This window comes from Zootoca vivipara, chromosome 8, assembly GCF_965207765.1.
Source record: "Zootoca vivipara chromosome 8, rZooViv2.hap1.1, whole genome shotgun sequence".
Classification (NCBI taxonomy): domain Eukaryota; kingdom Metazoa; phylum Chordata; class Lepidosauria; order Squamata; family Lacertidae; genus Zootoca; species Zootoca vivipara.
Window position 1 is genome coordinate 23830465 of NC_142591.1, and position 133140 is coordinate 23963604.

General features: G+C 42.7%; 3 protein-coding genes across 5 annotated transcripts; 1 reads left to right on the forward strand and 2 right to left on the reverse strand.

Moving 5' to 3' along the window:
• Positions 1–66725: 66725 nt before the first annotated feature.
• On the reverse strand, positions 66726–76470 carry LOC118090537 (uncharacterized). Of its 2 annotated transcripts, XM_035126387.3 has the most exons (5): positions 76210–76470; positions 74322–74397; positions 72736–73303; positions 71304–71384; positions 66726–70270 (listed from the first exon to the last, which is right to left on the reverse strand). In XM_035126387.3, exons 3-5 carry the CDS (start codon positions 73283–73285, stop codon positions 69825–69827), a joined length of 1077 nt encoding a protein of 358 aa, XP_034982278.1. In that variant the 5' UTR covers positions 73286–73303; positions 74322–74397; positions 76210–76470; the 3' UTR covers positions 66726–69824. The 2 variants fall into 2 exon arrangements, with proteins under 2 accessions (XP_034982278.1, XP_034982277.1); XM_035126386.3 differs by lacking the exon at positions 74322–74397.
• A 2202-nt stretch (positions 76471–78672) lies between these two features.
• PRP4K (pre-mRNA processing factor kinase PRP4K) lies at positions 78673–107314 on the forward strand. 2 transcript variants are annotated; one of them, XR_004693262.3, is made up of 18 exons: positions 78673–79161; positions 85211–86404; positions 87249–87419; positions 88025–88177; positions 89446–89527; positions 90289–90499; positions 92046–92119; positions 92756–92846; positions 94514–94661; positions 95933–96070; positions 97655–97808; positions 99745–99859; positions 100675–100826; positions 101563–101649; positions 102768–103590; positions 104119–104756; positions 105522–105567; positions 106443–107314. XR_004693262.3 is itself a non-coding variant. In XM_035126389.3 (15 exons), the coding sequence occupies exons 1-15, from the start codon at positions 79034–79036 to the stop codon at positions 102969–102971; spliced, it is 3102 nt and encodes a 1033-aa protein (XP_034982280.2). In that variant the 5' UTR covers positions 78673–79033; the 3' UTR covers positions 102972–104369. The 2 variants fall into 2 exon arrangements, 1 of the variants encoding a protein (XP_034982280.2); XM_035126389.3 differs by lacking the exons at positions 105522–105567; positions 106443–107314 and having other exon boundaries at positions 102768–104369.
• A 3791-nt stretch (positions 107315–111105) lies between these two features.
• On the reverse strand, positions 111106–120143 carry FAM217A (family with sequence similarity 217 member A). The gene is made up of 4 exons (XM_088675131.1): positions 120053–120143; positions 115677–115745; positions 115485–115564; positions 111106–112889 (listed from the first exon to the last, which is right to left on the reverse strand). Exons 2-4 carry the CDS (start codon positions 115725–115727, stop codon positions 111719–111721), a joined length of 1302 nt encoding a protein of 433 aa, XP_088531257.1. The 5' UTR covers positions 115728–115745; positions 120053–120143; the 3' UTR covers positions 111106–111718.
• Between the last annotated feature and the right edge of the window lie 12997 nt (positions 120144–133140).

Sequence of the window (133140 nt, forward strand, 5' to 3'; positions counted from 1 at the left end):
ACACTGGGGACTTGTCTGCAGAGAAGAAGCCTGCCAAATGTATTTGGACCATCCCCTGTAAGCTATGACTTTCTAAGAACACTCATTCATTGGATTCCAAAAGCCCTGGAACACAGACGTTTTGGCTCCCAAACACCGCAAACCCAGAAGTGATTGTTCCAGTTTGCGAATGTTCTTTGGAACCCGAACGTCCAATGGGTCTTCAGTGGCTTCTGATTGGCTGCAGTAGCTTCTTGCAGCCAATCAGAAGCCACAGTTTGGTTTTCAAACATTTTGAAAGTCGAACGGACATCCTAAACGGATTCCGTTTGACTTCCAAGGTACGACTGTACCTAGCAAGCACGAATAGGGGCATGTCTTGGACTGTGACATTGTTACTAACAACCAACCCCATGCCCCTGACGCTCACACATTTTGTTTAAATTACCGTATTTTCCCGTGTACCCCAAATTGAGAAAAGGGGGGGGGAGGTTGCCCGGAGTTGTTGAGCTTTTGGGGGGGGGGAGATTGCAGGACATCCACAGCCAATCGCACGCACATCGACGGAGCCACCAATTGTCCGCACCCTCGCCGAAAGCAAACACCAATCGCCCGACCAATTGCTGCAGCAGCCAGCAGCCCTTGCCCCACCCACCAATCACCCACCAAAATGCCGCTGACAATCTCCTGCTTGCGGCAGCCACCAATCGCCCATTCTACCTCTCCACTATCCGTGTATCAGACCACCCCCATTTTTAAAATAAAATAACCTTGTCTTATACACTGAAAAATGTGCTACCGTATGTTTTCGTTTCTTTTTAGTCTTCTCATCTGCTACTGCAACACTGGAGTGATCATCTCACTATGTTTCTTTGCATCGGTTTAGAAAGCAACACATACACACAACTCTACCCTATCAGGATATTTTGTTTTCCTCAGATGTTTGTTGCACAGACAAGAAAAGGAAACACTTGAGTCAGGAAAATGTGCAACTTTCACACTCAAATCAACATAATGTAAAATTTATTTACGGATGCCTGCTTTTTATTTCTACTGCGTGAGCCTTCAGGTGTCAAGCATTTTCACACACATACACAAATAATAGCAAAGTTTTTTTTAAAAAAGTAGCAAAGCACCCCCTGGAGTTAATAAGGGCATTTATTCACGCTTGCCTATAAGCTTGGGATATAAAGTTCTTTATGGCATCCTGCCTAATTCTAAAACATTATGGCACTTGCACAAGAACGCTGCTGAAAATCCACATATCATTAGAAGTTCTTTTTTGTACTCATTGCTAATGCTTTTTGCTATAATTCGGGGGGGGGCAATCAATTTCAGGTGTGCTTCAGCTTAATTGTTTTAATCACCTTAAGCATGCTGGATTGTATGTAACCTTACTCTCTAAACAGACACACCTTGATAATTTTGGCAAATCTCTATAAAATTTCAACTGTGAAGATTAAGCGAGTAGCCTCCCCCCCCCTTAATGCATGCTGCCATGCCCACTTTTTATAAAAGAAAAATAGAAAAGAAATCACACATACTCCTTCATACATTTTAATTCTGTTCAAGTGCAAAAGGTATCTGTAAGTGTAGACAGTCTGTTTTCCCAGAGTCTATTATAGTGAGTCATTTCACCATTACCAAAGTTTGACAGACACTTTTACTCCATTTATCCCTTTCAGGTAGACTTGTTTTCTTCCAATACTTTGCAATTAAAAGAGAGGCTGAGGTGGACAAATTATTCACAAAGTACTGGATTTTCTTTTTCTTTTCTTTTCTTTTAAAAAAACACATTGTCCAAATAGCAACAAGGTTTCAGGTTTTGGAAGTAGAAACTTGCCTATAATTTATTTGCTAGCTCAAGCACTCAGTTTTAAAATTGAGAAAGGAAATATTTCTCTCTCTCTCTCTCTCTCTCTCTCTCTCTCTGTCCGTCTGTCTCTGTCTGTCTGTCTGTCTACGCAGAATCTATCCATCAGGGAATTAGAAACCACTGGTTCTCCAAACTATGGGAACAATTGTTTTGTGCCCAAAACATATCTATCCAATCGTAAACACACACACACACACACACACACACACACACACAAACACAAACACAAACACAAACACAAACAATTTCAGCATAAGTTGTAGAACTTTGTTTTGGGTTTGTTTGTTTTCAAAGCAAAGATCCCTGGTGGAATGTTTTTGCTCATGACTATATAATTTTAGCTGAAACGTAATGGTAAAACCCAGGACAATTTGCAGCAAAACAATGGCATGCCTAGAAGAAAGATAGGTTTTTTAAATGATCGGTCCTCCTGGGCTGCAAAATATTGAATTTCCACCAGGGCATGAATCTTGGAGCTGAAAAATGTCCAAATCCAGTTCTCCACTCAACCTCCCCAGTGCTTGCCTATTTGTTTATTTCTGCTATTCATTTTGTACCTCTTCTGGTAGAGGGATGTCATTTATATATTCTGGGCAGCGCCGAGAGAGGAAGGGGAAATACATCTGTTTCTCCACAGGTAATTGGAAATATTCATCCATGTTCCATGGACAGGTTTCTTATTAAAAACATTTATATTTTTATATCCATTTCCTAGCTGGTGCCTCTTTTATGCATACAGAGAATAGCATTGCTAGCCACTCTTGTGGGATCCAGAGACATTGGTCTTAAAATACTAGTGCCTGAGAGCATATATTTGCCATTCAAATATGCTTATTACACCAGCAGCAATTCCTGAAAGTTATGGGTTGGTCCAACTAATGGTACCCATTAACAGAAATGAACTCTAATAATAATAATAATAACAATAATAATAATAATAATAATAGGTAAAGGGACCCCTGACCGTTAGGTCCAGTCATAACCGACTCTGGGGTTGCAGCGCTCATCTCGCATTATTGGCCGAGGGAGCCAGCGTACAGCTTCCAGGTCATGTGGCCAGCATGACAAAGCCGCTTCTGGCGAACCAGAGCAGCACACCTTCCCGCTGCACACCTATTTATCTACTTGCACTTTGACGTGCTTTTGAACTGCTAGGTTGGCAGGAGCTGGGACTGAGCAACGGGGATTCGAACCGCCGACCTGATCGGCAAGCCCTAGGCTCTGTGGTTTAACCCACAGCACCATAATAATAATAATAACAATGCAGTAATACTGTAATAATTATTTATTTATACCCCAGCCACTCTGGGCGGCTTCCAACAAAATATTTAAAATACATTAAAACATCAGTCATTAAAAACTTGCCTAAACAGGGCTGCCTTCAGATGTCTTCTAAAAGTCAGATAGTTGTTTATTTCCTTGACATCTGATGGGAGGGCTTATTCCATATAATAAGTCAGTGTCTCTACTCTGAGTATGACTCGGTCGGATACATCTCACTCTGGGTGCATTGATGCTACATTTCCCTGCTCAGTGAATTCTGGGCAGTGCAGTTTGCCGTTCACAGAGTTACAGTTTCCAGCAACTTTTAACAAACTGCAGTGCCCAGGATTCTCTGAGAGACTTGGATGAAGGAATTGAAGCGATGCTCATCAAATTTGCCTATGACACCAGACTGGGAAGGATAGATAATGCCGCTGAAGGTGACTGGCAGATGTGTATTTCACTCTGTGTCAGATACACCTGTCAGGAGGTGAGAATCACTGAGATGTAGCAGTCGCACTAGGACCATGGACAGCCATGTTCAAATTTCCACTTCGCTGTGAGTCTGGTTGGGTGATTTGGGGCCAGTCACCATCTCAGAGCTGAGCCTACCTTGCAAGGTTGTTGTGAGACAGGATTGGAATTCCCTGGATCAAGACCAGTACATACTCCATCCACTGACCCACACAGCCTCTGTATGACAAACATTAAAGCCAAGGCTGTGAGGGGGGCATACAGAAAACCTAAGGTCAAGGGTTTGCTGTCCTTTCGGTGAAGCGAAATAGCCACAATGAAACCCGTCCATTCCAAGGAATGAATGAGTAAAATGTGGACCTCCTCTGTTTACCATTTTGAATGCTTCATGTCAAAACAAGCGTAAATGATTGGATGTGTCTGCATAGCATAATTAGGGATGTAAGCAGACTTCCAATGCAGAAACTGGAGCAATAAACAAAGTAATTACAAGAATTATTTCAGTCTAGTTGCAGTGTACATCATTACTATAATTACAAAACTTAAACATGTGCCCATCGTACCTTTTGCTGTTCAGCTTGTGCAGAACAACCTACTCATTGATTATTATTATTTTTAAAAAATGCACCTCGCTTTGCCACTTGGGTGGGTGGACAATATTATCTTACATTTCTTTGGCTATCTGGTTTGGTCAGAACTTTAAGCAAGAGGAGAATTTCAGGCTAGCCTTTGTTCTAAAGATGTCTGAGAACGTGAAGAGTCTAAAGGTTCCCATTGCCCATCGTTCCAAACCCTTCTGGCCCAGACGAACCCCTTTTTAAAAGAAAGTTTTTTTTAAAAAAAGAACCTTATTTTCATAAGATTTATAAAGATTTATATGTCGCTTGATTGTTAAAAAACAACAACCCTCAAAGCAGTTTACAAAGATAAAATATCTTGCAGTTTTTTATTCTGGCATGCGTTCAGGTTCAAAACTGTTTTTGGATTGTTTGTGAGAGAATATGAGATATGGATGGAGCATAACAAACATTGCCTAATTGTTTTTATCCTTCAAGGCAGCGTCTCTGTTATTTATCCCTTTCCCGAATCACGAAGAAAGCAATCTTTTTCCTTCCACTTTCAAGCCCTTTGTAGGTTGTGACTTTGGGTTGTCTAAGTCCTGTTGAATTCATTGGGGATTACCACCAGGTAAGTGAGTTGATGATTGTGTAAACTAAGCTGAACTCAGAATAGACCCACTGAAATCAATAGACTAAAGTTTATCTAGTTGTCTTGCCTGACACTGTATCTCTGTGGCTTGTATCAGCATCATATATTAAGGCATTGTAATTTTAAATAATTTCATTTCATTCTAATCATGCAACTTCTTGTCTGTCCACAAACCAGTGGTTGAGAGGGAGGATAATGAAATGTCATCAAAGGTCTTGAACTAGGAAGTCTAGCTGTGGGGCTTACTTTCAGGCATGCTTCAGCACCACCACCATGGATGGCCAAAGGTGGTATTGCAGGTGCCAGCTCAGCAGAGGTCAGGTGATACAGTGGACCAATTGGCTTCCTCTTAAACCTATAGATGCTGCAGGATGGTTCAGTCTTGCCACTCCATCTGAGTTCTCAAACTATCTGCCCATATCCTTGTCTCTGCTTGGGTCGGCCCTGATGAAGATTTTCACTAGGGTTGCCTGACTCAACAGAGGACAGGACTTCTGTGCCTTTAATTGCCCTGCTCTCTTTTGAGTCTGGAAACCTTAAAGAGAAACCAGCAGACCCTTTGTTGAATTTCCAAGCAAAGGGTCTGCTGGTTTCTCTTTAAGGCTTCCAGACTCAAAAGAGAGCAGGGCAATTAAAGGCACAGAAGTCCTGTCCTCTATTGAGTCTGGCAACCCTAATTTTCACACATGAGACCTTAAATCCACTTTAAGCCTCTCAATTAGATGCATACACATGCTCCTAGCTAATGCTGAAGAGAAAACAGAAGGGAGACATTTGTAATTTGGGAGTGCCTTCTGGCCTAATTATGTTTACATTTGCATTTCAATCTAATTCAGTCAAATATCCTTTTAAGGCTCAGGTAGCTAAACTGTGAAAATTTCCACATAAACTGAGAGTTCTACATAAACTTAGGTTTGTGTCACTCTGCCAGTCTATCTGTCTGTTGATTCGTCCATGCACACTGGCAGATAATATGGTGTATTGATTCAAGTATTCTCGTGGTGGAATAGGAGATTTTTTTTAAGGAACACTTATTAGGATCTTCTGTTCAGAGCAGAACAATGCACGATGCCAAATGCGGACTGGTTAAAAATAGCAACTCCATAGCTAATCCCGTCTCCTCACTACATTAGATGCCACCCCCATAACATAACACCACAGCACATGTTTCCTCCATGCTCTCTAGCAGAAACCTGTAATGGAGGTGACATGATGACCTCACAGAGTTGAGGAACAAAGCTGTAGACAGGCAGAAGAGAAGGAAGTGGGTGGTGGCAAACCTGTATTTCTGACATCTCTGGTGGTCACACCTTCAGATATAATAACCACTTTTAATCCTAATCTGATTGAGACTGCAGTCCTGTGCCCATTTACCTTGGAATACGGCCAATTAACTCAGTGGGGCTTATGTCTGAGAACACGTGGTTTGTGACAAACCAGGATATCAAACCACAGTTTGAAACCGGCTTGCAAGCCACACTTTAAGCTAACTGTGGTTTGCCATTACACCTGAATTAACAAACTGCTGACAAAGCAGTGTTATTATGGCCACTGGTCCACCTTCAGAGGGAGATGAGATTGAATTTATTGGACTTTTGAAGCTCAATGCTAGACAGATGAAAAAACAAAAGCAGCCAAGCAGCTCTAAGCTATGGTTGACTGTGGTATGTTTGAAAGCTCAAAACCATGGTGCAGGTTTGCAACTATGGTTAGCACAAACCATGGGCTGGCATGATGCCTGACTCATAAAGTCTGGGTGACATACCTAAATCTTTAACCATCCATGAATGCACATCTGGGAGCTCTTGTCAAGTCCTGGAATGTTCATGAGGAACATTAAATAAACTACACTTTGGTTCCACACTACCATAGACACTCTGTTGCCTCTTTGCAATTCAGAATATCTATAGCTATAGCTATATATATTCAGGGAAGTTTTTAATGTGTGACATTTTAATGTATTTTAAATTTTTGTTGGAAACCGCCCAGAGTGGCTGGGGAAACCCAGCCAGATGGGCGGGGTACAAATAATAAATTATTATTATTATTATTATTATTATTATTATTATTATTATTATTATTATTATGGAAATTGTTTGGAATTATTTTTTTAAAGGTTTTTAAACTCACTGTGGAAACCAATCTGCTCAAGCAGCAGCTAATAAATGTTGCAAAAGAGCATTGGCACAAATGAGTGGCCAAATTCTTCAGGACAGGATGTGCAAATAGCGGAGTAATGGACTACTGCTTCTGAAACCAAAAGTATGAAAGCATTCACTGGAGAACAAATACTAATCACTTACCATAAGATATGCTCTTTACCAGTCTTGTTATTTTAATAGACTGCTATCATATTTTTATTTTTATTTTGAAACTGGGTGATCAAGGACTCTGTGCAACAAGTCTTTCAATAAAGAGATATGGGCCCCCCCACAGCTTAGCTAAGGCATCCCCAAACTTCGGCCCTCCAGATGTTTTGGACTACAATCCCCATCATCCCTGACCACTGGTCCTATTAGCTAGGGGTCATGGGAGTTATATGCCAAAACATCTGGAGGGCCGCAGTTTGGGGATGCCTGGCTTAGCTTATAGAAATATTGTGTCACTGCTGTGTCAGATCTAGGTAGTATGGTTTACATATGTTAAATGAATGCAACAGGATAATCTTGATCAGGCATTTTGTTGCATTCAGTGCACACACCCAACAGCATCCAGGAAGGACATTCTCTCTTCACTAAGTCAGCGGGTTACGTTCTTAGCATTCATTGTTCTGCTTTGAAAGAGTGTTTTGATTTAGCCTGTCACTTGCCATTCTAGTTGGATCAGGTGGATTGCCTTTCAGGTATTGTCAAAGGGACCTGCCCATGACATAGTAGTATTACTTTCAGATGTGTCATCTGGGGGGTGGATTGATAAAATGGACTTTACCAGGTGTGACTGCTCTCAGCTTGGGTTCCTGACTCACATTTCCATCCATGAAAGTTAAATTTAAAAGCCTGAACTCTAGATCCAGAGTTACCCACAATGGTGGGTAAAGGTTCCTGCTCTGATGGTGAGGTGAACAGTGTTATATCCAAAAATTGAATCCACCTGCCACCAATGCATAAAAATTAAGATGCTCAACACAAGACCCCCTCCTAGCTCAATTCTGCTTTCATTTTGCCTGGCTAGATCTAATAATTTGGGGAGACCTATTGCAAGTCTTAACTTGCAGGTGTTAGGCAGGAATTCAATAGGTGTGGCTCTCCTTGTTAAAGTTGGGAACTGCAAGGAAATCAGCCTGATTGCTAAAAAAAAACAACCTTTCAAATCAAGCTTGATTTCTTGCTTGACCAGTGTTAGGATATTTGCTCTTTCTTGATACTGTCTGCCTTTGCCTTTGGGATGTTATACTTTCCAGGTCTCCAGTGGTGCCATCATTCATAAGAACATAAGGAGAGCCAATTGCCCATCTAGTCCAGCATCCTATTCTCAGACTGGTCAAATGTGGATGAAGACATCCTAGTTGCAGTGGTAGCAGAGTTCAAATGCTGTGGCCTTTGTATGAACTCCTGTCACATGGAAGGCCTGTAACATCACCATCGTTATTTACATTTGTTAGTCACTTTGTTTCAAAAAATCATCTCAAAGTGACTTATTATAAAATACAAATGGATAAAATAAATGAAAAGCCAACCTTTCTGAAAAATGTACAAGGCAAAATTCTTAAAACACTCATCAAAGAACACAATAAGAAGAACACGCCATAGCTCATTCCGCTAAAAGTTGACTATCACAGCAGAATCTTCCAATGGCCCAGGTAAATAATACTTGAACCATACTTTGTTTAGGTTAAAAAAGAATCTATACAGTGAATGTTTGGAATTGCAACCTGCCTCAGGCCAGGAGCTGTTCTTAAGAGAGACCCTGTTTGTATAGCCTGGTGCCTTACTGTAGAGGCCATTTGGATAGAAATGATTTGTGTCATCACAATGACTCAGAAAGAGGGTCGCTACAGCCTTCAAATCAGAGCAGCTGCATGGGTTGGGCAGCCACCGTGTTGCGGGGCTGTTACATATGCCCAGCGCCCTTGCCTGAGTGCCTTCTGACTATGAGCTCAGCAGTCTCCACATTCTCCCAGCACCAATCATGCAATGACCACAGACTTACGATCCGGCCTCATCTCTAATTAAGACTGGGATAAGATAACCCCATCATTTCTCATAGTGATTGAGCTGTTGTGTTAAGATGGCTCATATTTCTTATTTGCACCAGTCCTTCTCCATCCTATAACATAGCCACTCAGAGGAAGTAGCTGCTGGTAAAAACAAAAGCCTCTTATGCTGTGTTTACAGCTATCCCACAGAGTCATAGATGGAGAAATTGTTTAGCATGAATCACAGGCTTATACACAAGGCACATAAATGAGAACCCCGCAGTTCTGTACAATAGCAGAGCTATACGAACAACTCATCTGGCCTCTCAAGAGGGACTGATTCTCGGTAACATGGCAAAAACAAATTCTCGTTATTATAAAGCCATGTAAAAAACCAGTATTGCTGGGCTACTTAGTGGCTGCCTACTGGGGCAACTTTCATCAGGGTTTCTGTGATGAGTCTGTACTGTACTAGGATATGCACATTATTCTGGGAATGGCACAGAGATGCTGCTGGGGATCGTGGTCTGGAGGCAAATTGGATGTGCCAGTTCAAGAGAAGCACAAAAACATAGGGATAAGCCTGTTGGATTGAGCCAATGGACCATCTACCCTGCCATCCTGTTCTCACAGTGGCCAACCAGATGCCCAAGGGAAGGCCAGTAGCAGGACCTGAGCACAACAAGAGCACACTCTCCTTCCATGGTTTGCAGCAAGTGGCATCCCCTGTAATAGGGAAGTTTTTGATGTTTGGTGTTCTATTATGTTTCTGTATATGCTGGAAGCTGCCCAGAGTAGCTGGGGCAACCCAGTCAGATGGGCCGGGCGGGGTTCAAAATAGAAAATAATAATAATAATAGCAACTATTATTATTATTAGGGAGCGGGTGGCACAGTGGTCTAAACCACTGAGCCTCTTGGACTTGCTGTTCAGAAGGTCAGTGGCATACCTGCCAAGTCCTGGATGGAAAAATCCGGGATCGGCAGCCCGTGACACCGGAAGTTGCGTAGACGCAACTTCCGGTGGCGCTTTGCCCTTCTATGGGCACCAGAAAATGGTGGTGCCAGCACCGGAAGTCACTTCTATGCATGACCGGAAACGCGTAAAAGCGACTTCCGGCGCCGCCATTTTCTGGTGCCCATAGAAGGGCAAAGTGGCACCAGAAAAATGGCCGTCGGCAGAAGCAGATTTAAGGGAGAATAACGGGATAATAACCTATACGGGAGACCGCCAGGAAACGGTAGGAAAAAATGGGGTTTCCCGGCGAAAACGGGATACTTGGCAGCTATGGTCAGTGGTTCGAATCCCCACGACGGGGTGAGCTCCTGCTGCTCTGTCCCAGCTCCTGCAAACCTAGCAGTTCGAAAGCACACCAGTGCAAATAGATAAATGGGTAGCGCTGTGGTGGGAAGATAAATGGTGTTTCCATGCGCTCTGGCTTCTGTCACAGTCCTCCATGTGCCAGTAGTGGTTTAGTCATGCTGGCCACATGACCCGGAAAGCTGTTTATGGACAAACACCAGCTCCCTCGGCAGGGGCAAAGGAAGGCTAATCGGCACCCGGGGCGGGGGGGCTCACGGCTGTAGTGGCAACGGAGGGATCCTCCGCTCGTGGCTGTGCGATGGTGGCGGTTTGCGCCACTGTGCCTGGGGCAGCGGGACGAGCCTCCGGTGGGGTGCCTTCTTGTCACCCCCTCAGAGATGGCACCCGGGGCAGACCGCCCCCTTCCTCCACCACTGTCCCTTGGCCTGAAAAGCGAGATGAGCGCCACAACTCATGGTCGCCTTTGACTGGACTTAACCATCCAGGGGTCCTTTACCTTTACCTTTTACACCATCATCATTATTATTCAGAAACACACTGCCACTGATGGTCCATGGAGGCAGAGCATAACAGTCACCATCCCAACCAGTAGCCAGGTTGCTTAGACTGAAGATTCACAAATTAAATTTTTACCCAATGAGAGGTTATTGCTATGCTCACCCCAATTCTCTGAGTGGTGGAGACACAGCATGCACCCTGGGTTGGATTTCATTCGGATTAGGCCACTGAAGACTTCGAAGTGTTTTGTGATATGGCATTTACCGTACTTATTGGGGTGTACCGAACACTGCTGCTCTGCTCATGCAACAAACTTCAATGCATGTGTCGGAGCATCCTCTACTAACTCTTCCAGGTCACTATATAGCCTCAGCTCCAGGGAAAATCAGGGAAGAGAGGAAATGGAAACCCATTTCCGTTCACATGGCATGATCACGTTATTGTGCAAGTGAAAACTATTTTAGCTTGTGCAATGGAACTTCCCCTCCCACTCTGCCAACTGCACTTCCCACACCCACCCCAAAAAAGATTGGGGAACAGTGCAGGGGACATGTGAGGAGAGGAAAGGGAAGAGGACAAGAAGCCCTTTGGCATAAAAGGAAGCTATTGCACTCACACAATGACTTGGTTGGATTCAGCCCATGCATTCTCTTAAGAACCCTGCGGCCTTGTTGTATGTTGTATGTTGCATGTTGCATGTTGCATGTTGCATGTTGTATGTTTCGCCACCAAAAGAGGTGAAAATGTAAACACCCATGTTAAGAAATCCCCTCCCTGGGGAGGTTAGACATGCATTTTGTATGTTATTTTTCACAAATATGTTGAACTCTATCCATCCTTTCCCCTAATATATGCATTGTGGCAAACATTGTTTAGTTTGAAAACTGAGTCGCAAAATGTGGGCAAGTACACATTTTGAATGGTGGCTGTGTTTTTGCTCCCATCTGGTTTCAGAAAGTCCAAATTTGATCATTCAGCTTTAAATGCAGAATGAATTGAATTTCTCCCCCACCTCTACCTGCAAGCGAAGAAATGTAGAATATTGCTAACAATGGACTGTGGCTACAAGGAAGTGAGAGAACCCGAATTACAAAACAAAATAAGGAAACAACACAGAGAAAAGTGAGCACATTTTGAGTAATGGCTTGCAGAACATACCGTAGCAAGCAATAATGCTTCTGGGCCTTTTCCTGTTACTGCTTTAATAGCATGAAAAGGCAACTATAAGTGCGATGATCTACCTCCTCAGCTCACTCCTGTACTGAGCCATTATTCCATTTATGAATACTTCTTAGTCATTCACAACATTAATAATCCATTTATTCAAGGTCCATGTTTTTCTATAGAGCTCTTTGTGTCCACTACACTGTTATTTTTTGGCTTTTGCAAATCTTCTACAAAGCGAAAATTAGCTTGTCTTTGAGAGGTAAAAGATCGCTGCAATTGTGTGCATAATTTACTGGAATAATAATAATAATAATAATAATAATAATAATAATAATAATAATAATTTATACCCTGCCCATCTGGCTGGGTTTCCCCAGCCACTCTGGGCAGCTTCCAACAGAAGCCAAAATTAATGTGTGTACACACACACACACACAAGAGTGAGTCTTTTAAAAGAGGCCCCATGGAACATGTGTACTCTGTATCCACAGGGCCTCTTTTAAAGGACACACTGTGTGTGTGTGTGTGTGTGTGTGTGTGTGTGTGTGCGTGTGCGTGTGCGTGCGCGCGCGCATATCCCTGATGAATCTGCTTCTTGTTATTGTGAACCTAATACAACAGGAATGCTATTGTGCTGTTTCAAGTGAAGACAGAACCACCTTTGGGCTTCTGCCTAGTTAACAGCAAAAGATGCTATTTTAAGGAACACAGATGACTACAAGAAGCTGAGGAACATTGGAAACTGCCTTATACCGAGTCAGATGACTTGTCTATCTTGCGCGGTCTTGTCTGCACTGAATTCAGCCAGATGACATTCCCAGTCCTACCCGGAGAAGCCAAGGATTGAATCTGAGACATTCTGCATGCAATGCACATGGTCTACCACCTTATGTTTAAAAGCTGGTACCCACCAGCTTGTACATGCAGCCCACCTGTTTGCAGTGGGGCTTGGAGATTAACACTTTGGCAGGCTGAATGTAGACAGTGGAGGAGACAGAGGTTTGAGGTTTGATGGCTGTCCAGAAGAAACTTGGCAAGAAGATGGTTGGCAAGAGGAAGGGGTCCCTCCAGACTGTGTTTCTCTTTTTGTCTAGTGAGCGGGGTGGGGAGTTCTGCAACATGTAATGGATGCTAATCCAATAGTGGATTAGCAGTGGGTTTATACTGGATCGTCCACACGTCATTCCACTTTATTCATTGTTCTGTGATGCTTCCTGAACATTACTGAATTGTTACGATCTGGAAGGGTACCCTTGTGCTACAGTGGCGAGGCTGGGACCAAAGACAATACAAAGACTCCACCCTGGAAGATTTGTGGTATGAAAATTTACAAGTTTTTGGGAGGAAGCTATATAGAACATGTGCCAATTGTAAATGAAACAGCCTGCCTGCCCTCAACTTTCACAGGCAAAAAGTGATGAAATTGTGATTGTGTATAACCACCCTGCTAGCATCATGAGCACAAACTGTCATGAATAAAAAGAATGTCTGGAGGAACCCCAGCTCTGTCTGTGTGTTTGCAGGTTTTTCCATGCACAGCTTGTAAGCTTTTAAATAAACAGACAGAAATGACATGCGCATGCACAGAATTTGCCTGCCTCACCAATGAGGAACCTCAGATTGTATTTACTAAGGTGATTCTAGGTATCCTTTGTAGTACATCTTAGGCTACAAAACTAGCCTGCTAGCTCAGGCTAAAGGTTCATCTAGTCCACAGTAGCCAACCAAACGCGCACACACAAATTTTCCTCCTATTCTCCTCCCCATCCACAAGACTAAATGCAAATAGTTAATTTTAAAATGAGATATTATAGAAAAAGAATCCCACACCATACAACTCTCTTAATAAATATTAATAAAAAAACAAACTACTCAAAGTAGCAATCACACCCTTCACCTGACTATGTGCAAAAAAAAAGTGCTTTGAGCTGTTTGGAGGTGTGGCCTTCAATGAAACATCTCTGAGCATGTTCAAAACATAGCTTTTGGCTTCCAGGTAGACCTACTAAAGTTAGATTCAGATTGCTACATTGACGGCCTTAGGGAGGGAAATTCACAGAGTTTTTCTGCCTGGAGACAGATGGGTGGGACCTCCTAGCCATATAAGAATTTTGGATTGAGATATGCTGAGTGGCGCAGAGAGATGATTAGCCAGAGAATGGGAGATTGAGAGAAATGTCTCCAGGAGGAAGAACACCTCTAAATTCAAATTATGGAAGGATGTATTGAAAAGGAAAGAATGTGGCATTGATATTTTGGAAGGGATTTTTTTAAAAAAAATATTGCCTGGCATTTCATCTTATATGGCTAAGCCCTCCTTGCCCTAAGAGACCAGCCTCCACTTCCCTTAGCTATAATAAAAATGCAAAACAACAACACACGAAAACAAAATAAGGCACCAAAAAAAGAAAGAAAAAAAATAGAGTGCAACAGAAGTTTATTTTCTATTATTTACAAAGTACTTCCTTAGCCTTTTTCAGTGCTAATGCACTAATTATTAAAGAAAATCTGTCTTTTGTGTAATGTCAGAGGTGATACTAAGCATTTGACAAATTTAAGTTAACAGGAAAAAAAGAAATTTGTCTTTTATCAAATCACATCTCTTATTTGTTTAAATTTGCAGCTCTAAGCTGTATCCAATGTGCATAAATGTGCATTATGTCCAATGTGCAGGAAAAACTACTTTTGGAGCTTATTAAATGCCCCAAAATTGGGTTTAAAGTTGAGGCCCCATTTGAACTTGAGACCCTAGGCCTCCTAGCCCACACTCTGATTGGGTAGAAGGTAGTGTTGTCAATACAATAGCCAGCAGGTACTTGCAACACATGAGCAACAACCACAGCGGTGATTGATACAGTAACTAGGGAAATAGTAGTATTTTCCCAAGCAGAAAAACAAGGCATGTTCACTCCTGGGAAACAGTGCAACATTCCTGCAATTGAAGTTGCAGTCTGAGCTCAGCATAATACATGCACAACAAATGGATAACAAATGGATTTAATGCACCTAACACTGAAAGATGTTTAATTGTAGGCTGTGGGTGGTGCCCACAAGCATATTCAGAATAAAGAGACCCAGGAAGCAAATGATGCATTAATTTCCTAAATCTGGAAAGGCTCTTGAGACAATGAACAAACAAGACATTTGGCTGCAATCCGGCTCTAGTCTTCTCCAAATGATGTCAGTGGGAGTTCAGCCAAATACTTTTAATGGAAGCATGATTGAGCCATTTGACCTCCTTTTTTGCAGCTATCCAAATTAAGTGAACTGGGTAATGTAAGGATGTAGAGTAACAAAGTGGATTGCCTTTCTAGTCTTCTTCTGGACAGACATTTCATGGGACTGTAGTGGAGTCTGAGGGTGATGTTGTGTTAACTAGGGGTGGGTTGGTGGAGAGTTTATGGAGTAATTGTATTATGTCCCACACAATTACTACTAGCTGCTATTCTCATGAGTCAAAATCTTCTAGTGAATCTGGAATTCCTCAGTTGCAAGGAACCTGTAGGCCACTGGCATCTAAATGCAATGGGTTGGCTCCAAAGGTACCAAACATTTTGGACCACAACCCCCATCAGCCCCAGCCAGCAAAGTTGTGCTGGATGGTGCTGACTGAGGTTATAGCCCCAAAACATCTGGAACACATCCCACTGGGGAAGGCTGCCTAGCGTATAGTTTGGGCCTCAGTGTTTGCATGCTAGGAAACTTCACCCAGCCATGGTTTCCCAGAGCAAGGACATTCAGCAAAAGAAATAGTTGTGTCACTTTCCGTGAGGCATGTTTGATGAGTTTTCCTGTGCATAAATGCTTTTATCAAGTCAGAAATCCATATCGTCTGAAAAGTCTGGTGAATAATGTAGAAAATGTTCCCTTGCTCAGCACCTTCTGCCAGGTTACTTAAAAGGGAAGAAAAGGACTCATTCCCTCTGATTTTATCTTTCATGATTCAAGAACGTCAATAGACTCCCAAATTCAGTATGAAGTGGTTACTGCTTTGAGGTTTGGGCTTTTGATATATGCAACAAAGCAGTATAATTATTATTATTTTGTTAAGTTAAAAACAGCATCAAACTCCCTCTGTATGGACACTCAAGAGTCCTTTCATTGTGTGTTAACTCAACACTCAGTTTGATCAATGCCAGATCAATAGGGGAAGATTGATTTGTGCCCCCACATAATCACTGAGAGGTTCCTGCATTGCTTCCTTCTTTTTCTTGTCCAGTACATTTTTCCAAGCATTACATAATTTTGTAATTAGCATCATCTTTGAAGCTCTAGGCTTGATGTGGAATGTTATACCGATATAAAGGCAGGCATAGCCTTGGGAAGAAGAGTTAGCCAAGTTTAGCTGGCAAGCAACCCTGGCCAGGGCTATATTACCTACCATGTCCAGGAATGCTCTAGCTCCCCTTCTTCCAGTTGGCAGGAATGAAATGTTCTATAAATAAATCCCAGATGAAGGAAGCCTAGAAACGTACAGGATTTCCCACCTTTGTTCACAGATGCAGTTTCACAAGTTTACCACAGTTGAACAATGATTTTCAGACTTTCTCCATTCAATGCTTGTTTGTTGAGGAACCCTTAAATGTCTGCCGAGGAACTCCTGAGCTGCATCAGACAAAGCCGTCCCATTCATGCGAGGACTTCCACAACAGACTTTTTCCTTCCTTTTTCTCTCCCCAGTGAGACATCTCCCAAATATTCTCCAGAGAGTTGAGGGAAACCACGTCCCTAGTAAAGATTTGGAACCACACAGGTGGATGAGGGAGGGGGACATTCCATTGCAGCAGTAGAAGTCCTTCATGCAGCTGCCTCTCTATTGCAGAAGTATCTAAATCAAATCTAAGGGATCTTTTAGGAGCACAGGAAGCGGATTTATTCTGTCAATTTAATACTATTCTTTCAATTTAGTCCAGTAGTCCCTATTTGGACTGGATGTTTCCCACTGTCTCAGGCTGAGGTCCTTCATTTCACCTGATCCTCGAGCCTCTTGGATGGAGATGAGCCGAAATTTATCAGAAGGCATAATTTTGAGAAAATGAATGGTTTTCCTATTGCCTATTTGCTACGCACTGGCGGAGGAAGAGGGGTGGGGGAGCACCCCGCCCCTGGGACGCGCACTGGCCCCGCCCCCATCTGCTCTCTGCCCTCCCCCCCCCCCCGGTGCTGGAGCATGAAGCTCCGCCACTGTTGCTACGCATTCAGACACCTTTTAAGATATGGCTAACAATTTCACATGATAGCTCCTGGGATCAAAGAGCAGGTTTGTTTTTGTTTTGTTTTGTTTTGTTGATACAATTGGATGCCATATTGAATCAAGATGATGGACTGACCCTTTCAAAACTGCACTAATTTGGGGGTTTCTTAAAATATCCCAAGCTCCAGCAGGTATGTGGCTGCTAGTGGAAAAAAAGGAACATATAATAATATATATAATATAATATAATATAATATAATATAATATAATATAATATAATATAATATAATATAATAATATAATATATAATGCCTGTTGTCTTTGTCCATGGAGTTTTCTTGGCAGGGATACTGGAGTGGCTTGCCAGTTCCTTCTCCAGGTGGATCACGTTTAGTCAAAACTCTCCACTATGACCTGTCCATCTTGGGTGGCCCTGCATGGCATAGCTCATAGCTTCTCTGAGTTATTCAAGCCCCTTCGCCATGACAAGGCATTGATCCATGAAGGGGCATTGATCCATGAAGGGGAAGTGTTCTCGAAGCTACAAACAGTGGACAGTGTTCTCGAAGCTACGAACATGAGTTTGACCAAACTGCGGGAGGCAGTGCAAGACAGGAGTGCCTGGCGTGCTATGGTCCATGGGGTCACGAAGAGTCGGACACGACTAAACGACTAAACAACAACAATATAATATAATAATATATAATAACATAAGAGCCTTGGTGGATCTGAGCCAAGAGTAGACCCATCTACTCCTGCATCCTGGTATCACAGTGGCCAACCAGATCAATAATGGAAAGCCCACAAACAGGACATGAGTGCATTTTTTTTTTCATTTCAGGGGCATCAGTTTAGCTTCCCTAGAACATGATTAGGAAGCCGTGACTTTCTCAAGTCTATTGGCTTTGCGGCCAAAAAGGGAAACAAAGTTGGATTTCCTCTCTCTGCTATCAAAACTCAAACAAAGGGTCCAATGGCTGTGAACTGAACATTGTTTTAAAAGCTAAAACCTAGCATCTCATAAGGAGGAAGCATATATATAACAGGCCTGCCCAATTTATGTTCCCCCAAACTGAAAGAAGTGCCGCAACTATTACTGTGGCCTGCCAGGTGCTTTTAATGGAGGGAGTCACATGTCAGAGTCTTCTATTTCTCAAATATTCTACTGCAAACATTCTTGAATCTTTTGGACTGATATGAAGCCTCCCTGCCCAGATGAAGCTTAGAAGTAAAGCCTCCAAAAGCCAAGAGATATGCTAGTTCCATAACATCACCCTTTTTAAGAGCACTTGTTATTCTGCCAGATCTTCAGGCCTTAAGCTGTTGAGGTAATGTATGCTGAGTTGGAGCCAGGCTTAGAGTGGACACCTCAAAATAAATGGGTCAAGTTCATACCCATCAGTGCTTGGAGGAAACAAGTTTGGTTTAGCAAACTTCACTGAACTAGTCCAAAAATCTCTAAATTACAACTGAAAGTACTGTAGTTTCCATAATTGCCAGTTGAACTGAACATGAAACTAAGTGTTGGAAGTGTCATGTGTGACTCAGCTTGCTCTGTAGGCTTTTATACCTCCAAGCTTCCTAGACTGTCCTTCTTGTGCCGATTTCTTCATCTTCCTTCAGTGTTAAACTGAAACTCTTAGGGTTACTGACCTCACTTCCTCTTTCTTCTCTATGCCTCCCTCATGGAAGGAGACATTTTTGAGGTTTTCTCCACCTGAGATGCATGAGCAAGCATGACCGAATGCATCTCCACCTTAGATAAAACGAGGGATCTTTCCTATCAAACATTTATTTCCTGTAATAAACATAGCTTTCTGTTTTTCAAAATTCATTGTCTCCGTGTGATTATATTTAAGGTAAAGGGTGCTCCTCCAGCAGGGATTTTGTATTCAGTTCAGCATCTACTGAATGTAACTATCATTATGTTCAATATAGGGTAGAACTTGGAATGATTTCTAGCTCATCTTCAAGTTCATTCTCTTACTTGTTGTTGTTGTTGTTGTTGTTGTTGTTGTTGTGTAGTGTGGTGTAGTGGTTAAGAGCGGTAGACTCGTAATCGGGGTAACTGGGTTCGCATCTCCGCTCTTCCACATGCAGCTGCTGGGTGACCTTGGGCTAGTCACACTTCTCTGAAGTCTCTCAGCCCCACTCACCTCGCAGAGTGTTTGTTGTGGGAGAAGAAGGGAAAGGAGAATGTTAGCCACTTTGAGACTCCTTCGGGTAGTGATAAAGCGGGATATCAAATCCAAACTCTTCTTCTTCTTCTTTACAGTTTATATTCTTTGCACCTGTCATAATTGTTGGTTAAAATAAACTGAACAATTCACACCATGTCTGTTTTTGGGTGTTGTTGTTTTTACCTTCTTAAGTACATTTTATACTTAAGCACAGCAGTTTGTAACATTCTGAACGCTGAAAACATTTTTGCTTTGGATAATTTGGATGAACTTGAATTGAACCATGAACCGAACCAGAATTAGTTCCTTTTGGGCCATGTTAATGAACTAGAGCTTGTTCCTTTTAAAAATGAACTCCCTGAGCTCTGTTTATGAAATCCCACTAATTACCATGGGTCCATTCTATGTATGTCTAAGTTTGAATTCAACCCCTTCATTGTCTGCTACTAACAATGGGTTGTTTCTTATGTTTTTCAGATTCCCCCTTTGTGGAGAGAGATTATTTGTATGATATTATTTATGTTATCACCTGCCTCGAGATGTTTTATCTATTTACTTATTTACTTATTTATTTATTTTGGTGAAAAATAAATTTAACACATCTAAATAAACAGACAAATATAAATGCAGGCATAGCATGAACTATCGCTTCCAAATACTGACAAGTCGCCTGTACCTTCTACCTTTGATATGCTGCCCTTTATAGAGGACAGGATACATTTCAACTCCTCTCCCCTGCCATATTAGATATTTATGCTCTACTGGGGGGGGGGTCCTACAAAAAGCACAGGGCACCCCACTGCACTGCTAGAACAAAATGAAACTATTAATAGTCAGAAAGAAAACAGTAAATATAAAAATGAATGGAATTGAGGGGGGGGATTAACTATCGTGCAAATTGTGCCTAATATTTAGACAACTGGATTCTGGACCATCCACCACACAGTTGCTTGGCTATTTTAATGTTAATTAATGTGTTGAACTGGGAGGAATTTTTCCTCCCTGGCACTGCTAATTAAAAGTAGCAGTGCACTTGCGGGGGCATTGGTAATTGGCTCTGTGCAGCAACTTTATATTCTGTTCACGATTAAAACCGATCTCTTGCCGCAACCATTTTCAGCTTCACTAAGTCAGAAATGTATTTGCTCAGTTATCAGGAAGGAAGTTGGGACTATAAGTTTCATTTCTCTCCCACCTCACACATTCCATCTTCAGCATTATATAGGTAACCACCTCCATAGGTGTGAGGTACTGTACTTTTGTACCCTGTCATAGGAAATCAAATACTGTACCCCTTAATGTTAAATCAAGGTATGGTTATTTTGGATGGTGGAGGAGCTTCTTTCTAATGTATCTCCTTTGATTTCAGTAGGCATTCTTTTTATTTCCATTGCCACAATTAGCATTAGCTTCCAAAGTGGAAACACAACAGTTATCGCTATGCAAAATGCAGGTCACTAATTTGCATAATTTTGTAAGCTCTGCTTCTGTTCAGTGCAGTTCAGTTTAAGACTTTGGATTTAATAGAGTTACCATGATGCAGGGAAAGAAGGGTGTTCTTTAGATAGTACTGTATTGTGAATCATCAGCCTCATAGCCGGTAATTGCTTGGAACATTCTCAGAAATAAAAGAAACAACATAAAGAACTAACATAACTAACATAACTAATTATGTTAGTTTTTTTGTTATAACTATGATTTGAACACATTACAAATATTATTTGGTTTATGTTATTATGTTACAAACATTATTTTGTTTAAGTTATTGTCATTGAGTATAAGCTTTCTTTTCCCCCTTTTTTTCAATTCTGTTCTTTTTTACTTTAACGTTATATGTGTATGTGTAGGTTTGTGAGTGTTTTTGTTTTAAATAATTCTAAATAAAGTTTGTTTTTTTAAAAAAAGAAAAGAAAAAAGAAATAAAAAGAAATAAAAGAAACAGTGCTGTTTGGTAATTAGGGCAGATTTGAAAGGTTAGGTCTGCCATCTTGATTCAAAATGATGTTTCCGAGCACAATTCAAAGTGTTGGTGCCGACCTTTAAAGCCCTAAATGGCCTCGGTCCAGTATACCTGAAGGATATACCCCCATCGTTCAGCCTGGACACTGAGGTCGAGCTCTGAGGGCCTTCTGGTGGTTCCCTCACTGCGAGAAGTGAGGTTACAGGGAACCTGGCAGAGGGACTTCTCGGTAGTGGCACCCGCCCTGTGGAACGCCCTCCCATCAGATGTCAATAAACAACTACCTGATGTTTAGAAGACATCTGAAGGCAGCCCTGTTTAGGGAAGTTTTTATTGTTTGGTGTTTTATCGTGTTTTTAGTATTCTGCTGGGAGCCTCCCAGAATGGCTGGGGACACCCAGCCAGCTGGGCAGGGTATAAATAAAAAGTTGTTGTTGTTGTTGTTGTTGTTGTTGTTGACAACATGTATTAAATTGCTATATATTTGAACTATAAAGGAGTGTGTGTGTGTGTGTGTGTGTGTGTGTGTGTGAGAGAGAGAGAGAGAGAGAGAGAGAGAGAGAGAGAGAGAGAGAGAGAGAGAGAGCAGGGCCATCTCAAGTATGTCGGGCGCCCTGGCGCCGTGGTGCGGAGATTGCTCCAGCGCCCCCGCCCTGGTGGGCGGGCGCAGCACACCACACGGCACCCCCCTGCTGGCCCGGCACCCTGGCGCCCCGCGCCACCCAGCCTAACCCCTAAAGCCGGCCCTGAGAGAGAGAGATATTTCATACACCAGAATTATATCGTATTTCCCAAGCAATGGATTAATTTTGTAAAAAAAATGTATTTGCAAATATTGAATTGTGGGGAAATGAAGTAAAAAGATAAGAAAAAGAAAGAAAACATAAGAAGCAAAGAGAAAAGATAAATGAAGTAAAAAGATTTTGGGCATCATTCAATTAGGAGGCCTAGAAGAAGGAGGAAGGGAGGCTGCAGTGGATAATAATCAGACAGTGATGGCCAAAGTACACCTAGTGTTCCACATACACACAAGAGAGAGAGCAAGCAGAAAGGCACAGAGCCATGTGCCGTCATCATAATAGGAGCAAAGTGCTGTGGAAACAACAGCAATCCATTTCAGGTCAAGAAAATGACAAGGCCCTGTACTAATGGAATGAAACGAAATGTAAAGAACAGTACAAGACAGTCATTGAAAATACTGGTGTCCCAGAAATATGTAGGGCTGCTAGCCATAAGATAAGGGCTTGCAATGGCGACTGCAGTGTGCAGCACATTACTCATCTCAGTGCCACACTGGAAAGTGTAACATATGGCTCTCTCTCCTCCCCTTTTTCCTCCAAGTTGAATGTCTAGCCTCCATTTACTGGCATGTCACTCATATTAATTGGATCTCTTCCGTGGCCTCTGTGCTGCCATATCCCCTCTGGCAATGCTGGGCCACAGAGCTCTGCTCATCACCACAAAAAGGCGAAGGAGACTACTTTGCAGCATGCGGTGTCTTCGCCTCTTGCAATGCACAGAGTTGGAAAAAGCTGCAAAACAGGTGGCTTCTTCAGGCTTTCTAGAGGTGGTTTAAGGGTCAGGCTGTCTACTGGATATTTTTTCCTAGGAAGAGTGGCTTTTGGAAAGCCATGTTTCTTCGAACCAAATAGTCTTAAGTCCTCCTGGGCTAAATTCACCCTGCAGTTCTCAAGATATATCTAACCTTGGTGCAGGCGAATTGGCGCTCCAGATCCCATTGTCAGCTCTTGAGAGTTTCGTGCTAGGAAAATTGGTCGTTGAACTACAATTAAGAAAGGTTGGTTCTGCAAAAGTATTTGAATGTTGCCAGGTTTTGCAATGTGCAGGCAGATTTCTATAAGCACCATCAAATACTGAAAGTGTGCATTAGCTTCAAATAGGCATTGTTGGGGTTATTGAAAAGTTTGGGATTTAAAGTTTTGCAATGTGCAGGCAGATTTCTATAAGCACCATCAAATACTGAAAGTGTGCATTAGCTTCAAATAGGCATTGTTGGGGTTATTGAAAAGTTTGGGATTTAAAAAACTTGCCTCCTTTCCAACATGGGTTATAATCCTGATACATTGTGGGCAGTTTCTTAAGCTTCTTTCAAGCTACCAGCAAATATATCCACTTCAGATTGTTTTCTGCTCCTCCTTATGAAGCATCAGAGATGTCTGGAGACAGGATGTAAGCAAGAAGAGCATATTTGCTAGATGACTGGGAAAGTATTCCCTCACTGTGGCTATTTTGACTGATTTGGGTTTGTGTTCAGTAAATAACACCTGAAACTTCATTTTTTCATATTGCCACCCCAAGGTTTTCTTTAAACAGCTTGTTGTTTTGGGCAATCTAGACTCAATGTTAATTACAACAATGAGCAACTTAGATTTGCGCTTAACACTTAATTTTATTTAGAGGATTTCCAGACTGCTCTTCACTAAAATAATCCTAGAGTGAAGTACAATAAAGAACCTTTAAACATCAGCAACTATCGGACAAGGACCTAGCAGTATTCTTGCATTTATAAATTCAGGTGATCAATGGCTAAGCCTATCTGAGATAGAACTGCATTCAGAACTGGATTGCCTGGTGCTCTCGATTGGTTTTATTGTGAATAATGGTGATGGTGATGATCAATTATTTTACATATTTATATAACACGCAGAGTACTTCATAATCCTTTGTAATTTTTGTTTCTGTTGCAACTCATGGCTCTTTGCCCAGGCTTGGCTGTTGCAAATGGACACACTTCAAAAGCAATTAAGCCAATCTTTGTCCAAAGCCCCTTTGGAATGTACTACAACCACAACCACCTGCAGAACAAGAAGAAGCCAAAGTATGTATCTTCCTCAGTCTGGAAATAATATGTGAAAGGGGCACCTAAAAAGAAAACATTTTCAATTTTGAGAACTGCTTTGAAATCTGGTTCTGGCAGTGTAGTTGCCTCTGCATCCCCAAAATGCCCACTCAGCCTGGACATTGGTAAATACTGTAAACAGATGATTGCAAAGGCAACACAAATCTCTAGCCTCTCCTCCAAATTAACCTGCCTCCTAAAATCCACCCTAAACTTCCCATTAACTGAGAAAAGATAAGCATGAGAGTACTGATTAAAATTTAAACGCAAAGGCCTGTTCACCACTGCCATTTGGCTCCCAATGTGGCCTTCAGTCTAAAAAAAGGTTCCCCACTCCTGATGTAATGGACTCTCCTTTGTAGTACACAAGGCCATCCTATTACATCTGCAGTGATTTGGATTTAGTGGGGGGCGCAGTAATAAGAAACGTCCACTCCCCAACATTTATTGAGGGCAAAGGCAGTATCAGAGAAGAAGTAGAAGAGGAAGAAGACGACTAAGAAGACTATGGACTCAGCTAAAGGTAAAGGTAAAGGGACCCCTGACCATTAGGTCCAGTCGTGACCGACTCTGGGGTTGCACGCTCATCTCGCATTATTGGCTGAGGGAGCCGGTGTATAGCTTCCAGGTCATGTGGCCAGCATGACAAAGCCGCTTCTGGCAAACCAGAGCAGCACATGGAAACACCGTTTACCTTCCCGCTGTAGCGGTTCCTATTTATCTACTTGCATTTTGACGTGCTTTCGAACTGCTAGGTTGGCAGGAGCTGGGACCAAGCAACGGGAGCTCACCCCGTCACAGGGATTCGAACCGCCGACCTTCTGATCGGCAAGCTCTAGGCTCTGTGGTTTAACCACAGCGCCACCTGGGTCCCCCATGGACTCAGCTACACAGCGGCAAATAAAACGTTTTAAATGTGTTGTAAAGTGCAATATACAAATGTGACACTAGATGGCGGCAGTGAGCTATGTCAAATTCAATGTACTTTTCAAAACGTGTTTTGAGAAAGCATTTTCACAGCATTTTATATATGTGTGTAGATGCCACTTATCTCCTCTTTGACCATCTCTTTATCATCTTTTTCCATTTGGAAGAAGTTTTCTTCTTGCCTCCACTTTTAGTATGCATCATCTCCTATGCCACAAGAGTAGTTATTATGGTTAAATCATAGAAGCCCAGAACTACAGCGAGGCAATGCAAAAACACCCTCTTATTATCACTTCACACATGACATTTCTTAAGTACGCTAACCACCACACATTGCAAAGTGCAGCTCCCGAACCAATAATCATTACAAAGTGGGTACCTGCATGTCTTCCCACCTGCATGTCTTCCCACTATCCTTCCCACCTCTACCCATTTTCTCCATGTAAGAACATCGTCATGTATGATGTGGTTTCTGTTTTATCTCCCCGCTGCTTCACATCAGAGGACCCTGCATTCTTTCCAGGCCTGGGACCAGATGCCAAAGTGATGGTGTAATTACTGCCTTAAACAAGCACTCCTTCTCCCGTTCCTTCTCTGGAATCATTCCAGCGTGATCACGTGACGCACAGCTTGTTCCATAAATATTTGGAAGTAGGTGGGAGCGAAGCGCACTCCCGACAAAGCAAAACAAAAATCTTGGAATGAATGCTGGCCTGTTTCTTTTTCTGCTTTCCATCTTGCCAAGAGAGAAGCCAGTAAATGGCTGCTAATAAAAGGATGAGAGGGGGGGGACTATGGATCTCCAGATGTTTCTGAACCACAATTCTCATTATCTCTGAGCAGTGGCTGTGCCGGCTGGGACTGATGGAAGTTTGGAGTCCAACAATATCTGGAGATTCACTGGTTCCCCACTCTTGCCAGAGGGTCTGGTCATTGGGATTAAGACAGAACAGGCGTACCTCAGCCTTGATTGCTAAACTGTGCCAAGCCTGCGTTTATCACTTCCTTCTATGCAAATCATTTCTGCAATCTGTTTGGGCCAGATCCTAAAACCATGGGAGAAAATGAACTCTTGTGTCTTTCAGTTAAGCTTACCAAGCTGCCCCGGAGTCCTAGATTTTGGATTCCCTTGCTAAAACATACGCCAAGGCAAGCTACTGCAGGTTGTAATGAATGTTTCTTATTACAGACCACTAGAGCTCCACAGGACAATCTCCATGTAGCGGCAGGTGTAGTGATGGGGCACCACTCACCTGACCTCTGATCAGCCATGTCACCGCTGCTTATCAGAAGGTAGATGGGGGAGGGCTGAGTCAGCAGTGAGGTTGGTGCAGTGCAAACACACCCGCAGGAGTGCCAGATTAGCTCCGCTAAGAAGTGACAGTACAATTTTGGAAGTGTATAGGATGGAAAAGAAGTAGCAATATAGGTGGATTTGATGCAATTCTTTTTTTAAAAAAACAACAACTTATATTTATTTAATCCAAGTCATGTAAATCAATAGCATTTATATTGAAAAACAAACATACATGTGTACACACAAATACAAATTGGGGTCATTGCATTCTCACTCCCTGGGACAAATAAAATAATTATTGATAATGGAAGGTAGTAGCTTTGTTGATCATTATCAAGAAGTTGTCCTTGAGGTAAAATAAAATAATAACAACCACCATAAGAATACTGATCCTAATAAAACACAAAGTTATGTATTGCTGTATTTACGTCTCTATCACCATTTTATTTATTTTTCTCTTTCCTTGCATTCTTTCCTTTTTAGATATTGTTCTCTGTTATTTTTGTTCTAGATCTGTTTGCTTCTTATGGTATAATATGCTGAAAACCTTTAATAAAATTGATTTTAAAAGAATAAGTTGTCCTTTGAGCTCTTATGATATTCTCACTCGAAGCTGAAAAGTTACTAAGAATTCCATATACGTAGTTGCATATTTCAAGGGAGGCATTTGGACATTTGATAATGTTCAGCATTAACTGTTCGAAAATGCCCAAGTCTGGGCTCTGCACCTCTGCTTTGCACTATCTAAAGGAATCCATGACATCATCAATGTTGGATTGCTTTTAAGAAACATTCCCTTGCAGGGTGCGGGGTGGGGGGAGGAGGCTGCTGTGTTTGTTTTTGATAGCTCAGTTTGTTTTGCAGATGTCAAGTATGCATGGGGTCTGGTTCATCATTAACACCCCAACCAACCAAGCCACACACACACTTGGATTAAAAATTACGGTAAATCTCCATTTTCTCGCAGCAGAGAAAACCATGGCGAAGAAGGGAAGATGCCGAGTTCATTGGCTATTTGTTCGTCAAACTGTGGCATTGCAACATGCCACAGCCAAGGCCTGCACTATGACCGCAGCATTCTAGATGCAACACATCTGCGGCAACAGCACAATATTGTGTAATTAGGGCATGACTCACAGGAATGCTAAAGATGCCTAGTTTCCTGGCTCTGCGCTCATAATCTTGTGACATCAGTGTGACAAGGATCAATCCTTTTGCTCATTAGGAAAAACAACAACACTGAAGCCATAAAGTACATATTTCTTTTCTTTTTTCTGATTTTTAAATTGATTTTCCATTTTTAGCAATTTTTATAACATCACAATATAACACCATAATATCATTTGCTCTGCCAAGCTCCCGACTTCCCTCCCTCCGTCTTCCGGTTTTTTTATATCGCTATTTTATTTCCACACATTTTTACATATGCACATTGCTGGTGTAAGTTACCACAGGCAATATGCATAGTTAACCCAAGGCACAGATACATAAAGGCAGGCGATCTACCTACTCAATGCTTAAGTGTTGACCCAGGAAATGCCAGGAGGTGAGGTGAGGTGAGAGACCTCAAGTCTGGCAGGGACCTTCCCATCCCTCTGGAACCCTCCCCAGGTCCCCTTGAATTGTTTTGGGTCTTGAGCCAACTTGTACAGGATGACGCTGTTAGATTATTTTGATTATCTACAGAGAAAGATTAAGATTGTACATATTGTTGTTCATGTATATAATGTGCATTTTAAGAGCTTTGGAACAAGCTCTGCATAACTCACTCAGCATTCAAGACAGGAAGTTCCAGCTGACTCGTGCTTTTCCAGACTGCTAAAAACATTAGCTGAGGTCAACCGCAAGCTTTTTCGCTTGAACTGAGGCAACAGTGGAGTGTGACACACTCCAGGAGTGTTATCCACCAGTCGATATAGGTGGGTTTCAGGTTAACCTCACATACATTTAAGGAATAGGTGAGGATGTGGATATTCTGCCCTTGCTGCTAATCGGCCCAGCACCAACACAAACACACACTATCTCCACATCTGGTGAGTATAAGAGGAGGCCCATAGGAAAGTACATGTACAGTATCTCATGCAAGAGGGTATCCTAATCGGCTCACAGCTGACGATCTCACCCAAGCCCTTACCAAGAGACAGTTTTGAGAACCTTCAAGTCAAGTTGGGGCTTGTGTATGCCATTGTTAGATCTGCCTGAGAAGGGGTTTGCAGGATAAATTAGCCTCATATAACCAACATGCTTAACTTTAATTAGTGCATGTAAGGGTTAAGACCATAGAGTAAGCTGTCCTCATATAACCAACATGCTTAACTTTAATTAGTGCATGTAAGGGTTAAGACCATAGAGTAAGCTGTCCTGCCAAGCTTAGCTAGGTCACACACCCTCACTTTGGGAGGAAGTGGTCCCTTGCAGTTCCACAGTTCTATGATCTATGACTTTGAAGAGTTTAAGAAATAAGGTAATCAGCCATGCTAAAAACAACAGCAATGGTTTTATAGTCTATTTGGTTTTCGTGCTCCTCCGAAAATGCAGGTTTCTTCAGGAAAGCACAAACATTTCAACCATATATTCATTTTACTGGTACGGGCATATTATAAGCCAAATCTGCAAAGTGCTCAATCTTGCCATGACAACATGCAAGGGAATTTGGCAAGAGATGAATCCTCGGAAAGGATGAATTAAAAACTACTTCTAACACTTGAAAGAAAAGATTATCATTAAATGTTGCTCTAGGTTTGCCTTGTATAAAAACATTTTGGAAAATCAGCAACCTGCTTCTGAGAGGTAGTGTTTAGCCGCAGGCTATTCCTGAAGTCATAGGTTGAAACACCAACAGGAGCAGCTGTCTTTGTTCTCCTGAAATAAACAGCAGCTCATAAAATTTGGGTAGGCAGCTTGCTTTAGTAATATAATGTTTTCCAAAGCTGAGCCATTGTCTGAGGGCTACTGTGTTCTTGCCACCATGGAAATGCCACATGGAAGAGCACTCCACATGGTGGCTGCTGCAGTGCGGTAAAGACTATTATTCCACCTTTCCTCCATGGAGCTCAAGGTAATGGGCAGGATTCCTTTCCTCCCATTTTATCCTCACAACATCCCTGTGAGGTAGGTTAAGCTAAGAGACAGTGGCTGCCCCGAGATCACCCAGTGAGCTTTGTGGATGAGTAGGTAGTTGAATCCTGGCCCAACACTCAGACCACTCCACCATGCCATCTCCCTACAGTTATGTGCAGGAGATCCCCATGGCCAATGTTCAGGGACGATGAAAACTGTAGACTAACAACATTTAGAGGGTCACATGTTCCCCACCCTTTCAATAAGGCTTTGGAAACCTCGAGGAGTAATCAGATATTTCTACGACTCCCTATACCCTGAGCAAATGCTAGTCTTACTGGAGAGGGCAAAATTTGTGGAAGTGGTGGTGAGTGACAGGCCAGGTCCTCCTCACTGCTGTCCACAGTAGATTGTTGGCAAGTCCTAATGCCACACAGTGACCACTCCCTCTATTCAACCTTCTCGACTCTTGGTTGGTGGCCATTGAGGATACTTCTCAAGTGGGGAGGGGAGATTTGGTGTTTGAATTTATAAACAAGAATGTGGTTTGCTGTTAGCATGATATTGCCAGGTCTTTTGAGGGGCCTTGCTGCCTCATATTTATTCTTTATTTTTCCATGTTGGAAGCTCTGATGGATTTTTAGAATTGCAATGACCGTTTGGTTTCAGGCAGTTAATATTGATTGGCTGCACCAGCATGATTTTATCTGTAAGCACCTCAAAGTCTCACAGCAGGCAGATTTGCTTCTCTTTTGATTTAGATCCCTTAATTGCAAAGTTGCTGTCACCCCTACCTGAGATGCGGCAAATCCACAGGTTCTCCCATTGCTATCTCTGAAGCTTTCAGTGCTGTGTACCTGTCAAATTCCTGCCAGTGAAAGAAGGAACCAAAGGCTCTGAGCAACACAGCTTTCCAATCAAATATCTATCATTTTTAGAAGATCAGGTTCCAATTCTGGGAGAAACCAATGTGGTCCGAGAAATAAAAATGAAGCTTTCTTTTTTAAAAAAATCTGGTTTTAACTACCTTGGAATAAACTGAATGGGGAAAGGTATACTGGGATAACACAACCATTGGAAACATGCTATGCAGATATTTCCCTGCTCTGATCACCATCTCCCTCTTGGCCATCTCATCAGTGTACACAATAGTACCATGATTTACTCCTTTACATTGTGTGCACAAAGGGAGACAAAACGCACAGAGCAGATGCACAGCTGAGATCTGTGCACCACGATGTTCCCCGTCCCGTCCTGTTGTTCTGCTGAAGCACACAAGCCTGACTTCTGCTGGCAAGCCTAAAAGGCTACAGCTTGTTTTATAGAGTGAGCGGTTTGTGTTGGGTCAACCTGGTCCTTTGTGTTTTGCAAAGCCATGGCAAAAGCTGCTGGGGCTGAAGACAGATGTTCTTTGTTTTGTGACAGATGCATCCTTCCTTTGTCCACACTTAATTTTATTCCCCTTGCCACCCCCCACACTTGTAGAACTGTGATGGCATCCTGTATTGAGGAGGAGGAGCCTGACATCTGCTGTAGCAATGAAGAAGACATGACCAAAGATTTAAAAGGAGCTCAAATTAGGAGCAGCCACACTGCTATGGAACTGTATCCAGGAATTACCTACAGGGCTTTGGTGGTGGTGGTTGTAGTAATGGGGTGGTATTCAACTAAGCAGACCGATTGAAATAAAGGGACCTAACTTAGTAATGTTCATTCATTTCAGACAGTCTACTCTGAATAAAACCTAGGGTACGCACACATTACTGTTTACTCTGGCTTCATTGCGTATTCATCCCTGTTCTTTAAATCTACGTAGACAACAGCAGAAATTCTGTTTGATGCCAGTAATAATTGCCAAAAGAGTAAAATGTTACCAAAAATGGTGGGGTGAGGCGCTATCAAAACAGATGAAAATATGAAACCCTAGCAGGTTTCAAACCCACCAGGAGATACAGTATTAAGACCAGTGGAGGAAGAAAATTAGTCACCTCAAGACTCGGGTTTCCATGGCAAGTAGTTTGATCAAGTTATCATTGAACGTATTAAGAACATTTTAATGCAGTTATCTGGTAGAAAAAATGAAAGTTTGTCTCCTCGCCACACTCTTTGCCTGCTGATTCAAGGAAATATTTTATTCTGCTAAAAAAAAAGTGCAAAAATGTTTGGTGTTCTAATGGAGGAGAAAGGATGTTGCACAGCAACCTAGAGTTCCTGGAGTAAAAAGCCATTTAAAATAAATGTAATCACAGAGGCAATAAAAAGGTAAAACTGATACTTTTGGGGAGGGAGGGTGTTATATGTGAATGTGTGGAAGAAAGCTCCAACAGTGACTTCTTTATATGAAAGGTACCTTCCAGAGGCTGTGATTGTAAATGAGGGAGTGGTGAGTGGGAGGGATTGTTTTAACCCTTGCTTTGATAGACATAATTTATTTAATCATTTTTCGATACAAACATCAACCGCAAAAGACATATACAACAAAAGCCATAATAATAACAACAAAATTTGACAATTCAGATTTGTCAAATTAGACATTTCCTGCTGAAATTTGCCTCTCTGCCCTGCTTTCCATTTTTCAGGGTTCCAGGTGCATTTTTATCCTTGCAAACATGCGCTTGAACTTTCGCAGGGGGCAGGGAATGCTGTGGGAGCTTTTTAATCAAAGGCAAAGGATTAAGCACCTCCTCTCCTCCTTTCTTTTACAACACCCCTCCATCAGGATTGCTCCCTCCCCCAACTACTTTTCATTTTAAAGTTTCCAGTTGGGCTGCCTTATTTGCGTCTTATGGAAGGGAGCACTCCCACTAATCAATAATGCTCCAATCTCTTCATGGTGGTAAACAGTGAACTACTCAGAGGTGAGCATATGGTATATACCTTCACAGATGTGTTGATCTGGAGTTCAGGTGTAAGAATGTGTAATATCAAACCAAAGTTCTTTACTTGCAGTCAATGCACCAGGGTAACACAAGGGACTTGCAATTAGAGATGGGAGAGAAATTCGATTCACTTCTCATTTGCACTTGAATTTACCTAATTTGCACATTCCAAAATTGTACAAGAACAAAAAACACACAGCCATAGTTCGAAATTTGCACTTCTCTGAATTTTGCAATGCAGTTCTCCAGCCAAGTAGCGTTCACAAAACTGCATATACTAGTGCAAAGTGTGCATTAAAATGCATGTATCTGTGAAAAATAGCAAACACAAATTCATCATATGAGGGAGACTTGCTTTTGGGAAAATATGTATATTAGGCAAAATCACATGCAAAAATGTGTATATCGGGAGAATATGGACGAATTTTCACAGGTTCTTTTAAAAAATGAAAACTGATATGGAAATGTAGAGAACTGAATTTAAGAATGGGGGAAAATGAGAAATTACACATCCCTCCTTGCAACCCACCTGTGTGGATAATCTCATAATATGGTTTAGTCACATGGTGGCGCTAGACTTAGCTGGAGTCAGGAGTTTGTTTGGCTGTTCTCCCTGGAAAGAGACAATAAAGTTCTTGCAAAGGTTCTTGATTGGTGTGCTTCCTTAGTCTTCCATGGAACCACCATTTGAGAGGGGAAGACACTTCTGTAACATTCTGATGCAGAACTCTCTCTTGTTTTTCCAGCTTACCTCAACCTGTTTAGGGCTGATGTCAACACATGCACGGGATATGGTTCTCTGCCACAGCCAGAAGCATAGCAGGAAATTAAACATCAAAGATTCCACTTCAAAGCTTCACAAGTTGGGTGGATCAGTCCTTTCTTGGCAGGTTTGACATGAGCTCTGAGGGTAAGTTTATGAAATCACCCCCAGGAATAAAGCTTTCCAGTTGTTTTGACTTGCAAACAAAACCTGTTCTAAAAAGCAGGCTTCTTCAATAGAAGGCCCTAAAGTCAAAAAGATGGGATTTGGATTCATGCAACAGAAGTGTGTGTACTTGTCACATGGCTACAGGGAAGCAGTTTATTGCCTACTGAAGGACCACCTTGCCCCATATAAACCACTCTGGATTCTGCATTCATCATCTGAGACCCATTTTTGTGTGCCTCCTCCACATGAGGTCCAGAGGATGGCAACATGAGAATGGACATTTTCTGTAGCTCCCCGTATGGGGCATGTTCTCCCCAGACAGGACAGGTTTGCTAGGCAACTTCCTTATACTGTATATATTTAGGCGCCAGGCAAAAATCTTCCTCTTCAACCAGGCCTTTGACTGGTTAATATTCTACAGCCTTTTAAATGTGTCTGTGGGACAAGTGTGTGTGTTGTTTTGCTTGTATTTTGCTCTGTGAACTGCCCTAAGATCTTATGATGAAGGCTGGTATATAAATCAAATTAACAACAACAACAACACTTCCTCCCTGTCTCCAACTATTGATTTAAACCTGTGCACAGAGCCTCCACATCTGCACTGCCGCTGATACAAAACATATTTTTAGTTGTGGGCAACAGTCCAAGCGATGGACTGTATCATTATGTGTTTGTTAAGATTGTGATGATTTTAGTACATATGCGCTTTGACAAAGCTCTGTGGAGTATTTGGAGAGGATGGATACTCTGTATGCAGTTGTTTTATCTTTGTTTTCAATAATTTAAACACACAGACACCATGTACATGCATAGGTTCTATCTTCGCTAGAATGCAGAGTTCAGATCATGCAGAGGAACCTAATGTGTGCATAGCTTCGTATGGAGAAACATAGGAAGTTGGCTTATGATCCCAGGGCAGGCTATTTGGTAGCTGCCCCTTGGAGTGTATGTGTGCTTTCTGAGTGCAAAGACATTCACAATCACCTACCCTGGGAAGCATAATGACCACTCCACACATCAATAGGGGGCGACTTTTGTGTGGATGTGCGCAGCCCCCTGGTCCCAGAGGTGACTCCCTGGTAGTTTGGGGCTGGTATCGCCTTCCCAGGTAGGATACGAGGGGTCTCGGTCTACCCAAGCCCAGCGTCCAATCCTGCCTGGGGAGGTGTTGCCAGGGGATGGCCAGGTAAGGGGAGGGACTGTCCGGCTCACACAAGAGAATTTGAATCTTACCTCCAAGCACCAGTCGGTTCCAGAGCTTCCCCCACCTTCCACACCCTTCATTCATGTTCTTTTGCAGGTTAACCTTTTCTCTACAGGTTCACAGGCGCTGCTACGTCAAGGCCGCTTGAAGGGTTGGAAAGGAATTTTCCTGCATTGGCAGGTTTCGCCTTTCCCGTAGCAATACGTCACAACTTTGGCGGTGTCAGGCCTTGGGCAGAATTCTTTGGCGATTTTCCTAGAGGGAGGGGCGGGAGGCGGAGACCTCACCCCCTTTGCGGCAACAAGAGCGGGGTATTGGGGGAAGCCTTGACCATGCCAATAGGCATCATCACTTCCCCCTTCCAGCGGTGGTGAACAGGGGGCAGGCTCTCTCTGCTTGAACATATGTTCTCCAGAGCCAGCCCCAACCCCCATACATGTAGATAAACCCGAAGCCTCCCAGAACCCCGGCTGGGGACTGAGAAGGATAACGCCCAATGCCTGAGCCAAGGTCTCCCTACATCTGAATCTTAATAAAGTTGTGGCCAATTTGAATCCCATAGCATGTTGTTATGCGTCTTTATTCCACTCAGCGGGTCGCCGGGGGGGGGGAGTTGGGGGATTCCGCCTGTCCACGCAAAATCTGAAATGGTTACCACTTGATTTTTGTTGATTGTATAAACTACTCCTATGCTCCTTTTTTCACATTCTGCCTGCAAATTGCAGTCTCATAGGTACGGCAGCAATCAAGTAGGCCCTATTTCTTGTCGACTTCTTTGGCTGTGTACATTAAACACAAGTACAACTTTTGAGCAAGAAGCGAGAAAAGAAACAAGCCTGCTTCTGTAGTCATGCTATGTAAACAACTCATGGGGAATAAAGATAGAACTGAAAGTAGATCTTTGTTCCATCGAGAATGTCTACAGCTGTGCATTCCAAGCCAGGGCTGCTCTCGGTAGTCACAGTTAGCTCATCGCACAAATTAAAGCACCACTGCTTATTTGCCCCGTGGTGCTATGGCGACACCATCTGTTGAGCCACAGAAATGGCCTGAAGTGTTGCGTGCACTTTTGATTGTGTGACAAAAATGGGATTTGTGAATTTTGCGGAAGATGGGGAGAGATGGTACACATCTGCACTCCACTGGGACTAATTAATGAATGCAATTAACATACATATTTTTTTTGGAATGTAATTAACAATGGAGGGGATGCATGAAAAGCCCCAGGACTGTAGGGAATGGAAAAGGAAAGGTTAGTTCTTTCTCTCCCTGCTAAGGTGCTCAGAAATACTGGTGAACAACAAAAGAGGTTTAAAGACGCTCTCAAGGCAAATCTTTAAAAATGCAGCATAAGCACATATAATTGGGGAACACTGGCCTGTGAGCGCTCCAATTGGAGAATAGCCTTTACCAAAGACGTCATAGACTTTCAAGGAACACAAACTCAGGACGAAAGGGTGAAGTGAGCTAAGAGGAAGGCACATTTGGCAGAGCCTCACTGTGATCAACTCCCACCCAGAAACCTATGTCCCCACTGCGGAAGGACGTGTGGATCCAGAATTGGCCTCCAACTCACTTATGGACACACCATTAAGACTGTGTTCATGGAAGACAATCTTGCTTGACTATGAGTGATAGAAGAAGAAGAAGAAGAAGAAGAAGAAGAAGAAGAAGAAGAAGAAGAAGAAGAAGAAGAAGAAGAAGACGCGGAGGAGGAGGAGGAGGAGGAGGAGGAGGAGGAGGAGGAGGAGCTCAGAAATATCTTCACTAGAAATGGACTACCGTATTTGTAATTCAAGCCTCCATGGGCACCAATGGGAGCTTTCAATGAAATGCAAATAGCAATTATGGAGAGCCTGAGAGACAAAGCATGAAACATCCTGTTCTCTCACACACCCCAGCCCCATGGCTGCTTTGACTTCTTCACATCTGCTACTTATGTAACAAACAAACAAAATGCAAACATGTTTTAGCCTTGCATCTAGCTTGGCCCTTAAGACAAAGTCACACAAGCATTTGGCCGCTTGGAGGCCAGCCTGTGCTAAGCAGGTGATGTGCATCCGCTGCCACCTGTAGGATCAAACTTTTGAGCATGGGGTGGAGATTCTAGAGAAATTGGACTTTCCCACATGTGCTGAAAGGTAAATGTTTGGGGCCTGCACACAACAGTGTCCATACGTTGGTGGCAATACGAGATGCAGGCTTTCCAGTTTCCCTGTGGCTACCTTGTTTCTGATGGCCACATACCTGGACTTTTTGTGTGAAATGGGAAGCGACAATAAAGCAATAAGTGCACATGGGTGATCTTGTGGGTGAGCGTTGCAGCTGTGAAGTGCAGGTTTAAACAATACAGTCATACCTCGATTTAAGTACGCTTCAGATTGAGTACTTTCAGTTTAAGTACTCCGCGGACCCGTCTGGAACGGATTAATTCACTTTCCATTACTTTCAATGGGAAAGTTCACTTCAGGTTAAGGACGCTTCAGGTTAAGTACGGACTTCCAGAACCAATTAAGTACTTAACCTGAGGTACCACTGTAAATGGACTAAGTGCATACTTAAATTGAATGTCATAACATGTATGTATCTTACATTTATTTATATATATAAGATGTAAATATAACCAAGTTTTAATGTGCTTGGAGCAATTGGCATTGTGCTAACTCTGCTCAAGACAGTAACACTCTCTCTTCCAAACCTCTCTCTACAACATTTACAGCCAAATTCTAAACCGGAACAACAAAAAGCCCCAAACACACTTGGAATATTAAAGCTGTTCTAGTTGGCAGCGACAGTTGCCAGGTCAGAAGGTTCCCAGAACCTGAGATTTCAGGGTCCAAACCTGAGACCTGGTAGGGAGACTGGTGAGAGGTATGGGCACTCATAGCCATATAACCTTCGCACAAACAAATCTGAACAAATGCTCAATAAAGATAGCCCTCTTGTGAGCATTGTTCAAGGAAATCAAGATGCACGCTCAATAAAATAGGTGGTTGGTGGAGCAATTGTTCCCAGACCTGACTTGTGTGCATAGCTGCCAAGTTTTCCCTTTTCTCGCGAGGAAGCCTATTCAGCATAAGGGAATTTTCCTTTAAAAAAGGGAGAACTTGGCAGCTATGCTTGTGTGACGAACTTACCCTAGTAGGAAATATTTTAGTTTCCACCTGTATGAAAAAGGGTTAATACATCTCCTACCTTGAGTGACAGCACATGATTATGGGGGCGGGTTTAAGGACATTCTATAAGGAGGGAACGGCAGTTAGTGACAGTTGAGAGATGGAAGAAGAGGGACGAGGGAGTGAGAGAGTTATAGTGAGAAAATGAGAGGTTTTAGTTGGATACTTGGATTAATCGAATGTACTAGTTTTAGGGATTAATCGAATACTATGAACTAAGAGTTTAAACAAATGAAATCATAAAGAAATATACATGTTCTCCAGTTAAACAAAGCTTTCATCTATGTTGTGTCAAATTGGATGTTCCTCCTTATTCCAGCAACGTGTCTGAACTCAAAAGGGTGGTGACTGAAGAGGGGAGATAAAACTAAGCCTGAGGAGCAGGTGGATAGTTTGTATCTCAAAGTCACGCACAGAGGAGGCAAGAGGAGGGAAAGAGTGCCTTGAAGTAGCTAGAGCAGGGGTCCCCAGACTACGGCCTGGGGGCCGGATGCGGCCCAATTGGCCTGCCAATCCGGCCCGCAACGCCCCCTGCCGCCCGCCGCCGCTGCCTGCTCTTACGGCGCGCAGCACGGCAGCGCTCTTCCAGGTCGGGAAAAAAGCGCCGAAAATCCTTTGTGCGCATGTGGATGGGCCTCTCCCGACCCGGAAGAGGTCATTTCTGGTGCACTTCCGGGTCGGGGGAGGCCCATACGCATGCGCACAACGGATTTTCGGCGCTTTTTCCACCCTGGAAGCGCGCCACCGCGCCAGTAAGCGCCCTCCCCTGCCCGCCAGCCCGCACAGGCGCACGCTCCCCCGTCCTCCGGCCCGCCGTGCAATCGGCACGGTGGGAACCGGCCCAAACGCCGGTAAGTCGGGACCCCTGAGCTAGAGTGTCGAGGCAAATAGCTGCTGAGGTGAACCTGAGTTGAGAGGGAAACCTTACTGAGGGCACAAGATTGTTCCTGTAAAATTTGCCAGGAGTTTTTAAGGATACAGAGCCACATTATTTGGAAAGCTGGAATTGTACTCTATGTACTAGCAAACCCATATATAAACAGGGAATTTATTTGGGAGAAAGAAGGAATAGGGGTTTGTGTGATCCTCAACTGAATTCCTTCAGCACTCTGTTAGTAATTAGAGAAGCGAGGTTCGTCACAACTTGTTAATTCCTGAGCTTTTGGGAAGACTCTGTTTCACACTCTTATTTTGAATCGATAAGGGTGAGGCAGGAATTCAAAACTCAACTGCATTCTTAACAACACCTGAACTATTTTTCATCACACCCCAGATGGAAATCTCACTCGGTATAGGGTTATTTTCCAGACAATGGTTCTGCTATCTTCAGTCATCGCCTTCCACAGAATGAGTTCCTTATCTTGCCAGGTCAGATTTCTGTTTCCTAGATTACTGCAAAAGGAAGTGGCTTTTTCTCTCTGAGGAATTCTCTCACAAAGCGAGCTTCACCTCCCAGCAGTGACCTGCAGTCTGGGGCGGTTGAGGGACCTTTGTAAGGCACAGGAAAAGGAGGTGGCATTTACAACACACAGCTGGGAAGTTGCCAGCAGAATGGAGGTTAAAAGGGGGCTATGCTATGAGCCAGCTGCATGTTTGTACATTATACTATGAAATCATTGCTGTACTAAATGGTATGTCGCTGGATCAAACCATAGCTGCCAAGTACCCCGTTTTCCCCAGGAAATCCCTGTATTTTCTTACCATTTCCCGCTGGTCTCCCGAATGGATTTATATCCTGTAAATTCCCCGGAAAGCAGCTCCTGCTGGTGGCCATGTTTCTGGTGCCGCTCTGCCCATGTATGGGCACCGGAAATCGGGCAGTGCCGGCATCGGAAGTCGCTTCTACGCATGTCCGGAAGTGCGTAGAAGCGACTTCCGGCACCGCTCTGCCCATTTCCAAAATGGCCGCAACACTAGAAGTCACTTCTACGCATGTCCGGAAGTGCGTAGAAGCAACTTCTGGCGCTGCGGACATTTTGGAAATGGGCAGAGCGGCGCCGGAAGTCACTTCTATGCACTTTCGGACATGCGTAGAAGCAACTTCTGGCACCGCGACCATTTTGGAAATGGGCCGAGCGGCACCAGAAGTTGCTTCTACGCATGTCCGGAAATCACGTAGAAGCAACTTCCGGTGCCGCGCCACTGCTGGGCCCAGATTTTTCAATCCGGAACTTGGCAGCTATGGATCGAACACTGTGGAACCATGCTGTGATTTCAAGGAATGATTTGTGAACATTGTTTCTCTTTGGAATTACCGGTACTTAACATGATGGCATGCCACCAAAACATCCCATCCTCTAGATCAGGCTTCCCCAAACTTCGGCCCTCCAGATGTTTTGGACTACAATTCCCATCATCCCCGACCACTGGTCCTGTTAGCTAGGGATCATGGGAGTTGTAGGCCAAAACATCTGGAGGGCCGCAGTTTGGGGATGCCTGCTCTAGATAGCATTATACCATCTCAGTATATGATGGGAGTTTTGCAGTAAATTTAGCTCCTGTGGCCATTGATAATACTTCCAAAGAAATCCAGAGGCCATAAATCTTGCCATTTTGGCTTCATTTTATCCCTTGCTTAATGTACCTTCTTTAAAGGTCCTTTTGCAGTCAATATGTTGATTTGTGAATGTCTCATTAAATCATCCCTCTAATTATACCACAGTCGTTTCCGCGACGACATCAGTTCTTGTTGCATGTCTCATTTATGAGACAGGTGAAGGTTGGTGTCTGACCTTCTCTAGTGTCTACCCACATTATATGAGCTTGATGTAAGTTATTAAAGATAATATAGCATTGCCTTTTGTGAAATCACATATGCTATCAACAAATGTGACTTACTGAAAGATCAGTAAATGTCTTACTTAACTGCTTGGTAATAAGCTTGGAAAGATAAATGAGGGGGTGGAGATCACTCAATTTCAGAATCTGGAGCTCAGCTGAGTCATTTTGATCCCTCACTTTTCTTCTTTTTACATGTCTGGCTTTTTGAAATAGCTTAAATATCAAGAATGCATAATATAACTTTTAATTCCCCATAGACCTCAAATTATGCATCATTAGATACCCCTAGAAATGTTCCAGGAGCTCTGAACCATTATTATGATGGTATTTGTAGATCTCCTTGGATTCTGCCTTGATGTAATGCTGAAACTTCATCAATTTTCCTTATGCTCAGATATGAATATTGCCCCCCAAAATAGTAGCCAGGTTTATTTTGGGCCATAAAGCTAGTTTGAGAGCTGTATTTGAGATCACAGCCGTTTTCACTTCAAGAAGTTAAGCGTCAGCCAAATACATTTGACTGTGTGAAGCAAAAGTCAAAATAGTGCACCCACCCAGACCCTCTTCTTCAAACAGAAGTTGACTTGACTGGCAGCAGTTACATTGTACTTCAGCACTGACAGCAGGACAGCATTCCCCCCCCAACTGCGTCTAGGGTAAGGAGACTAGCTTAGGGGCATAGGTATCCTGGACTGGCTGGATGCAGAAGAGGGATAGAAAGCAACAGCTGGGGAACCCCCAAGGGAAGTAGGCTCAGAGCCAGAGAATTGGTGGTGGGACAACGATGAGAGAGAGAGAGGAAGAAGAGAGAGAGAAGAGAGAGAAGAGAGAGAAGAGGAAGAAGCTTGGGAGGAAGAGGTGTCAGAAGCTGCAGAGGTAATAGGGTTCAGTGAACAGGAAGGAGGCCAAGAGGCAAAGATGATTCAGGCTGGTGAAGAAGCCAGGGTGCCTCCCTCTCCTGCTGTGACCAGCTGGTGTTCCAGACCAGGAAAGGTATGAAGAGAGAAGAGCAACGGCAGGCATGGCGATGGAGTCTCAGATTGCTTGGGAAGCACCAGGAGGAGGAGGAGGAGACTTAGGCAACTGTGGGAAGGTGGGGGCCTTAAATTCCCACAGCTGCCTCATAGGGGCAAGATCTGCTGGGGCAAGTTGCTCACTAGGCCTGGCCTCCTGAGCAGACCTGACCTTGCTTCCTTGAATAAAGAGTTAACTTCACTGATGCCGTGTGATTTATTGCTGGCCTGCTCCTGACAATAGGGGGTGTTATACAGTGCACAGACCTTTGTCCCTAGAAACAAGCAGATCCCAAATATGGGACTGAGGTCACCTGTATTCCTCACTTCTCTTACCCTACAACAACTTGAAGGGAAATGACAAGCCAAGATTCTGTTCTCGTTTACGACTCCAGTCTTCAGCTTTGTCATCCAGACTTAGTTGCACAGATGGCATATTTGACCAGATGCAAAAATATGTTTACACCAAATACACTGTGGTTTGTTGTGCAGAAGAGAGACTATAAAAACAAAGAAGGCTTATGATGATGTAAAGCTACTGTATACCTAATTAATTAGAAATCCTACGGCTGGCGTATCAAATTAACGGAAGCAGCAAGACAGAACATGCTTCATAATAATGCATGCTATTCCATTTATTACCAGCATTTCTGCAGTAATAAGTAGGCAATCATTCATCATGTCATTTCCCATTAGGGCCAGGCATGTACGTGCCAAGAGCATCCAGGTCATGTTTATGCCGGTTTAACATGAAATGGAACAAGATCCATCACTCATATAATTGTCTAATAACTTAAGACTTTTGTTGTGAACCGTTACACAGCTAGGCTCCTGAAAAAAACATTGAATTCAACTGGATTTACATTGTACAAATATGTGCAGGGTCACAGTTTCTGTGTCCAGTTTCAAGAGCATTATATTCACTACACAAATAAGAAACAGTATTGCTCTTAAATGTATTGTATTCTAAGTCCTTTCAGCTTGAAGCCCAGATTTTAGGTATCAAAGTTCTGTAAAAGAACTATAGTCAATTCTCGGTTGTCAAACATAATCTGTTCCAGAATCCCGTTCAGTTTCCAAAATGTTCAACAACCGAGGTGTGGCTTCCGATGGCCCCAAGAATCTCCCTACCCCCCCCCCCGCCATCTTGAGGGCTTGTGGTTAGAGTGGTTCCTAATCCTCAATAACCTCATGGTTGAAACTTCCATGGACCCGTTGAAATCACTTGAACAAAGACATTTAGCAGCTGAATAACTAAAGCATTTATGTGTCTTGTCCCATTTATACTGTTGTTGTTGTTGTTGTTGTTTAGTCGTTTAGTCATGTCCGACTCTTCGTGACCCCATGGACCAGAGCACACCAGGCACTCCGGTCTTCCACTGCTCCCCCAGTTTGGTCAAACTCACGTTGTAGCTTTGAGAACACTGTCCAACCATCTCATCCTCTGTCGTCCCCTTCTCCTTGTGCCCTCCATCTTTCCCAGCATCAGGGTCTTTTCCAGGGAGTCTTCTCTTCTCGTGAGGTGGCACGAGAGTATTGGAGTACTGGAGCCTCAGCTACAGGATCTGTCCTTCCAGTGAGCACTCAGGGCTGATTTCCTTAAGAACGGATAGGTTTGATCTTCTTGCAGTCCATGGGATTTCAATCTACATTTTAATATTTGATGCTACATGTGACTGGTAACTGGGTTTTGTTTTCTTTTGTTTTCATGTCAGGCAACCCTAACAGGCAGAAGTGCAAATATTAATTACTGGGGATTAATTGCATGCCTGCTTGGAACAGTGGCAACAAGAACTGCCAGTTTTGTGTTGTTTTGTTATATGTTATCAAAGGAACTGGCTGAGGATGAATCATAGAGTTGTTGAGTTGGAAGGGACCCCAAGTGTTTTCTAGTCCAACCTCCTGCAATGCATAAACCTCGACTAGATTGTCCGTGACAGATGACCATCCAACTTCTGCTTAAAAACCTCTAAGGAAGTAGAGTTCACAACCTCCCGAGGGAATCCATTCCACTGTCAAACAGCTCTTACTGTCAGAAGGTTCTCCCTTTTGTTTAGTTGGAATCTCCTTTTTTCTATGTGACAGCCCTAAAGGTATCTGAAGATAGCTATCATATCTCCTCTCAGTCTCCTCTTTACCAGGCTAAACATACCCAACTCCCTCAGCCGTTCCTTATACGGCTTGGTTTCCAGATCATTTTAGTTGCCCTCCTGGCTTCCCAGCAAGGGGATCTTAGCATTTCGACAACAATGACAAGTCTGCTATGTAAAACGTAAAACAGGTTTGCAGTGTACGGATGATGGAAGTCGTAGTCCAAAACTTCTAGAAGGCACCCGGCTGATGAAAGTCGCAACAATATATTTCCTGCACCATTAATGAAGCTATCAAGAAGGTGGCTAGTGAGCATGTACAGATTGCCTTTCATTACCACCCTGCTCTTAACAAATTAAGCACCCAGTCGTTTAGCTCTGCCTTCTAGAATTTCTACATCTCACAGTGATTTGAGTAGCAAGATTGAACCATCAGCTAAAAACAGCCAAAGCTCTATACATTAGCAGTCTTCAAGATGTAAACAAACCCTTTAATTAGCAGACACACGCACGCACGGGTTGTTAGGGTGCCCTCAAGAACAGCTAGATTGTCTCAGCAGCCTCTTTCCTCCCTTCTGCCTTTGCTCTCAGCTTGGGGCTACTCTTCTGGCTGGCTGGTTTCTTTTCATAGGCTTGAAATAATGGTTTGAAGTAAAAATGGAATGAGCAGAGATGTTCTGAGCAGAAAGGGGGGGTGAAGCTATACTGCATGCAGAAATAAATGGCAGCTCCATCCATGCTTCCTTACTTGGTACTGAGTCTCATGGACTCCCACAATACATAGCGTTGCATTGGGCTTAATCGTGAAGCTTGGCAGGTAATCTTCTGCACTTACTCACTCTTTACCTCACAGAGATATTGTTTTGAGGGTTAAAAAAAAAACAACCCCTTTGGATGTATAAAGCTTTGTTTCCTTCAATGAATGCTGAGCTATGGTGGAACTGTGACATCAACACAATACCATTGGCTGTAAGCCCCAATTCAAGTGTTAAGGAGGCAGAAGACTAAGAAACTGCACAGCTCATCTTCCTCTCCACACCAAAGTGAAAAATAAAAGCATCTCCCCTGTTGAAATAGAGGCTATTTGCAAACTGCCACCTCAGCAGACTTTCTCTTGCCCCCTCCTGCCCCACCCCCACCAACTACTTTCCAATCCAGCTGCGGTGAGCGGGTGGAGAGCAGCCTGGGAATTTGGTTTGGCTTCATGTTAGGCTGGCTGAATATTATATATGGGCTTGATTTGTATGCATTAGATAGCTCTATAGAAACTGTACTTTGACATAATGCTTTCCAGATGACTCACCGTCTCGTTTTTTTTTTGAAGGGCTGTGTAGCTTAGCATTTCTGTCCAGCTAGGATTAAATCCAGAGCTTCCTTGAAATTCTTCTCTTCTGCTATGTACTCTGTACATTCTCTGTACATTTGCAACAAAACAATAACGTGATGTGCTTTCAAATGCAGCCAGTGATAAGCTATGTGAATGCTTCTCCAGATGGCAGGAAGAGCAAAGCATGAATGAAGCTACAGTGAGAACCCTCAAAGATGTTCCCGCACCACTCCCTCTGCCCCCCCTCAAAATTGTCAACTTGTTTTTTAGTTCTTCTTTGATCATATCAAGCAAAAAAACAAAAGGGTATCCATAAACATTAACAAATTGAGCATGGTACACAACCGAGGTCTCTATAACAATAGACGCGATTTCCTTTTTTTCTGCTAGGTCTACAAGCGACATGCCAATAAATGAGAAACACTCTGCCAGTCATTGACAAACAGGAATACTTGTCAAAGAGATAGGAATAAAAGCGATGTTACTGAAACAATTCGTATCAAAACGCCTCCCAATTTGCCGCTAGTGTGAAATGGCTGCTTAGTGAAAGCTTCTCAAGATGTATAATTTAAAAAGGAGTCCCAAATCATATAAAATGAATCTGGGGTCTCCAGACCCTCACATAGTTTCAGTTGGTGTGTTATCTTCCCTAATATGGCAATATTCCAGAGGGACTGATATCATACTCAAGTGTCAAGTTCTGCACACTTTTCCAGTGATGTGGTGATGCAGACTACTGAGATGTTTAGCAAAATACCCATGTTGTCCTCCGCATCAAAGATGTTCGAAAACATTGATTGTGGCCTCAATAATGCATTTTCTTGCAGCATATTTCATACTTCCTGGTGTAAATTTGTCCAGAAATCAGCAACAAAGTTGCACTCCCACCAAAGGTGGATGTAAGTCCCTCTTCTGCACCCACAACCCCTCCAGCATGTTAGGCCAGCCTTCTCAAACATGTTATATGACTGTACAGTGCAGACATACAATACCATCAGTGCATATTATTCAAGGAATTATCCTTGGTATATGCTGAAACTGATCTAAATGCTCTTGAGTTCCAGACGCTGCTTCTGTGATTTGCTTGTATATCTAATCTAAGACTTCCTACTTCCCAGATTGCTGTAAGAATAGTTGCAGGGTCCAGGGATACATCAATTAAAATTGTATACATTGCAACTTAGCACCCCTCTCCTCGCAGCTGATAGAATCTGTCGGTGCGGGGTCCCCAAAACCTTATGTTGAATCAGTAGGTTGCAGGTGGCCCCCTTTCTGCTCCTTTGTGGCTCTCTGTTTTTTGCACAACAGAAGATCCTGGCAGAAGTGGTATTCTTGTTTTTTCTCTTAATGGGGTACATATTGCAATAAACTCTCTCACACTCTCTCTCTTACACACACACACACACACACACACACACACACACACACACACACATAATATTCACACACTTGGAGCAGAACAAGGCTAAACGTTCCAGGGACATTCCAAGTTATTGCTGAGAATTCCAGGTTTACTGCTCAGATCAGTGTGTCCCTCCCAATAGCTCCCGGTTGGAGATGCAGGCCAGCTTGGAAGCTCTTCTAAAGCAGTATTGCAGAAGGGGAAGGAAAGTGTAAATGTTTGGTGCCGCTAGCCTAGGAAACAAGGGGAACGGGGCTTATTAGTGTTCTTTTATGATAGCAGCAACAAACCTCTTGCTCCAAAGCAGTTCCAGCACTGGTCAAATCCACATTGAAAGCACTCTCATAACACTTTAACTGCTTTGGCTTTCCCTGAAGAACCGTGGGAGCTGTAGTTCTTTAAGAGTGCTGGGACCTCTGTGAGGGGTCTCCCAACAGCTCTGAGCACCTTCAACAAGCTACAATTCCCAAGATTCTTGGAAGGGGGAAGTCACGGCTGTTAAAATGTTATGAAAGTGCTTTACATTTCATGCAACAATTCCCTCTTCTTAAACCTTGAATAATAATAATTTACTGCTTTAATTTTTTTGAAGCCACTCAGAGTGGCTGGCGCAACCCAGTTGGATGGGTGGCATAATTATTGTTGTTGTTGTTGTTAGTATTATGCCACCCATCCAACTGGGTTGCGCCAGCCACTCTGAGTGGCTTCAAACAAATTAAAGCAGTAAAACATCAAACTTTAAAAACTTCCCTATACTGTATATATTGCCAAAATTGCTTCTTAGCAGTTTACAAAAATAAAGCCAATTGCAACACACACACACTAGAAGAATTCCATCGAAATATCACAACATCCGTAATTAAAATGTGCAATATTGCAAGCCAATTAAGATGGAACAACAGTTAAAACAGCAATTAAAAGCATAGGAGGCCTGTTCTGGCAACCCCCAACATCATTCCAATGGTTCTTATTAGGGTAGGGCTTTAGGTCAGAACTCCAGAACCCCTAAATGAGTAAGGAGAAAAGGAAGTGAGCAGGCCTGGCTGACCACAATTTGAACTACATGAAGTAATATACATTACCATCTGAAGTGGGGGGCAGGAGGTGGCAGTTTCATCATAAAACTATTAAACCCAAAATCGAAGATTCACCTCTGCCTCCCTCCCCATCTCCCACCCCAAGTTGTTCTTGGGGATGCACTGCTAATCTGATTTCTGTCTAGCGCTAAATTATGCTGAATTGTTGGGCTTTTCAAAACTATGGTTGAAATAGCAGGGCTTATTAACGGGAAGCCCAGAGGAAGAATGACGAAACGACTGCATGTCAGGGCTCGGACATTTTTTCAGCAACGGATTCTCAAAAATGACTGGTTGTGGTTTTTGTTATTATTCCCTCTGAGTAGAAACCATTACAAATGCCTTGAAGTCTGTCAAAATAAAAGTCCTTCTTGGGTGAGTGGGTGGGGGACATTTTTGATGCAGAAGTACTTTTTAAAAGCCTCTTACTATGGCCTTCTGAGTCTCTTCCATTCATCGCCTAGGTTTTTCTAAGTTAAGGTTTCTGCATAATCACAAACTGAGGATGTCGTGCAGCTTCCCCCCACATTTTTCTTCCTGGTTTTCCTGAGGGCTACTTTCAGTTTCCAGATGAATGGTTGCTTTGCCTCCTTTTCTAACTAATGGCTTAAAAAAAAAGCTCTAAGAGATCCACTTTGGCTCTCAGTGTTGCAGTGCTCAAAACTAGCCTCCCCTCCCCTTGTAGCTCAATCCCTATCGTTTGTTTGGCTGTGTTGGAAATCACTCAGCTTCTCGCATACTTTTGCAACGCTTTGCATTTATTTACATGCTTTTTTATTTGTTTGACAGGAAGGGTGCTTCCAGATAGTTGCCTTTTTCGAGGGGATGCCAGTCATGTATCAGAAAATTCAGGTGGCACAGGTAGAGTCTTGCACAAGAAATCCTCTTCCCTAAAGGAGCAGACTTTTTGCAAGAAGGAAAGTGACAGGAAAATGCACTCAAAAGTGTGGGATAGCACTTGCTTTGCCACGGAAAGGAAACTGTGAGAATGATCAGGAACATACCAGAGAGGAAATCCTATTGAACTCAGTGGGACTTTCTTCGGAGTAAAAATTCTTGGGATTACAGTATAAGGCTGCAAAGTCTTTACCCAGTTACCTGGAAGAAAGCTCTATTGAATACAGTGGGACTTACATCTGAGTAGACAGTGAAAGGCTCCATTTACAATAAAGGAATCAACACTCCGCTTGTTTCCTTTAAAAATTGCTGGCTGCTGAAGCATTGCAATTAAAGAATTTAGTCTTTGGTGACATTTTCCTTCAAAATTGTAGGAGGAGGAGGAGTTTGGATTTGATATCCCGCTTTATCACTACCCGAAGGAGTCTCAAAGCGGCTAACAATCTCCTTTCCCTTCCTCCCCCACAACAACCACTCTGTGAGGTGAGTGAGGCTGAGAGACTTCAGAGAAGTGTGACTAGCCCAAGGTCACCTAGCAGCTGCATGTGGAGGAGCGGAGATGCGAACCCGGTTCCCCAGATAATGAGCCTACCACTCTTAACCACTACACCACACTGGATACACTTTGTATGCCGGCTTCACCATTTTCTTAATTTGGTGCAGGAATTTTATTTTCACTGTGAACAGAACTAGTTTTTTGCACCTACACACAAACACACCACTTTTAATTGTTTTCTGAAATGTGGAGGGGAAAAAAAAGGAAAACGGAGACATTCTGGGATCAAATAAAAAAACCCGGGACGGCTTCTGTCATTGAAGGGCTGTTCCTGGAAAATAGGGACACTTGGAGGGTATGCGATTTTTCTATATGTTAAAAATAATAATCAACAAAAGCATTCAAAATTGAATAAAATATTAAACTTCCACTGTAAACCTTTCAAGTGTGAACTACCGGTAACTGTAGCCTCGTTGCCTCACTCAGGAGCAGGAGAGTGGTGGGCGATATTGTAGGATGCTATTTGCAATCCAGCCCAGAAGCACTGCCCATTCTCTTGTTCTGATTATTCATGTTATAGTGATAGATCTAGGCCTGTTCAGAGGTGAGTGCACATCATCTAGTCCCCCAAGCAATTGCATGTCATCTCATTCCCACGAAGGTAGCCCCGTGGAAAGAGAAGGGAGCTGTCTCCAGTGCCTCCCTATCCCTTCCTGCCACCATTATTTTGAAGAAAGAGAAACAACAGGAGAGATGGAAGCGACAAAGTTTTCTCCCCACTGCAGCAGTGAGTCTGGAGAAGCCTGATTTACAGAGACAGCCTTTGTCATTTGCATCAGACTTTTGAGGACTCGCTGGGGAGAGGAGGGTGTGTTTGCATGTGTGACACAGACAGAAGATCAAACACCTTGATTCATACATTGATTCATACATTGATTCAAAGCACCTTGAGTTCCCAAATGAAATTAGACACGTGCTAAGCTAAGCTTCCTGGGCTTTAGAATTCAGCAATCTACCTGACTAAACAATGGTCAGCTATAATGTCACAATACAATGGTACCTCGATTCTCGAACGTAATCCGTTCTGGAAGACCGTTCGAGTTCTGAAACCTGAAAATTCAAAACGGAAGCCTCAAAACGGAAGCCTCAATATGGAAGCCTCAATACGGAAAACTCAATACAGAAGCCACGTGGCATGTCTGACTTCCAAAATGTGTTCAGAAACCGAAGCATTTACTTCCAGGTTTTCGGCGTTCGGAAACCAAAACGTTAATCAACGGAGACGTTCAAAAACCGAGGTATCACTGTATCTTCTAAATAAGGATTGTTGTAGAAAATCCTGTTGTGAAAGAATACTGTTGTGTAGCCTGAGTGGTCATGTTCTATCTAATAAAGGCGAAACAGAATTAGCTCCTTCTAAAGATATGGCAACTGAATTTCTATTAGCAGCTTCAAAGAGTAGTATTGCCTCTCTCTTTTTTTACTTTTTAAAGAAAAAGCTTTTTCCTTATTTTTGCAGCTTACCATTGGTTAGTGTTATGTACTGAGCTGAATCCTAGAACAATAGGATTCAGAATCAGCGGGAGCTACCCAATCCAACTCCAGGTGGAAGTGAATCCGCAACCTGATTGGCCTGCTGGAGCAGCCAATCAGGCGGCTGGCAGAAGTGAATCTGCTACCTGATTGGCCTGTAGGAGCAGCCAATCAGGCTGCAGGCAGAAGTCAATCCACAATATAATTGGCCCACAGGTGTAGCCCTGAAGTAGCCAATCACGCAAGGCCCATTGTGTAAATAATGTATATAAGCAGATGGTTTTGGGAAAAGAGCCATTCGTCTTCTCTTCTTCTCCTTGATGAATATGAGCTGAATAAAGAGCATGAAATTCACTCTCGACTCCGAGTATATTTCAGTTAGCTTCACCAGTGTCCCACAAAAATGTTGCTTGTCCGGCTGCGGAATTTATAGTCATCCTGAGTATCTCTGGATTGTTGTCTGCCAGAGAAAACAATTTATTGGCAAATTCATTCCGCTTCAATAAGAAGACTTCACAAAATATTTTTTTCTCTCTCTCTTCATACTGAGGCTTTTCTGTAAAAGAGGGAATTAAATTTAATGCCCGCTATTTCCCCTGCCTTTGCCGGGAGGAGGAATGAGCAGCAACAAAGAACTTCACTCTTTTTGCTGATCACAGGGAAACAAGTGAGGACCTGCTGGCCTAGGTTACCTGAGCGCCTCTTGAAAGGTGACACACATGATGAGTTGGAGGATGGACGGCGGCTAACAGATTGAGGTTGAATCCTGACAACACAGAAGTACTGTTTTGGGGGGACAGGGGATGGACTCCCTGGTCCAGAATGGGGTAACTGTGCCTCTGAAGGACCAGGTGTGCAGCCTAGGAGTCATTTTGGACTCACAGCTGTCCATGGAGATGCAGGTCAATTCTGTGTCCAGTGCAGCTGTTTATCAGCTCCATCTGGTATGCAGGCTGAGACCCTACCTGCCTGTGGACAGTCTCACCAGAGTGGTGCATGCTCTGGTTTTCTCCCGCTTGGACTACTGCAATGCGCTTTACATGGGGCTACCTTGAAGGTGACCCAGAAACTACAATTAATCCAGAATGCGGCAGCAAGACTGGTGACTGGGAGCGGCCGCCAAGACCACATAACACTGGTCCTGAAAGACCTACATTGGCTCCCAGTACGTTTCCGAGCACAATTCAAAGTGCTGGTGCTGACCTTTAAAGCCCTTGGCCCAGGATACCTGAAGTAGCGTTTCCACCTCCATCGTTCTGCCCGGACACTGAGGTCCACGTCCGAGGGCCTTCTGGAAGTTCCCTCACTGCGAGAAGCAAAGTTACAGGGAACTAGGCAGAGGGCCTTCTCGGTAGTGGCACCCGCCCTGTGGAACACCCGCCCTTCAGATGTCAAAGAAATAAAAAAAAACAACTATCTGACTTTTGGAAGAGATCTGAAGGCAGCCCTGTTTAAGGAAGCTTTTAATATTTGATGAATTATTGCATTTTAATATTTTGCTGGAAGCCGCGCAGAGTGGCTGGGGAAACCAAGCCAGATGGACAGGGTAAAAATAATAAATATTATTATTATCATTATTGAATCAAAGAGGCGAGGAGTTCCATCACACAGGATATGACACTTGGGGAGTAGAGAGACATAACAGAGGATTTCTTTCCCTCTGTTGTGCAACGTTGCTCAGGCTCTGTTGCCACATGTGGTGACCACTGCAAAACATTTCCATTTGCTCAGATTATGTTATGGTCCAGATCTAAGAACACTTCCAGAATGAGCTGTTGTCCTGCAAAGAATAGCCTTTTTCTTCTTTTCCATGTGCATTTCCAGGAAAAGACAGCATTGTTGCTGCTTCAAGCATGCCACGCAGCACAGACTGAAATCTTTGGCATCTCACTCTGGCTTCCACTGTGAGTCTCTTCTCTGCCTCAGACGCTCCCTCAGCTGAAAGCCAGCTGCTTATTAACGCCTGGATCAGAGCTGAATAGCACTGCCTGCGGACATGGTCTCCCCTATTGCAAAACATTGCAGGTTCACCAAGGAGATCTGGTTTCTTTGCAAACAACAGAAACTGCAAAGTTTCCCTGGCTAGAACGGGGGTCTTTGCATCATGCAATTCATCTGCCTGCAGTCGGAAGCGTATAGTCCCAGGAGGAGTTTTGAACCATGTGATTCTTCTGTGGTGTTGTTAGGGGACAGACCTAAGAGTTTCACCCTTATCCTCTGAATGCACATTGAATTTGCATGTACAATGTGTCCTGAAGCATTTAGCACTTAATGTACAAGGCAGGTAAAGGTAAAGGGACCCCTGACTATTAGGTCCAGTCACGGACGACTCTGGAGTTGCAGCGCTCATCTCGCTTTACTAGTCGAGGGAGCCGGCATACAGCTTCCGGGTCATGTGGCCAGCCATGACTAAGCCACTTCTGGCGAAACCAGGGCAGCGCACGGAAACACAGTTTACCTTCCCGCCAGAGCGGTACCTATTTATCTACTTGCACTTACATGCTTTCGAACTGCTAGGTTGGCAGGAATTGTACAAAGCAGACTTATTTATAAAAGTTATGTAAATACTAATACACTTTGCATAATTGATTGCATAATTGATTTTTAGCCATAAAAATACACAATTGTCTTGAAGGTATTGCTCATCCCAAGAGAAATAAGTGTATTTTTTTCAGCTTGTGGAAGCAATTGTAGCAAGTGTGTGTGTGTGGATATAAACACGCACACATTTTTAAAAATCAAGAGCTCTCAGAAGCCGTTTAAGGAAAGAGGAACACAGATACTTATAAAGGAAAATATTGAACTTAAAAAAATTATAATCTGCGTTGCCCTGGTTGTAAAGTTAATTGTATAGAATCCCAATGCTGACCCACTGTTAAAGTTTTGATATCAAAACAGGAATGTTTTGGGTCACTGAAGTTCATTGCTCTCTTTCAAACTTTTTTTTTAAAAAAATCACCAGAAACTCTGTAAGGTGAACCAATAAACAAAAATGAGCTCCCTCCTGCTTTGAGTAGGCAGGTTGATTAGTTTAATTTAGGGGTTTTCAACCAGTGTGCCGTGGCACCCTGGGGTTCCTTGAATGATGGTCAGGGGTGCCACAAGCAACAATGGCCTCTGTCCCTCTTTCTTTCTTTCTTTCTTTCTTTCTTTCTTCCTTCCTTCCTTCCTTCCTTCCTTCCTTCCTTCCTTCTTTCTTTCTTTCTTTCTTTCTTTCCTTCCCTCCCTCCTTCCTCTAATGCCCTCTCACATCCCTTTCCCTTGTTTTCTATACGTAATGTGGCCTTTATAGCCAGACCCTTTTCGGGGGGGGGGGGATTTGAGTCCTACTCTAAGAGTAAAAAAGAATGCAGTTCATTGCAATTTCATAAAAGTACAATTCTTTATTTAGCAGGCATTTGGAGAAAGTACATTCCAGTCATCTTGCCAGGGCTGGCAAAACAGTCACAATCCAAACTCGTGTGATGGGAAAAAAAAGTTGTCAAATGAGCCCTTATTTTAGCTGCATGTCAAAACACTAAGGCTGGGTGTAGCTTTTGGTCTGTCCTTTGCCTGCATACAAATATAGACATAATGCTAAGTTATCATGTCATCATTCGACATGGCATAGCATTTCCCCAGCCTGGTTTATATTACCTATAACATTAAGAACTGCCAGTCCACTCCTTAAGCTGGAAGCCACTGAAAGACAGGCTGCCACATATCCAATGAGTCAGCAGCCGAAGGCTGAGGACAAGCCCAGTATACCAACACTTACATTTGCTTACCCATCCCTGGTATCAAAGCTCTACCCAAACTAGTCTAGACAAATGTAAAAGAAAGCAGGAACGGCATGGTCCACTCTGGCCTATGAACGATGATGACTAGCTTCAGGATGCCATCCACAAGATGCTGAGCTGACAGTTACCGTGAATTGAAAGGACGCTTCACAACTATTTGTGCAGTAAAATGATTATAGAGAAGAGGTAGCACCCCCAAAAAAAGTCTGCAAGACCAGGGCCGTCTTAAGCGCCCCTGGCGCCATGGTGCACCGGATCTCTCCGGCGCCCTTCCGCCCCGTTTCCCAGCGCGGTGGGCGGGTGGGCGCGGCGCTGCTGCGCGGCGGGCGGGCGGGCAGGCACAGCGTGATCTCTCCGGCGCCCTCCTGCCCCGTTTCCCAGCGCGGTGGGCAGGTGGGCGCCGCGTGCAGCGGACCGGCGGACCGGCCGGCCAGCGGGCGGGCGCAGCTCGCGGTGCCCTCCTGGCGGGCCGGCGCCATGGTGCCCTGCGCCACCGGGGGTCTGCGTAGAGCCGGCCCTGTGCAAGACATAGGAGATGAACAAAAGGCAACACAATCTTCTTCATCTCTTGCAGCAGCCCAGAAGCTGGGGTTTCTTAAGGGCGGTGAGAATTGTTTGGAGATTCCTATTCCACTCACAGAGCTATACGTAATTTTTAGAGTGTTTTAACAGTCAAAACATTTCCCCATAGAACTTTGGGGGTTGTTGCTCTGTGAGGGGAATAAGGGTTGGAGGGTATGGAATAGGGTGTCCCTATTTTCATCGGAGAAATGTTGGAGGGTGTGTTATTCATCTTCAATGGTTTTAAGTAGGATAATATTATCTTCTCCCCTTCTTGTTGATAGGTTTTCCATTTGCTGTAAAGCAGTTTGTTCGTTTTAAAAACACACACACACAAAAATGTGGTATAAAATGTTTAATAAATCAATCAAACAAACAAATGGGATGAGAATGGAAAATGTAGGGGCTAGTTTTATATTGAACATCCAATCCACAAGTGAAGGGTGATTATTTTTAGATTTCATAAGCCACAGGAAAGAGATGCCTGAGAAAGGTCCACTGAGCAAATGCATCCCAATGGCGTGTGTGTGCCTGTAGTCCTGTTGCTTCAGGCTTTTCTGGATAGCTTGGCTCTTGGGAGGGCTCTGCAGATCTAATTCAACTGCAACAAAAAGTGCTTTGGGCCGCAATCCTCCATGCACTTACTTGGAGGTAATTCCATTGAAAGGAGGACATAATTTCAAGAAAACATGTATATGGTGGACCTGCAAGGGAATCTACTTCCTCACACTCCCAACCTCCCCACTTTCATTCAAGAGACATACAAGTTAAGCTTGCATAGGTAGAAATGTACTATTTGGTAAGTTTGCCAGGAATAGCATGTATTTCAAATATAATGCATAATAGGGCTTCCCAACCTTTTTAATCCAGTTTGAAATTTTGAGAAAGGGCCGTGGGCACCAGTCACAAAATGGCTGCCATGGGGGGATGATGCAATGCATAATGGCCACTGCATCAAATACAAATACACATACCTTTATTGGCATTACGAGTTAAAACATTTCAAAGCACTAGGATAAATTGAAAAGAGACAGGAGTGAAGCTGTCGAGGATCACAAGGTACTTGATTGTTCTGCTTTGCCCTGTCTATTCCCTAGAGCAGGCATCCCCAAACTGCGACCCTCCAGATGTTTTGGCCTACAACTCCCATGATCCCTAGCTAAGAGGACCAGTGACAGGTAGGTAGCCGTGTTGGTCTGATGCAGTCAAAACAAAATAAAAAAATCCTTCCAGTAGCACCTTAGAAGACCAACTAAGTTTGTCATAGGTATGAGCTTTCGTGTGCATGCACACTTCTTCAGATACAGTGGTCAGGGATGATGGGAATTGTAGTCCAAAACATCTGGAGGGCCAAAGTTTGGGGATGCCTGCCCTAGAGGCATGATTCATTATGAACCATTTCGGGTAAGATAGAAAAAGGAAGTCACGGGAGCACAGGATCAATTAGAGTTGTCATGTTCCCTACAGTGAAAATCCAGGCAAAGTTGCTGACCTTTGGGGGGGAATATCTTCCCCCCAACAACATCTGGCGGGCCGCAGGTTCCCCATTGCTAGTCTACGCTGGATATGGCTCATATTGGTTATTGGTTTTTACCCAATACTTATTTATTGTTTAGGGTGGATTGCTTTCTTGTTAGCTGTTAGTATGGCTTATATACTCCCTACTGACTCTGAAATTTTGTAAGTATCTTCTCTCTATAAAGGAATACAAGCTATGTTGCATTTATTGATGTTCACCACTTTGGTATTCTCTTTTTATGATTCAGTATATAAATTTGAACAAATAAATAGATGTGTTGTGTTACATGTGTTTAAAAATATAAGCAACTGCAGACTTTTCCCCTCAAGCAATCTGAGGCTGTGCCTACATGCCTGTCTTTGCTCCTCCTGTTTCAGGCCTCTTCTGGTTCTGGGAGGCCAAGGAGGGGAGGATCTTGTTGCAGTAGGAGAGGGGGAAAACTGTGCCCCTTCTGCAGCCTGCCTCCACTCTGCCTCTGAGTTGGGACTTTTCTCTGCCACAGACTCTCCCTGCTCACTAAATCTTGTTGCCTCTTCAGCTTCCGACACCTCCCCCTCCCAGTCTTCTCCCTCTTCTCTCTCTGACCACTCATTGTCACTCCACCACCACACCCCAGGCTCTGAGTCTTCTTCCCTTGTGGGTTCCCCAGCTGGTGCCTTCCACCATTCCTCTTTGTCCAACCAGTCCATGACACTGAGATATGAAAAGGAAGCCAGCTTTTCTCAGTCCTGTCCTCAGCTGAATGCTCTCTAAACATCTCTGCATGGATCTAAACCAGTGATGACGAACCTATGACACACATGTCAGCACTGACACGCATAGCCATTTCCGGTGACACGCAGCCACATGCCGAGACCTCACTTCCGGCCGGCGGCGGAATGCTGCAGGTGGCGCATCTCTGGGGGCCTTGTGGACTTCCGGCGAGGCAAGATGGTGGTCAGCATGGAGCCGCGAAGCTCCTGAAAGTGACCAGCACTGCAGGAGCTGCCAGACGGGCTCCCGAGCCACCAAAACCACCACCGCCACGACACTGGGGGCCACCAGAAGAGGAAAAAGGAAGCCCCAGCCCCGCTGCCACAGAAAGGAAGGAGAAAAGAAGTAAAAACAAGGCAAAGGGGAACAGGGGTCCACTCGCTCCGTTGCCGTCCCCGTCGCCCCCGCCTCAAGGGGGTCCTTGGAGGAGGGAGAAGAACCCCGACCTTGCTGCTGCCACCGCCGCCACCTCACCGCCATTCCGGGAAGAGAGAAGAGACACCCAAGTAAGCTGAAACCCCTTCCCTGTTGCCCCGCTGCCGTGCAAGCATAACCAAGTGAAGGGAGAGGTGGGCTGAAGAGAGCCACGAGGAGGCACAGGCCCAACCTCAGCCCACCTCCCCAGCAGCAGACCCGTTGGAGGAAGGCCTGAGCCCAGAGTCCCACTGGGAAAGACCTCTGGGTCTTTCCCGCCCTTTTTTAATATATATATTTTTAAAGTCACTTTATTAATTTTTTCCTCCCCTTTTTCCGTTTTTTAAAGGGGAAACAATTATACATTTTTGTTATTTTAACTATAAATATCGTGAAATTATGTTTTTTTTCTCAAAGTGACACACCACCCAAATTATGCTCGGGGGTTTTTTGGGGCGAATTTTGACACACCAAGCTCAAAAGGTTGCCCATCACTGATCTAAACTTACGTGCTTTGTAATGACTCACGGCGCTTACACCACAAGAGGAACAAAAGAGTGGCAATGCCTTCCCGATGTGAGGTGATGGAGAATACAGGAAGTAATGTGAAAGCTTTGCCAATAACATTACCGGCCGCCCAGCCAACATAAGCAATTAAGGCAAAAGGGTAAAACAAAACTGTGTGTAGCCAACACACTAAAGGGTGACTTCTGATCACTGATTGAAAAAAAATGAAGGAGCATGACCATAAACCCAGATTATCATGACATGCAGAAAAGCACATATCAAAACAGAGAACGAGAAAGAGAGAAATGCAAAAATATGGACTTTTTATATTTATTTTTTGGATACAGTCTCATACCTTAGATCCCGAACACCTTGCGAAATTTGGCTCCCGAATGCCGCAAACCCAGAAGTGATTGTTCTGGTTTGCAAATTTTATTTGGAACCCAAACATCCATCGTGGCTTTAGCGGCTTCCGATTGGCTGCAGGAGCTTCCTGCAGCCAATCAGAAGCCGTGCCATGGTTCCCAAACGTTTTGGAAGTTGAATGGACTTCCAGAATGGATTCCATTTGACTTCCGAGGTACGACTGTCCATAGATGAGATGTATACAAAACTCTGTGCAAGCTCTGCTTGTTATATTTTGGTTAAGTACAAATATTGACCAGCCTTCCCCTAATTTTTTTATCAGTATGTCCTGTCTGTCTACACCAAACTGCATACAGTAGTACCTCGGGTTACGAACGCGATCCGTTCCGGGTCGCAGTTCATAACCCGAAAAGGTCGCAAACCGAGCGCTGCTTCTGCGCATGCGCGGGACGCACGCGCGCCGAAAACACTTCCGGGTTTGCGGAGTTCGTAACCCGAACTGTTCACAACCCGAGCGGTTCGTAAACCGAGGTACAACTGTATCTGTATCACAGAGCATCTCCCTATCTCCACTTACCTGGGAGTAAGTCCCACTGAACTTATTTAACATATTTCTAAATAGATGCACGTGTATAGGATTGTGCAGTTGGGTGCCTAGCAGGGGCGTAGTGAGGCGCCGCGACACCCGGGGCGGCAAATTGCCATGCACCCGGGTGGGCGCAGCGTCGCTACGTAACAACACATGCGTGTTACGTAATGACACATGTGTCGTTACGTGGCGGGGTATCGCCGCTGCCCCCGCGCCTCCAAAGCCGCGCACCTCCAGCTACAAAGCTCCAGGTAAAAAGCCCGCTCAGAGCGGTGCACCCGCTGCGCTGAGCAGGCTTTTTACCTGGAGTTTGTAGCTGGAGCAAGGCGCGCGGCTTTGGAGGCATCGATTGTGGGGCGGGGGCACAGCCCCGAGTGACACCCCCTCCAGGGTGGTGCCCGAGGTGTACCGCCCCGCCCCCCTCTTGCTCCGCCCCTGGTGCCTAGACTGCCCCGAGCTATCTTAAGGATCTTAAAAACGAAAAACAGCAACTTAACTTTAGTAATAATAATAACAATAAAAATGAATTATCAGACGCAGGTGATTGCACAAGCAATTCTGGGTGCAATGCAGTCAATCCACACAATTTGCCTCTAAGCTATAATTTTCAGGGTTCCCCATGTGGTTTCCGTGGTTTCATGTGATGGATGCTAATTAGCTCCCCCACTGTGTCACCATCTCTGTATCACTGCACTGATAACATATGTTTAGGAGGGTGATTAATATAGATGGTGTATTCACCTCATTTTACTTCTACTATTGTTTTCTTTCTAGCTTTAAACATTGCTAGGGTTGTGTTTTGTTTTGTTTTAAGTATTAAATGTGTGCCTCATAGCACTCACAACGCCAAGATACACACAAAGACTGTTTGTGTGGAAAGTCAAGGAATCTAACTCAGTTTTATTTATTTATTATTTTTGGCAGGAAGGGAGGTCTTGCGATAACCATGGCGACGTAACCTCCATGTACACAAATGCTTCAGGCAAACAAAAAGGAGTCTAAGAGCATTAGGAAGAAGAGGGAAGTTGAACCTGCAGTGAGGAATTGAACTTTAATCTGACAGGCACAAAATGAAAACAGGAATCCTTTCCCCCCCAAAAAGAGGTAGAAATAGGAAATAAAGGAAAGCTTTCTACACAGTGCACAGAATGTATCGCTTTTATCCCAAGCAGATGTAGTCTATTTTCTGTGTAAGGAGGAGGGGAAGTTTGCCAGTTCGCTGGGAAAACATTTTAAGCCCCCAAAATGTGATATATTGGGATGGGGTCGGAAGCTGTATTTCAGGGGTGAGGAAGTGATGGCCTTCCAAATGCTGTTGGACTACAACTCCCATCATCCACTGCCATTGACTAGGCTGGCTTGTGCTGTTGGGATCTGGAATCCATCAACCTCCAGAAGACCACTAGCTCCCCATGTTTGCAATCCTTGATACCTAAGGGTGTTAGATGGAATGGTCTATGTCTAGAGTGCTAAGACACAGTATAACAATGTGCTCTCAAAATTTTAAATGTGCCCACTGGCCACCAAAATGTTGACAACCCCTTCTCTAGTAATCTTTTTTTTAAAAAAAAAAACCCTAACTAAACTATGCAGAACAGGGCGGTCCAACAGGCGGCCTGAGGGTCACATGCGGCCTTCAATGCCTTTTGTGATGGCCCTCAGCAGTATTTTACGCCCCCTGGGTAAGTCAGGCGCTTTGTTTTTAAGTCCTTCGTCCTGGCCAAAGCCTAGGTAGTGGTTTTCCAGCTTTGGGAAGGAGGTGGGAGGGCTCTAGAACCCGGAGGAGGAGGAGGAGGAGGAGGAGGAGGAGGAGGAGGAGGAGGAGGAGGAGGAGGAGGAGGAGGAGGAGGAGGAGTTTGGATTTGATATCCCGCTTTATCACTACCCTAAGGAGTCTCAAAGCGGCTAACATTCTCCTTTCCCTTCCTCCCCCACAACAAACACTCTGTGAGGTGGGTGGGGCTGAGAGACTTCAGAGAAGTGTGACTAGCCCAAGGTCACCCAGCAGCTGCATGTGGAGGAGCGGAGACGCGAATCCGGTTCCCCAGATTACGAGTCTACCGCTCTTAACCACTACACCACACTGGCTCTACACCACTACACCACACTGAGAGAACTTTATGCTTCCTTCTCAGGGGTGCCAACTGGAATAAAATATTGGGGGGCAGGTAAGTCCCGCACCCCCATAATTGATAACACAATGCGATGCACGCATACCATTTTAATGGCAATGCCCACCAAGGGAGCATGAAGCCCCCTCTGCCCCTAGGAGTTGGCTCCTATGTTCCTTCTCAAAGCCCAGCACCTTGCTTATCGGTTTTGGGAAGGCAGCATGAAGGCGAGCGCGGGGGGGGGGGAGCGCGTCAAATTTTGACACCCCTCCCCCCCCCCGTATGCATGCAACAAGGCAGTGTGCAGCCTGCAGGTTCCATGTCAAAGTACTCTAGCAGCCCACTTGGTAAGAAAAGTTGAACCACCCCGGTGTAGAATATTTGGGAACTGGAATATAACAATGTTTTCATTAAAATCGGGAAGTGGAGTAAGAAAAAAACAATGGATTTAACTTGCAGCAGACTTGAAAGACAACAAGACAAGCTGTGTGATGCTGAACAGTTTAATGCACCTCAATATATCACATAAAATCACAGAATCATAGAACTGAAGTCGGAAGGGACCCTGAGGATCATCTAGTCCAAAGGAGGAATATATAGCTGAGCTATCCATTCTTCTGCGTTGCTTTATCAGTAACAAACCTTTCTTTCTACAGACAGGGTGGGGGTTAGGTTGTTCCTTTTTATCCTCCAAGCAACTTGGGATGCATAGTTCTCCCCTCTCCCATTTCCCTCTCACAACAGCCCTGTGAGGTAGGCTAGTCCAAAAGAGAGACATTGTCCCAAGGTCACCCAGTTAGCTCCATGGCCGATGCAAACCTGGGTCTCTCTCGTTTATCTCCAGCTAATCACTATAATGCACTGCTATAGATTAACAAATAAAAATAATGGATTCTCAGAGCCGCAGGGGTTTTTAGGGAAGAATGCTTACAATGCTGGAAAGAATGCTTAGAGCCGGAAAGAATTGCCGGGGGAGAAATTGTAAACGGTGGCTTCCACAATACCTTTCGCAACTCCCGCAGCAATGCAAGTGCAGTAAATAAGCACTTGTTCCCTGAACAGAAAAGAGACCTTGTCACTGCTCTGACTACTGCAATTGCAATCAAAAGTCTACTTTGTGTAGTTAAGGAAATGGATGCGTCAAGCAGCCAAGCTTTACAGCTGAGGGCACCCCATAAAGAAATTTTAGCAGCAAAGTCTAGTGTGGTGTGACAGCGGCTCTCGGTGCACGTGCAGAAAACTTCGGTCCGCCTACTCAGGCCTCCCTCGTAGCTCAGCCAACCTTGAAACCTGCCTTGGCAGTCTTTAGATCAGAGATCATTACAGCAAGCCCACATTTTATGCTGGGGTTACGTGCTGGGAATCTTTCTTGAATCATGTACAGCCAAGACACATTGGGTTCAATGGCGGGTGGGATTGCCAAAGTCATCCCCCCCCGGAAACCCACCCCCGTTCCTCCCCCTTTTCATTTAATTACTTTTAAAATTGCCACACGTATAAAGCTGAATGCACACAAGTTAAACGTGCGTAATAGCTCCCACAGAATGAGGCCTTCTGATTCTTAGTTAGACAGTTCCTGTATTGGAGCGTATTATTTAAGAGTGCGGAATAACCGTTTTCCAAGTTTCTGCAGCACTAGAAGAGGCTTTAAACTGATTAAAAGAGCTCTTTTAAAAAACACTTGAGTAACCTGATGTGTTTAACATGTGCTGAAAATTATGTAGCAACCCTGCATCTTTTTTTATTGCTAGAGGAATCTGGATGTGAGTTTCCTTGTTGCAGGAATATTAATTGAGGTGAAGCTATTGAGGACAGGAAGGGGGATTTGGGTCCTGTATCTTCCTACAAGCCAAAGTGTTCTCAACGTCTTCAGTGGGACAGAAATTCCGTTATTTGGAAAGCAGAGATCATTTAGCCTGTACTAGAACAGGTGATAATATTGTACTGTTGAAGAGCACTCACAGTTAGGTGAGGAATCTTGGGCCAAGTGAGGATTTTAGCTTTAATGGTGAGACACGCCCCCCCCCCCCATAGCTCTGAGATAGCTACACAAAATTTCAGGGCGAATATCATTGATTTTTCCTGATTGCGCTGCAATATTCAGTTTAAATTGATTTCTTCTGTAATATGTTTGATGTAAGAGATTAATCCACAGAAACCCCTGCAGTTTCTCATGACAGTTGAAGTAATAACAAGTGGTGGTTCCAGGCATTCAATGGCCTCCAGGAAAAATACCGAAGTTCTTTAGGACTAAGGAGAAGTTTACTTTGGATGTAGGTGCTACTGCTCAGCTTGATTGCTTCCCTCCAAATTGCAAATATTATGTGAAATTTGTGTTTGTTGCGTCCTACACAGCGCTTGTTTGGAACATGACACATAGAAAGCTATGCAAACGGTCTTCATTTTGATCTCATTACATCACTCTAAAGCAATCATCATCTTTGGAAGATAATCCAATGCAGAGCACACACAGAAGACCCCAAATTTAATCTCCAGCATCTCTAAGCAGAGCTGGGGGGGAAACCTCTAGGAAAACCTGAATGGCTGCTGCCAGTTTGTGTAGGCAGCTAGACAGACCATCAGCCAGGTTCAGTATAAGGTAGCTCTGTGTGTTCATAATTGAAGTAATTTTTTAAAATGTCAATTCAGGTAAGATGAAGAGGCAGGTTTGACGAGGCCCTAAACTACTGAAGGTAATGGGGCACTTTATATGTCCAGCTGTCCTTTGTCAACAACAAGTTGTCGCTGTTCTTTTGTGTTGAATATATGATATATGGTAATTTATGGGCCTAATAGGTATCTAAAGCCATTTGCACATAACAAAATATGTATTTTATCAAAGTAATTGATATAGAAATGAGCAAACCAGTGATATTTTAGGGAGCAGGCTAGCAGGTGGGGCACATTACTTACATCAGGCATCCCCAAACTGCGGCCCTCCATATGTTTTGGCCTACAACTCCCATGATCCCTAGCTAACAGGACCAGTGGTCAGGGATGGTGGGAATTATAGTCTAAAACATCTGGAGGACCGAAGTTAGGAGGCTACACAACACAAAACACTGTTGCTGTATGTATGTTTTATTTTATTTGTTTTTTATCTTATGTTTTGGAAATGGACATCCAGTTGATGTTTTCCTTCAGATTTTTTTTTGGGGGGGGCAAGAGAGTGGGGCCTTAAGCTATAGCTTGTTTATCTTATACTTAAATCCAGCACTGGGAAGAGGATTAAATAAATATTAGAGAGGCACTTGCCTTTTGCTGCCCCCTTCTGGAATACGAGGAGGGTGGAAATCAGTGAATGTTACGAAAAACTCTTCCAGACTTTAGAGCAGAGGTTTTTTAACCTTTTTGAGTCCATGGCTCCCTAGACCAACTACTGTACCTTCTTTCTGCGGCGCCTCTGTGGGGCTCAGGAGCCCAGTTATGTTACCCCTTGCCTGCAAAGCTAGCAGCCTCTCACCCTTTTTCGAACACCCTTGTGGAGTGTTCCCTCAGCCTCCTCTCCTCTCCCCTCTCCTTGGAGAGTCCTCTAGGCAGCTGTTGGTGCCCCCCCTCCCGTCTCTGAGCTGCCCCCACCCACCCAAAGAGAGGTGCCTCCCCACGCTGCCCCACAGGGCAGAGGATGCCCCAGCCTTAGTGGCCCAGTGGAGACTGGCCAAAGGTGAATATGAGGCCGGCACTTTACCTTGGGAGGCAGCAGTGGCAGCAGAACAAACAACTGTGCAAGCCTTCGGAAGGCAGAGACATGAGATGGCATAAGAGAAGGGAGGGAAGGAAAGAGGAACAGAGGCCGGTGTTGCCCGCAGCACCCCTGACCTTCATTCAAGGTACCCCAGGGTGCCACGACACGCTGGTTGAAAACCTCTGCTCCAGAGGAAAACATGCCGTTCTGATTTTGTTTGTTTGTGGGTCCTTAAAAGTAGACCTTAAAAGGGACCCAGGTGGCGCTGTGGTTAAACCACTGAGCCTAGGGCTTGCTGATCAGAAGGTCGGCGGTTCGAATCCCTGTGACGGGGTGAGCTCCCGTTGCTTGGTCCCAGCTCCTGCCAACCTAGCAGTTCGAAAGCACGTCAAAATGCAAGTAGATAAATAGGAACCGCTACAGCGGGAAGGTAAACGGCGTCTCCATGTGCTGCTCTAGTTTGCCAGAAGCGGCTTAGTCATGCTGGCCACATGACCTGGAAGCTATACGCTGGCTCCCTCGGCCAATAATGCGAGATGAGCACACAACCCCAGAGTCGGTCACAACTGGACCTAATGGTCAGGGGTCCCTTTACCTTTTAAAAGCAGCAAAGCACGATTAAAACTGTGTTGGAGTTATTTGAGCGTAAGCATGAAATGTTTCCTTAGCAGAACCTTGAATCTCAAGTTGCTGCTTTGGGGCTAGAGACTAAAATGGTAAGGAAACTGCAAAATAACGTTGACAAGGCGACTTGAGCAGATATCCTGTCTTTCCTTCAGGAGCCTCAGAGGTGCTCAGATGCACTCCCATGCAGTCTTTCACCCACATGCTTTTCATCAGGGGGTTGGGCAAAGGGTAACCTTCAACCTTTCGTGCTAGTGGCAAGGGAGGGGGGAAATGGGGGAACAGACTGGAGAGTTAGCAATAGAAGAAGGCAGTGGCACAGAGGAGAGGAGGTGACAGAGTGCTCTACCTACTTTTGCTTCTGGCCCAGCACACTACTGGCTTGCAGGCACACACAGATATCTCCACCCCCCAAAATACACCCCACAACAGACCCCCACTCCTGCACTAAGCAAATACTCGCTGGTTAAGTATCCCAACTGCCGGTGCTTTCTGGTACCTGTCCCTGGTAAATCACACACCCTTTGGAACACTCATTAACATGTTGGGTTTAATCAGGCCACAACTTAACGAGTCTCCATGAATTTAGCTACACAGAGGGGAGACGAACCTAGGGGGGTCTGACAACCCATCTGCTGGGGGAAGCCGCGGGGAGTAGGGGCCCCCAAGTGTGAGATGACCGACTAACAGGAAAACATATAAACAGCCTGAAAGCAAATCAGGATGAGTTGTCCTTTCTCTGCAAATGAATGGGGACAAATGCTCGGCGAAGACGGGATATCATCTAACCTCGAAACCTTTGTGCCTTCCCTTCCACCACTACACTTAACTCCCCAGTGCAAATAGTAAATATGACTGAATGTTTCTGAATTGTGTTAACCTTCCGAGGTAATAATAATAATAATAAATCATTTATACCCTGCCCATCTGGCTGCGTTTCCCCAGCCACTCTGGGCAGCTCCCAACAGAATATTAAAAACACGATAAAACATGAAACATTAAAAACTTCCCTAGACAGGGCTGCCTTCAGATGTCTTCTAAAAGTTGGATAGTTGTTTATTTCCTAGACATCTGGTGGGAGCCCTTCCACAGGGAGGGCGCCACTACCAACAAGGCCCTCTGCCTGGTTCCCTGGTTCTCGCAGCGAGGGAACCGCCAGAAGGCCCTCAGAGCTGGACCTCAGTGTCCGGGCTGAACGATGGGGGTGGAGACGCTCTTTCAGGTATACTGGGATGAGGCCGTTTAGGGCTTTATAGGTCAGCACCAATGCTCTTAACTGTGCTTGGAAGCGTACTGGTCAGGTATGAGGCAACAGATTAGTGTCGCTCCGTTTGGCCTCGTCTGGGCAGAGTTCTGTACCCAAGCAGACTCATCACACTAGTGTGGTTGTAGATCCCCTGTGTGCCCCCAACGGCTCTTCAGGCTGTGCTCCCTTCCTTTCTAGCTGCCTGCACCCAAGTTGGGTTGTCTTCCCCACCATTATCCCTCCCTTGATTTGCCTTGCATCCCTTGCCTGAAGCAGGTCAGAGTACTTAACCCTACTTAAACCACATCCAATGAGCATGCGACCTGCTGATAACACATCACGCAGAAAGAGAAAGGGAGGCAAATTTGGTTTGAAACAGTTTTTATGAAGCAGGGTTTATAATACAAGCAAGTAAAGAGGTTTGCCGTTACAAAAGAAAGCTAAAATACCATTCTAAGCTAGGATATCTCTTGTATTTCTCGACACAACCCTTGCCTGCCATGTTGCTGAAACAAGGGACCTAGCACACCTGTCACATCCATGGTAAACACAATTCTTATCAATTGCCTTTTTGTAGATAAAAATAATTTGCTCCCCATTCTCCAAAGGTCTGTGGTATGGCCTCTCCACAACTGCTTAAGCCCACTAATTCATCTGTTAATTCTATCCAACTAGTCAAAACTGGCTACCACTCTCAATTGGATTGCCACTCTTTCAAGAAGTTATAGGTATTTTGTGCCTTTACATATCTAGTCCCAGTGGTCTTAACATTGTTTTACATTGCCTTGCCTGCTCCACGCATCTGCCAAGGACTTGTGGGCATGCTGTACGGGAATTTTCGGCCCACCAGATGATGCTGAACTACAACTCCCATCAGCCCTAGCAAACATGGTCAAAGGCCAGGGACCATGGGAGCTGAAGTTCAGAAACTTCTGGAGGGCGTTTCCTCACACCTGCTGTCAGGCTTAAGCAGCCCCAAATAGGGCAAAAGTCAGTCCTGTAGGATATCTCTGCTGCCCTACGTAATCCAAGGATATTCCCTAGCACAGCTTTCCAAACTGTGTGTCGCGACACATTAGCATGTTGGCTGTAGTGTGTAGGTGTGTCGCACAAATGGGGTTAGTTTAACCTCCGGTTTGCTAGTAAAACTGAATTACTGTGTCTCGAAATGATGCATGTCTAAAAAGTGTGTCACACCAACATGAAAATTTTGGAAAGCTCTGCCCTAGCACATACCCAATAATCTTCGGTGTCTGCAAATGGCGGTGGAGATAAACAGCAGTGAGGAAGTTATCTTCCGGTAAAAACTACCCAGATTTTTTTCCCCTCACTGAAAGATCCCTGGAAGTAAGTTTTAAAGCCACTCATACACTGTGGATTCCATGTTCAAACTGTAATATTTCCTATAGATCTTTAAGATCATGACTTTGGGTATCTATAAGCCGCCTCTGTATTCGCTGGGTGCCACCAAGCCATGCACCTTTTTCTTACATGGTTACTTCCTGCAGCGATTATAGAGTGGCAGGCATGCTCTCAGGCGATGCGCTCAGTGTCAGCAACCGAGATAGGAGTTGTGCCAATCCCCGTTTATTGCTGCTAGTCCAACAAGCCAGTGGAACTGGCACAGGTTACAAAAACAAATGCGGGGGGGGATTAAGAGAGGCACCCCCACTTTCACTAGATGGTACCTCTCCCGTGAGATACTTTGCTCCCTTATTTCCTTTGCAGTGATGAGCAGAGATGCTGCCCAGAAGCAACCAAACAGAACTCTTGCTTCCCTTCTTCTGATCACATCACCCTCCCCTTACGTTGTTTGTACTGAATCCCTGTTGATCTCGACAACCAACATTTAGCTTTTAGTTATTACACCAGGGCAATTTTTTCAGCCGCAACTTCTCCCACCTCTCATGTGGGCGCCATTGGCATTGTAAGAGAAGAAGGGAGACGTCCATGGCGAGTTCCGGCACCTAGAAAAATCGCGCTGTGTTTAACACTCTCCACCTCTAATTCCCATCTATCCCATTTTTAATCCTCATTCACCTATGCAAGCTCATCTGAAATCAGCCTGCATGGCATCTTCCGTGTCCTGCTGTTCTCCAGGTCGAATGCACACCTCGCCCTACCTTCCGCTGATGAAGTCCTTCCACCTTCCACCTTCTCAGCCCCTTTTTTAAATCCATCTGTAACTTCTCCTTGCAACACTCATCTCACCTACCCAACATAAACATTGAGGGCCATGGTTTTCAAAGCCTGTATCTGCCAGTGACATAAAGACACGTCAATTCCTCACCTCCCCACACCACAGATGGACCACGGAGGTCAGGCCATAGCTGTGCAGCGGATGTCATGCTTTCAGCCAGGAAGGGAAATGTTCTGACTTCTATGTATTACAAAAGCAATGATTTAGGAGGAAGGGGATGAAACGGATGTCTTCTCTTCCCACTTCCTATTCAGCAGAAAAGGACCAAGCCTTGGCCATGGCAAGCTGATGCACGGAGGTGTCCAAAACCCTATGTTTAAGGACTGCATTATTGTTCTGGTCTATACTTCAACTAGCTAACGGTTAGCATTAAATAAATGTTTGGTATTAATTTATATTATGTTCCCACCCTACATGATACACAATTTCATGTATTATGTCCACAGTATATGCCCATCCTCTTTATCCTGTTTGCATAGAAGAAAGCTGGACCCACCTATCAAAAGAGGACAAAGAAACCAAGTAGAAGAGGGAGGCACAGAATTGTAGAATTGGAAGGGATCCTGGGGGTCATCCAGTCCAACCCTCTGCAATGCAAGAATCTCAACACATGGTTCCCCATCCGATTTGAAACCATAACGGACCCTGCTTAGCTTTGCAAATGTGCCAGCAAGCTTTCTTGTTGCACCACTGGAAGAACCTGTGTTGCTCTCCAGATCGCCCCAACCATTGCATATTCATGCCATCTCCCAGGCGATAACGATAATAATTAAAACAGGGGGGGGGGCAAGGAGTTTAAAACTTAAATGAGATTTCAAGGAATACAAAATTTAAAAAAGGAAGACGTGGAGGGGGGGTGGCATTGGCCATCAACATAATTAGGCGAAGACCCATTAAGATTTTTAGCACCTAAGTGTCTAACCCACAGGGCCAATAGGGAACCAGATAATTAATCTTGGTGTCTTTGGAACATATGCTACAAAACAGTCTTCCAGAGCATCTAAATCCAAACCCTTAAGAGTACAACGCTATGCATAACTACTCAAAAGTAAGCCCCATTGAGTTCAAGGGGGCTCGGTTTCAGGAGAATGGGTACACGACTGAGGCTTCAGGAGCATATATTATGCCTCATTGTTTATGTCCTATTCTAGCATTAGATACTCCAGCCGTTAATACAAATGCCTCTGGGTGTAGGCTCTCAATATATTGTTCCAGTAGCACCCAGCAACTTTAACTAGGAAGCCCTCTTCCTCAGTAGTACAGTTAAGGGCTGTACTTCTGTGGTCTCCGCCTGTGGGTCACCCGGGGCACCAGTGTCCTCCTGGGGACACCCGAACGGGAGGGGGGAGAGATGGCGGAGCGCGGCCGAGGGTGCCACGAGGGTGCAGGGGACACCGGCGTCTGCTCGACAGGCTGCATCTGCACCAGCGACTCCAGCAGTTCTGTCTGGCGATGCATGATGGCAATGATTTGAGCCGTGTCTGCCCGGTCCCTCTCTCGGTCCTGGAGGTCTGCGGTGGCATACCGGTTCAAGGAAGACAGGATTCTGTCGGTTGCGGTCTGAACCCTCCTGTCTGCTATTCGTGACAATTCCATCACCAAGTCGTTCCTGGTTTTCCTTTGGCGCTTTCGGACTCTGGTCAGCCGCCCTTCAGAAGACAGAGTCGGGCCGTTGGGCAGCAGAACCGACGAAGGGGCCACCGTTGCATCTGGAGATAGACAGGCGCACACACACACACACACACACACACACACACACACACACACAGAGCCATATATTAAAAAGGGGAGTGCACATTGCAATGTGATACAAAAGGACTCTGGGTAGGTTAAATACTAACAAAATGAATTCTGTGATGTATTTACCCATTCTCCACCCTGCATAGAATCATAGAATCGTAGAGTTGGAAGATACCACAAGGGCCATCCAGTCCAACCCCCTGCCGAGCAGGAAACACCATCAAAGCATTCTTGACATATGCTTGTCAAGCCTCTGCTTAAAGACCTCCAAAGAAGGAGACTCCACCACACTCCTTGGTAGCAAATTCCACTGCCGAACAGCTCTTACTGTCAGGAAGTTCTTCCTAATGTTTAGGTGGAATATTCTTTCTTGTAGTTTGAATCCACTGCTCCGTGCCCGCTTCTCTGGAGCAGCAGAAAACAACCTTTCTCCCTCCTCTATATGACATCCTTTTATATATTTGAACATGGCTATCATATCACCCCTTAACCTTCTCTTCTCCAGGCTAAACATGCAATTATGTTTTATGAAGTTTCAACATTTTTAACGTATACAATCAAAACACAATTTCATCTTTTCTCTTATTTTTCCATGTAGTTGTTGTTTCTCCCCTTCTGCTGTACCCAATCTTCTATTAAATCATAACCACAATATTATAATCTCATTACCTCTGTTGCTCATAGCTCAAATCTTGCTCGCAAGTTCATCATACTATAATATTTCTTTAAATAGTCTGAAAAAGGCATCCATTCTTACGTAAAACACTCATAATTAGATTCTCTTAATTTTGCCAGTTCTGCATAGTTTATCTTACTTATCCATTCTTCATTGGTTGGGACATATAGAATCCTAGCTGCTGTTGCTAAATACATAAACAACTTTAACATTGGGGGGAAGATTTCTGTCCCTATAATACCTAACAGAAACACTTTGGGATTTTTTTTTACATACTCATTTTAAACTTTTTTTTTTATCTCGTCATGTTATCATTTCATATTTACCCATTCTTGAACCTTTGGTTGATGAGCTGCCAGGGTTACTGAGGAACATAGAGGAGAGGGATGGAGCCGGGTGATCCGCTTCTAGCAGGAACGAAAAAAGATATGTGAATTAATATGTTTTATACATATGAAGAGGCCTGCTGGGTCAGGCTAGGGCTGGGCAATATTTGGTTTCCAATATCGTGATATATCACCAGCTAAACATTGCAAATACAGTGGTACCTCGGTTTTCAAACGTAATCTGTTCCGGAAGACCGTTCAAGTTACGAAATGTTCGAAAATTGAAAACTTAAAACGGAAGCCTCAAAACAGAAAACTCAATACAGAAAGCACAATACGGAAGCTGCGTTTCATGTTTGACTTCCGAGGCGCGTTCGAAAACCGAAGCATTTACTTCTGGGTTTACGGCGTTCAAAAACCAAAATGTTCGTCAACAGAGACGTTCGAAAACCGAGGTACCACTATATATCACAATGCCTGGCATCAGGATGGAGCTATGTAGAGGCATTGGCTGGCTTCACGATTTTTCCCACATTGTGATTTTTGCATAGTACACACACACACCACATCACAATTCACAATATATTGCCAGGTCAAAAATGATGAAACCAGTATCATGGTATGGACTTCAAACCGGTTTTGGATGGTATATCAATATATTACCCAGTCCTAGATCAGACCAAAGGCCCATCTGGCCCAGCATTTCCTTCTCACATTAGACAACCAAATACCTATGAGAAGCTTAGAATAGCATAAGTACACAAGCACTGTCCTGAACTAGAAGCAGCAACATAGTCCCAGGGTATGGTCTGAAGCAGGCAAAGGCAACCTTTGGCTCCCAGATGTTTTGGAACTATGACTCCCATGATCCCTAGCTAGCAGGGCCAGTGGTCAGGGATCATGGGAGTTGTAGTTCCAAAACATCTGGGAGCCAAAGGTTGCCTATGCCTGGACTCTGAAGGAACAGGAGGCCACATAAGAACGGCCTGCTATTCAGAAGCATTGCTGTCTCCAACTGTGGAGGTTGAGCATAGACATCATCATGGCTTGGAGCCATGGATGGCCCTCTCCTCCACCCCGTTGCTGAAACCAAGCTTGTCTGTTCAGTGCTTGGATGGGAGACTGTTTGAGCACCACCTGTCCCTTGGGTTCCATGATGGAAGGAAGACAGGACGTAAGTGTAAGAAAATATAATAAATAAACACAGCCACGGCACAGGTGGACCAATGCACGGAATCTCACAAGGAGCAACATCTGAAAGCAACATCTGTTCAGGGAAGTTTTTAAGGCTTGACGTTTTACTGCGCTTTTATTATTTTGTTGGGAGCCGCCCAGAGTGGCTGGGGCAACCCAGTCGGTCTGGGCGGCGTATAAAGAATAAAATTATTAGCATTGCTACAAGTTTCTCCCGGGCACAAAGCGGAGTTCTTACTTGCTGCCGGCCAAGACATGCTTGCGGGCTTCGCGGAGACCGCCCTCGTCATGTAGAACATGGGACTGGGCGTGGCGGAATCGGAGATCTCCACAGCGACCTGTGTGCATGGGGAAAACTGATCCGGACTCTCGCTATAGTCCTCGGGCACCACGGGTGCGGCTCCTTCCGCCAGGGGACACGGAGAACTGGTATCCCCCGACGATTCCTCCGGCAGAGCAACATGCGGTAGCCTCCTTGGGAGCTGGAAGCCAGAATCGCCGGCCAATATCCTATCGAGCTGCTCGTAGAAAGGGCACGTCATGCGCCCGCCCAGCGAAGAGGGGTTGTCCTTGGCCTTTTTGTAATCCCTCCGCATTGTTTTCGTCTTGGTCCGGCACTCCTGGGCAGTGCGCTCGTGTCCCCGCTTGGCCATCTCGCTTGCAATTACTTGGAACGTGTCCATATTTCTGTAGCTGCTCTGGAGCAGCTTCTGGATCTTCTGCTCTCCCCATATATCCAGGAGGTCAATTACCTCAGTGTAGGCCCAGTTGTTTCCACGGCGGCTCATTGTGTTGAAATTAACAACCTATAAAGTTACGAAGGGGGGGGGGAATGGCAGACTGGGTGACATTGTCTCAAGAGGACGCAAGTCGCTTTCCCCCCAAAAAAACATGGACTCTACCACTGAACTATCCTCCTCACTGTCCAGCCAAACTACCATATGGGAACGTTACCCATCCCTTCCTAGGTAAAGATTGGCATGCAATACCACATAGAATTGTAGAGTTGCAAGAGACCATGAGGATGATCTAGTCCAGGCATAGGCAACCTTGGCTCTCCAGATGTTTTGGAACTACAACTCCCATGACCCCTAGCTAACAGGGCCAGTGGTCAGGGATCATGGGAGTTGTAGTTCCAAAGGTTGTAGTTCCAAAGGTCCAAAGAGCCAAGGTTGCCTACGCTTGATCTAGTCCAACCCCCTGCAATGCAGGAATATTCAGCGATTGGCATTATCAGCACCATGCTCTAACCAATTGAGCTATACACCTCTCTAGAGTAGTGGGGTACTTCCACACACACACCCAAATCCTTAGCCGATAATAGGTCAAAAGCCATTTTTATGCTTTACGTTAAATTATTACTCTTATTATTGCTCTTCCTATTATTAAAATAAATTTGTATGCCACCCCTTACCCGTAGGTCTCAGGGTGGTTCACAACACAAAGTTATAATATAAAAGCACAAAATACACAATTAAAACAAGTAGCAATGCTAATGTATGCAAACTAATGAAAAAATACATTCCCCAACCAAAACCCCTAAACAAGCTCCCACTCCACAGATACAAAAATCCAAATTAACATATAACATTTTAAAACAATTTAATACATAACCACCCCAGGTTAAAACCCCATCAAATAAACTTACACTGAATTATCCATTACTCTATTGCAGTTTGCAAATTGTGGGTGGTTTTTTTTTTTTTTTGGAAAATACAATATGTTTGAAAGACTATGATGAATGTATATGTTAATAACCTGTCGAGTTAAAATATGAATGGTGAGAAAAGATCCAACACATTCAAAAATTAAAAGTCTACTTACAAACTGTCTTTCAGTCTTATTAATTATTGGGGTTTCTTTTTTGTTTTTCAATCATTGGTGAATTTGCTCCAGACTCCTGGGAGTTCAAAACAAGCAGATCAATGATCAAAACTGTGGTCAGTACAAAGAAACATGAAAAGAAATTCTACTTTTATTAGAACAGAAGAACAGCCCAACGGGATCAGACCAACGGCTCATCTACTCCAGCCCGTTTTCACAGGGACCATCCAGATACCCATGGGGACCCCACAAGCAAGACGTGAGCACAACAGTGATATTTTGTCCTGCAGTTTCCAGAAACTGCTGTTCAGAAGCATAATACCTCTGACCATGGAGACAGAATATAGCCACTGTAGCAAGTAGCCACATTTTATTTTTGTCCTGACCATAATGACCATGGAGGCAGAATATAGCTACTATAGCAAGTAGCCATTTTTTTTTGTCCTGCGTCATTTTTCTTTCCTCCCTCCAACACAACGCTCATCTTGGAGATATTTACTTTAGGACTGGGTGATCTGCCGGTGATCTTCCAAAACCGGTTCGAAGTCCATCTTGTGATATCGGTTTCATAATTTTTGACCTGGCAATATATCACAAGTCATGTTGTGTGTGTGTGTGTGTGTGTGTGTGTGTGTGTGCTATGCCAAAAAATCACAATGTGGGGAAAACCGTGAAGCCAGTCAATGCCTCTACCTCTACATATCTCCATCCTTATTTCAGTCATTGTGATATATAGATATGTCGCGATGTTGCAAAACCGGATATCGCCTATCCGGACTTGACTTACAAGTCCAAATGTTCCTATGGAATTAAATTCCAAATTCCAGAATTTCAAAATTTGGTGCTTAAAGATGTGTTTGTTTAGTCCTACAGCCCAATGGTAGTGTGTTCACACAACACACAGTTAAAACAAGGCCATCGACTGGGATGGTTTCAAAAGATGGTTAAACAAATTCATGGAGGACAAATCTTTGCAACCAACCACAATGGCTGCATACCGAAGGTGGCATGTCGCTGAACAGTACAGTAATTCCTGGTGAGCACAAGTGGGAAACAGGTTGCTGTGCTAATGCAATTCCCTGGCCTCCCATCATTGCCATCACTGTGGCTTACCAAGAGGGAGAGAGGCAAGAGAGGGGAGATGTTGGTATAAGTTGACTTCACTGGGCTGCCTGGGCAGTGCTGGCCTCCCTGCCACTTTGCCACTCCTTGTACATTGCAGTGACACCAATTGTGAGGGGCCATGCAAGCACCGACACCCGTGGCCTGCTCCCCGTGGCTACTGGCCAAATAGAGGACACTTGACTAGATGGGCCGTTGGTCTGATCCAGCAAAGCTCTTCCTGTATTAACTGCCTTTTCCTGCAGTTTATTGCTTGGAAAATGAGTTTCCTGCAACGGAAGCGCTAACTTCGGGAAAGACGTTAAGCTCTATACGTATAGCACAGATCTTAAGTGAATGCTCACAAACAAACCCAGCAAAACCACAGGTACAATTACACTGCATCTTTAACAGGGATCTCGTACTATTTTAGGCCAACCGTTTTTTGCAACGCTTTTTAAAAGCGGTTGAAAATGCAGAACACCTCGAAGATGCTGCACTCATTTAACGTAATATGGGTAGAATCCCCCCTAGATTCAAGTTCACGGGACTGGGGGAGCAAATCATACAGTGAAATAAAGCGAGGTAAATATGCACCGACTCCTCTTTACTAGGGGCAGAAGCAAAGATTTAAAAACCGAAGAGGGGAGTATGCGCAAAGTACGAGGCTTAAGGCGCGCACAGGGCAATATATAATGGAGCGGCTGTGCTTTTGTCTTCCAGGAAGGAGCCAGCAAATCCCCTCCTCCGGTTTTCATGCTCAGGGACGGCCATGAAAGAAATATACCTTTGTTACCCATGGGTAAAAGTTTTGCGCAGATCCATCAGCGAGAACTTCGGGTCCTTGCGCCCCTGCTAAATCATCCGCCGCCGCCACGCGACAGGAAACCTTGTGCACGCAAGCTTAGCCAAGGGGAGACAGGCAGGACCTCCCCCTCTGCTCCCCTCCGCAGGGGAGCTAAACCAGGATGGCTTCCCTTGCTCCCGATCTGCTTCCGCTCCTCCAAGCCCTTCCCTGCTTCTCTCACCAACTTCCCAAGCCAAAGCTGCCTTGCAGATACCCAGACCCCTCCTACCAAAGCGCTAAGGGAGCATGTGCAAATGGCCTCGGAACAAAACTGCGGGATGGTTTCCTTCATCCCTGTTACACTTGAAAGCTACTACACGTTTCCACTTTTCTTTTCTTTGCAATACTTCTAATTTGATTTTACAAGTAAAAAGTTATCACATTACCAAATACATAACCAAATGTAGGGATTTCTTTGTTAAATTGATGGAATATATACCGAAATGGCAAGACTGACCGGAAAGCTCAGGAACCAAGAAGACAACAACTTCAAGAAAGAATGGGGGGGGGGGGAATTTACAATTTATTTAGGAGACCACTGTAAGCAGATGAGAACATTAGCAGGATTTTAAAAACACTTGTAATGTAACGATTACAATAGATAACATGGAAAGATGTAAAATATGGTTTATTAGGTAATAATAATATGCAGGTGAAAATGTTGACAATGGGACCCATGGAGGGGATGGTGAGAGGTCGAGGGATTCAAAGAAACACCTTTCCACTTTACGAGTTGGTCCTTTCATGGCTTGAGACCCGGGCACCTGAGAGATTTTATTATCTCCATGCGCATCTTGAGATTTTATTCTGAGGGGTCCCAAGTACCGTAGCTATTGTGGAAAGGGCCATTCTCGCTGTGCAGCGCTTCCTGAGAGAATTACACAGGCACCTGTACCTGATGCCGTTTTGGCACCAGGCAATTTTTCCAGCTCTCTTAATCTGTTCTGGTTTAAATTCATTTTTATCAAGATTTTTCACACCGCTTTTAATGTTTTATTACATATCATAAATAATAATAATAATAATAATAATAATAATAAATAATATTTATACTCTGCCCATCTGGCTGGGTTTCCCCAGCCACTCTGGGCGGCTTCCAGCAGAAATATTAAAATACAATAATTTATTAAACATTAAAAACTTCCCTAAACAGGGCTGCCTTTAGATGTCCTCTGAAAGTCTGGTAGTTGTTTTTCTCTTTGACATCTGGTGGGAGGGCGTTCCACAGGGCGGGTTCCACTACCGAGAAGACCCTCTGCCTGGTTCCCTGTAAATTGGCTTCTCGCAGCGAGGGAACCGCCAGAAGGCCCTCGGCACTGGATCTCAGTGTCCGGGCAGAACGATGGAGGTGGAGACACTCCTTCAGGTATACTGGACCGAGGCTATTTAGGGCTTTAAAGGTCAGCACCAACTTTTTGAATTGTGCTCGGAAACGTACTGGGAGCCAATGTAGGTCTTTCAAGACCGGTGTTATGTGGTCTTGGCGGCTGCTCCCAGTCACCAGTCTAGCTGCCGCATTCTGGAGTAATTGTAGTTTCCGGGTCACCTGGGTAGCCCCACGTAGAGCGCATTGCAGTAGTCCAAAGCGGGAGATAACTAGAGCATGCACCACTCTGGCGAGACATCCGTGGGCAGGTAGGGTCTCAGCCTGCGTGCCAGATGGAGCTGATAAACAGCTGCCCTGGATACAGAATTAACCTGTGCCTCCATGGACAGCTGTGAGTCCAAAATGACTCCTAGGCTGCGACCTGGTCCTTCAGGGGCACAGTTACCCCATTCAGGACCAGGGAGTCCCCCACACCTGCCCGCCTCCTGTCCCCGACAAACAGTACTTCTGTCTTGTCAGGATTCAACCTCAATCTGTTAGCCGCCATCCAACCTCCAACCGCCTCCAGACACTCACACAGGACCTTCACTGGTTCTGATTTGAAAGAGAGGTAGAGCTTTTAATTCTTTGTTGCAACAGTCAAGGTTTCCTTGGTCCTGTGCGTCGACTTCATGACATGAAATAACAGTGAGGATCGGACCCTAATGACCGCATCCCCGCACTCTCTGTCCACCCAGAAGTAGTTGTCAACTCATCTTTACTCAGAGTAGATTTACTGAAGTTGATGGCTAACACTGAAATTCAGGGACCTATGCCAGTCAGGTGCATTCATTTCAAAAAGAATATACTCTGTGTATAAGTAAGCTAAATGCAACCGAGGGGAACCTACTCTCAAGCCACTGGCTTAAGGAGAGCAGTCTTCGTTTGCATCACTGCCTTTTCTCCAGCATCCCTGGGAAGGCCTATATGCATCAACAAATAAAGGATGTTCTACGCCTGCGCCCGGCGGCTGACTTTTTAGAGACGCTCCCTAAAAGCAGAACATTCCATTCTTCCTCTCCCATCCGCCCCCGCTCAGACTCGAGAACCATAGAAACGGGAAAGAGTTACACCCCTCACTTTCTGTTCCCATTTGGACGCCGCCATATGCGGGGCCGTTCAGCGGAACTGGAACCCGCTTCGCCCTCCGATCTCTATGGTAATGCTGCGCTTGGCTCGCTTCGCATCTAAGCTACAGGCAACCGGGAACCGGAAGTATAGGGCTATATCTCCCGAGAGCAAAACCCCTGCTTCTCACAAGCCGCCGGAAGTTATGTTTCCCACCGTCCGGTCTCGTGACGTTCACCTCATTTCCGGTTTCTGCTGAAGCGACCAGCGAGGTGTGCGGTTTTTTTTTTAATTATTACTATTTCGGCTCGGCTTACGCTGCCGGCACGCATGCGCGACGTCTCAATCGCTTCAGCTTTCGACGGCGGCGGCGACGGCGACGGCGGTGGAAGTCGAGGAGTTCGGAAGTTCAAAATGGCCGCGGCGACGATAGTGGAGTCGGGGCTGCGGGGGCGCGGGTAAGAAGAAGAACCATAAGATACATATATTATATATATTATATTATATATATTATAAAGCACGCGGTTTAGTTCCGGTAGCTGTGAGGGAGAAAGTGCGGGTGGGCATGGGAAGAGCGAGGCGAGAGAAGGGGGGAGGGAGAACGCGCTGTTGGGCCGTTATAACGGTCGCGAGGAGGCCCTGGCCGGGCCTGGCGTCTAAGGCCGAAGCGGTACGAGCTTCTTCGGAGCCCGCCCTTACCTCGAGCGGGGAGGCACGAAGTCGGCTTTTCCCTCGCCGCCACCCGGCCCTTTCCCAGCGCCTGCTTGGGCCTACTTTTGGGTCTCGCCAGAGTTGCCGCCCCCCCCTGGAAGGGAGTCCCACCGCCGGGCCCTCAAGGATCAGCCGCCGCGCGAGCTTTCCTTCCCTGGTGGAGGAACCCCGAAAGGTTTGCTGGAGATTAAATGCCGTTAAGCCTCTCCGGTGGCGGCGGCAGGGGTTTGGCAAGTAGCCTCTCGAGACCTTACGCTTTCTTTGTTTAAAAAGAAAGCTCGTGCGCAAAGGCGAGAGCCGCACACACACAAAAAAGGTAGTTCTAGGGATTTTTTCTCTTCTCTTCACAAGTTAACGTGCGAGAATTGGGGGGGGGGGGAATTCCTGCTCATGCTTATTTTGAGAGTTAACTATGTCCATTTTGGACTTTCGACGTGGCTGGGGAAATGTCTGACGAGCCTGGGCAAAGTTACTAGCCCTAGTGGGATTGTTGTTGTTGGATTGATTGATTGATTGAATTTGTATACCGCCCTCCATCCAGAGATATTATGGTGGTTCCTCATAGACATGCTGTGCTGTTTTTCCTTTGCCATCTGTGCTGTCAAGTACTTCACTAATGGATTTCTTTGGTATTTTACTGGTTTTTAATTCCCACATCACCAACTTCATTTCTCCAGCGTGAATCGTCTCAAATAGAGGTCTACCCATTTCTTCCGATGCAATCTGAGTGATACGACTGTTTATTTTTTAAAAAAGTTGTGGCATGGTCTAAATGCCATATGGGTCTATCACACATGCACACTTGGCTTTTTTGTGTCTTAGTAACTCCTTACAGGCAAATAAGTGCTAGTGTTTAATTTATAAGCCGCATTATGTTTACAGTGTATTTGTTAAAGCTGCTCCCACTCCTGTGACATTTCTGGATTAACAGCTGTTACAATGCTTGTACAGTAGTCTAAGCTATGGTCAGGAGCCAAGCCAGTTAAAATCAAAAGACTGGCATAAAAATGAATTATTTAAATAATTTTAAAGGTGCATTAGTATTTCTGTAATAAAAAACCTTGCATCCCATATTCCATGAGGATGGAATTGCCAAAGTTATGAAAGAAGATTGCAACTTATTGTCCTGTTTAAGTAATTTTAGGGACATAACAGTATAGATTAAGTCACATACCAAAGTAAGAACTCTGGTGGGGTATCTGCTTGATCATGCATTTTTTATCATAGGTATGCATGTAGAAATCAGACTTTATCAAAACTCTGCCACCTAACTTTTATTTAGTCTAGCATTTCTCATATGTCTTTGATGGGCATTTTGTGCTCATCAATTTCAGAGTAAATGTAATCAAACTTGCAGGGACTAATTGATTAGTGAACATGAATAGGATCAGCATGCAATAAATTTGGGCAATAAGTTGCTATGTTGTGAGCTGTTGAAAACACAATTTCTGGCTTTATTCACCAGAATACAATTTTTTTTGGGGGGGGTTACAGCTATGGTATCCATGGGTTATTAGATTAGTAACTTCCTTTTTATGAGGCGATCACTAAACAAATCATACATACACAATAAACTTGTAAAACTCAATTTCCAATGGAGGGTGGCTTGCTGGTTAGTTATTAGCTGTAAACATTTTGTGGTTGGATGACCCATGTAGAATTTGAAATACTGTAGTTCCACTTATTAAACTAACATGACAATCCAGATCTGTGCATTTAGATGGGATGATTGTGTCTGCTGACTTCCAGCAGGAAAGTCCCACAGTCAGGGTGTGCCCACCCAAACAGTGGACTGGTGGAAAGTACGGTCAGTGGCACCTAGCAGCCCACTTCCTCCCTCCAGCAAATGGGACCAGCACAGGATCTGCTGGATCCAGTGTGGACAATGCTGCCATTGCATGATAGCAACAGGCTCAGTCTGGACCTCTTTGCTGTGTCAGCTTGGCAGCTAATGCAGTAAAGGGGGGTGTTACCCTCTCCCCACTGCTTCTGCTTCAGCCAGAACAAGCACTGGGGCTCCTAATCAGTGCAATTTTTGCTAGTTTTCACTACAACTTTCATGTGTCAAAGCTTGCTTCATGCTGCAGATGACTTGGTAAAAATCAACACCAGTTACCGGATGAAACACAAATTATTTGAGAAGGTTTCACATTATGGCATAAGAATGAAACTAGTTTTTCTTGCTAGAACTTGTTTTCTTTTTCTTCACTTTTCTCAAGTGATAAGCATATGGACAAGGTCAGATTGCCCGTTTATGTCAGCAGTCCATGGGAGGGGGACTCCTTATTCACTGTCTACAACTTCAGTTAGGTTGAGGGCATACTGTATTGAAAGGTACAGTAGTGAAGATGGTGATGTATTCAACTACTGTACCTTTATGCCACAGTACTGTGCTGGCTTTCCTCCCAGTTGTCTAAAAATCACTGAAGTAATGGAAGTTGCTACACTGTTTTCCAAAGTGATCGACACACAATTATTTCCTACATCTTAAAATAAGAAAAATAACAAGGGGAATATAATACTCAAGTGTATTTAAGCTAAATGAAAATTAATTGGCCATAAGGCACATAATAATTGCAAAATCCATAAGTTCTCACATATATTTTCATCTTTTGTTCCTCATGAATGGTAGGTGGGCAACAGATTATTGGATCTATGCTTGGTATCATGCTCAGGGATATTACATTCATGACAGTGTGTGTACTCACAGTTCTGGCTTTATCTTTTGGAGACAATGGATTATATCCAACTAGTCATACTCAGAGTAGACCCATTGAAGTCAGTGGACTTAAGATACTCATTAGTTATGACTGGCATTGGTAATAACCCCACATGTGTATCATTTTTTATTGTGTTCTAAGCAGAGTCAATATGCTAATTTGATCTGTAAATTCTGAAGCAATTTAGTTTGATACGTAGTTCAACAGCCTTTTGGGATCAATGGCCACATTTCAAATTTTGCAAGAGTGCTGTGGGTGCAGGTCACAAAATGGCTGCCATAGAGAGGGCCTTGCATAATGCTACATGGCTACTGGGAGGGCATGGCACAACACAAAATTAGAGAGAGAACAGTTATTGCAGCTCCCCCCACCCCATGAACTTCACTCATACCATGGGAAATCAGCTATGTCCTGCTGGTCTTGATTGTGGAGATACAGCTGTTAAAAGGCACAAGAATCCTGCTTTCACCCATTCCAACTGTAAAAATCAAAGCCTAGGTTGTCATCTTGTACCCACTTATCTGGGAGTAAGCCCCATTAGAAACAAAGAGACGTACTTTTGAATAGATTTTTACCATTGTACAGTCAGATAACGTTACAGTGAAATCTTAGTGCCTAGTCTTTATCCTCTGAACACAAGAAGACATGTCTCCCCCTCTTTTGCAAAGTTTTAACATTTGCCTTCGGAAGGGGGGGGAGATGTGGCTTGGGACCCTCGTACCTACGGGACCGCCTCTCCTGGTATGCCCCGCGGAGGACCTTAAGGTCCACAAACAACAATACTCTGGAGATCCCTAGCCATAAGGTGGCTAGATTGGCCTCTACTAGGGCCAGGGCCTTTTCAGTATTGGCCCCAACTTGGTGGAACGCTCTTTCACAGGAGACCAGGGCCCTGCGGGATTTGTCATCTTTCCACAGGGCCTGCAAGACAGAGCTGTTCCGCCTGGCCTTTGGGCTGGACTTAGTCTGACCCCTGTGTTTTCCTCCCTCATGGCTTGGATTTATGGACTACTTAAAAGGAAGCTGCATTTTAAATTTTAATATTGTATTTTAATCTGTATTTTAATTAATTGCTTTCTATGTTTTATTGTAATTTTATTAGTGTTAGCCGCCCTGAGCCTAGTTTTGACTGGGGAGGGCGGGGTATAAATAAAATATTATTATTATTATTATTATTATTATTATACAGTAGTATTTGCAGGAAATAACTCCCAGAGATCTAATACAAACCTACCACAGGAAAGATGCATCCTGATTGTGAGGCAGAAAGGAAGAGTAAATGACATATTCCAGGGACAAGAAAAAAAATAAAGTGGGGAAAATGCATGGAAGGGGAGGGCAAAGCAGGTGCTCTTTAGGACCCCAGGGATTCCTGTAGTCTGGTGTCCAAACAACTACTTAGCAATCATAGGCACTTGGCTAAAAACACTTAACAGATAGGAGCAGCTAGGCTAGCTCATTTCACAGAAATTGCCTATAAAGGTACCTGTGCATTTTTCTTCCTAGGAGGGCTAAAGATTTGCTTTTTAAAAAATGAAATTGAGTCTTGGGCCCATGCCAGGTGTGCCAATGAAGGCTATCATGGGCACTGGGTTTGCAAACCTTGGTGTAATATTTATACATTGGTATTTGAGCATCTTATGTATGAACAGAATATGAATTTTAGAGACACTTGTTATTTAATTATATTTAGTTCTTATATTCTTCATTTCATCTAAACTCTAATTCTAATCTTTAATTGTGCAATTGAACATGTTTTGTGCTTGGTCCCTTATGCTCTATTTGTTTGAATAAAAATATTATCTTGATTGGTTCATCATAAATTAGCTTATCAGGAACCCTAGAAGAATACAGTGGTACCTCTACTTACGAATTTAATGCGTTCCGAACACACATTCGTAAGTAGAAAAAAATTGTAAGTCGAATCCCATAGGGATGCATTGGGAGAAAAAAATTGTAAGTCGAAGCAACCCTATCTAAAAATTCGTAAGTAGAAAAAATCCTATCTAAACCGCATCCAAGATGGCGCACGGAGCTCCGTTCGTAAGTAGAAACATTAGTAAGTAGAGTTATTCGTAAGTAGAGGTACCACTGTAGCTATAATAAATGGTCTATAGTTTCTTTTTCTAGTTATTGAAAAAAATGTCCTTTCTTTAGCAAGGATGATAAACATGGCTGTTTAAACTAATTGTGCCCCAAAGTAAATCTGAAAATAAATGGGGCAATAATGGATCAATGTATAAAAATATTCTTTGACTGACATCTTAAGTGTAATTGTGTCATTGATCTAATTCAGGCATTGATAACCTCTGGCCCATGGGCCGGATACGGCCCATGGAGGCCGTTTATCCAGCCCACGGGCCGCCCGTGAACCAAGCCGCCCGCTGCGGTAAAAAAAAGTGTGGGGACTCGCCAAGCAGCGCCGGAAATCGCGTCTACGCAGCTGCAAAAGCGATTTCTGGTGGCGCTGCGGACATTTTGCAAATGGGCAGCCAGCACCGGAAATCACTTCTGCGCATGTCCGCGGCTGCGCAGAAGCGATTTCCGGTGCTGGCTGTCCATTTCCAAAATGTCCGCAGCGCCACCAGAAATCGCTTCTGTGCCTGTGCGGCCCATGTCCGGCCCACAGACAATAGGCAGAAAAGGTTGCCGACGCCTGATGTAATTCACAAGTAGAAGTAAAAAATGAACGTGCCTAGGTAGTGATTTTGCCATCTTATTTTTCTGCACTAGTGTATTTGTGCTGTGTTGTTATTGGGTAATTACAATTTACTTGTAGGAGGGATCCTTGATGGTTACAGACACAGACATGCTTCTGATATATTTTGCTTGAATCCAGGTTAAGAGTTCGCTAAACAGTTATGGGGCAAATTTCTTGCTCTCTTGTCTGCCTAGCTGCCCCCCTAAATTATCCCCCTCCGAAGACTTTACTAAGAATTGGGAGACCTATGTGGGGTAAGCTGTGTCACAGGACTGAGGGGGGGAAAAAGATCTCAGAAAATTTGGTCAGATCTCTGGCTGCAAACCAGAATATTTCATTTGATCCCTGATTTATTCTATTTAAATATATTTACAGAATTGATGATGCTGATATTTCTGAGAGAAGTGCAAATGAAGAAAATGGGGATATTTCAGAAGGAGAGCAACCACAAATTAAACACAGCCGGCATAAAAAAAAGAAACACAAACACCGAGGTAAACATAAGAAACATAAACATTCTTCAGAAGAAGATAAGGACAAAAAACATAAACATAGGCACAAACATAAGAAACATAAACGAAAGGAGATTACTGATGCCTCTGATAGAGAAGATGGTCCAGCAAAAAGAACTAAAATTGATTTCTTAGCTCCTTTAGAAGACTTAGAGAAACAAAGAGCATTGCTTAAAGCTGAACTTGAAAATGAGCTAATGGAAGGAAAAGTTCAGTCTGGGATGGGATTAATATTGCAAGGTTATGAGTCAGGTTCTGAAGAGGAGGGAGAAATCAATGATAAGGTGAGAAATGGGACTAGATCTGCAACCAAGTCATCAAACGTTAAAGGGAAACCAGAGATTGTAGACAATAAAACAAGTTCAAAGAAACGGAGTAAGAGCAGATCAAAAGAACGGACTCGGCACAGATCTGATAAAAAGAAAAGCAAGTCAGGAATTGATGGAATAAAAGAGAAAACAACAAGAAGTAAATCAAAAGAGAGGAGAAAATCAAAAAGCCCATCTAAAAAAATAAAGTCTCAAGACCAAGTAGGAAAGTCAAAGTCTCCAACTCTTAGAAGGCGCTCTCAGGAGAAAAATAGGAAGTCAAAGTCTCCAGAAGATAAGACTAAAGCAGAAGATAAGATGAAGTCTAGAGATCATAAAAAATCTCCAGCTGTTAATGAAAGTAAAAACAGAGATCGTGGCAAAAAATCTAAATCTCCAGTAGAACAAAGAAGCAAATCCAAAGACAGACGATCAAGGTCTAAAGATCGAAAATCCAGGAGATTGGAGACTGAAAAAGAGAAGAAGCCCACCAAATCTCCTTCTAAAGATGCATCATCAGGGAAAGAAAACAGGTCTCCTGGTAGAAGACCTGGCCGCAGCCCTAAAGGAAGAAGTTTGTCTCCCAAAGCACGAGATAAGCCAAGACGCAGCAGATCACCTCTCCTTAATGATCGCCGATCTAAGCAGAGTAAATCGCCCTCTCGAAATCTGTCTCCTAGAAGAGCAAAGAGTAGATCTGTAGAAAGAAAAAGAAGAGAATCGGAAAGGAGGCGTTTTTCTTCTCCAAGGTAATTTTAATGAAGAAAATTAATAATAAGTGGTTTACATTTTATTTTAATGTGCCCACCTGACCATCCCCTAACACATGAGAGGTGCTGAACTGGTGAAACCAAGATGCCAATTTGCAAAGGAAGAAATGGGAGAACACTATAAGTGAGCCCCTGGTTCTTCCTTTCCAGCTGTGGCAAATAAACTTGAATGACCTGGTGCCATATGATGTCACATAATTGACAAGTTGGTGGTTCTTCCCACCAGTCCAAGTGGCCCATAGAGGGTGGGCCAATTCTGGGTCTACTCAGCCACCTGGATCCAATTTCCCCGGTATGTGTTATAGAAATTTGTGGGAGACCTTAACAAAATATCAAAAATAATAGCATAATAACTTGAAGTTTTAAGTGTTTAATAATAAAACAGTACACTGAGCTAGACTTGTCACGTCGCCACTGATATTGTTTCTTGGGAGACATCAAAGCAGAGAACACTTTGTAACTTGTAAGAGGTATTTTTCAGGCTTTCTGTATGCTACAAATAACTAGCATAGGTATGTTTGGAAAGGCCAACTGTTTTAGGCAATAAAAGCATCACATGAGGATTTGGTGTAAATATGCAATTTGTTTTGCTAACATTTCAGCAGTTTTCCTATAGTATGTAACATGAGGAGGGTATTGTCTATATATGCTTTAATTATAGGAGGACCTTTTATGTCATTCTTGCTTGTATAAATTTCTACTGAGTTCAGTCTATGAAATGCTATAAAGACAAATTTACAGTGAGTTTCAAAATGGTTTTTTAAAGGGAATTGGGCCTATTTTTGTATATATTTATTTTTACAATATTTCTTCTAACTTCAAGAACACGAACTAGGGATGATATCCTCTCTAGACGTGAGCGATCAAAAGATGTCAGCCCACCAAGGTGGTCCCCATCCAGAAGAAGATCCAGGTCTCCTATTCGACGAAGATCTCGCTCAGTTCTTCGACGTAGCCGGTCTCCAAGAAGGAGGAGTAGATCTCCTCGGAGAAGGTATATATTCTATTATACTGTAAAAATAAGTAAGTAGAAATTAATCTTGTGCATTAACCAAGAATGGTTCTTTTTTAAAAAATGCGCCACCGCCAGCATTATGGGTTGTAATCAACAAAGTTGTTCTGTTAGCACAAGGACTTCTGCCCGCTCAGTGGTACTTCCTCGGCTTGGGAGAGGTAAGGGAACCCCCAGAACATATTTGAGTGGGGGCTTGAGGGAAGATGAAGTCAAATTGCAGAGGCAGAAGTCCTTGCACTAATGGGGCAACTCTGTAGGACACAGCCCTATACATTTTGCCAATTCCCTAACACTCCTATGCTTCATCTAGCAGCATGCTACTCAAATTGTGGCCGCCCTGCTCCCTCTGCCGGCCAGAGAGGAAACCAGTGCTGGCCTAACTTTGAATTCCAAACCAACATGCAAGGTTTGTTAATATCTTAACATGAGAGGAAATGAAGAACAAACCTTGCCTCATCCTAAGTAAAAAAATTTTTGCTTTTGAATGGAACAGATTTGAACCTTAAAATGATTCAAGCAAGTATATAAATATAAGAGATACTTTGTCACATTGATTCTTTTTTCTTTTAATTCCACATTTTCAGGGATAGGGGTCGACGGAGTCGATCTCGTCTTAGGAGGAGGTCTAGGTCACGGGGTGGCCATAGGCGGAGGAGTAGGAGCAAAATAGAAGACAAATTTAAAGGAAGCCTTTCTGAAGGGATGAAGGTTGAGCAAGAATCCTCATCAGATGAAAAGTAAGAACTGAATTTTAATGTTTCATATTGTGATCTTCTACCAAATTTTTCTGTGTGTAGACAGATGAAATGTCTTCTTTTTCTTAAATCATGGAGGGCAATCTTGAATATTAATAGTGAGATCAGTGCTGTAGCTAGTTGACCCTCTACCTAATGTACCACATTCTTCTTGTTATTTTAACATTAGCTAAAATGCTGACCCATACCTGGTGAACTTGTTACTACTCTTCTGTCATTCTGTTCAGTTTAATAGGGCTGCAATGCCAGATATTAGGATACCTTGGGAATGATTGTCAGTTGATTAATATTTGATCTCATATTGACTGAGGCTCTGCTACCTTTAGTTATAAGTCAGCAGGTTTGTAGGTTTTATCCAACAGTGCTACCCAGTTGATAGTAAGGCCCATTCAGCAACTTCTCTCCCCATAGTTCCTTATGGTCTCCCTAAATCTGCTCTAAAGCATTTTAGAGTGTGGCCAGTGTGTGTGTGTGTGTGTTTGCAGTGGTGATGGGAAATGAGCAAAAAAAAAAGTTTCCCTCCCTGTTCTGCTGATGGAGGCCTTGCCAAGTCACACTGTTGGATAGAATCCAATACAAATATGTATTCCCAGTCTCAACCATATATGTTTGTACTGTATACTGTATGTGTTTTTGGCCAGATGATACTTGGGCACAGTGAAGTAAAAATACACATACTTAATCTCCACGAAAATGAAGACTTAAAAAAAGTATATGTGAATATACACCTGTCATTATACTTACTTGCCATCCATAATTATAATAAAGGCAAATAGAGTGGTTAATCTGTGGCTCATATATGAAGAGGGACTGGTACAATGTTTATGCAATATTCTCAATAGTCAAAATTTCCCCAATATCTTAATATTTATGTACATTTATTCTGGGACTGTTAATACCAATCAATAGCACCAAATGCAGTCAAGTACACTACAAGGAGAACATAAATATAACAAAGAGCAATATCGGTCAAATTAAAAATACAACCATTAACCATAATAACTCCTCCATAGTATATTAAATTAGTTTGAATGAAATACAACAGCTAATATCTAATACTTATAATGCTTATAAATAGTGGTCAATTATAATAAAACTTTGGGGTTTGTTCCTGTCAATCTGTAACGTGCAAGTTATTTAAATTAACATTTTATAATCCTAGTCTTTGAGTATTATTTTCAGGATATTTGAGTATAAATTCTTGCATCAATAAGTGGACTGAAGGATATGTCAATCATTATTGTTAATAGCCTTGAAGACTTTGACGTTGAAGAAGAAGATGAGGAAGCTTTGATAGAGCAGAGAAGATTACAGAGGCAAGCAATTGTTCAGGTATGTGATAGTGCTATAGTACCACCCCTCCAAACCAGACTGCAATTTTAAATTAAGTGTGAAAGCTGATTGCCCATACTGTTTCCATAGAGTGTGGTCAGGCATTCAGGTAGCCATAGTTACAAGGACTGTCCATTCAGCTTTCTGTTATAATTAGCTGCCACAAATTCCCTCATGTTTAGGTACTGCAAAGGGAAAAGAGTGCATTGAACAAAGAGTGCACACAATAAATGCCAAGTCATCACATTTTGCAGCATGCTAAGTGGCATGCACTAACTGGTGTATGTGGTAGCACCCTAGTAGCCCTGGGCAAACACCCACAGACGTATCTATTATGTTTCCTTTGGCTTAGAAATGAAGAGTTGGATCCAGTGTTGCCTTAGGAGGTCTGTCTGCCCAAGAAAGCCTTTCCTGCTCTCTTCAAGGACCCATAAGAAAAAATCTTGAGATCAAATAATAATAGAAGGCGTTGGAAGGGACCACGGGGGTCATCTAGTCCAACCCCCTGCAATGCAGGAATCTTTTGCCAAACATGGGACTTGAATTCATGACCCTGAGATTAAGAGTCTCATGTTCTACCAACTGAGCTATGATGCAGTAGAGGTCTGCAATAAAATGAATTGTATGGGAAAGGCCTCTTTCACAAATGAACTTCTGCTTCCACAGTGCTGGAATAAAGTAAAAATATTTCTTTGGATTATATCACGATAAAAATCTACATTTTTTCAGTGGCTTAAGTAATGGAAGATTTCTCTTTGTAGAAATACAAGTACCTAACTGAAGATAGCAACATGTCTATGCCATCTGAACCAAGCAGTCCTCAGAGCAGCACTCGCAGTCGCTCAAACTCACCTGATGACATTCTAGAGCGGGTAGCTGCTGATGTTAAAGAGTATGAACGGGAAAATGTGGACACTTTTGAAGCCTCAGTGAAGGCTAAGCACAACCTCATGGCTGTTGAGCAAAATAATGGTAAGAATCAAATTCCTGTGAAATGTGTTCTGAAAGAAGATCTGCAACAACTAAAATCAAAAGTGAGATACCGTGTTTCTCATATTATAAGACATGTCTTATATTTATTTTTTCCTCAAAAAAACACACTATGGCTTATTTTCAAGGGATGTCTTATTTTTTTCCTCCTCCTCCTGCTGCGGCCGGCATTGCTGCTGCGCCTATCACTATGTCTTATTTTCGGGGTATGGCTTATATTCCTTGAATGCTTAAAAATCCTGCTATGGCTTATTTTATAGGTATGTCTTAAAATATGAGAAACAGGGTACATTCGACATGGCAGCCATGAGTAAGAGACTGTCTCCTTAATTTTAGAATATTATGAAATATCGTACAAGTTTTCTCACTTGTAGAAAGCTAAGTTAAATTATGCCTGGGGTTGCTTCAGGACTTGGCATGCTGAGTCACCAGAAAACAAGGACATGCCTCTCACTTTATCAGGCTGACTGAACACACAGTCAAAATTCAAAAACATTTTTGTGCAGTTTTCAGCACGATGTAATACAGCTTTCTTACACATACCTAGATCCCCAAAAAATATAAGTGGTTGGACCCAGACTTAGACATGCTTAGAGTAGACCCATCAAAACTGATAAGACTTTAGTTAGAAGTCATGAAACTGGATCCATTCCAGGAGTTTTAAGCTTGCGCAATTGTGGGTGGGATTACTGTGACTAGATTACTGACTGGAACAGGGGGAAAGAATCCTAATTTGTCAATATTGGCTTAGCAACTAGATACTTTTAAGGGACCACCTTCTTCCGCAAACACCACCACCACCACCCCAGTGTATTACAATCTGCTTTAGGTCCTTCTCTGGGTCCTGTTGCCATCAGAGATGAGGCAGGTGGTGATCAGGGACAGGACTTCCTTGTGGTGACACCCTAACTTTGGAAATCTGAAGGTTTATCTGCTGTAAAGTTTTATGTCATTGTATTACCCAGGTGAAAACCTTAATCCAGATCTTTAGATACATAGAGTTTAACTCTGCTTTTTGCTTGCACTGTAAGTTGTGTAGTTGGGTTTGTTTTAATTTAAGGCGGTTGATGATGAGCCAAATGAGGTGGGTAGTATCCCTCTTCACATGACAGAGGCAGGAGAGCAAAGAACTCTGGGAGGCAGGCACAGTCCCCTCAGTTTTAGACAGCTCCCTGTTTACACAGGGGTTATGTTCCAAGGCACTGTGCACATTGGTGAAATCGTGTATAATTGAAACCTATTGAAAAAGCCTGCAAATACCCTGCTCCACCCCTGTTCTGCCCTTTTAGTGACATTTCAGTGACATCTTTACAATGTTTCCAGGTCACTTCTGGGTTCTGCGCGTATACGTGGTCGCACACACATTGAACACATATAAACAGAGGGCTGCCTATATTTTAATTGTGTTGCAAGTTGCTCTTCAGTCCAGAAGATTCTGAGATCAGAATATTAATGGAGAGATCTGTAGAAATGTTAAGGCTGTCTTGTATTCTTTCTCATTGCTTTCATGAATGTGAATTCTTTTAAGGTTCATCTCAGAAGAAAATTACAGCTCCTGACATGTTCACCGAGTCAGATGATATGTTTGCTGCATATTTTGATGTAGGTAATTTTTGTATAAATGCTTTTTGAAGTGCTGCTCTGTTTTGGTAAAGAACATATATAAAAACTTCTAAAAGACCACTGGATTAATTCCCAGTTGTTTTATCCAATGGTGTCTATAAGTGAGCAGAATGGACTTCCATCTCCACAACAGAAGTTCATATTCCTTTCCTCCCTGCTGCAGCCCACTATGTACCTAGAGGTTAATACCCCCAAAGCAGATTTAAGAGGAGGGAGAGGAAGGGAACTCCCATTGTGTGAAGAAAGGTCTCCTCATTCAATGTTGGGTTTCGCCCTGAATCATTTAAACCATTAACGCTAGAAAGTGATTATTTGACCATTTTCATTGTTGCAGTTGCATTAGGGATAATGCCAGAATTACCCAGCAGAATTCAAATAGCCCAAATAGTAAGATAAACACTCATCAGCTTTAATGAGAGATGCCTAGCATTAATGTTTTTTATGTTCTTTGGAAGTACAGAGTGTCTTTGCCCTTTGTTATTGGGTCTTCTAAAGACTTTTTGTGAGCTGTCTAGGGAACTATGTAATTGGGCAACCAGTAAATAGATAAATTAAAACAGTTGTTTCATAGGTGAATATGAAGGAAAAAGCTAAATGAGATTTACTTTATTTCAGAGTGCACGCCTTAGGGCTGCTGGCATTGGAAAAGACTTCAAAGAAAACCCCAATCTCAGGGATAACTGGACAGATGCAGAGGGGTATTATCGTAAGTATGATTGGTATATCTCATATATATTATCAATTGAGCACAACTGCAGATTAAAGGAATCCTGTTTAAAGGCCAGCAGAATGACATTTTAATGTTGCAGGGCTATCTCCCACATCAAAGAAAATGTGAGTGAATAAAAATATATATATAGTCCACAACTCTAGCTTACATTTTCCCAGTTTTTCTCTGGAAGCAACCATCAACATTCACCATTCAATAGAAACCAGAATAATGCCTCGGAAAATAAGTACATAAAACAGTTCCAGATTTATTTGCCAAACTAGACTCAGAATGTAAACCACTGAATCTCCTTCAGCAATATTGCATAAACAAATACAAAAAATCCACAGGAGAATGGATTCTCTCTTAGTTTTCTCATGTAGGAAAGCAAGTTAATATTGTTCAAAACCCCTGAAAATAAACGTCTTGGTACAGGGTACCTCTACTTACGAATTTAATGTGTTCCAAACGCACATTCGTAAGTCGAAAAAATTTGTAAGTCGAAGCAACCCTATCTAAAAATTCGTAAGTAGAAAAAATCCTATCTAAACTGCATCCAAGATGGCGGACGGAGCTCCATTCGTAAGTAGAAACATTTGTAAGTAGAGGTACCACTGTACTTGATTTGGGTGAAGCATAGAGAACTTGAGAAGTTGGAACTAATTGGGCAGAAATGCGGCTTTAGTCTGGTGCCAATAGACACCCTAGCTTGGTTTTCACCAGTCACCCCGTTTGCATTGCTTGGGAAAGAAGAGGACACATTTGTGTAAAAAGTGTGAATGGAGTGTGAACCTTCCAGCTCTTCCTTGCTGTGACAAAGAATTCCTGGCAATGGTTCACACAGAAGATGGAGACCATTCACACACTTTACTTTACATATTTAAAATGCTGTTTGGGTATTTTGCTCAAATGTTCTTTAAAGAGCATAAGAAATGACCTGCTGGATTGAACTGAAGACCCACAAACCTCAGCATCCTGTTCTCACATTAACTGGCCAGATGCCTAATGGGAAACCCACAAGCAGAATTTTAGTACAACAGCGTTCCCCCCACTTGTGCAGTGGCACATTGCCCTTAGACAATTGAGTTCGAACAGGCATGTTGTAGTTTGCAAATTTGCCTGTACATAGTATCTTCCATTTGTTCTCCTTTAAAGAGTTACCTTGCTAAATCCTCATGTTCTTTAAACTCTCATAGTACTTCAGGGATTCTGTGTTGACTGCTCAACTCAAAATGGAATGCATGGTTCTTTGGATCATAAATTGTAACGTGGGTATTTGGGGAGGAAATACTTTGTATCCTTCCTTCTTTTCCCAAATATGGCATTAAACTGAGTGGAAAGAAGTCAGTGAGTAGCATTATGTATTCATAGAATACTCGGGTTCTAACTGACTTGGGCTCCACCATCCCTTCACTGTAGAAGGTAAGAAGCAAGCTTAGTTATCAACATGTTCTGTCTTATCCAGTTGGGAGGATTTCTCATTTAAACACAGTATTTACATTTCTATCCAGAACAAAGACAAAGGAGTTCTGTTAAAGCAGGCAGTGACCTTTAATAGAAATTGTTATTATGACTGCACCCCATATGCATTTGTGTACAGGTAAATCCTCCTTGATTGATTGATTGGCACTGAAAATGTATTTAACAACTTTTCTTTTCCTCAGGTGTTAACATAGGTGAAGTTCTAGATAAACGCTACAATGTATATGGGTACACTGGCCAAGGAGTTTTCAGTAATGTGGTGAGGGCCAGAGATATGGCAAGAGCAAACCAAGAAGTGGCTGTCAAAATCATTAGGAACAATGAGCTTATGTAAGTAAAAAAAAATTACATCTCAAGACAAAATGGACTAAAACAGTAGTGGCCCTACATGTTTTGCAGAGATGCATGAGCAGCAACTGAAAACTTGCACAATATTCAGGAAGACTGTTTTGTAGCATGTTTTGTAAATATATAGACTCCTGCTATTTGTAAACTACTAACCTGTAGCTGCTGGTTTCAGTAGAGTTGGTGTAAAGAGTTGGTGTTCATCTGCTGGAAGATGGTTTATTGATCTAGTGAAGCCTTCTGTCTGCAGAACAGAAATGGAGGTGATACTGACAATCTCCCTCCACTCCTTTCTCCAGCCCCCGTGCCACCTCCTTTGTTCTTCGAAAACTACTCCAACCCTCTGGAGCAGATTTGGAGAGACATTTAAGCTGTCCCACTGAATTAACCATAACATTTTGATGTCTGTAAAATTCAAGTGCTGTGTATTTCCCCACCATACCTGTACATTTGTATGATACCTGAACGAAGCCTCATGGGGACTTCCTAATTCTGAAAGAGTTGGGTAGGTGAACAAAGTGACCCTAGGAAGGCAGAAATGATGCCAGACTCTGATGCATGCTGGGGCAACTGTGCTTCCAGTTTTCTGTTACATACTCACTTTCTGGGCTATCAACGAGAGCACTTGCTTTAAGTTCCACCCTATTCCCTTTCTACGACTGTGTTCTTCAACCTTGGGTCCCTAGATGTCTAAGGTGGCTGGGGGGGGGATGTATGTTGTAGTCCAACAACGTCTGGGGAGCCTAGATTGAAGAACAATATTCTAGGGATTATAATAGCCCATATTACCTCCTCCTTCCCCAAAGTTCCTATAACAGGATGCTCTCTATCCTCTTGCCTAATCTTTGCAAGCTTCAGTCTTGCATGCACTCAGTCACAGTTGCAAATCAGAAGTTTCTCATATCAGATGAGGTTCCTTCTGCTCTAACCCTTATGGCTGCCTAGTCTCCAGAGCATTATGTGTCTTCTGGTAGTGGCAACGCTTAGGTTCAGATTAATAATAATAATAACTTATTATGTATACCCCACCCATCTGGCTAGGTTTCCCCAGCCACCCTGGGCGGCTTCCAACAAAACACTAAAATGCAATAATTCATCAGATATTAAAAGCTTCCCTAAACAGGGAATTACATTGATCCTTGCAGTTATAATATTGTTACTGTTGCTTCTTTATATATTTCTTTATATCATTTAAACCTCTGCATTTTAAATTGTGCTTGTGTGCTGTATATTATAATAAATGGATTTATTTTCAGGCAAAAAACTGGTTTAAAAGAATTAGAATTCTTGAAGAAACTCAATGATGCAGATCCTGATGACAAGTTCCATTGCCTGCGATTGTTCCGGCATTTTTATCACAAGCAGCACCTTTGTTTAGTATTTGAACCACTCAGGTAAGGTTTAAAATAATGCTGTTTAGACTATTTATCTTATTGCCCTGTTCATCTCTAACTGAACATTTCAACATTTCAAACTAAGCATTGTTTGAAAGTTTCAGAAGTAGTTCTTCCTCAGCATATAATAGGATATTCTGGAATAGGAAATTTGAAAAAGAAATAAGCAGAATGACCTGACACGTCAAGTTGCAATTCGTTCCATCAGAGACGGTGTCTATTAAAGCAGAATAGTATCAAGAGGAGGAGGTTCCAAAACTATAGAATTATCCTGGCATTAAAATTAGAAAGCCCCACAACAATATTTATGTCGCCCCAGCTTCTTCTGGGGAGGAAAAAACAATACATTCAGGATTGGCGAAGTCCATAAAAATCCAGTTGCAGCGCTTACAAAAAAACTTAGAAGTATTTATAATAAGACTAAACCTTAACACTATAGCATACAGAAACAGAACAAAGAGACAGAAAGAGGAAGTGAGTAAACCAGGCTCCTCCTGGCCTGACTATAATAGTCAGCATGACCTTGACAGAAAGAATAACAGAACCAGTTTAAACTTGCTGTATTCAGCTTCCCAGAAGGTATAACCCAAACAACAGAGAGGGTATAACCCAAACACAGAGAAGCTTATTGAAACTTCTTGAACTAAGAAGCAGAAGAGGAAAGATCTCTACACATGAGGTCAATACTTTCTGTACTAAGAAATGCAAACTGACAATTTATTCATTAAAACATAAGCTAAAAAATTTTTTATACACACACGGGTTACTTTTAATTCCATGTGTACATGGAATTGGGAGAGTTAAAAGTAGTGTTAGTGTTTTCTCATAGAAGGTAGAACACATTAGGAATCTTTTGATTCCGTATCCAAAACAGAAACATTCTTTTCATGTAGGGTGGGTCATTTCTGTTCTGGAAATCAAGGTTCTTTGCTGTTACTTCATGTGTGTGTTAGAAAATCAATCTCTGAAGTTGCTAAGAAATAGCTCTATTCAGTTATAAATACAAGTAAGTTTTCTCAGAGTTATTTGCTTCTAAATCATTGCATGCCTGGAACAACTTCCACGAGTGCAATGGAGCATCCCCCCTTTCCCTTCCTCACAACCCCCAGATCTGCTCTGAAGAGTTGAGGATCCCTCCAGAGCAGATCTGAGGGTGTGCAAGGGAGAGGAAGGAGGAGTAAGAAGTTCCACTGCACACGGATTAGTTGTTCCATGTGCACAATGATTTATATAGATGCAACTCGCAATCTGCCATCTCATGTTCAGCTAATAGATTTTCAGACAAATGCTATCGCTAAGTACAGTACACCCTTTTCAAGTAATTTATGGGCTGAAATGGTGGGGTATAAAATATCTTTTAAGATTTATATTTTTATCTGTGATATATTTATATGATACAGTGTTATAAAAATAGTTTTATAAGTAATAAATAAAGTTAGTGTTATTTAAAAAATGTTATTACAAATTGACTTCTATAAACTTTCTGTACATTGAATTACTATGCATTTCTATTTTTAATGTGTTTGACATTATGTTTCTTCCACCTTCTGCTATCCCCATCTGTGGTGTGTCTCTTCAATTTAGTATGAATTTACGAGAGGTGCTAAAGAAGTATGGAAAAGATGTTGGCCTCCATATAAAGGCAGTACGATCATATAGTCAGCAGCTGTTCCTAGCATTAAAACTTCTTAAAAGATGCAACATCTTGCATGCTGATATCAAACCAGACAATATTTTAGTAAGTAATATTTTGTTATAGCCCTGCAAAGTTTTGGGAAAAGAAAATACAATACCCTATTTACATTGTGTCAATTTCTATGACATTTGATTCTCTCTCTCTCTCTCTCTCTCTCTCTCTCTCTCTCTCTCTCTGTCTCTCTCTCTCTCTCTCAAATGGATTTTATGCTGAAAAATATCAGTGACTGGTTGATTTCTCCCCAACTGCCTGATCATGGCTACCTCCCCTGGTGCCCCACAAATGCTCCCCCCAAGGAGGTCCTGTTGACTGGTTCTAGACTGTGTCCCTGGAGAAAAGAGGGGAATCCACAAAGTCCGGGAAGAAGCAATTTCTATGAATAAGATCCAACCCAACTTAGTATAGTAATATAACAAATAAGAGCAAGTTTAATCAAGCTTGCATTCCAAAATAAAGATGTGCCATAGCTTAGGACTGGTCTTTATGGAGAACCATCCCTGTGGAGTGGATTCCCCTCCCTAGGTCAGCTGTAACATATAGAGCTCTCTCACCGTATGGATTGCTCCTATTACACAGAGAGATTCCTTGCTGCTGCCGCAACCACTCTCTTAAGCTGTCTTCACATTACTTGTAGAGTGGCTGGGGAAACCGGCCAAATGGGCGGGGTATAAATAATAATAATATTGTTATTATTATTGTAGGAGCAGTCTACTTGTCGTTTTAAGTTTCAGTAGTTTCCTGGCAACATTGGGATTCTAATATTTAGTCAGTGCTAATTGTAATACGCTAGCTAGCATTTTAATGTATAATTTGGTATTATTTTCATAAGCTACTTGTGCACCTACATGATAAATTAGCATTCCACAGAAAATGCATCACTGGCATAACTGCCTTTGTATCAGTGGGCACACTTAACTCCAACCCCCTGACAGTTCCAGCAGTTCTTTTGCATAAGAAGGAACCATTTTAGTCATGCATACAGTTACAAGGATGCATGGAATAAGGACAGTAACCCACTCTGTGCAAACATTGTACAGAACAATTTTTGAAAACATTTGGGTATCAGCTGCTGGGAAGTTAGCTATATAGAACAGGGGCCAGCAACCTTTTTCAGCCGTGGGCCAGTCCACCGTCCCTCAGACCATGTGGTGGGCCGGACTATATTGTTTTTTTGGGGGGGGGGAATGAACGAATTCCTATGCCCCACAAATAACCCAGAGGTGCATTTTAAATAAAAGGACACATTTTACTCAGGTAAAAACACCAGACAGGCCCCACAAATAACCCAGAGATGCATTTTAAATAAAAGGACACATTCTACTCAGGTAAAAACACGCTGATTCCCGGACTGTCCGTGGGCCGGATTGAGAAGGTGATTGGGCTGCATCCTGCCCCCGGGTCTTAGGTTGCCTACCCCTGGTATAGAATCTTTATTATAATAGATTGACAACCACAAAACATAGATTGGATCCTGAGCAAAATAATTCAAGTGCGAACTGTCTGTGAGGTGAAGTACAAATTTATTTCACATGTTTCTTCTTCATGATGGTCAGGTGAATAAATTCCAGTTTTACTCAACAGATGTCAGTATTAACTGCAGAGTAAATTCCTTTTATCTCTAGAAGTTACACATTCTTTCAGTTTTTTTTACATTTATAATTTTTAAAAGATGCCAAGTACAAAATAAAGCTTCTGGATCAGACCATGGGGCTATTTAGTCACAGCATCCTGTTGCTTACAGCGGCCCAATCAGATGCTTCCAGAAAGCCCATAGCAGAGCATGAAGTCACAGCATTTTCCCAGCACACAGTATTCAGATTCACCTTGCGTTTGAACTCTATTCTGTTTTTAAACAAAATCAATATTAATATGTGCTAAATACATATGCTGAACTTCTTAAAGGTTGGTGGTTAGTTTGCACAATCAGTGTCATTTGCTACTTTCTCCACTAAGTACAATTCTTGTTGCTTTTTTTAAGGTGAATGAATCTAAAACTATTCTAAAACTTTGCGATTTTGGGTCGGCTTCACATGTTGCGGACAATGACATCACACCGTATCTTGTCAGCCGATTTTATCGTGCTCCTGAAATAAGTAAGTCAATCTACTCTGAGATATTCTTTCTTACATTCAAATTCTGCAGTTAATGTTGATTTTAACTTTCACATTTATGAAGAAGGACCGCAAAAATTGAATTTTATACTTGACAAAATTTCTTGATGCGGTCTTAGATTTTAATAGTTATCGATCAATCAACCAACTAGCATAGGTGTATGGCAGGCTAGTGTGAGAAGGAGAACAAACTCCATCTACAAGTTTCCTTGGCTTTTGGTTTATCAAGTCCTCCCTTACTGGGTCCCCTCCTCCCTCCTTCACCAATGTCTTTTGCCACTCCTCCTTTTTCAAGGTTCCCTAGTTGCTTCTTCCCCATTTTCCTTTCACTTGGTTGATACTGTCTCCCCATCTCCTTGCCTAAGCCACTTTGTTCCTTCCACACTCTTGCCTCTGACATTCTTTTCCCTCTGCATAACAGATGATGAGATTGGGAATGGAAACTTCTGTAGTATATTGTACTGTATTATCTACTGCTACACCATAAAATCTGTGTTCTACAAACTTTTTCACCCCATCTCTTTTCACCTCCCATCTGACACTCTTGATTTGAAAGAAATTGAGGCTGGTGTGGAGCATCACTGATGGATGAATTTTGAAGTTTAGAAAAGGATATGATGGCAATAATGTGTTACTCATTTTTATGAGCTGAGTGGCACGGGAGAAATATCGTAGATACTGCAACTCATTTATTCTATTCTTTTTGTGGCTGGCTGATCCTAGAAAAGTGAGTGACCTTAACTTAAGTGTCATTTTGTACGATTAATGGTTTTAATTTTACAACTGTTCTCCTTCAGTTATAGGCAAAATCTATGACTACGGTATAGATATGTGGTCTGTAGGCTGTACATTATATGAACTTTACACAGGAAAAATACTGTTTCCTGGGAAAACCAACAATCATATGTTGAAACTTGCTATGGACCTCAAAGGAAAGATGCCAAACAAGGTAAAGAAATAAAGTACTTGTAAAGATGAATAACATTCTAGAATTTTCCCTGATCTTGTAGGAATCTTGTAACTTCCAAACTTGCTCACCCCGGCCCTAAACTATGGTTTACAGCCTGCAAATATTCTTTCTAGTGGAACTTCCCAGTAACTAGAGTCTGTGGGTGGAACTCACCATTGCATGAGAGGACTTCTGCTTGCAGAACAGCTTTTCACCTTTCTTTCCTCCCCACTGCAGTTCCCTTTATGCCACCCTCTAGAGAAGACTGAGGATATGCAGAGGGCTGCAGGTGGGAAGAGAGGAAGATGAAGTCTTCTTGTGTGAGCACAAATGCATTCCACTCACACACTGAGAGTATGGGATACAACAGTCTATCGTTGATGCAAATGAAAAAGACATCTCATTTTTTATTGTAGATTTTTTTCTCTCTCTGCAGTGATCTGAAGAAATAGAACGTAATGACCCTTGATGTTTTCTGGAAGTAACGTGAGGCTTTTGATGTAGGCTTGTCTTAGTTTTCTGGAGTTAAATGTGTAGAGGCCTATTTTAAGATGCTACCTTTTTATCAGCTGAAGATTTCATATGCCCTAAGCTTCTGAAATCTCTGTAAAATAAAGTGCACTTTATTTTTGAGTTTGCCTACATGGTTGAAATAAGCCTTTCTCTTTGAGATTATTGCTTTCATGATTTATACTTGTGCACTTTTTAAGACTTTCAATTTGCTTTCTACTTTCAGATGATCCGAAAAGGAGTCTTCAAAGATCAACACTTCGATCAAAATCTCAACTTTATGTACATAGAGGTAGATAAAGTAACAGAAAGGGTAAGTCTGAACTACACCAAGTAAAATGCGATGTTCTGTTTGGAAATTTCTCGGGCCTTTTTTTAAAAAATTAGAATTTGGTGAATATGGTTGTTATATAAATTTCATAACTTTTTGTATGAAGGGCTTGTTTTAAAACTCATTGACATACACCAAACTTGGGAGAGATCAGTACCCATATACAGTACAGCATATTCTTCAAATTGGCAGCAAACATATTAGCATAGAGCATCCCACATGAACAAATACATGAAGATTGTATACAACTGGATTGGTTCAGCGGAATACCCAAACTATTCACTAATTGCAGATTTGCAGCAAAGGTTGAAATACTTTCATCCTTATTTAGTTTAGAGAAAGCAGCCCACGCAGTACTGAAAACACTGAAAGCTCCTATTTGGAGGGTACATTCCCTTTATTTCCCCAAGGTGAACCCCAATTTTCTCTTCTAGTCTAAAAGATCTACCTTGTTAAGGTAAGATGGGGGGCAAAAGCTGTTGTGATTGCCGTGTACATTGATGTTAAATGGTGAACTGTTGAATCTGTGCACTGAGTAGCTTTGCTTTCAGCCTCAGTTCTGCAGGGTTGATTTGACATGAGAGGGGCTTAAGTTAGTGGTGGTCGAGGAAGGTGGGGAGTAGAGAAGGAGAAGCTCAAGTAAGTACAGCAAATGATGGATGCTCACCCATTTACAGTGCTGTTCACAGGCATAGCTAAGAGGTGTAGCTCTCCTCACCTTGGCTGTGATCACATGGAATAGTGATTGGGTGCTGTGAAAGACTTCAGAGAAAAGATTTTCACAGCACAGCAATAATCAGCTTTTAGCTGGGTGGGAAGGCTGCTGAACTAGGGTGCATGCAAAGATGTTTACTTAGAATCCGATTAAAGTTACTAGTCCTTTCTCAATTTCCATGAAAATGCTAGCACTTTTCACCTAGCATGATCCATAATATAAGAAACTCTGCAGTCCATAATATAAGAAACTCCATTTAGCTGTTGAATGTAATAGGCTCCTTTTAAAATAACGAAGCACTACCATAAATTGGAATGTCCATATACTATTTAATGGCTTTATTGTTGCCTCAGAAATTGAGTGCTGGATGCCCTTATCTTTGTAGGAAAAAGTAACTGTCATGAGCACCATTAATCCAACAAAGGACCTGCTGGCAGATTTAATTGGGTGCCAACGCCTCCCTGAAGATCAGCGCAAAAAGGTTCACCAGCTGAAGGACTTGTTGGACCAGATCCTCATGTTAGACCCAGCTAAACGGATTAGTATCAACCAGGCTCTGCAGCATGCCTTCATCCAGGAGAAAATTTAAATCCAGCGAAGATGTTCAAAGGGTTTGACTAGTTAATATACAAAGACTGATGCAATTTCACAGCAATTTATAAATGTACATATAGCATATAAATAATTACCCTGCAAAGTTGAGGAAGAATGATATATTTGAATTAACACCAAGGCGGATATTTCTTTTAGAAATGTTAGAGTAAATCTGTTTGTCTCTCACATGAAGATTTTTTCACTGTAGAACTGTTTTATTGCCAAGACTGCACAGAAATACAATGTTAGCGTATATGGCTGCAGTTCCCAAACATATATATATATATATATATATATATAATATATATATAAACACACACACATGCTCTCTCTCTGTCTCACCCTAACTAAATGCAACAAAGCATCTCTTAAAATATCAGTAAGACTGGGTGGTTGATTTTGGTTTTTAGCAGATTTGGCTTCATTTTGGTCTCTGAAAAATGGCCAGCATAAATGCTGTTTATATTGCATTTTCCTAGGTGTGTGCGTGCAGGCCACAGCAGCATGCCCTTGGTGTAGTCAGTGCCGAAGGGGGTCTATTCCTTCTTGAGCCTGCCCGCAGGGATGGTCTCCTCTTTTAAAGCAGGTTGTGTACAACTTTCAGTACACTGAAGGTAAGCTAAACCATCAACATCACTGACGTTTAAGATGTTAATTGTACTGGAGCAACTGACAAATGAGGGTCAATAGCTTTGTGGCAGAATTCCCTGCATGTTTTTATAATTGATCTTGTTTTTTTGTTTTCTGGCATTACAACTGGCATAATTCCAACTTCTGTTTGATCATCACATTCAAAGAAAAAAAAATGGGGTGTGTGTGCACTTGATGGAGAGAGCGCCTTCAGTGTACTGTTTATTACTTTCACTTTAAAAAAATCAACTTGCTATATATAGACTTTATACATTTTGTTAAATGCAGTTCACTATGGCATAGAGCCAATACTTAGAGAAGTTTTCATTTCCTAATGACAAATGCCGAGCTCCATTTCCAAAAGTCCTTATTTCATGGCCAGATAGAGAACACCATAATAAAGATTTTTTAGCTACTTGTATGTCATTTGAAAGTGTACTGCTTTATGCTAAAGGTGTTTTTCATTTGTTCATTGTTTTCATTATTTGTGATCATGTTGTCTTTCAATACAGGCATAAACCTTCCACTCTTGAACAAAGCAGCTGCTTTTTAAAAGCGGTAATTGCTTCTTTACCTTTTATTTCTTTTGTAAATGAAGCTTTCTTTAAGAAATGTGACTTTAAAGTGTTGTCTCTTGCATAAAACAGTTGACATTCACTTATTGTAAAGTGAAGATTGTTCTGCTGCATGTAAAGTGGACCATGCAGATTTCTGTATGTTTTCAGTATGCATCATTAGATAATAAAGTCTTTTGTGAACAAGGCATTGGTAGCCATTTTTAAAAGATTTTTGTCTCCAGTGTTGCCGACTCAGGTAATCGCATCAGTGGAATCTTTCATTTTTGATAGTCCGTTAATTAAAGCAGTTAATAAAAGATGTGGCCCATTGAAAGAGAAATTAGATTCTTAATTATCCACATTTCAGTTTAGATACTACCCCCTGCACCCTACAGATACTATCTACTTTCATTGTAAATTTATTCCTGTAGGTTGTTGGATTCGAATCAGGTTTTAACTAATGTTTGTGCTGTTTTTCTTACTTTTCCTTTTTGATGGTGCTGAGAGAGACAAGGAAAGCAAGTCACAGGCCACTCAACGCCTACTCCAGGGGGTCTGGTTTGCTGAGACACCAACTTCACCTTCCTAACAAGGTTATTTCTGACAGCATGTGTAGATAAACATTTAGCAACAACTTAAACAATAGTTCCTTGTTCAACATGAAGGTACCAAACTCAGTGGATTAACGTTTACCGATCCAATTCTTGCATTAAAAAAACCAATCCACGTAATATCTTATTTGTATGTATTTCATGTATGTTGCACAGGTGTACAAAAACACCCCAAATCATGAAATTCTGTAAATAGGATTTTTGAAAATCCATTTAGGCAGATAATTGCATCCAGTTGTGCGCATTTAGTACAATCGGTCACGCTGCTTGCCAAAGGGGTGATCTATCCCCCCTCCCCATGTTAAAAAAGCACACTACAAAGGAGGCAAGTGATATTAACCTGCCTGTCTTGACCCTCTACCCTTTTTCTTCTCCAGTTAAAGTTACTTTGAAAGTAGCAAATCTGTTTCTCTGTCAACTTACTTAAAATGCTTCTTGTTTGTGCAGGAGACAGAATGCAGCTTTTACTCTCACTGAAATGAAGAAGTAGATTACTTGGTAGTTATTTGCACACAGCAGTGTGGCGCGCACTGCTTTGGCGACACCTCCAGGCTATCTTGCACGCCGGGTGGCATTCTGACACAGATTGTCATAAAATTCTATTGCCTCCACCATTGTTCCTTGCCCCCCCCCATTTACAACTAATGAAAAGAGTTGGTCATGTCAACTCCTGTAGCAGCTACCAGGATTTGTAAACAGTTCCTAAGAAAAACAAAGTTGCTTGTTTACTTGTTCTTTGTGTTATAGGTGCCGCTCAAATGAAGATGATGGAAACCAGAAGACATGAACAAAGGTTTCTGTTCTATAAAAGATATGAAAAACATTCATTTAGTTATGTCTAGTTTTTTTTTCTGTTCACAGCACTGAGATATATAGGCTTCATTTACACTTTTGCCATTCTGGCAGTTCTTAGCATAGTACCGTTGTGGTGTTTTTATGTAAAATGTGTCTGTTTCATCTTTTGGGTGATGTGATTTTGTTGTGATAAACTTGAGATAGGCATGGTTAAATAAATATTTTATTTAATACATTTTTATTGCACCCTTCCTGCCAAAGGAGCCCTAGCGATAAGCTAACAGACGTACCATTTAAAATTTTGCAAGCAGGTATACGCATACTGCAACATTAATTTATCCCAGAGCATTATATTTCTTTGACTGCAAAATATCAATCTTACTTTGGATGTCTCAAAGTGTTAAGAAGAAGTCAGACCTTTGCAGAGGATGGCTGTATGGGTGTGTACCTGAAAAGCCAGCAGAGATTCTGGAGGTGTAGACCAGTTTTTTTTATAACTCAGTTCAATATCCACATTGTAGTGGGAGATCATAGAACTCTGCTTTGCTTCTCTCAGCAGCCCAGTTTAGACTTTTAAGTGGAGCCGCTTTCTGATGGAAACTAGACTAAGCTTAAAAAACAAACAAACTGAAAGCCACAGGTCAGTCAAGCCACAGGTCAGTCAAGCAAGAATTAAATATACTGCTTTTAGCAGGATATTTACTGTATCAATTGCAACAGTTTGGAAATGTATTTTAAGAATTTCTTCTAGTTCTATTTATCCTTCTGCTGCAGTGTAGGTTGCTATGGCACACAAGGTTGTTTTGAAATGTCTTTGATATATCTGATACTGATTTCTGCCTTTGCTAATCATGTGTTTCCCTTCCTGTGTAGGGTAAGTGGCAGAAAATTTCTGAGAAACATTTGCATGGATTGAAGTTTGCTCAGGAGGCAGATCAGACTATGAAAATACAGAAGGCTGATATCTTTGTGAGATTGATGAACAGTAATGAACTTGTGCATCAAAAAGTGAAGCAGTGGTTTAAGATAACTATTTTTACCATTCATTTTTGACATTTGATGAATAACGAGCTTATTAAAGTTTTTTTTAGTGTTTGCTTATGCCGAGTTCTATTGAATATTAAATAACAATGCAACAACACATTCCTAAAATGTGCTTCTAACCATGTAGTATGATCTACCTGTTGTATTAGTCTGGTGGTTCAAAGAATAAACACCATTGCATTGATTGATTTGCCCAAAACCACACCACATTCACCATTCAACTGGAGTGAGTTGTTAACACAAGCAAGGAGTAAACCTTGTCACCAGCCACAACACTGAGTTAACAGGAAGACTCTGTAAGTTTATCTAAGACCTGTGGTCTTCCAGATTTGGACTCTCAACTCCCATAAGCTCCAGCCAGCATGTTGAGTGGTCAGGATGATGGGAGTTATAGTGCCAGCCACATCTGAAGGGCCACAGGTTCCCCATGCCCAATCTAAGAAAACCTCCATAATGCCTGGGCATTGTCACATTTTGAGATGCATTCGTTTTAGTTCAGATTGTGGATAAGCACAGGCTTGATCTCTGTGATAATGTGTTTTACCACAAACCTAACATTGATGAACATGGTAGAAGTTATTCTTCTACCTAGAAGTTATTCTTTCACTTCTGCTTTTCATTATAGTAACTGTCAAGGTTTTACTGCCATTAATTCCTTCTTGTGAATGAAATTACTAATAAAATGAAAACTATATAAGCTACAGCTTTGAGGGTTGTTGTTTTCTTTACAATCAAGCAGTGTTGAAATTTTATGGGCTTTTATCCAGTATTATGTAAGTACACACAAGGATATTTCCCTTCCCATTTCTCCCCTACACCCCCCCCCAAAAGGCTTTCCAGGAGGTCAGGGGTGGTGGTGGGCTCAAAATCAGGAAGAGGAATCTTGTCCCAGAATGCTATTTTATTTCCTCCACTCTTTTTATTGCACCTTCATTCAACAGTCCACAATGTTCAGTAGATTCTACCTGACATTATGGCAAGCTTTTTGGCAGGTACAGGAAAATATATACAGTCATACCTCATGATACCGCCGCTTCATGTTGCGTCTTTTCAGGTTATAGACACGCCAAACCCGGAAGTCCCGGAACGGGTTACTTCCGGTTTCGGCGCGTCCGTAACCTGTGCCCATGTGCCAGAAGCACTGCATTGCGCCACACGCATGCGCAGATGCAGCACTTCATGTTGCGGCCTTTTCATGTTGCGAACAGGCCGCCGGAACGTATCCTGTTTGCAAGATGAGGTACCACTGGTACGTCAGTTTATGAACTTAATCCATTCCAGAAGTCCGTTCTTTAACCGAAACCGTTCTTAAACTGAGGGCGCTTTCCCTAATGAGCCTCCCACCGCCAGTGCCCCTCCACCATTCAGATTCCGTTCTTAGACCGAGGTAAAGTTTTCAGGCCAAGACACTGTTTCTGGTTTTGCAGAGTTTGTAAACCAAATCGTTTTTAAACCGGACTGTTCTTAAACCAAGGTACCGCTGTATATATATTGGGGAGCGGATCATGCCTCATGGGCGCATAACAGATACAACCCAAAGTCAGTTTACATGAAAGGAGGGAGGGCACGTTACTGTTAAGAAGGGTTTAGAGAAAATGCTGTCTTGAGAACACAACAGTATTGCAAGCTTATCTAAAAATACAAAAAAAATGTAAACCTCTTCCGAGACTAAATTAATAGAAAATGGTTCAGAACTCCCACATTTTCTCCCTAGACCTACATGTGTATGTGCCAATTGATGGTAACACTTAATGCATCTGATAATGGTCTCTCTAGTCCTCGGAAGCCTGTATCACAATAAATCTGTTAAGTTTTTAAAGTGCTAAAAGTCTCTCTTGTATCTGAGTGAACATCACACTTCTAGTATTCTTCAATAGAAACATACTACAGTATAAGTAGAATATGAAAAAACTGCTTTCAAGTTTTTTTCAAACTCGTGTAGTCAGTATTATCTTATTTTTAGAGCAACAGCAGCCTATGATTGTTTTCTGTTTTCTGCTTGCCTGTGATTCACTCTCCTAAAAGCTGAATGAAACGAACATCCTTTGTATTCAGTATTTGTATTTCTCTTAAGTATGATTATGTTTTGCTAAATAAATAACATCCACTATTTGAAGCATACTATGTTGTTCCTTCTCATTTTTAAGCTAAAGTAAGGGTTCCCCTTACTCATCTGGTTTGAATTCATTTACTTGGAAGAGTGGATTTGCATACTCCATTTTAACATGCTCCCCCATGCCCAAGTATAAAACCAGAGAATGCCTTGGTCTTAAATGCAACTGTAAGTAATCAGACTGAAAATTAAATATTTCATTATTTTACCCTTGATAGAAATATGGTTGAATAACTTAAATTCAAATATAGAATCACTTTCTTTTACACCAGGAGTGGTGGAGCCTGTGGCTTTTTATATTTTCGACTTCAGCTGCCTGAAGTCCAAAATCGGCTCCTGCCAGCACGCTTAATGGTCGGGAACAATGGGAAGTTGTAATCCAACAACCGTGGGAGAGCTACAGGTTTCCCTGGCTGTAGGTTGCAGTATGTATACTTCTACTAATGAAAGTATTAGCAACCTTTCAGGTTGCATGTGGGGGTAGTGGGTAGATGATAGGAGGCTGGTTCTAGTCTAGCCTCTCTGAATCTGGTTTTCTTGGTCCAGGAAATTATTTTTGTACGAAAGAGCTTTCAGTCACTATAAGCCCAACTTGCAGCATGAAGTGGTACAACTGAGGGACAAGTTTACATCTCGCTGGCCATTGAAGAAATGAACCTATGCCTTTTTCATCATAGTGGGATAGTGGTCCCTAAAATGAGATGCCACCACCACTCCTATTTCAAGGACATTGGGAGTCTGTGCTCAGCAGAAAGTTCCATGTAAGTAGGAGCACATCATATACTTCACTCATTTCAATTAATGAAACATGCCCAGGAAATCTTAAGGTAGATTAGATTTTAATAGCTTTCATTTTGAAGCTTTTTTTTTTAGCACTGTTCTGTAATTCAAGGGACGTAGGTGGCGCTGTAGTCTAAACCACAGAGCCTAGGGCTTGCCAATCAGAAAGTTGGCGGTTCGAATCCCTGTGATGGGGTGAGCTCCCGTTGCTTGGTCCCCAGTCCTGTCAACCTAGCAGTTCGAAAGCATGTCAAAGTGCAAGTAGATAAATAGGTACCGCTCCAGTGGGAAGGTAAATGGAATTTCCATGTGCTGCTCTGGTTTGCCAAAAGCGGCTCTGTCATGCTGGCCACATGACCTGGAAGCCGAACACCAGCTCCCTCAGCCAGTAAAGCAAGATGAGCGCCGCAACCCCAGAGTTGTCCGTAACTGGACCTAATGGTCAGGGGTCCCTTTACCTTTAATGTAATTCGAAGCAACTGATAAAAAGCTTCAAGGGTTTTGGATTAAAAGTCCTTTTTGTGGCCTTCAGTACTGAGCAATTTTTATTTCTCCAAAATGTACTTTCAGTAATGCAAATTGACCATAGAAGATGTTTGTTGCTCAACACTGGTATAGCTCTGCACTTAAGAGTCTTATATCAAGACTATAAGCCTCATCCATCCTGCATTCTAAACTGAGCCCTTGGTACTGAGACCCTTGTTGGTAGACAAAGCATAGGCTATTGCATGAAAGGATTTCCACAGCCAAATAGTTGAGCAATCACCTGGTGGTGGTGGTCGATGGAAGTGCCTGCCTTGTGTGGTTTGCACCAGAAATCAACCCTCAAGTGCAGCTTTTAAGGGATTGGGGGGGGGGCTGTAGGGGGGGGCTGTAGGGGGGGGGAGAGAAATCTAGGAAACACCATTGCATGAGCAGAGTTCCACTTTTACCTTCCTTTGATCCAACTCTAAATCTATTTTCCACCCAAAATGTCACAACCTAGTAAACAATAATTCCATACTGTGTTTTGGCCTAAATTTCTGTCACCACAACCACCTTTTGAAAGTCAGAATTTAAAAATCAGTTTAAACAATTTATAATACAGTGGATTTACCTAGAATAACCTATATGCAGAGCATGCCTACCACAGTGGAGAAGCATCTCTGGCAGTGGAACTGCCATGTCCAAAGCCTGTTGACTAACACCAGTCAAGGCAAAAGCTGAGGAAGGACGTTTTCCCCCACCCTAAACACCAATGCTGCTCCCCCCCCGGTTCAATTTCCCTCTCATCATTGGAATAATTTTCCTCCTAGTTTGGAAGTATTTCAAGGTAACTTGGGAGCCTGCAGATGCAAGGCCTCCCTCAATCTGCACCAGCACACTCCTTTTGTTCTCCCTTGTGTTGTAGACACATTTGACAGCAGAGGGAGATTCTGTGGTCAAAATCAATGGGTCTCCAGTGATGGACCTCCCACTCTGAATCTCCCTCTGCAGGCAAAGGGAAAGAGCTGCTCTGTTCTATCATCAACTAGGACCCCACAGGACTACCTGTTAAATGGCTAAATTATACTGTTGCAAAAATAAACAAATAATCTGCAGTGGTTTCCTTTCCATTCTGGCAAATTTCCAAATACGGATTTATTACAAGTATGCAAAAAAAATCCAGACCAGATATCTAGGTCTTTTAATCTAGTATGATATTATGTCTCCAACCAGTAAACCAGATGGCATTAGGATAATTTCAGATGGCTATAACCAAATTTTGTTGATTTCCCCATAGTATCTGATCAGAAGTATATTGCCTGTGAGCATGGAAGTTACAGTTTTAGCTTATCAATATAAAACTAGAGTAATCCTCTGAAGCCAATTATCAATGCATGTTTAATTCCTCATTTATCTTTTACAGTTTAGAATCACACCAATAGCACAAGGACTGCACTTTATTTGCCTATTCAATTTAAATTTTTTATATAAAAAAACCATCTTAACATTAATTTTTAAAAAGATAAAGAATACTGTGATTACAATTATTACTATATGATAGAAAGGTAGGAATCCTTTTTTGCTATCGGTTTCTTTTTAAATCTTACATGAAAATGTTCTCCCGGAAAAATAAAATCTGATATTTTCATATAACACAGATTAAAAACTGGATACAGCTTTTCGAATCACCATTGCTCATTCCTTTTGATCGAATACTAATGAATGCCTGATGACTTAGTTCAACAGATCATTGCTGGTCAGCAGGCGGGCATTTTTCTTTTGAAATAACAGGCATGGATTTTAGTTTACTCATTAACACTCCATTTTTTCTACAAGGTTTTCGTTTTGTCCGTGGCTGCTTCCATTTCGAACTTTCGCTGTCAGCTAAGGAGTAAGCTACAGCTGAACTGGGTAAAAGCAACTTTGTTGAAGTTGTTTTGACAGCTGATCGGATTTTTGGTGAGCTTCCAGAGCACGACAGAGCTCTCCGTGCAGGTACATTTCTTGAGTCTAAGATTACTGGAGCTTTGGAGCACTTGTTGCACCTACTGCACGATGCTCGGCAGGGCTTTGTGGACGGACGTGCAGGGGATGATGCTCCAGAATTCCACTTACTATGACAGCGCTGGCAAGTGCATTTTGGCATGTCCAATTCTTGCATGCAACAGCCAAAATGGTGAAGATCTCCATCAAAACCTGCCTGAGGACATGAACTATCGGAATGCTTCAGTTGCTTAAACTGGTGTGCATCTTTTGAAAAACTGGTGCGGTTGTTAACCGCCATAGTGGGAGAAACGGTCTCCCTTGTCCTTTCTTTTAATATCGTCAAGTGTTGTAACTTCTCCATTTCCACCAGACGAGAAATTAGTTTACAAAGTGATTCTTCGAGAGGTGGATTAAAGGATAATTTCCATTCATCAAATTTTGATGGGGACATTTTTTGTAAATCCCAGGTATTGTAAGGCGGGGGAAGAAAATCAGGGTATGAAAATGTATCACTCTCAGAGGAAACTTCTTCCTTGACTTCTATAGGATCCGGTTTTAGGTTAACATTCACGGTTTTTAAATATTTCAGCAACTCTTTACTTCTTTTCTCATTTTCAGATATCTCTTTTTCTATTGAAGGCTTGTCCTCTACACTGCCATTTCCTCTTTTCAAACTCGATCTGATTACAGAAAGCATGTCATCACTACTACCATCTGTAGCAGGATAAGCAGCAGGAGCAATGGCTTCGTTTTTTAAAAAATCCCCATCTCCATTTCTATTGCAGTTCTCCAAAGTTGCTTTCTGGGTTTCAAGATAAGAAACTGTGTGGCATCTCTTTATAAAAGACTGTACCAGAGGATTAGTGTGGATGAAGTTTATAGGAACATCACTGGAGCTAGACGGCATTTCCCCAAATCGTCTATGGAAGTCTCTGAGGAAAAGAAGAGAGAATATGGAATGGTATCACATTACCCCTCTAGTGGACAATTTATAGAGCCAATAGCATCACTCATCCAGGATAGAAACATAAATATATTTGAAGCCAAAGTGCCTTGATATGCACCATGAAGCAGGCCTTTAATGTTCTCGTCAAATTAACACTCAAAAGCAAACAGACCAAAAGAAGGTTCTGACAAAAAATAAGGTACCACTTCAAGCAGCCCATAACCCTTCTATAGAGTTCCTTGCAAATGTAAGCCGCAGAAGCTACTAGCATAGGATACTTTAAAAAGAGATTAGAGAAATTCACAGAGGATTAGTCTATCAATGTCTGTTACCACAGGGCAAATGAAGCCAAATTTCAACTTTTAAGCACCATTTGTGAACAAATTAGGTTTAGTTCTCCCATTGTTTTTCCCCAAAATAATTTTTATTGGTTTTCATGTAAATACAAGAATAACATATAACAACAGTAGCTTGTCCAGTGGTACATTAAGTTTCATATGCAGTACACAGTACACAAGCAATATGCTCCCATTGTCTTATTCAAAAGACGGTTGTGGAGGTCTTCAATTTGGATCAGGGCTCTGTGGGGTAGAGGAAGTGTCCAACCCTCTCCCTCCACTCTGCAGGAGGGGGCCCATAATAAGCACAGAGGCCAAACCTCTAACAATACCTACCGTATTTAGCTGGAAGCAAGCTATGTCAACACAACTTACTTGAGCAGACATGTATCTGATTGTACCATAACTCCATTACATCCCAAACATTGCAAGCTTTCTGAATAGGGGAGTCGCTCTACCCCCTGGATCATTTTGGTTCCTCTTTTCTGAACATATTCTATCTCTACAATATTTTTAATTTTTAGGTGAGGCAACCAGAAGGAAACAAAGTACAGTTCCGCCATAGATTTGTAGAATGGTATGATAGAGGAGATTTCATTTCCAACCCCTTCACTAATGATTCCTAGCAGGCAGGTGCGCTCCCCGAGGGGGGCGGGGCGCGGAGGGTGCCCTCCCAGGCACAGTATAGCCACTCGAGTGCACGGAGCAGTGCACTCCCTGCAGCCGGGGGTGGAACCAGCCGCCAATGGCGGACATTCGGCGCACCACCTGCCCGCAACTCCCAAGCCTCGCCCAGCTGTCAAAACAAAGGGAAAATGCCGCCAACAAAGCGGTGCAGCTCCCCCCTTCCCCCAACAGCTCAGGGTAGGCTTGGGAGTAGCAGGTGGGGCAGCACGCCAAATGTCACCCCCCTCAGCAAAGACACCCAGAGCGGTCCTCCCCTACCGCCCCCCTTCCTCGGCCCCTGGCCACAACATGCATCACTTTAATCTTACAGTGAATTCCATTTGCCCCTTTAATGCCCTTTCGTCCAATTTGGAGTGACCCTTTCTTGCAATTCTCCTTTTAACCACCTTGAACAATTCAGCATCATTAGCAAACTTAGCTACCACACCTCTAATCCATAATTCTATGTCATTTATAAATTTAAAAGCATAGGTCCCAATACTGATCCTTAAGTATCTCCACTTTCTACATTCCTCCATTGGGAGAAATGCCCATTTATTCCTACTCTCTGCTTCCTGATCTTCCAAAACCCTAAATACTGTGGGATAACCAGCCTCATATAACCAACATGCTTAAGTCTAATTAATGCATGACAGGGTTAATACTGTTCTGCCAGGCTTAGTGATGTCACTTCCCTTTACCTTGGGATGAACTAGGTAATCAAGCCTATTGTCCAACCCCCAGTCTACCTGAGAAGCTCAGCATGTGAAGATGGTTCTTACAAGCCACTCTTGAGTTCCTATACCAATAATTTAGGAACTTCACCACTGTAACTAAGTCAAGTTTTACTGCTTGTGCAACTTTTTCTGAATGCTGTATGGAAAAGCATATGAATCTGTCCTTTGGAAAATTTGGTAAGTATAATTTTTTAACCTTACCAAATGTGTGGTCTTTTTCTACGCTAAAGGAAGAGGGAAGTTTTGGAACTCACAGTGACATTTTAAAGGTCTAACAGCCTGCATTTCCATGCTTTGCTTTGCTGCATGTTTTGTGATTTTAAATCTCTGCTGGGGTTCTCTCACCCCAGAGTTATTGGCTCAAACCTAGATCAAGGCATCCAGGTAATTCTCCATTTATACTTATTTTTTCCTTGAACCAACAAATACTTTACTATCCTACAGATAGTAACTCAAGTCCTTGACATATGGGAAACACAGCCAGATGGGCAGTGTATTATTATTATTAGTAGTAGTAGTAGTAGTAGTAGTATTAAAATCAGGGTCACTGGTTCTGCTTTCTATGCAATTATTTAAGGTTTTTTTTTTAAAGAAACAAGTCACACATTCCAGGAAAGGGAAGCAGGAAAGGCATTTTCTTCATGCACAGAACAGCAGCATCAAGATCTCACCATACAACAGGAGACAAATCCAAGTAACGAAGAACTGCAACAGAGGCGTGCAGGTGCACAGAGACCCTAAAGCTGTTGAAAATTCCTTTTGATAAATGAAGAAGTGACTAACTGCTTATGTTGGCCTGTTCTGTTCAGTTTCGTTTAAAAAGCTAATACATTTCTTTACCTGCTCACTGCCTTGTTGCCTTGGTTATGTATATAGCTCCAGGAATGATATGGTGCTTGTCTGCAGCTATTTGGGCTGAGCTGAAATAAGCAGAACATTTAAAAACAAAATGCTATTGGTATGCAATTCAGAACAAACACTGGAAATTCAAAAGTAAGTAAACTGGATTGTTAAAACATTTTGGCAAACTACCTGTGATGTCCTAGTATTTTTGGACAAGTTAAGAGCTGCCAATTGTTCCATTGCAGCATTATAATGGTCCTGTAAAAGAGCAGAGCCACTTCAATATTTGTAAGACAGAACATCATTTTTAAATAATCATGCTTCGTGTTTTAATCCTAAAACTAACCTCAGATCCACCTGTTGGACTGTAGAAATCCTAAAGAGGTTTACTGAAGGATTTGTGTGTGATTCTAGAACTGAATAAGACAAGCTGGTAGACTTGAGGCACATACGGCCAAAAAGGAGCCATGTATGAGCAGCAAAGAGGAAACACAGATATCAAGCTATGTTGCTACTGTATACTGCAATGTCCGTCTAGTCTTTTACATCTATTTATGCTACAAATTCAGTTAATCTGAAATGTTTTCAACCACCTGAGGCCTTGGATAGACCCTGCTTGAGTCGGAGCCAAATGAAAGCAAAATAAAGCTTAATAGGGAGTGCAAAGATGAAAGCAATCAGTTGTCCAGGTGTCTCAAAGACGCAGAGCTAATAACTGTCAACACTTATATGATTGTTAGCAGCATATATGTTTGAATGTTTGCTTTAATTGATTATCTGTGCATACTGAATTTATACAGCTGCCCACCAATAAATATTCCCTGGGTAGCTTCCAAAGAAACATGCAAAATAATGGTAATACAGTGGTACGTCGGGTTACAAACGCTTCGGGTTACAAACTCCGCTAACCTGGAAGTAGTACCTCAGGTTGAGAACTTTGCCCCAGGATGAGAACAGAAATTGTGCGGCAGTGGGAGGCCCCATTAGCGAAAGTGCACCTCAGGTTAAGAACGGTTTCGGGTTAAGAACGGACCTCCGGAAAGAATTAAGTTTGTAACCTGAGGTACCACTGTAATACAATATACCATTATTAAAATCAACAGCATTATTAAAATAAAAAAGGATCAATAAAAGATGGGGAAATAATTGCGAGAGAGAAAGTATGAAAGAGTCTAGATTTAAAACACAATTAAAATGCTATTAATAAACAAAATATGGGACCCAGGTGGCTCTGTGGGTTAAACCACTGGGCCTAGGGCTTGCTGATCAGAAGGTCAGCGGTTCGAATCCCTGTGGCTGGGTGAGCTCCCGTTGCTCGGTCCCAGCTCCTGCCAACCTAGCAGTTCGAAAGCACGTCAAAATGCAAGTAGATAAATAGGAACCGCTACAGCGGGAAGGTAAACGGTGTTTCCGTGTGCTGCTCTGGTTCGCCAGAAGTGGCTTTGTCATGCTGGCCACATGACCTGGAAACTATACACCGGCTCCCTCGGCCAATAATGCGAGATGAGCGCGCAACCCCAGAGTCGGTCACGACTGGACCTAATGGTCAGGGGTCCCTTTACCTTTAATAAACAAAATAGTCAACAACTAGCAATAAAAATATGATAGAAACACAGTCATGGTTGACTTGCTGAATCATCCTTAGCAAGCAGTGGATGCAGTTATTACATCTTTATACACTATAGCAGAATTCTTCAATCTTGTGTTCCTACACATTGTTGGGCTACAGCTCCCATCAAACCCAAGCAATTTAGCTAACAGTCAGCGATAATGGGAATTGTAATCCAGCATCTGTGGACCCAAGCTTGAAGAAGGCTGCACTATACGACTATATTTCTTATGAACAACATGAGACAGTCATTGCAACAGCGCAATCTACCAGTGAAAAATCCTGAGATCGTAACTGCACTGCACTTGTTGGCTTTTGTTGCTTGTGCAAACAGCTCCAATTCTGCATCTGCAGTGCGGAGTAGAATAATCATAGAATCATAGAGTTGGAAGAGACCACAAGGGCCATCCAGTCCAACCCCCTGCCAAGCAGGAAACACCATCAAAGCATTCCTGACAGATGGCTGTCAAGCCTCCACTTAAAAGACCTCCAAAGAAGGAGACTCCAAAGAAGGAGACTTCTAGAATGGGCTAGAAGTCCATTGTGGCTGTTTTGCTAAGTGTGCTAAAACAACATCATGGGAGAGGTGTCTCCAGCTTCCCTATCTCCTGCCTTTGGAAGCCTTGGAAGAAATTGCTGCAGGAGATGGACTGTGAGAAATGTTTTGGTGGAATATCTAGTACCAAGGTGAAACTGTCAAGCTCCCTTGTTATTTTTGCTATTGTCCAGAAGTGAAATGTTGTTAATGGAATGCTGTTATAGATTTTGCATGAAAATGTTGTTTTTTATGCTGTTACATCTGCCTTTTAAAATTATTTTATTATGAAATTGTTTTCTGTGATTGATTTCTGAGATGTTTACCTGTTTTGTTTGTTGAAAGCTGCTTCAAGCATGATATTTTTTTAATGGCAGTATTAAAAAAGGAGGAGAATGATCAACATCCCTGCCATGTTCTCCAAATAGAAGCAGCCTTAGATAAACACATGAAGTGCAGTATTATATCTGCCAAGGTATTCACACAACTTCACTAAGGATGCAGTCCTATGTACAATGTCAGGTAGAAAGTCCCCAAATAAATATGCATTGATTGAGCTGTATGGCAGACAGCTAAAACCTCAATTCTGTTTGTGAAGAAATTGGAAAAATTCTTCAAGGACTTATACCTGAATAAGGCATACGAAACTTCCTTTGAAATAAGAATCATGAGAGGAAAGCATAGGCTTCTTTAAAAATTATTCTTAAAGGATTGATGTTTATTTTGTTCTTACCTTATAAAATGCACCTGTAAGAACACCAGTAAAAGACCAAGAGTTGAGTTTTGCTTACAAAAGTTGTTTTTATAATTTCTCAGCTTATAGAATGTTTGCACTTCCTCACCTTCTCTAGCAATGTTCTCTTCTGGTGAATGAAATTTCTTTTCAGCAGAAAAATCAGATTCCAAACTACAGAAGTGTGGTTTCTGTAATGACATTTATCTCATGTTTCACTAACTGCATATATGGAGAAAGTGAAATATATGTTGCATATGAATCTGTGGGTGCAAGGCATCCTGAATTCTGGATTAAGATAGTGCTAGAATTTAATTAAGGTTGGGGTGTTAGAACCGGGGAAATAGCCAGGCTCATGTGTATTTAAGATAGACTCAAGTGTGTATTAGGGTGTAGTTTAAGAGGTGGGGTGGACCCACTGGTAAGCCTGTAATTAGCATACGTGAAAGCTAATTCAGTCAGACAGATGTCTTAAATTGTGACCCCCACCTGAACCCTAGGAAATTGACATGAGTTAGGTGCTAATTATGTCAGACAAGCTTCCTTGAAATGATAGTCCAGGAGTGGGGTAACAATTATGAAGTTCAGAGTATCAAAGGGGCCAAGTGTGAAAAGCACAAATTGGCTTCCTCCCGACCTCAGGAGATAAAAGCCAAGGGTAAATTAGAGCAGTGGCTTAGAGTTTAGAATGGCAGTTAGGAGTTAAGCAGTGGGCTGGAGAGAGAGTAAACAAAACAAAAAAAGCAGGATGTCTGTTTTGGATCTAATGCTATGACTAAGGGAGAAGCCAGAAGTTCTTGGATCATAATGCTGGAGATCTCTCCATGGTAGACTTAGGTTGCATATATGTGTAAATAAACCATGTATCATAAAAGACACTACAGTCTCCGCTACACCTCATTTCCCCAAGGAAACACAGACCCTGGTGAGTAAAGCATGCCTGGAATCTTGCACAGCTCGTGGAGATTGGGGTGCTCTGTAACTCATCACCACACACCTTCTCCACATTTAGAAGACTAGATGTAAGAATCTTGTAATATTCACCCCCCCCTACTTCCCCACACCATCTAATAATTCTTTACAAAAGAACAACTATGATGTCAAAGTCAGCCTATATTCTACTCCAAGAGGTGAGGTTGGGGAGCTCTGAGAGCTTTCCACAAGTCTGCAGCCACTTTGAACCAATAAGCAAATACAGTTCATTCTTACAAATGAAAGAAGGGTTAGTGTTAGTCAGACTTTCTAATTATCAGTTCTGCATCTTTGAGACACCTGAGACTTGTAATCTGGGCCTTGTTTATTTGGCTCTTGGTTTGGTTTGACTGTTTAGAACCCTTTTTACCATCAGTGCAAGATTTATTTATTTTTAAAGTTAAGTCTCAAGCTGCCATTCTCAGTTTTTGACCAAGCACAAAAATACTTACAGGACAGCATTTTGTTAGTTACTTCCCATTTTTTGTTAACTTGTGCATATCCTTGGAACCTATCAAAAGACAGGCTTTTGTTGTTTTTATTCCACATTTGTATGGCTTTTCCTTGTAACTGAACTGAACTACTCACCTTAAATATAGGGATAAGAATGTATTTTATTATTAATGTGACAAATTCATACCTACTTGGTCACAAGACTGGATGTGCAGAAGAAACATGGTTTTAAAGCTGTCTCTGTGACTAAACGTTTAGTGTACCTGGCGAGAGAAGGTGCTGTTCCCATAAATGCCAGGTATAAAGTCTTCTTTTCCCACTAAGCTAGGAGACTTGTTGTTCTTGCTTCCCCTGACCAACCTATATGCGGATTAGGAATGAAGCAAAAAGATAAAGAAATCAAGATGGGCTAGGCAGAAAAGAGGATCTCCCTAATGACAAAGCATGGTGACAAAAGGCTCAACCAAGTCATATTCTGTGCTAGGGTTGGGATTGCCAAAGTCAATATAAAAAAGATGACCATGGAGTTACAGTGTCATGGAAAGAAGACACATCTAACCACCCATGCTTATGGTATTGTTGTGAACTGTCTACCAGGAAACAAGCTAATATTCATCTGGGTATGCTAAGGCTTATGGGTATAAGAAAACTGGGAATGGCAGAAGGAAATACTACAAAGGAGCAGTCAGTGGCAGCAGATGACAGAGTAAGGACGGGTGAAAGGTCATATAGGATCCTGCTTCCCTTACCCTCTTACTCTCAGAGTAAGTTACAGGTAGGTAGCCGTGTTGGTCTGCTGTAGTCGAAATAAAAAAATTCCTTCCAATAGCACCTTAGAAACCAACTAAGTTTGTCATTGGTATGAGCTTTCGTACCTGAAGAAGTATGCATGCACACGAAAGCTCATACCAATGACAAACTTAGTTGGTCTCTAAGGTGCTACTGGAAGGATTTTTAAAATTTTGTTTCTTAGAGTAAGGTTTGTTCCAACTCCAGCTAACACAGTAACAGGTGAAAGTCATTACTTCTTTTCTTTTTTGATTCAGGACAGCAGAGGAGAGAGTCCTTCTCGAAAAGATTACATTGGTGTTTTGTTTTTTTTAAAAAAAAATTTAAAAAATTGAAAAATAGGAGCATTCCTTTGGGGAGAGGGCAAGGTCTGGCTCACAGTGTTTACTAATAAAAAAGAAAAGTAAAACATGGGCTGAGCAGTGACTCTCATGGGGCACCATGAATGCACACATATTAAGGAACTGAAATTAATAAAGCAATAAAATAAAATAAAGATTATCATTTATTTAACAAAGCCAAAGCATATTGACAGAGCAGGATGACTTTTGCTGTGACTCCTAGCAGTGTCATAGGCACTATCCAATAGGTGGCAGATGCACAATGGCATTCCCATTGTCTGAGAGACTAGAGAAAACAATATTCTTTTCTTTGGAAAGAGGTGCTTTAATCTTATGGCATCAATGCAAATAGGTTGTCTAGAAGGTCCTAGACATGAAGTGTACAATAGGAATAAAAATCAGAAGAAGCAGATGTGTTAGGCAAAATCAGAAAAAGAGATGCTGTATATGAGCGGTGGGAAAAGGGACTGAGACTCTGTACTCATTACTGGCTTAAAGTGCAGCTAAATTGATTTTTTTTATTGATTCAGATTAAAGCTGGTTTGAAGGGGAATGCATCAGAATGCAGTACTTCGCAAGAAACAATAGGGTATATATATGGTGGCTAACACTTATGTGTACACCACTTCCCAAAACTGCATTTGGGAGCACATTGGTTGCAGAATAAATTGGGGCGTATACATTGCCTTAATCAGGAAAAGAAGAAGCGTGAAGCCCTAAAGTGCCAGGGAAACAACAGGGGTTCATTAATTTGCAGGTATTACTTAGGCTGGGAAAAGAATGAAAGGGGAAATGAGAAATGAAGAAGTGCTAAACAGCAATGCATATTGTTATTCGTAATGCTTTGGCTGCACCTTGCTATTTATACCCCCTGCATTCATTTCTAACAAGGCAGAAAGTGGGAGTAAGGCAATTTCACATCAGACATGCACCCTAATCAATGACTTTCCTTTCCTTTATTTCCATCACTTGATCCCTTTGCAACAAATGTAGGTTCCCCATGTCTCCTGTCACATTTGTACTCATGGCAGGGAGACGGGATTAGTCACAGTTCCCACCGTGGGCGGGAACAAAATGAAAACCAAGCGACCTGGGAAATGCCAAACTGGTTTTAACCCTCACTTTCTGAACCCCATTCCAATCTGGAGGGGGAACGCAGACCTTTTCCAAGTCTCCCCATTTTCCAGGGACAGTCCCAGATTTACAGAAGCCATCCCCATTTCTGATTTGAGCCAGGAATGTCCCGTTTTCCTTTGGATGTCCCTATTTTCATTGGAGAAATATTGGAGGGTATTGAATGGGGCATCCCTATTTTCACTCGGGAAAAACGTTGGCGGGAACGTCTCTAGTTTCACTGGAGAAATGTTGGAGGGTGTTGCATAGGATGTCCCTAATTTCACTGGAGAAATACTGGAGGGTATTAGGCTATTTTCATTGAATAAATTTTGGAAGGATATGGATTAGGACGTCCCTATTTTCATTGGAGAAATGTTGGAGGGGACATTTCTATTTTCATGGGAGAAATATTGGAGGGTATAGAAATGGAGCTGAGAAAAGCAAGCTCCCTTGCCCTCCTGCAGGACCTACTGCCTGAGGGAGAAGGAGAGGAGAGCAAGAGCGGCGGAGGGAGCGTTTGAAGCGCGAACTTGAGGCCGCAGCATCTCCCCTTGCCTTGGGGAGGCAAGTGGCGCGGGGCCTCCCCGTCCCCGCCATCCTCTTGGTCCCGAGGCCCTTCTCCCCCCCATACCCAGGCAAGCCCCCGAAACTCCCGCTCGTTTCTTTCGCGGCGGCAGCAGCAGCAGCAGCAGGCGAAGAAGAGGCGGGCTCTCCCCCACCAGCCTCCATAGCGTGGTGCATGGCCTCGAAGCCAGGCAAGGCCTTCGCGCTCCTCCTTCGGGCCCCAGCGCGCGTTACAGGAAAGCAGTCGCCATGGGAACGGGCCGGGGGGGGATCCTTCCTCCTCAGGCGCGCGGCGGCGCCTTCCTAGCCCTATTCCGGGCAGCGGCCAACCTCACGCCGCCTCATATATCCAGCATTGCATTTGGGGGGGGGTCTCCTTCAGCCCCCCGCATTCTCCTCTCGTCTCCCTCTCTGCACCGGCCCCTTTTGCATTTCTGGCATCTCGGCGGTGTCGCCCTTTCGCGTTTGTTTTGGACTGCAGTTTCTGCAAATGCAACTGCGGGGATGCAAGGACACCCAGAATAATCAGGCTGCATCCCCTGCCTCTCCGCCTTTCTTTCCCTCACTCGCTGTGGCGCGCAAGCCGCAGTTATTTGCAAAGGAAAATTGTCCCTAAATTGTCCAGAGGAAAGCATCTTTCCTATTTTTTTGGGGGGGGGCGGAAAAATCTACATCGGGTAAGGTTGTGTTCGTCTTGTGTTTTTTTTTTAAAAGCAGCTTTTGCCCGCATTCTGTTTTATATTAGCAGTTTCCTGTATGCATGCAGAAGAGGGCACGCGCTTGAGTCGCCAAGAAGTTAGGACCGAGCGACTTGGCGGCTGCAAACCCGCCCTCAGGATCGCATGCAAAACTTTGATAGCGGTCTAGCAAATGCAAATGTATTTGATGCAAATGCAGAGGAGGCTTAGGTGCATGGAAGGAGATTAGCACTTTCTCTTGACCCCCGATGGATAAATAGCAGCAGATTGTGGGGAGGCATTAACTAAGTGATAGTGAGGTCAGTAGGGGCTTCCAGGTTAGTTTACATAGGATTGGAGTCGGAAAGAAAACTGGAAGAGCCAATCAAAAGATTTACTGCAGCAGGCACAGCTTAGCATGGCCAAAACAAGTGTTGTTGCCTTTTTGTTTCCTTTGTTCAATTCAGGAAATAATGCCACAGAAACTCTCTACCACATTTCAGTTATAAAGACCCACACATTAAAGCCTTTTCAGTATATGGAAACTTACATGATAGTATTACCAGAACAGTGCAGATCCTCTTCAATATGAGCTTTACTGTATTGTTTTCTCCGGGCATAAAAAGATGGGTTAAAAATACGTGGCGCGGGTAGTCCGCATTCTATGCTTCTTCTTTGCACACAGCTGAACACCTTTTCACTGGAGTTCCACTTAATTTTATTACAAGCGGAGTTGCCACTTGATGAAGTGTATGCAACGTTTGCTTTTGGTAAATAAAGCAGTTGTTGCTTTAATGTCATGGCTAGAACAGCATCGACTAGGAAAACAGCATTCAAAAACAAAATTGTATTTTGAAGTCAGTTTAGCTAGTTATCCTTACGTTTAACTATAGGAAATACTGTCATTAAAAACCCCACGATACGCATGCCCATTTCATGCCGCATTGTGGCCCATATTTGTAGCAAAGTGTATAAACGTTCACTTAAAAACAATTCTTTTCTCATAGCTTAGAAATGAGAAGAAAGCAAAGCCAAGACTGTGGAAATATGATAAAACTGAGTGTTGCTAGAAAAGCTACTTCGCTGCCTCAATTCAATGAACTCACGGTTTTGATCTAGGTACTTCTCTAAGAGCCCTTTGACAGAGCTTAGCGTTTCAGAATTTTCATGTGTCATCAGTTGCAGGGCATTGTGACTCGCACTCAAGCTACAATCTTGTGCAGCGTTCTGTGATTCTTTCCTTTCCCCCAACCCATTTCCGTTCAACCCATTTCCCCTCGCAAATTAGAAAAGCAGCCCAAAGAAGATGATCTGAACTGGAAGATAACCATGAGGGTCACATGGCCAGTATGATGATGTCACAATACCATCAGATATCAGATTTGGCAATATGAAGATGTCATGAAACCAATTCAGAGTGAGAAGAATGCTTTCTGTTCTCATCCTGGATAGCTGAACAGACACGCTTGCTCCCATCTTCAGCTGCTTCTGCGATAAATGACGGGATGGAACAACTTTTTGCAACTGATGAAAGTTTTGGTGAAAAGCATTCCCCCTTTAGGCTAAACGTTACCCAGTATTCCACCAAGCAAAGGCTTGTTTGTATGTTTCATCATCTCCAGGGCTTGGAGACCAAAGCAGCTTGCAGATCTTAGAGCCTCTGTCTATGTTCTTTGAGAATTATTGTAGAAAAGGTGAGGTCCCTGTGGACTGGAGGCAAGCAATTGTTGTCCCCATCTTCAAGAAGGGGGCGGGGGGGGGGCGACTCCAGTAACTATCAACAAGTCAGCTTGACATTGATACCAGGAAAGGTCCTCAAACAGGTAATTAAACAGTTTGTAAGCACTTCAGAGACGCGGGTGGCGCTGTGGTGTAAACCACTGAGCCTTGGGCTTGCCGATCGGAAGGTCGGCGGTTCGAATGGGGTGAGCTCCCATTGTTCGGTCCCAGCTCCTGCCAACCTAGCAGTTCAAAACCATATCATAGTGCAAGTAGATAAATAGGTACCACTCGCGGGAAGGTAAACGGCATTTCCGTGCGCTGCTCTGGTTTTGCCAGAAGCGGCTTAGTCATGCTGGCCACATGACCCGGAAAAACTGTCTGTGGACAAATGTCATCTTCCTTGGCCAGTAAAGCAAGATGGGTGCCTCAACCCCAGAGTCATTCGCGACTGGACTTAACTGTCAGGGGTCCCTTTACCTTTACCTTTTTAAGCACTTGGAGAACGATTCTGTGATTACCAAGACCCAGCACTGGTTTCTTAGAAACAGGTCGTGCCAGGTGAATCTCATTTCTTTTTTTGATAGAGTTACAAGCTTGGTGGACCAGGGGAACGCTGGGAATGTAGTGTATTCTGATTTCAGTAAGGCTTTTGACAAAGTCCCCCATAATATTGCAGATATGGGGGATGATGTTACTCTATGTGGAGTTGTAGGTGGTTGACTGACCAAACCCAAAGAGTGTTCACAAATGGTTCTTCATCATACTGGGAAACGGCAGCAAGTGGAATGCCACAGGGTTCTGTCCTGGGCCTGTTGTTGTTCGACATCTTTATAAACAACTTGGATGAAGGAATTGAAGGGATGCCCATCAGATTTGCAGATGATACCAGTAATTTGCAAAAATTAAGTTTCACTCCGTAAAATGAGACGCCCTACCAAACCAACAGCTTCAAGTTACAAGCAAGGAGATTCCAACTAAACACCAGGAAAAACTTTCTGAATGTAAGATCTGTTCGACAGTGAAACCGACTCTTACGAGTGGTGGCAGACTCCTTCCTTGGAGGTTTTCAAGCAGAGGTTGGAAGGTTATCTGTCATGGTTGCTTTAGGGTTGGACTAGATGACCCTCAGGTCCCTTCCAACCCTACAATCCTGTGATCTTTAATGAAGAGAACCTCCCCACAATGACTTCAATATATAAATGAGGCACCATAGATAATACACCGGATTGAGAGATTTCACACCTCGCATTAGTTCAGGTCACAGTGATCTTCAATGGAGTCAGTTTTCACATTCACCTGCCAGTTACCTAGTGCTTAATAACCAAGTGGTATAAATGATTTCACCATGGTAATGGTCCTAAGTGGCTATATTCCCGAAAATGATTGTGTTCTACATTGCTTTATGGTGTCCCTGAATGAATAGAACATGGCTGGGTATTAATTACAGCAAGCCTCTTTCATATTGGGCTGTTAACATTTTTACTGATCCTACTTCTGCATCTTTAAAAGCAGAAAAGAAGTAGGTGAAGCTCATCACTTCCCATCTTTGTGCCTGGAAAAGCGTTGCCTATTAAACTTTTATTTTTTTTTTTAAAATACATTTTATTCCAATTTTCCAAATTCAACAAATTAACAAAACCAATCTTTTATACAAAATCTTATATTCACATCTTTTACCTTGCTCCGCCGAGCTATGACTTCCCCCCCTCCCTTCATGCGGGTTTCTTGTTAATTCCTTTTTTTTTTGCAGTTCCTTTTTTAACATATTGGTCAATTCGTAAGGTTTATTTTAGTCCTGCGAGAGTTTTTAATGATCTACAGTTTTTCTCCATATAGTCCACATATTTACTCCAGTCCTTTTGAAACCTTGTCTCCCCCTGGTCACGAATCTTGCATGTCAATCTAGCATGTTCAGCATAGTCCATCATTTTTATCTGCCACTCCACAATTGTAGGTAATTCCTGTAATTTCCATTTTTGGGCTAACAAAGTCCTAGCCGCGGTTGTTGCATACATAAACAGTGTTTGATCTTCTTTTCTAATCTCTCCTCCTATTATTCCTAACAAAAATGCTTCTGGTTTTTTTGGAAAGGTATATCTAAACATCTTTTTCAATTCATTATATAAACTTTCCCAAAATCTTTTAACTTTTTCGCATGTCCACCACATATGATAAAATTCACCATCTTTCTCTTTACATTTCCAGCAACTTTTATCACCCATTCTATACATTTTAGCTAACTTAACTGGAGTTAAATACCATCTGTACATCATCTTATATACATTTTCTTTCAAGGCAGTACATGCTGTAAATCTTAAAGTTTGATTCCATAATTTCAACCACGCATCATATTCAATATTATGCCCCAAATCTTTTGCCCATTTAATCATCACTTCTTTTGTCAACTCATCTTTTGTATACCACTCCAACAACAGATCATACATCTTTGCCAAAAGCTTTGTTTTGCCTTCTAGCACTTCTATTTGAAATTTGGATCTTTTATCCTCAAAACCTATTTTTCTATCTTCTTTAAGCACATCATTTATTTGATGGTATTCTATCCATCCTGTTAACACTCCTTTAATGTCCTCAAAAGGTTTTAAACTCCATCCTTTTTCAGTTTTCGTCAAGATTTCCTCATACGTGGCCCGCCTCTTTTCCATATTTACTTTCTTAACTGTTAATAGCCTATTAAACTTTTATGTGCCAGTCTGCAGTTAAGTGCACAGGAGCGAGCCACTTAAAAAGCTGCCAAGTTTAGTTTCTTAAGATCAGAAAAACAAACTTATCCAAGAGATGTATATGCCATATATCCAGTAATACATTTTAGTGTGATCTAGCATTTCCCCAGGCCCCTTCAGTACCACAGCTGGGCAAAAACATACATGTACAATGTAGGATTGATTTCAGTATTTGCTGTACTCATAAAGCCCATTTATTTCTCTTGCAGCAACTTCTCATAAACTGATGTCAGGATTAGGCTTAAATATATTTATGCAATGGGAGTTACTTGCAAGCAGCCGTGCTAATCAGTTCTTTGGATGTGAAACAGCATCTACATGTCTCAAAATCATAGTAACCCCTAGATTGTTAAAAACTACTTTGTACTTGGATTTTTGAGCTACTTCTACACACAAAAAAGAAGATTGGATGACCTGGAATTGTTCCAAGTAATAAAGGTAATGATTTAAAATGTTATAGTGTTTTATGAACTGTTAATGGATTTGACCTGAGATATTATACTTTCTGTTACTATTACAGCGATCAGTCCTAATATTACTCATGAAATAAAAGTTACACATGAAAGCCCCATTTTCACATATTTAAAGCTTTGCTCTACTTTATTTTTCCACTGGGACTGTCCTTCACGATTAATAATCCAAAAAAGACTATGATTTTCCCATTGAAGAAAACCATTGTCTTATACCGGTACTAGCTTCTAAAAGGAAGGAAAAGGAATGTTTGCCCCAGTCTTCAAATTATCTGTGTCCTGCAAGTTTTCTATTTTAAATAAGTGACACAGACATCATGTATTATCACCTATTGCTCTGTTAATCACTCCATTTCCAACTTTCTCACAGAAAAAGACATACCTCATCAAACAGACCTTCCTATGAGTGCACTGGACAGAAGTCTCTGGCTATTTATTGTCTCACCTTCATCTCCATTATCAGATTTCTTTGTGTATAAGTAATCTGGATTTGTGCTATTGCATAGCCACATCCATTTAACTAGACCAGGCATCCCCAAACTGTGGCCCTCCAGATGTTTTGGCATACAACTCCCATGATCCCTAGCTAACAGGACCAGTGGTCAGGGAAGATGGGAATTGTAGTCCAAAACATCTGGAGGGCCGAAGTTTGGGGATGCCTGAACTAGACTTACTACTACTTATTTCATATAATACTGATGCTAAACTTGGTCAGAACATGTTCTATCTGAGCTTAAGGTTTCTCCCCAGCTTTCTTTGAGGAGAACGCACATTCACACGGCATCCATTTGTTGTGCCAATATACCTAAACCAAAGATTGCACTTCAAGACAAGGAAGTGTGTATGTATGAATGAGCAACAAATGAAGGCAAGTATTTCTTCCGTTTGTTAATCACCCAACACAGGAGAGTTTCTAGATAAGTTTACAACTAACTGACTGACTGACCCCTGTGAAATTCGTGCTGGAACAACCTCCCCCAAGCACCACCTTCCACAGGGGACCATTCAAGCAGGAACAGAAGTACCACAAAGCAGTGCCTCCAACTCACCCCCTCATCTCCCAAAATGTGATAGCTGGTGGCATTGAAAGCCGCCAAGTTACCGAGTGATTAAGGAGAATCAACAGAGAAACAAAGCATTTCCTCCCTGATGTGCAGAGCATCCAAAGCTATTTCTGTGTCCAATCAGCGCCTCAATCCCAAATCTAATGGATCCAGTATATCAGTTTCATCCAAAAGTGCCTTGGTTGCCAGCCCATGAAGGAGATATTTCCTTCTAGTCTAAAGCTGTTAAGACCTTCCGGGTTAGGGGTAGGTTTCTTCGGGCGTGGTGTTACCACCTCTTGTAAAAGAATCAACCACCAACCAGCAATCCTTCCTTCCCTGCCAGCTCTTGGGTCCTTTTCTTCTTCTTTGGCGGTCACTCGTAACCGAGTAAGATTGTCTTCCATAAACACAGTTTTGACAGTGAGTCCGTAAGTGACTGTGGAGGCCAATTCTGAATCCACACATCCTTCCACAGTGGGGACATTGGTTTCCGGGTGGGAGTTGATCGTGGTGAGAGTTTGCCAAGCGTGCCTTCCTCTTAGCACATTTCTCCCTTGCATCCTGAGTTCGAGTGTCTTCAAAGCTCAAGACACCTTTGGTAAAGGCTGTTCTCCAATTGGAGCGCTCACAGACCAGTGTTTCCCAGTTGTCCGTGTTTATACTACATTTTTTAAGGTTTTGCCTTGAGAGAGTCTTTAAACCTCTTTTGTTGACCACCAGCATCACACTTCCCATTTTTAAGTTCGGAATAGAGTCGTTGCTTTGGATGACAATAATCAGGCATCCGAACAACATGATCAGTCCAACGAAGCTGATGTTGAAGAATCATTACTTTGACACTGGTGGTTGCACAGACCTGACTAAATACCTTGTCCACATCCTTCAGCCATAAGTTACAGTCATAAGACCAACTGAACATGTCTAAAGTGCTAGGTGCCCCGTTGGTACACACCACTTTTAAATATTTTAGAGTACAGTGGTACCTCGACTTACGAATTTAATCCGTTCCAAACGGACCTTCGTAAGTTGAAAATTTCGTAAGTCGAAGCCAATGGGGATTTTTTTTAAAAAAATCGTAAGTCGAAAAAATCCTATCTAAAAATTCGTAAGTCAAAGAAATCCTATCTAAACCGCATCCAAAATGGCAGGTGGAACTCTGTTCGTAACTCGAAACATTCGTAAGTCGAGTCATTCGTAAGTCGAGGTACCACTGTACATGTAACTACCGGTAGGTTATGCTGAAAATTCTACAAGGCAGGCTTAGGCAGTATATGGACCGAGAACTCCCAGAAGTGCAAGCTGGATTTCGAAGGGGCAGAGGAACCAGAGACCAAATAGCAAACATGCGTTGGATTATGGAGAAAGCTAGAGAGTTCCAGAAAAACATCTACTTCTGCTTCATTGACTACAAAAGTTCTGACTGTGTCGACCACAGCAAACTATGGCAAGTTCTTAAAGAAATGGGAGTGCCTGATCACCTCATCTGTCTCCTGAGAAATCTTTATGTGGGACAAGAAGCTACAGTTAGAACTGGATATGGAACAACTGATTGGTTCAAAATTGGGAAAGGAGTACGACAGGGTTGTATATTGTCTCCCTGCTTATTTAACTTATATGCAGAATTCATCATGCCAAAGGCTGGACTAGATGAATCCCAAGCCGGAATTAAGATTGCCGGAAGAAATATCAACAACCTCAGATATGCAGATGACACAACCTTGATGGCAGAAAGTGAGGAATTAAAGAACCTTTTAATGAGGGTGAAAGAGGAGAGCGCAAAATGTGGTCTGAAGCACAACATCAAAAAAACCAAGATCATGGCCACTGGTCCCATCACCTCCTGGCAAATAGAAGGGGAAGAAATGGAGGCAGTGAGAGATTTTACTTTCTTGGGATCCTTGATCACTGCAGATGGTGACAGCAGTCACGAAATTAAAAGACGCCTGCTTCTTGGGAGAAAAGCAATGACAAACCTAGACAGCATCTTAAAAAGCAGAGACATCACCTTGCTGACAAAGGTCTGTATAGTTAAAGCTATGGTTTTCCCAGTAGTGATGTATGGAAGTGAGAGCTGGACCATAAAGAAGGCTGATCGCCGAAGAATTGATGCTTTTGAATTATGGTGCTGGAGGAGACTCTTGAGAGTCCCATGGACTGCAAGAAGATCAAACCTATCCATTCTTCAGGAAATCAGCCCCGAGTGCTCACTGGAAGGACAGGTAGTGAAGCTGAGGCTCCAATACTTTGGCCACCTCATGAGAAGAGAAGACTCCCTGGAAAAGACCCTGATGTTGGGAAAGATTGAGGGTACAAGGAGAAGGGGACGACAGAGGATGAGATGGTTGGACAGTGTTCTCGAAGCTACGAACATGAGTTTGACCAAACTGCGGGAGGTAATGGAAGACAGGAGTGCCTGGCGTGCTATGGTCCATGGGGTCACAAAAAGTCAGACACGACTAAATGACTAAACAACAACAACAACTAGGAACACTAACAAATAGTTTATAACCAACTATGGCAAAGTGTGGGCAAATGGTTTGAAAGACCTGTCATGTTGGAATTGCTCGATGTTCTTCTCCCTGTCTGATAGAATTGCCCTGACAAAAATAATAGTGGCGCCTAAGCAAACCTAAGATTTTTAAAGTTCTTCCCACAGAAATTCCTACCAGTGTTTCAAATTCTGGCAAGCTAGACTGGAAACTTGTATTTTCCTGTAGAAGGTCATAGACCTCCAAGGTTCTAAAGTATAGAAAACTGAAGGATGGAGATTGGGGAATTCTCTTATTGAAATTATTCTGTGAAGCTTACCAACTTTGGCATCTGCTATCCTGTATTAATCACTCAAGAGACAGACAATGGGAAGAGACAGAGCATTCTTTATTGCAACAATCCAACCCACAACATAGTCAATTAATCAAAACAGAAATTGACAGTAGTTTAAAAGTGCGGGACAATACACTTAAAACAATTTTGAAGGCCAGGAAGCATAGAAAGGAAACCTTAATGTTGAGTAATCTCCCTGTTATTCCTGATATATGAACATCACAGGCCGGGATACGTCGACACCGGCACTGGGGTAATTGGTCATGGGTCGGGACAGAATGGGGGGAGTCACAGGGATGAGCCACAGTGGCCGGGCCAGCTAGTGTGTGTGTGTGTGTGTGTGTGTGTGTGTGTGTGTGTGTGTGTGTGTGTAAACACACGATGCTAACTGGGCTGATGTAGCAAAAGTCAGCACATTTATCTGACAAAAACATCTGACAAACAGGCACTAGGGATTTCACACCATTTGAAAACGTATGCCTCAATCTAGGTGAACAAGAGAAGGGGTTAATATCTACTTTGTGTAGTCTGTTAGATAAACTGGACACTGGATTTTAAAATACCTTTAAATAACTGGGTATCTCAGATGAATGTTTGGTTCCTATGTGGGGTAAATTTCCTTACAAAACCACTTTGGCTAAAAGAAATGCTTTTGAAAATAATACAAAAATGGTACCTAACACTGGTGAAAATTGCAAGAATGGGTAAGTCTCACCTGCGGAGGGGTGGGGCAGGGAAGATGCAGGATTTAATAGCTCATTAACACATATGTGGTGGGATTGCAATAGGGTGGCAAGATTTTGGGACAGAAGTGTTTCAGGACGTTGCTAAAATTCTGGGAAAGCCTGTAAACAAACACACACACACACACACACCACAGAGACAGCTTTGCTAAGTATATTTGATGGAGATAATCAATATTTATTGTATGAACACTTAATTGGCTATTTACTAACAGCATTGGGGATAGTGGCTGCTAGAGGTTGGATGAATGCCATGAGTGCATTTCAGTGGACACAATCCCTTCTCAAACTAGCTTCTTTACTTCATGCCTTTCATATT

Bases quoted from the DNA above. Each gene is read 5' to 3' on its own strand.
- PRP4K (XM_035126389.3), top strand. From the start codon at position 79,034: ATGCGCGACGTCTCAATCGCTTCAGCTTTCGACGGCGGCGGCGACGGC. The intron at 88,178-89,445 runs GTAAGAACTGAA...TATTGTTAATAG, and splicing joins GAATCCTCATCAGATGAAAA to CCTTGAAGACTTTGACGTTG. The intron at 92,847-94,513 runs GTAAGTATGATT...TCTTTTCCTCAG, and splicing joins AGATGCAGAGGGGTATTATC to GTGTTAACATAGGTGAAGTT.
- FAM217A (XM_088675131.1), bottom strand. From the start codon at position 115,727: ATGGAACAATTGGCAGCTCTTAACTTGTCCAAAAATACTAGGACATCA. The intron at 115,565-115,676 runs GTAGTTTGCCAA...TGCTTATTTCAG, and splicing joins AAAATACTAGGACATCACAG to CTCAGCCCAAATAGCTGCAG. The intron at 112,890-115,484 runs GTAAAGAAATGT...TCTTTTCCTCAG, and splicing joins GGCAACAAGGCAGTGAGCAG to AGACTTCCATAGACGATTTG.
- LOC118090537 (XM_035126386.3), bottom strand. From the start codon at position 73,285: ATGAGCCGCCGTGGAAACAACTGGGCCTACACTGAGGTAATTGACCTC. The intron at 71,385-72,735 runs GTAAGAACTCCG...CGTTCCTGCTAG, and splicing joins CATGTCTTGGCCGGCAGCAA to AAGCGGATCACCCGGCTCCA. The intron at 70,271-71,303 runs GTAAATATGAAA...GTCTATCTCCAG, and splicing joins AACCAAAGGTTCAAGAATGG to ATGCAACGGTGGCCCCTTCG.